General features: G+C 44.3%; 1 protein-coding gene and 1 non-coding gene across 2 annotated transcripts; both read right to left on the minus strand.

Moving 5' to 3' along the window:
- Positions 1 to 31,140: 31,140 nt before the first annotated feature.
- AP1S3 (adaptor related protein complex 1 subunit sigma 3) lies at positions 31,141 to 102,896 on the minus strand. The gene is made up of 5 exons (XM_066345835.1): positions 102,748 to 102,896; positions 51,028 to 51,206; positions 47,090 to 47,198; positions 37,905 to 38,042; positions 31,141 to 33,328 (listed from the first exon to the last, which is right to left on the minus strand). Exons 1-5 carry the CDS (start codon positions 102,748 to 102,750, stop codon positions 33,293 to 33,295), a joined length of 465 nt encoding a protein of 154 aa, XP_066201932.1. The 5' UTR covers positions 102,751 to 102,896; the 3' UTR covers positions 31,141 to 33,292.
- TRNAV-GAC (transfer RNA valine (anticodon GAC)) lies at positions 87,977 to 88,052 on the minus strand. The gene has a single exon. It is a non-coding gene; the product is annotated as a tRNA-Val (tRNA).
- Positions 102,897 to 128,164: the final 25,268 nt, after the last annotated feature.

Genomic DNA, 128,164 nt, shown 5'->3' on the forward strand with positions numbered 1-128,164 from the left:
TTTATATATTTATATATATATATTTATACACACACACACACACACACACACACACACACACACACAGCAAGATGATAAGATTTGTCTGGCGAGGTGTATGGCCCGCCCCCGCCTGGACCTGCAGGCCCAGAGAGTAATTCCCCGTAACACAGCAGGGTCCAGTGTCAATTCTGAGACGAAAGGTCAAGGACAGTTTCACCACCTGCTCTTGAGAGCACTGATTGACACTGTTCTCGGGTTACAGGCAGAAGATCACCCTCTCCCTTTGTACTCACCTTGACATTTAAGGTGCAATAATTCTAGCTTCATGGGGAGCAACACTACGACTGGGTGGGGATGAGAGACAAGCCGGCTGTGTCCTCAGCTGGTGCGGTGATATACAGAGAGCCTCCCCACCCCCACGATTACCTTCTCTCTATTTCAGTCTGCTCTTCGTAACAGGTCTTCAGCATAGCCTTCCCTGTTGAGCTAACACATCATTCTTTTTTACCAGCTGTATTGAGGCATAATTCATAGGCAGAATACTGCATATATTGAATGTATACAATCTGATGAGTCTGAACATGTGCGTATACCCCTGAAACCATCCCCACAATGAAGATAAACATGTCCAGCGCCTCCAGAAGTTCCCTCCTCTCCTTTGGTTTTCCTTTGTTGTTATTTCTTGTGTGTGAAGTGAGAACACTTAATGTGAAATCCGACCCTGTTAACCAATTTTTTCTAATGTACAGTACAGTGTTAACATATCATTCTTTACAAAGAATGTCGCTGAAAAGGAACCACATTTGCAGAATGTGCTCAAGGAGAAAGACTGTTTATCTGGTCTTTCCTTAGCAATGCTTCTGACCATCATTCACCGATTTTAACGTTCACTAAATAACGTCATCACCATCCTAAAAAAAGGGTGTATTCTTCAAAATGACTTTGTATAGACTCTTGGAACAAGCCAAGATCTAAGATACCTGGACCCAAAGTCTTATGCTTTTCCAAAGATGATGTCTTACCTCCACATGACATTTATTCTGATTAAGAAGGCAGTTTTTGTACATTACAGCCAAGCACAAATACTGTTAGACTATATGTCCCAAACTATCCTTAACATTTTTTAGGGTCTGTTAATTCCATAAAGTATAGTACATATTGCTTTTACTCTTTCTAAGCCATTCAATCCAGTTTTCTCCAAGGCTCCTTTCTCCCCAGTAGAGAAAATGGAGATGGACTCACAGTAACAAAGTCTACACATCCATCTCAAGCTATGTCTTTATTATCTGCATTACAACTTAGGGAGGAATTCAAGTCCTCTACTTTTCAGACTTTGTGTCTGTGCTCTTGATCCAACCACCATGTCCTCTTAAGAATGGCTGTTCTCCCATCTCCCCAACTAACTAGCCTTTCTAACTATTGGATGGGCCTTAGGACATGATAGACAAGGAAATTATTGTTTTAGTCCAAAAACTAAAACCAAGAAGTGAGGGGGATCATTGTCAGATAGCTAAAGAAAAATAATCATTGAAAGGGGATGGGACTTATGACTTAGTTTTAAAACTTGATCTCAAGCATGGGCAAATTTCAAATCAGTTTCAACCAACAAGATTACTTTCCTTGAATTGTGTTAGCAGCAGAAAGGATGATGTGCTAAAGGAGAAAAAGTTTACAGGATAAGAAAATGGAAAGAAAAAGATGATGCCCATCAGATAAATCCCTTAATATGGAAAGTCCCCAGGTTACAAACAAGATACATTCCCATAGGTTTGAAAATGTGGAAGTATTTATATGCATAGAAAGGTAAAAATAAATACTGTGGTAAGACAAACATCTGTTTCAAGTTTTATTGAATAGGTAAATGGACCTGCTTCAGCTTATATACAAATTCAATTTAAGAGCAATCCTACAAAAGCAATCTTGTTTGCAACCCAGGGACTGTTTGTATTTGAAAGAAATTAAGGAAGTACTTAGATACTTTTGTACCAAGTTAAAAAGAACATTAGGTACTTTTGTGTTCATCCTGAGACTTCTTGCGTAGGTAAGAGGAACAAAGATGAGTTATGGCTCAGTGACTAACTAGAGGAAATGTGTCATAAGATGGTATATTTTTGTTTGAGCTTGAACACCACACTCAGCCAACCTGCCATACAGTTTGAAAGTTGAGAAATAAACTTACTGAACACTGCTTTCATTGTTGATATATTTATTTTTCAACATAAAATACATTTCTTGACCCCATAATTTTGAATCAACTTTGTAAAGAAGTTCACTCTGCAAATCCAAGAGATTTTGATTTTCTTGTTTCCTTCTTTCCAAGTAAATATCTGCACTAATCATAGGAATTATTATGATAGGAAACTCATAAATGGAATGAAATAATTTATGTTCTTTCCCTGTGGGGCATATAAATACATATGTATTAAAAAAGAAGTTAACTATTTCAGAAAGCCAATCATGGCAACTATCTAACAGCCTCATTATAAAATATACAACCTCAGGGTCTAGAAAATGTTTAAGTAATCCATTCAATGAAACACAAAATATCAAATTTTTCATGTTAGAGAAAAAGATGGCCTTTGATTTCTATTTCATTGAGTTATCTTATATCTGTCCAAATATTTGGCTTTATATTAATGATGAATAAAAATATCTCTTTTTAAAGGAAAGTGAAACCATGAAGATAATGACATGTTTTTTCAGTTTTATTAAGCTATAATTGACAAATAAAATTGTATGTATTTACAGTGTACAAGTTGAAAATTGTGTTGTTTATTTAATTGTGATATTATTTATTCAAGTTTTCACTCCCTTTTTTAGTCAGTCTAGGTACCAGTTTGTCAATTTTAATTTAAATTAACTTTGCTAATCTTTTCAAAAGGACAGCTCTTAATTGTGCTGATCCTTTTTTTTTTTTTTTTTTTTTTTTTTTTTACTATTTTTCTAGTTTCTACTTTATTTATTTCAACTCTGATCCTTATTAAGTTTTTTCTTCTGCTAACTTTGGGCTTATCTGTTTTTTCAATTTTGTCTAGCTCCTCTAGACGTCAACTTAGTTTGTTTATTTGAGATCTTTATATTTTCTTAAAGTAAGCATATATCATTAAAAACTTCCTTCTTAGAAGAGCTTATGCTGCATCTCAAGCTTTGGTGTGCTGTTTTCCATTTTTGTTTCAAAATACTGTCTGATTTCTCTGATCTTTTTCTTTGACTGTTCACAAATGTACTGTTCAGTTTCCTTGTTTTGATGAATTTTCCAATTTTTCCTCCTGCTTTTGATTTCTAGTTTCATACCATTATGACCAGAAAAGATACTCGGTGTTTCAATTTCTTATATTTGTTAAGACTTTTTTTGTGACTTAACATACAATGTGTTCTGGAGAATGGTCTATGTGCACTCAAGAGGAATATGTATTCTGCTGCTGTTTGTATAGAATGTTCTGTCATTTCAGTTAAGTTCCTTTGGTCTAAAGGTAGTTTAAGACCAGTGTTTCCTTACTGATTTTCTGTGCAGGTGATCTATCCACTGTTGACAGTGGAATATTAAAGTCCCTACCATTACTGCATAGCTGTTTATTTTCACTATCTTTAAAGTATTATGCCATTTATTCAAATCAGTCCTTTTCTATAAGAGGGCAGGTAATAAATATGTTAGGTTCAGTGGGTCAACCTCTGTCACAACTACTCAACTCTGCTGTTGTAACACAAAAGCAATCACATAACATATTTAAAATAAACTTTGTTGTGTTTCAATAAAATTGTATTTACAAAAACATGGGGCAGACAAGACATGGCTTGTAACCATAGTTTTCTGACAAACCCCTGATCTAAATTATCACCAGAACTCTTATATTTCTTACACTTCATTAATCAGGTAATAGTGAGGAAATGAAAACATGAAACAATAAATTTTAAGCATAAGAATAATTCATAAGGTTTTAATTTTTCAGAAAATAACACAATAAACACTTTTCCCCCTCAATGTTTAATTGATAGTAATGTCTCGGTTGAGTAAACAGGTTCAAGGTACATTATTGAGAAGAACGAACAGGACTCACTAATGGACTGAATTTAAAAGAATTAATGATGACTCCAAACTTCTCAGCCTGAGTAAACAGTGATGCCATTTATTGACGTGAGAAGCACAAGGTAGGAATATATTTAGGGATGGAAGGGTAGAATTAAAAGCTCTGGGTTGAAATGCTAAATTTGAAGTGTCTGCAAAACATCAAAGAAGAAATACCAGATAGGCTATTGAATGTGTTCAGAGTAGAGGCTTTGACAAGAAAAGATAAATTGGGGAGTCATCATCAGCTCATACATGGCATTTAAAGCTATGAAATGAATGAAGTTGCCTAGACAAAGGGGGTAGAAAGAGAAAGGAAGGCCAAGAAAGATCTCAGTGTACTTTCTGAATCATCCAAGAAAAGACTCATCATGTTCAGCACAGTTAGCTAACACTAAGAGGATTTCATTGTACTCCTAATCTTGGTAAATCCGTAATGTGTGAGATGCAATAAACCATGTTTTCCACTCCCATTGCTATTTTCTTTCTTTTTTAAAAAAGTTTATTTCTTTCTTTATTCAGTTTAGAGAAGAGAGACAGAGAGAGAGAAAGAGAGAGAGAAGGGGGCGAGAAGCAAGAAGCATCAACTTCCCACACGTGCCTTGACCAGGCAAGCCCAGGGTTTTGAACTGGTGACCTCAGCATTTGAGGTCGACGCTTGATCCACTGTGCCACCACAAGTCAGGCTCCCATTGCTATTTTCAAATTTATCAAATCATATAGCCCTTTTTCCTCAGAAATGTCTTGGAGTACATGTTCATCTCAACAAAATCTGAGAAATGTTATACAAGCTAATAATGATTAATGTACTATATTTGATTTTTTAAATAAATTCATGTTCTTATGTTCATTACCCATGGTTTTCTAGTCAAAGAGTTAGCTTTCCCATTAGATAGGAAAGCACCAGATTTCAAGTGGTCTCTGCAATTCAGACTCACACTGCATTTTGTTTCTATTACATACTATACTCAGTGTTCTCCCACTTGAGCTGTTACCTGCTCGGATGTATAGGCAAGTTTCCCACACTTGAATAATGTGAAGAGAACAAGGACTAAGAGTGGATATGTTTTGTCATCTGCTCAAGCATTTTGCCCTGCACTTATAAAAGCCCACTGTCTATTTCCAAGAAGGCTACGGGGAAAGGAAGTAAGGACAGTAGAATAGAGAATATCGAGAGAATGCTTAAGACAATGAGTATAGGGCAAACAGCCATTCTGTTTTCTGGGCAGTGGGGGAAGAGTTGGCGTAATTCAGCTGCCAGGGTGGTTGAGTGGCTCCTATCAGACCAATCCTCCAGGAAACAACAGCTCTGAACTCGGATGAGCTATAGGAAGCAACCAACTAAAGGGACTTGCGAGTGAAAAAATGGAGTGGAGTCAATATTTTAAAAAAGAGCATGCGTGGCAGTGGGTAAAATTCTTCTTTTCATAGCTTCCTGATTAAAGACAACCTCAAGGATGAAAGAACTGAATTAAAATTTGAGCTGCCTGTCACCTACTATAGGAGAGACAAAATGTTTTAAATTTCAGTTTAGTCAAATAACCAGCCTGATTTTTAAAAACATAGTAGAATTGAGAGTTTCTATAGTACATTCTTCACGATGTCCAGGATGCAACACAAACTGCTCAACATACAAATAAATAAGAAAACATGGCCCATTCTCAAGTGAAAAAGAAAAACCAAGATGGACTGATCCTGAGATGATCCAGATGTTAACATTATCTGACTAGGATTTTAAAGCAACTATTATAATTACACCCAAGGTTATGAAGGAAAATAGTCTCAAAGTATGTAAAGATTAGGCTACACCATCAGAAAAATAAAAACTGTACAAAGGGAATCAAATGAAACCTTACACTTAGAAAATGCTGCATCTGAAATTAAAAAGTTACTGGTTAGGCTTAGCATCAGAGTGGAGAAGACCAAAGATAGCTCAGCCAACTTGAATATAGATCAAGAGAAATAATTCAATCTGAAGAAGAATAGAAAAGATTAGCAATTAAAAAAAGGAAGAGGGTTTCAGAGACGTGTAGGACGATGTTGAAAGGTCTGCACTATGTCATTGGTGTCCCAGAGTAAGAAAAGAGATAGTATGGGGTAGGAAAAAAACTTTTTTTAAATAATGGCTAACATTTTTCCAAATTTGGTGAAAATAATAAATTTACAGTGAACACCAAGTATAATTAATACAGAGAGAACGAAACCTAGGCATACACCATAGTCAGTCTGTTGAAAAACATAAGGAAAAAGTCTTAAGAGTAGACCAAGAAAAATAACACACAGCACACCAAGGAAAACAGATCACCAACTTCTCATCAGAACCAATCATCTTTAAAGTGCTGAAATAACGTTTTTAAATGGTGAATGCAAAATTTAATCTCCAGCAAAACTATCATTCAAAAATCAAGATCAAGGAGAGATATGTTTGTTCAGATAAGAGAAAATGAAAAGTTTACAGCCTTCGGACCTGGACTTCAGAAATGCTAAAGGAGAGTCTGTAAGCTGAAAGGTCTAGAAACGTAAATCTTCAGGAAATAAAAAAGAGCATTAAAATCAGTAAGAATATGTAAACATGCAAAAGACTACATTTTTCTCTTAATTTTTAAAAATACATATGACTATTAAAAGAACCACATTGACCCAAATATTTAAAGAGAGACTGAATTTTTCCTGTTTTTAATCTAAATGTTATCAAGCTTAGCTCATAAAAGGTCATCACATGTTTTTCTGGCATAAAAATGACATTTGGATGTAATATAATTGTTTTTTTTCTGAAGTTAAATATAAATTTTTTTCTATCAATATTTACTTGTTACACTCTATTTTGGATCTTTTTTTCCTTCTTTTAGTAGAGAAATGTGTCTAGAGTTGATAAGCTTAGCAAGCTTCTAGCCTAATAGGATTATTCTCAGACCCTGTCTTTTAAAAGGGAGACATTTTCCTAATGGAGTTTCCTTCTGAGAGATTTATGATTTGTTAATCAATGAAGCAGTAAGTAATGAACACAGTCCCATGTAGTTAGAACCCCTGGGTTCCATGGGGTGTACTTTTTTTATTAACTCTGCTGACATTTCAGTAAAAATATAAAGCAAAACATTTTCAGATAAGGAGAAAATTATTTAAAAAAAAAATAAAATAGAGTTAACCATGCCCCCCAAATTAAAAAGTTCCTTCAGAAAAAAAACATTTTTAAAAATGAAATGAAAAATGCATTCAAATGTGATTGAACAGAAAAAGAAAATTATGCACTACTAAAAATATTGAGCAAAAATATTCAAAATAAAGCCATCGTAATTATATTATATTCAGAATCTTTTTACAATTTCTATACCTAAACAAAGAAATTATTTTCCCAGTTCTTGCATTTGTCCGCTGCTCATTTGTTCTGGATAATTTATCAACGTCTCTACATCTATACATCAGCAATTTAACTTCTCATCTGTCTCAAAACATTTCTCTTTCTTAACTTTTCTTTCCTTAGTATCACCATCTTCTTTGTCTCTGAAATTCCAAACCTGAAAATTATTTTTGGTTTTATTCTTACCTCTCATAAAAGGATTGATCTAGTCCTATATTTTCATTGCTAAATTTCTGTAAGCTAACCTTTTCTTTCCCTTGCTCCTACCTCCAAAATAATTCAGGCTACAAGACATTTAATTTGGGGCCAAGAATCCTGGATTCAGAGATTAAAGATACAGAGGGAAAGAAGATAATATCCAGGCCTTAATATTAGTTGGTGTGTATTAAGGATTGAAGTTAATTCATCTAATCTTACTACAATTCTGTGGAAGAGACATTATTATTATCCCAGCTTTAGAGAGGAGAGGACTAGTGAGAGATATTAAGTAACTTGCCCAGTTAACACGTATATGTTCAGTAAGAAGGCTTCAGGTCTTACCCTGAAGCCAAGTCTATCTGAGTCCAACGTGTAAATCTTAAATCATTACAAGGATGGGCTTCCAAGGCCAGATACTAAGGCTGTAAGGTGGTTTGACGGCATCATCATGCATTTACTCCAGGGCAAGTCTTCTCAAATCAATTAAGTTCAATGTGCAAAAATATAGTGGTCACAGAAGTGTGTTTCATCAATCAATACCTGTCTATTCTGGTATGAACTCCTTCACCCGCAGCTTTAGAAAAAAGATAAAAATGGAATCTAGCTAATTGGCAATACTTGGGTAAAGGGGAAATCTATTCGGAATCCCAGTGGGTTCAGCTTCTGCTGGGTTGGTCCTAATTATTTTTTTACAACTTTCTTGCCCTCAATCACCAAGATCATCCTTATTCATAGAAAGAAGCATAAAATGAAAAAAAAAATTTGTCAAGTGGTAGGAGTTGAAAAGAAATGGCCGTCAACATCAGAGAAAGACAAAAGAGAATAGATGTTGAAAATGCTAGTATTGCCAACTGAAAGCCATTTCTGTGAGAGTCTGAAGATACAGAAAGGGAAGGGGCGGAGAGAGAGAGGGCAGCACGTGGTGCTGCTGGTGCTGCCTCCATGAAGATTTTGCTGCGCTTTTTGGCGTGAACCTTCTTAGTATGAAATGCATCTCCAATTGTGCATGACACCCAAGGTAGAAGGACACCGGTCCCCTCTAATCTGATTGTCCTTTAGTACAGATTGAGAAGACTATCCTAAAGGCAGGGCTGGACCAGCCTGGAGGACAAGGAGGATTTGCTCCATGGAAGCCCAAGAACACTGCATCCAATGGCCTATGCATCGTCTCATCAACCGTTGTGTGCCCGCGGAGCGGCTGTCAACCGGAGTCACAGGCTGACTGTGACTGATTGAGGGGGCTGTACGCAGATTGAGGTTGGCAGGTCCTGAGCTTCTTGCTCATCAAAATCCATGCCGGTTGGCACAGGAACAGAGATTCCTTTTAGCATTGAACACATCAGCCAAAGCAATCCCATTAAACTCTAAATGACCTCCCAATGAGGCAAGCTCATGAAGAAGGCTGTTGCTTTATTACTATTCCTTTGGTACCGTAGAAGTCTTCTTAGGAAAACAGAAGTTCTTAAAACGTCAGAATGTCAGAGGTAGACGTAATCTTCAAAGACTGTAGTCTGCCTTAGTGATCGTCCTATCTATTTTATTTCATATATACTTGGCATAGCGAGAAAAAAGACGCAAAAGAGCAGGTGAATTATTTTAAGTTCTTTCTTGTTAACACATAAAATACACATACTGTATAATATTGATCATTTGGTTTGAAATAAAATAAAATAATAAGTGTTTATATTTTTAGTCCCTTCAAGTAAATCTCAATATACTCTAATCCAAAGCTTTCTTTAAAGGTAACTTGAAATCATTATTTATGCAAAGTTCTAATCTATGCTGTTCCAAGTGTTGATTCAAATGTCTCCTCTGGCCAGACTGATCTTCTCTCTACTATTAGAGTAATCCTTGGCTTCATTTGAAGTAAACTTCTCAATTCGGCTTCATTGCAAATGCTAACTTCCATCTTACTTTCTGTCATTTGCCCATCAGCATTTTCCACTAGGGTTAATATGACCGTATAAATAGCATCTTCAAGCTGCAGAGCTTCACAATATAGATCTTCAGTGACTTCATCAATAATGTAATTTCAGTTTATTGTTCTTATATCCAATCCCAAATGGTAAATATATCTTTCATATGGCCTCCTGAGAGATTTTGCCCCTACTTAAAATATTAATTTGCTAGCAGCTAGGAAAAAGTCAGATTCCAGACCAGAAAGTTGGCTTTACATATGAAATATGCCTTTCCATAATCGGACTTGATAAATGTCTGATGAATTGTCTTTGAATTCACACCTGCCATGTTTCCTTCTGATCTCTCCCCTCAGAAGCACTGCTACCTTTCGTAAACCATCGATTGAGTGGGTACACAATAGCTTATTTTGGCAGTTTGCTCACTTTGCCATCTCTGACGATACTATCATCATTGTAATACTGTTTATTTTTTCTGAATTTCATCAGCCTGCTAGCTAGTTTCATAACAAGCCCTAATGGAAACCACTGGCATGAATAATGAAAAGTTGTAAACCATTTGTGTGGTTCATGATGAATAAATGATCATTTAAAATTTATTATTTTATGATTCTTTTCTCTTGATTTTTCTTGTTTTTTGTTGAGCCACACTTTTAAGAAATACTGTTAATCAGACCAGAACTATTTTTTAATTTATACTTCTGATGTTATTGGTAGAATTTATCTTTATTGCCACTTTAAAATTTAAAAAAAGCCCTGGCCGGTTGGCTCAGCTGTAGAGCGTCGGCCTGGCGTGCGGGGGACCCGGGTTCGATTCCCAGCCAGGGCACATAGGAGAAGCGCCCATTTGCTTCTCCACAACCCCCCCCCCCCACTCCTTCCTCTCTGTCTCTCTCTTCCCCTCCCGCAGCCAAGGCTCCATTGGAGCGAAGATGGCCTGGGCGCTGGGGATGGCTCCTTGGCCTCTGCCCCAAGCGCTAGAGTGGCTCTGGTCATGGCAGAGCGACGTCCCGGAGGGGCAGAGCATCGCCCCCTGGTGGGCAGAGCGTCGCCCCTGGTGGGCGTGCCCCGTGGATCCCGGCCAGGCGCATGCGGGAGTCTGTCTGACTGTCTCTCCCCGTTTCCAGCTTCAGAAAAATACAAAAAAAAAACCAAACATAAAATTTAAAAGAAAAATCAAACATTTCTTCCAGTGGAGTTCTAATGAGTGTACCGGTTAAGTTTGTACAAGAGTCATATAAAACTGGGTCTACTTAGTTCCAAAGAGAAAAATAGATTTATTATTTTTTCTTAAATATCTTCAATAGAATAAAAGTTTGAAGAATTTAGAACGTGTTCTAGTTTTATCTTTCACTTTCCACTGCTATCTCTCTCCCATTTCTTTCATTCTGCGACTTCTCTTCTAGAGCTTTGGACAATTTTTTTTTTCTCAACATTATCTTGGGTGAAATTCAGTTAGGAAGGAAGTAAGAAGCATGGGAGCTGATAAGCATGAAAAGTCCGTTCGAATAAAACTGGCTTTTTGCATTTTTCAACCTTCAAAGAAGAGTCCCAGTTAGGTGTGGGGGGAGAGTCTTTGCTGAAGTACTGAAGCCCACTTACTTATTCAGTAAGTATTTGCAGCGTGATGACCATTGGGAGGCAGTGTTGCTGGGCTCCAAAGGTAATTTGGTGAGAAAAATACGGCAGAAACCTTGCCCCACTAAGAATAGACTCCGATAAGGAAGACAGATTAAAATAAACACATTAATTAATGTAAGCTAAGGTACATGCAAGAAAAGCAAGGTAGTCGCATGATGAGCACATAATGCAGGAAGACCCAGAACGTTCCATGAAGGCCAGATGACACTCCTCAGGAAATAGCATCGTGGTGGAGAGTTGAACACACCTAAGTGGTAACCAGGCCTGGGGTACAGGATGAGAAGAGAATTTGGGCAGGGGAGAGGACCGTATCCAGCTTGTTGGTGTCATAAGGAACTGTAACAAGTGCTTCCTAATGCATCACAATTTCATAATGCATAATGCATCATAATGCTACACAATGCATCAGTCATTTTGAGGGGAAAAAAAACAGAAAAATGGATCACTTGACACAAAATAAGTACTAAATAAACACAGACTTCCATTGCTATCATTTTCCACCCCAACACGCTGCGTCCCACCTCTGTCCCCAACTGCAGCTCTTTCAGCCAGCTTCCTAGCAGTTTCTGAAAAGGACTCAACTGTTCAGTCCCCAGGCTGGGACCCCTTTTAATGTGCATTGTAAAACCTCTTCTGTGACATAGCAGAAGCCTTCCTTGAATTCATAAAGTTAATGTACTGGTCATTCAGCAAACGCGTGATAAGCAGGTGTGTGGTTAACAATAGTGATAGCTAACACATACTGAGTTCATGCCATTGTGCCAAGAATGTCATATAGGTAACGATCTCTTAACAACAATTTTATGCAGTGGGTCCTTTTACTGCCTTCATCTTACCAATGAGTACAAGAGGTCAAACAATTTTCTAGGGCACGTTGTCTAGGAAGCTGGGCTTTGAATCCAGTGTGAGAGCCTAACCACTGCTCCACACGACCTCTTTAAAGACACGCTAGGTTCTTACTCACATAATGCTTCTAGCCTACTTAGAAAAGAGTCAGGGAGATGGTGGAAAGTCAATAAAAATGTAAATAAATAAGCTGGGCAATTGCCATTTGCGATTAATTTTACAAAGGAATTAAACGGAGTGATGGGACCCACAGAGACTGGATGTGGGCAGGAAACACTGATTCAGGAAAAGTATTCAGAAATAACTTTTTGAGGCGGGTGGTCCTTAGAAGTGAGATGTAAAAGACGGAGAAAGGATAGCGTTGTGAAAAGGTAGGGAAATGATTTCCAGCCGAGGAAATAGCGAGAGCAAAGCTCTTAAGGTAGGACCGGTCGGGTCGGTGTATAGGAGACCCTGCGAGAGGCCTGAGCGAGGAGGGACGATCAAAGGAGATAAACCGGCTCATCTAGGACCCTGTTGCCGCGTGGAAGGTTTGAGTGGCATCCAAAGACAATGGGAAGCCAGTGGACATTTTAAAGCAAGAACAGCAGTAAAAAACTCTGATAAATATTTTTAAAACATTAACTTTCCCTCTTTTTTCTTTTTTTTTGTATTTTTCTTAAGTTGGAAATGGGGAGGCAGTCAGACAGACTCCCGCATGCGCCCGACCGGGATCCACCAGGAATGCCCACCAGGGGGCGATGCTCTGCCCATCTGGGGCATCGCTCTGCCGCAATCAGAGCCATTCTAGTGCCTGAGGCAGAGGCCACAGAGCCATCCTCAGCGCCCGGGCAAACTTTGCTCCAATGGAGCCTTGGCTGTGGGAGAGGAAGAGAGAGACAGAGAGGAAGGAGAGGGGGAGGGGTGGAAAAGCAGTTGGGCACTTCTCCTGTGTGCCCTGGCCGGGAATCAAACACGGGACTTCTGCACGCCAGGCTGACGCTCTACCACTGAGCCAACCAGCCAGGGCCAGAACATTAACTTTCTTATTGGAGAACAGACTACAGGAATCAAGAGTGAAAAAGACAAGTTCCGACTCACTGCTGACAACCAAGTAAAAGGTGATAATGGTCTATACTGAGGTATTGACATTGGACACGAAGAGAAGGGAATAAAGACAGAAACGCAAAGTCTTGCTAATGACCGGGACGTAGGGAAGAGACCAGAAGAATCACGGGTGACTCCTAGACTCCTTGTCTTAGAGACAAACGCTGTTCCTTCCTAAGGGAGATGAAGGAGGGCCATGTTCTGGGGGGGAAAGTCATGACTTCCAGTTTGAATCCTTACTGGACCTTCATGGAAAAGCACAAAGTTGTACACATGCAGCTGGATCTTGAGTCTATGAGTCACCAACAGATGGCATCTAAAGCCATGAAAATTACCTAAAAGGGGAAAGAAAAGAGGTTCAGGCTGCAGTTCCTAGACATCACTGGCTAATTCACCATCTCTCTCTGAGGCTCAGATTTTCTATCAGTTAAATGAGAGCAAGGCAACAATAATATAGCTTGCCTTAAGCTGAAGGATTCTGGGACCAACACTCTATTTCCCTGTTGTTGTTTTTTTAATTTAGTGAGAAGAAGGGAGGCAGAGACAGACTCTTGCATGTGTCCCAACGGGATCCACCTGGCAAGCCCAGTAGAGGGTGATTCTCTGCCCATTGGGGCATTGCTCCGTTCTGTCCGAAGCCATTATTTTTTAGCGCCTGAGGCAGAAGCCACGGAGCCATCCTCAGCGCCTGGGCCAACTCCCTTCAATGGAGCCCTGGCTGCAGGAGAGGAAGAGAGAGAGAGAGAAAGAGAGAGAAGCGAGAGGAGGAGGGGTGGAGAAGCAGATGGGCGCTTCTCCTGTGTGCCCTGACTGAGAATCAAACTCGAGGCTTCTACACAACCAGGCCAACACTCTACCACAGAGCCAACTGGCCAGGTCAGGGCAATTTTCCTTCACTTTTGATGTTCTTCTACATTGCTGGCAAGTAAGGAGATGTTTTTATTTCTTTTCTTTCTTTCTTTCTTTCTTTATTTTTACTCAGCAGGTTTTCAAATGGGTTAAAAGCTTGGTTAGGGCTTCCTGGAACAAAACAAAGAATAATTCTTGGACCCCAATTCAACTCTCCTTCCACTGATTCCTCCACGTGCCCCTCCAGAAAGAGCCTTGTTTATTTTCCCTTCGGAATGTTCATGATCCTGGGGCCGGCAATGCTACTAATCTCTTTATGTAAATCCAGTGACTGACCTCGTTATGTAAACCCAATGGATCTGACTCCACATTCCACACCTTGGAGAAGTAAATAAGCACAAACTTTGAATTTACTGAGAGCCCTTGGGGTGCCTGATACTGGATGCTACTGGATGAGGCTGCTTTTGTGAGCAAGCAAATCCTCCGTCCTGAAAACAGAAATGTAATCACACATTCATCCAAACATTTCCCTTCAGCTTTTCCAGTAGGCTTTATTTTTTTCTAATGAATGACTAACAGAAAAGCTGCTGCGAAGGTAGCCTGCAAATCCCAGCCAGAGGCCCTGGGAGGAAGATGACTCATCCGCACCTGACGTCAAAGCCAAGTTCCCCTCGGAGGAGCAGGAAGAGAACGGTAATGCCTCGGTAGCGTGACCCAGATGCCCTCCCGAGTCCCACATGGGCCATAACAGCTTTCTTGTCCCCTGACTGATGAGGATGATTTCAACCCAAAGAAAGTTTAAAGGATGAAAAACTCCGGTTTCAAAGTCAAGTTGACTAGAAAACTAGAAACAGGGGTTCCTCTTCCTGTCCAACACCAGATCTTTGTTGTGAGCTCTCCTCTGGAAAACGCCCAAGGAATGCAATGCCTTTCGTGTTGTGTTTTGTATTGATTTGTGTCTTCCTTCAGGCTGCTTGTGACAAATGCCCTAGCCAGCATGGCTTAAATCCAAGGTCAAAGTGCCAGCAGATTTGTTGTCTCGGGAGAGGCCTTCCTCCCGGCTTGCTGATGGCCACCTTCTTGTTATGTCCTCAACATGGTGCAGAGAAACAGAAAACTGTAGTCTCTTTGTCTTCTTATAAGGACACTGACCTCATCATGGGGGCTCAACCATCACAATATCCTCTAACCCAGTTACTCTCCACGGTCTTACTTCCCAGTACCATCACATCAGCATTAGGAGATCAGCGCACGAATCTGGGGGGTGGACTCAAGCATGCGGTACATAACAATTTGCTTCGGTTGTCATAGTGACCATTTCTAGTTTACCTTGCACTCCATGATTTCCGAGGGATGTACCAGGTTAGGCACCAGCCAGTCCCCTACTCGCTCTGATACTTCTTCAGACGGAAGTCCCAGTGCCCCAAGGAACCTTCCCATCACAATTCAACAACACTCTGACATCTGTGTGCAAATCGTGAGACAGATTTGGCCTTGAAAACTTCTGGGTTATGTCAGAATGCATCCCACTAGGTATTTTTTCCTGGGGCCTCCTATCCCGGCTTCTCTCTTTGTTTAGTCCCCTGAGCAATGCCATCAGAACCATGTAAATTCTCTTCTCCCCAAGGAGACTAGCTCTCTAATTAACAGATGTAAAGCCAGTTTACAGGGCCACTATCACAGCTGCCTGGCCCATGCAGGTTCGCATTGGATCCGGACAGTCGGTAAAGAAACAACGGAGCCAAAAACTGATGGGCCAACATCTTCAATCCTAGCTTGCACCCGGCGGGCAAGTAAAATACACACTGGGCTCCAAAACCCACTCACATTCAGTGCTCACAAAGCTACTGACTTATCCGAGTTTCCTAGAATCAAAGGTTTCTAGCTCACCAGACTTTATTCACCTCTGTTCCCCATCTCCTTCCTTCTCCCTGCACAAACTCTGCACAAACTGGCTTCTCACTCAACACTCCGCCATCTTGGCTGCTTCTCCTGGCCTCCTCCACATGGCCTTTCTCTGTTCTCTCTGCTCTCTCCTCTGATGATAATCTCAGGAACCAAGAGAGCAAGCTCCCGTTCTGCCCCCATTTTATAGTGTAGAAATCAAAACCTTTAATCCAATATACAAAATAGGGAAGTCTCTAATACAAAGTCACTTATCTGAGACATGATGGGATTGTACCACCCCACATCAAAAAAGAGTGGGAAAGGCTTAATCCCAAAACCAAGCCCCAGGCTACAAGGATTCTGCCTGCCCACAGCCCGCCCCCAACACACATTAACATCACCTGGCAACGCCTCCACGTGGGCAGCGTCATCTTTAACAAAGTGAGCATAATACATTTTATCTGCCCAACAACAGATTAAGCCTAAATCATTGATGACTACTAATGGGTTAGTTGGTCCTTCTCTTAAATCCCACTTCAAGTCCCAGGTCTGGTCACTCCAGCACCCATTGATCACTTAGCTCATAGGATTTTTATTGCATAAGAGTTATTATTATTCTCGAGTACTTTTTGATATGTTTACTTTTTATGATATCTTACTATTTGTTTTGTGGCTCTTGAGGGAGGTAAACTTACTTTATCATCATCCTAATTTTTCTTTTGTTCTTTCACTCAGAGCACACATCACCATGCTTTGCTCTAAAGGTCAGCCCAATAAGAGTTTGCAAGGTCAAATTGAATTTACATGATGGTAAGTAACTTCAGGAACCAGATCCTCATGGCACAAATGTAATACACTGCTCACAGAAGTTCGGGGATCCGGGAAGGTGCAGATTCTCCAGTACTGTCAGCCTTTTGTATAGTACATTTTCACCAATAAAGTAAAAGTTGGTTTTGCATCTCATTTGCATAATCAAACAACTGTCTTTGACTTGTGGTTTGCTTTTCTGATGTTCTTGTATAATAAAAAAAATCAAATGCTTCTTTTTCTTTTATCGCTTCATATTCATTTTGAAATATCCCCTAACTTTTGTAGTAGCATTTCAGATATTGTAGCAGGTAGGTAAGAAAGATAATTTTGGATCAGGAAGATTTTCAGGATCCCTTAACACATTCACATATACGCCATTAATATGGAAAACTAGCCATAATTAGTTTGATGCTAGCTTTGCCCCAGGGTAAGCCTCAGTATAACATTATCACCCAAATTTACCCAGGAACTGACTGGTAACAGGAAACCAATTCTAATGAGAGGAGGACCTGGCTTATGAACTATGACACTAGTGGAGGGCGTTTCCTTCCGTACAGGCAAGCCTGCCAAGGGAAACAAATTAGGAGGAGAAGGAGATGCCTGATGAGTATTAGATCAGGGTTAAACAGAGATATTTTCAATAGACTTTGGAAAGCTGGTGCAAGGCCCTTCATTTCTGCAGAAGGATAAGATTTTGGTCACTTGGAACCCCAATCCTTTGGGAAATGCCTAGAGACTTATCGTGACAAGCACTTATTCTCTGACTCTCTTTTCTAGAGTTTATGTGAACGTGTACCTTCTGAATTGTATAGTTTCATCTTATTCTCAAAGATCTCTGCCTTTCCTGCTTGTCTTCTGGGGGGTTTCTGTGCTGGCTGTTACCATTAGCATTCTCACCGAGTCTCTGCCTATTGTCCTCTGAGAACGTCTGCCCAAGAGCCTCTAACTTTTCTAATACTCAATCTGGAATTTCTCAGTTTTTTATTATCTATCAGAAAGTGAGGCTATTCCAGGAGTTCATCCCAAACAGATCCAGACTATAGGTATCTGTTGAAGAAAAAAGGAAGCGTTGTAAATAATCATTAGAACTCATGCGTGGGCAGGTGGTGTGTGGTTATTGTAATACAGAGCTTTAGGGGCGGGGAGGGACCACAATGAGCATCGATAGGTATGGGAAGCATAATGGCTTTAAGTCTATAAAATTCCATACCTGATGGATAGAATAATCCTAATTTTGAAAACACTGAAGTACAGAGAAATTAATTCGCTTGAGTAACGTTGCATCTTGTGACAAAGTTGAGGTTTGAGCTAAGTTTTCTTGGGCTCAGATGCTCTCTGCACTTCCCAGTCGGTGCTGGGCTCAGAGGGTGTGGCTTCTCGGCTCCAGGAATCAGCCATTGTATTTCTGTTAAACTTGTATTTGTGTACTGTAGGCTTTTGTCTGTGTCCACAGTGATTTTAAAGTGAAATAATTAAAGTGAGAGATACCTGCATGAACTATATCCTAATTTTTCTTGAATGTTTTCTTACATATTACTTCCTTACCGCACTCCTGAAATAAACCAAGTCAAGTATATTTCCCAGCGGAGTTAACTGTAAAGTGATGTGCCTACAACCATGAATGAACCTTCATTTCCTCACCTCACAGTATGTCCAACATAGTTCCTACTGTTCTTTCTCTCGTTCTTCCTCATCAGAGGTCTGAGTGTCACTAACTGCAAGTCTTCTTCCAAGTTCTGAAACTCCCCAAAGGCCCAAGACCAGCGCTGGAGGACTTCCCACTCCAAGATTCTAGGTTCTAATAATTCCACCCTCTTGTCTTAGTTCCCTAAAGTGGTAGCTGCAGTTACCATCCCTGCGATACATCGAGACTCCCTGTTAGCCTTTTCCAACCTCCAGCCTGTCTACCCAGTTCTTTATATTGAACACTTTTGGCTAAATGACTGATATCTATTTTGTGACTGGGCCCTAACTGACACAGTAATTGATACCAGGAAAATAAAATAATTATAAAATAAATAAATAAATAAATAAATAAATAGAAAAGAATGGAACAATCAGAAACCACCACGTTAAGTAGGAGACATAAAAACATGAGTGAGTAAAGGAAGTCAGCTAATTGGCTCTTTATTGGAAAATGGTGCCTATGCAAAACAATCCCCAATCCTCTGTAGAATACAACAGGAGCTTGTGCAGCCCACATGCCTAGGGGCTTAGGTGGCTCACCTGACCTTGACTGGTCTCATCACACATCACAGGCAAAAACCAATATGGCTGCAGTAAAACAGACAACAGGGAAAGAAACTTGGAGATAGAGATGTTAGCAGGAGTCAGATTCAAGTAGATCAGGGGTTGGGAGCCTATGGCTCGCGAGCCAGATGTGGCTCTTTTGATGGCTACATCTGGCTCACAGGCAAATCTTTAATAAAAAAAATAATAACGTTCAAAATATAAAACATTCTCATGTATTACAATCCCTTCATTTCTTACCGCTCATGTTCATGGTTGCGGGTGGCTGGAGCCAAGCACAGCTGTCCTCTGGGACAACACCAAATTTTTATTGGATAATGCGTAATGTACACGGGTCGCTGTATGGCTCTCATGGAATTACATTTTAAAATATGTGGCGTTCATGGTTCTCTCAGCCAAAAAGCTTCCCGACACCTGAAGTAGATGATCTTAAAAAAAATTGAATTTGATTCAAGGTAAGATGAGAAGCTTTGTTCTATTTCTTTGGGAATACTTTCTTTCAATTTCTTTACTTTGCTTTCATTTCTTTCAGCAGTTATCACTACTTAACGTGACAGTGTATGCTTATTGTCTACTTATTTTTTGTCAGTCTCTCTCAATAAATTACCGGAGGGCATGCATTTTGTCTTATTTATTACTATATCTCCAGCGTCTATAAGAATGATGGTGCAGATAAGGGGCTCAATAAATATTTGTTGACTGAAGGAATATTACAATATTTTTATGTCTCTGATACCTGCTTATCCCCCGTCAGTGGTGACACTGACATATTTACACTTGGTACTTCTGGCCTCTCCAAGCATGTCCCTTCTTGTCTCGGTGTTTTCTTACTGCTTGCCTATTAACCTGTATTCATCTCTGAACTATAACTTCCTCAGGACCAGGGGCTCTGGCTTGGTCATTATCTTATCCCCAGAGTTTAACATAAAGTCATGATGCACAGCAGTGGTTGCTGAAGGTAAGATTATATCTTCAGCATATAGTGAGTCCATTCTGGGATGAATGACTTAGGGCATTTTGCTAAAGGAAGAAAAAAAATTGAGAAAAATACTCAAAAAGGATGGAGATTCCTATGCTCTTCTGCTTTATTTGCACAGAACCTATTTTATGAAATTTGAAGATATTTCTTTCAGTTGACTGAACTGTCTACCCACAGATGATTTAAAATTCTCCCTGAAGAGGGAGTGACGCAGAAAAACAAGAATAGCTGCTGTTGGTGTGTGAATTATACCCCTCAAGGACACTCAGTAGCTTGTGTATCAGTTACATCAGCTCCTCGAGGTTGTTGTATTTATGATGTGGACTTGAATTTAGAAAACTAAATATAACATCAAGAGCCCCAGGCAATTCATAGGAGCCATGTCCAAAAGTTTATCTCATGTTTTCCATTAAACACCCATTTGAACTTGCCCCTCTCAGATTGGCTTATCGGGTTTTATCTGGATAAAACCAGAAGCAAAGGAGATTTTATTTTAAATATACTTATTTAAGGTTAAAAGGCACCCCCTCCTGTGACTTACAGAGAAAAACATATTCAAAGCAAGGTTTTTTGGCTTTTGGTCTTCCTTCCTTCCTCCCTTCCACCCTCCCTCCCTCCTTCCCTCCCTTTCCTTTTTTCCTTCCTTTTTTTTCCCACTCTTTCTCTTCTTTTTTTTTCCCCCTCTTCCTTCTCCTCCTTCTCTACCTCTTCCTCCTCCTCCTTAGACTGGAGCCTGGAGCCTCCCTAGATGAATGCAAATAAGACCCAATCAGTAATTAGCTCACGTGAAAGTGAGATTGTTATCTGAGATTAATGTTGAAGTCAGTCCCCATTCCCAAGAGCAAATAGTGAAAGTGAAGCTATGCTGCCTGGAAAGAGTCTAAAAGCTGGGGTCCAGTTTAAGAAAAAGAGAAGGTCCAAGCTCATGATGTGAAAATGTTATCTGTGCCACTACTTTCTAAGTAGAGAAAACCCAAAAGAATTGGAGTCAAGAGTAGTTAATGAGCTAATGAATTATTCATACCTGTGATACTTGCCACTTTTTTTTTATGTAAAACTGTGGATGTGGATAACTAGAGTAGTTGAAATGAAGACATCATCCTCATTAGTTATACCTGGCTGGGGAGAGTAGATGATGTAAACTATTGAAATGGTTAGCATAGTGTTTGGTACACAGTGAGTGCTTAAAAGATGCTAGCTGCTATCATATTCCTATTGTTATTATTACTATTATTTAGTGATTTCCAAATCTATTTATTTTCTGACTGTAGTATGGATGTTTCAGAAGAATGGTTGTCTCCCCAATAGCTTAATTCCACTCATTCCAGCACCTACAACAGGGTTTAGCTGACATTTAATATGCATTTTATTTATTTATTTTTTAAGTGAGTGGAGGGGAGATAGTGAGACAGACTTCCACATGAACCCTGACCAGAATCCACTCAGCAACCCCCATCTGGGGCCAATGCTCAAATCAACTGAGCTATTTTTAGCACCTGAGTTGGATGCTCAGACCAACCGAGCCACTGGGTATGAGAGGGGAAGCGGGAGAGAAGGGGAGGGGAAGGGGGATAGAAGCAAATGGTCACTTCTCTTATGTGCCCTCACCAAGAATCAAACCCAGGATGTCCATATGCCGGGCAGATGCTCTATCCACTAAGCCAAGGCCTAATATGCACTTTCTAATTGTCAGGCACTGAACCAAACTCTTACAAGTTTTACTTTATTTAATTCCCACAACAACCTTTAAAAAAGAGGATTCCACCCCCTCCTCTACTTTTACTGATGAGAAGTTGGGAAAAGCCCGAGGTCCCACAGAGAATACGTGGCAGAGCTGGGATCCAAACCCAGGTCCAACTCCACAGCCTTATATGTGGCTGTTTCTTTGGGACCAGCTCCAGTCTGAAACTGAGCCCCTGTGAACTTCTTCCATCTCAAGCTAGTTGCTCTACTACAACCGAATGATTCTTGTTCATGAACACGATTTACTCCAAGTTTTTGTATTCAATGGAGGTATTATTAAATAAGGAAAGTATGAATGGGCAAGTGGATGAACGAACAAAGCAATGAATGAGTGAGCAATCTTCCCATCTTCCCTGTACCTTAAACCCTGAACCTTTGAACAGTTATCTACCCTTACTTTATCTTATGATAACCACTCTGTAGCCCTGACTCCGAATAACTTCTATTTCTGTGTATGTAAGGTGTCTGGCCTGAACACAATCTCTTCTAATGCAAACATAAAATGAACTCTTTGAAGCTATTTCAAGAATTCCATTTTCCATGACACTGTAAATGCCCCTAATGGAAGAAAGCTGTAAATAACAGCGAAATAATAGCCAGAAGTACCATGAATTCACATTATTTCTAGAGCTTTTGTTTGTGTATCAAGTTAGGAGAGAGAGATAAGAAATTTAAAAAAGCTAATCCAAATATAAACCAAGCTACTTCTCTCCATAAATGCATATTTTAAAACTTATATAAAATTAACATCAAGTTAATATAGATAGCATAATATTAAGGTAATGGATATAGTAATGTATGTTTTTTGTTTCTTTCTCTTTAGGGATAAGGAACTGAGAAATTGTAGACTCAAGTCAACTCAACATAACAAGCATTCATTGGGAAACTGCTGTGGATTTACTCCTTTGTTCATTCAGACAACACAAAGCTGCCCTTCCTTGAAGCCAGACTGTGAGCTGTGGACACAGAATGACCAGTCCTCACACTCCCTCCAAGCTCCTCACAAGTTAGTGGGGGATGTGATACCTAAATTGACCACAGGAGCTACACAAGAGCAGCGCTGTCAGATCACAGAGGAGGAGGCATACTCTTCTACCTGGGAAGGTCCTAAAGGAGAAGGCGTCCTTTGCCATGTGACGGAAGAAGGAAAGTTGGGGGAACCTACTGCCTGCCAGGCTCTCTTCTAGGTGCTGGGGACGTGGGTCGCTGCCCTGAAGAAGCACCCACTTTCATGAGGGAGAAGAGGGCGAGGAGAAAAGCATGAAGACACGCACACACAGGTACATAACGAGGTTAACAGCCACGATGATCACAAACAACGTAGGTGCTATATATATAAAGAACGTAAACGGGCTTCTGGGAACGGAAGTGACAGGGGAAGAGGAAGGGTGCTGCTTCTCTGGCGCAGTCAGCGCAGGACCCTGAGGAGGTGACGTATAAGGGGCAGGTTCCAGAGACGCAACCTTGCAGAAGAGAGCAAGCATGGGTCACGTGTTGGCGGCACAGTTGAACAAGGGGTCCGGTGATCATTGAGGCTGGAGAGACGGTGACCAGACCTGGTTCCGCGCCAAGGAGCTTGGACATTATCTTACTAGCCCCGTGAGATGACAGCCGGGTTTTAGGGTCACAGAGGGGAGGGGACGATCTGCACTTAGCCGACTCTGCTCAGTCACCAAGAAATCCCTGACACAGGCCTGAGATGGGAGATCCTTCTCATATTCTTCACTGGGAAGACTGAAACAACGGACATTGTCTCTTTCCCTGAAAAGGGCCAAAACTGCAAACTGTAGCTGCTGTTTTTCAGGAAAATAAAAATGTGACCCTAATTGTATTCCTGGCCATAGCTCTGAAGCCAGACTTCTGTAGACATTAGGACAAAAGTGTCATGTAATGAGTCCCATGTAACATGCCTGACCACATCCAGTTTGGGAAAGCTCTATAAACCATGTAAAGAAAGTGAGAATCCCACCCGCCCAGCCCAGGCTCTGCAGAATGTGGAGGAAGGCGCCCTGCTGGCTGCAGCGGGAGGGGGAGCTTCCTGAAGAGAAAAGAGGACCGGAGTACCTGAGCCAGGACATCTCCCCAAGCAGACCGAGCGTGCGCCCCTGGCTGTCACCCACCTGCTACGAAGGCCTGAAAAGCAAGAGCACAGGAGCTGTGAGGGTCCACTCCTTCAGTCAAGATCTTTGTGTTAAGACAGAATATCATCAGATTTTAAAATGTGAGGCTTATCTAGCATCTGCATTGAGAACTAAGATGAAAGAAAATGTCTGTGAGCCGTGGTGGTCCATAAAGTGTCCCTAAGATGGGCAAAACTTACAGTCATGGGCCAATGATCCTCAGGAACCGCCATTTCGCTGGTGGTAAAATACCCTCTTACCTCAGTCACTTGGTAGTCACCCAGCCATTCTTCTATCTTAGGCTCTTAGGTTGTTCCCAACCATTTGAACTACTAGAAAACTACTACCAGAATCAGGTTTATTCCTGTGGAGAATTTTTATGTTTTGGATTATTCCTTAGATGAGGTCAGGAGTAGGCAAACTTATGGGAAGGGCCAGACAGTAAAACTAGAGGCTTTGTAGTGCAATCTCTCTCCCCTTCCTCCTCTGCCTCCCCCTCCTTCCTCCCCTGCCCTTCTTCCGCCTTCCTCACTGCCTCTTCCTCCTTCTTTTCCTCTTTTAACAAACCCTTGAAAACTGTACAGGCATTCCTCACCTTGGTGGCCAAACAGAAACAGGCCACGGGCTGGATTCGGCCCACGGACCAGCTTGCCAGCACCTGCATTCGAACCTCAGGATTCCTGGATCAAAGGATATGCTCCTAATAATGTGACTTATCCCCACTTACACGTTCTTTTTCAGAAGTGCATGCTGCTTACTCGTATCATCCAACATTGGCTGTCATTTTTTTATTTTTATTTTGTTAAATATAATTTGAATTTTTTTTTTTTTTTTTTTTTTGTATTTTTCTGAAGCTAGAAACGAGGAGAGACAGTCAGACAGACTCCCGCATGCACCCGACCGGGATCCACCTGGCACGCCCACCAGGGGTGATGCTCTGCCCCTCCGGGGCGTCACTCTGCCATGACCAGAGCCACTCTAGTGCCTGGGGCAGAGGCCAAGGAGCCATCCCCAGCGCCCGGGCCATCTTTGCTCCAATGGAGCCTTGGCTGCGGGAGGGGAAGAGAGAGACAGAAAGGAAGGAGGGGGGGGGGTAGAGAAGCAAATGGGCGCTTCTCCTATGTGCCCTGGCCAGGAATCGAACCCGGGTCCCCCGCACGCCAGGCCGACGCTCTACCGCTGAGCCAACCGGCCAGGGCCTAATTTGAATTTTTGTTAAAGAAATTTTGCTAAGAATGCTTACTCATTTTTTTTAAACATGACAATACTGTTAAAATTTCGAGATTAGAAATGGAGCCCATGACTACAGAGAAAAAATACTCCCCTTTATGCCTTTTCTTTCTTTCTTTCTTTCTTTTTTTTTTTTTGTACTGTAGAAGGACAGACAGCCTAGTTATGTCATATAAGGTCATCATGTGACATCAGACCCTCAGCACACTGAAGATATTGTTTCTGAGAAACACGACTGGTCTATAGCCTTTCAGATCTGTGTAGAAATAATCTGGGGATCGTCCTGAAGATGTCACAGGAAGAGACTATTTTAAACCTAGCGTTTGCCTACGATTAAAGTTTCTGTTTTGTCAGATCTGGCCTCTTGGCCTCGGGGGTGATGTTCTCCTCACACTTGCCTTGTCCAGTGAAGCAAGAACCTGGCCCTGGCCAGCTAGCTGCACCTGCAGCGCCCATCACGGCCCAGCAGGATCCGGATGGAGGAGGGAGGAGCAAACCGACCGGGGGAGGGGAGGGACACGGACACACACGCCCCGACCTATCTTTCTTAAAGAAATCCTCTTCCTTGAACAGAATGTGAGCGCACTTTCAGTCATCCGCTCGCGCAATGCTGACCCAGTTCCATCCTTTTTCTTGGTTTCAGCTCCATGCAGCTATTTCAGGAAACATCAACCTTATTCCTAACAGTGGAGTTAGGATAGCTCTTCTGCTGCTTATCAGATGGACCCAGAAGAGAAACCAGCAACAGCAACTGGCACATATTAGAAATGTACTAGATTCCAGCCCCTGTCCAGATACAGATGAGGAAACTGAGGCAGGCGGAAGTTACCTGCCCAACGTCACTGCAGGAAGTAGCAGCATCAGGGTTTGAGCCCCGAAATTCCCGGCCCAAAGCCTACTTTACTAATCGACTCAGAGATTCTAAGTGCTGATTTCACGAGTTTATCAGGCCGGAAATATGAAGAGATTCCCCTGATCTTAGAAGGTTGACACAGCCAGCAAGGTGGACAAAGGCCACTGGTCCACTCGCTCCCATGCAGGTCTACCTTTCCGGCTGCCCGGAGGGACCATCCTAACAAGGCTGATGGACAAGCTGCCCTGAACAGAGTGAGCACCCCAAAGTCTGCAAAGTTGTGAGTTATATCTTTACTCTTTGTTGACTTTCCCCCTTCCTGATCTCCATATTTGTTTTCACATACCATACTACTGAGTCATAGCATCTGAATTGGGGGAGGGGTCCCTAAGACCTCCTTCAGGCCTGATGTTTCATTAGGACTCAAAGGGCTCAGAAGCCATTCTGTTATACTTACAACTAGGTTTTTGCAGTAGAAGGATATAGAACAGAATCAGCAGAGGGGGAGGCACAGGGAGCATACCCAGGCGTTGCAAGCTGCCAGGGTCCCTTCTCCTTGCAGTCACACCAGGATTTGCTCACTTCTCTGCATGCAAAGTGCTGCCAATCAGGGAAGCTCATTAAGCCTTGGTACCCTGGGGTTTGGGGGGCGGGGGTTCAGTCATGGAGGCACGTGGGGCCCTTGTGACTGATCTCAGCTACTCAGTCGCCAGCCCCTAACCCAGAAGGAAGCAGTGTTCACCCTAAATCACACTGCTAGGATAATGACTGCCCAGCCTGGCCCAGCCTGCAGGCTTGCAGAAACACTCTTATCTGGCCAAACATTCCCAGGGCTCAGAGGTTATCTCCCAAGAGCCAGGCAGCTCTGGAGGCAGGCTTTTATTTGGAATGTGCAGGGTTTGGGCTAGCAGGACCTGCTGCATGAACACTTTCCTGTACAAGTTGTGATCAGAGAAAAGGACAGATCTCTCCCAATGGCTCTGTCAACAATATTAGGGATATTAGGAAATAAAAAGGGGACGTGGGTCTCTACTCTGTAGTCGACTGTGTCCAGGAGGGTATGGTGGTCATGGCCACGGTTTTAACTCTAAAGCAGGGGTCCCCAAACTACGGCCCGCGGGCCGCATGCGGCCCCCTGAGGCCATTTATCCGGCCCCCGCTGCACTTCCGGAAGGAGCACCTCTTTCATTGGTGGTCAGTGAGAGGAGCATAGTTCCCATTGAAATACTGGTCAGTTTGTTGATTTAAATTTACTTGTTCTTTATTTTAAATATTGTATTTGTTCCTGTTTTTTTTTTTTTTTTTTTTTTTACTTTAAAATAAGATATGTGCAGTGTGCATAGGGATTTGTTCATAGTTTTTTTTTATAGTCCGGCCCTCCAATGGTCTGAGGGACAGTGAACTGGCCCCCTGTGTAAAAAGTTTGGGGACCCCTGCTCTAAAGTTTTAAAGATTGACACACACATACCAGCTCCTCAGGTTACCACAGTCTCAACATATTTCAAGTTTATGATGCTCAGTCCCATTAAAACTTAAAATTGAGACTTGAGTGTTTTGACTTACACCGTTAGCGTGGTACTTATGGACTACGTGGGTAAACTAGTTTGGTCGCACGCAGCAGAAGAATATGCAGTAATACGGCATATGACATGAGTGAGGGAGTTGGTGTCGTTGTGTCCCGTCCCCCCCCCCCCCCCCCCCCCCCGTTCACCTACCTTTCGCTATTGTGGACTGTCAAAAGCACAAGTGTTCCATTTGTGTTAGGCTAGGGAGTGTTTCAACTTACACCAAAATTCGGGTTATGTCACTGTTGTAGGAACAGAAATGTGTGGTAACATGAGGATTCCCTGTACATATATTAGAGACAGAAAGGGAGGGGGAGGAGAGAGGTGAGAAGAATCAATTTGTTAATTGTGTCACTTTAGTTGTTTATTGATTGTTTCTCGAACATGCCTTGACCAGGAGGCTCAAGCCAAGCCTTTGACCCCTTGTTCAAGCCAGTGACCTTGGGCTCAAGGCAGCGACCTTGAACTCAGGCCAGCAACCTTGGGCCAGCATGAAGGTTCCCAATTCCTTGTCTATTTTGACACTTTAAACTTAACCATGGTATTTAGTCTTATGGCTCGGACTATCAAAATCATCAATATTTAGAAAATTAAGCCACCATTTTCTATTGATTGAAGAGTCCACAAGTTCAAATAATATTAGAGTTGTATTTGGATGGCAGCCTATGAAAAATGCCTAACTGTACTAATTATATATATTTTGGCTCAAAAGATGTTGAATATAAAATACACCGAGAGCAGAGAGGACTTGGATGGAAGTGCCCGCACATGTAACACTTCCTAAAGAAATAAGTTAATCTGATTTTCACTTTACGATTTATCATTCTTGACATTTAAATTTTTTTAAAATTAATTTCTTCTATGCTGTTATGTTTTAAATAAAGTTTCCAGCTAATAAGTTTTTTCTTTACAACTATTATTATTTTCTCATGGGTTTAGGTATTCCAAGTAGAACATAATTAATTTTATAATTTTATTCTTTTTTTTATTATTATGTGCCTTTGTTTATTTATTCATCCATCCACCATTTCAGTTTGGCTTTCAATTTTATAATTAGCCAAAGTCTAACTCTTTTTTTTTTTTTGTGACAGAGACAGAGAGAGAGAGAGTCAGAGTGAGGGACAGATAGGGACAGACAGACAGGAAGGGAGAGAGATGAGAAGCATCAATTTGTAAGAGTGAGCCGGCACTCAATCACCAGATGTGCAGGCTTTATTAGAGGAGAAAGACCTGCCGGGGCACTCCTCCAGGAGAAGTGCCCAAAGTCTAACTCTTGATAAAATATCATAAAAAATGTGTTTCCAGAATTAAAAAGATGCTTATTTATAAAGATATAAAAATATAATTTAATCAATTCATTACTCAAAATTATTTTATTCTATATAAGTGAAATTAATATTTATATATTAACTTTTTAAAAGTTTAATTAAAATAAACATTAATATTTTAATACTTTCAATATATGACTGCATTAATTTTAAATTTTGTATTTTATCATATTTAATTTTTTAATTTATTTTTGTAAGAGTCTAAGAATTTCAAAAGACCCAAATTATTTTTAAAATAATTTTCTAACCACTAATCCCTGCAACCACATTAGTTCTTTTTTTTTTTTTTACAGGGACAGAGAGAGAGTCAAGAGAGAGGGATAGACAGGGACAGACAGACAGGAATGGAGAGAGATGAGAAGCATCAATCATTTGTTTTTCGTTGGGACTCCTTAATTGTTCATTGATTGCTTTTTCATATGTGCCTTGACCACGGCCTTCAACAGACCAAGTAACCCCTTGCTCGAGCCAGCGACCTTGGGTCCAAGCTGGTGAGCTTTCTTTTGCTCAAGCCAGATGAGCCCGCACTCAAGCTAGTGACCTCAGGGTCTCGAACCTGGGTCCTTCCCCATCCCAGTCTGACGTTCTATCCTCTGCGCCACCGACTTGTCAGGCCACATTAGTTCTTTACTCTTTACATTTATGTAGTAGTCTTAAATTTTACAGATCTTTTTCTACCATAATGGAAACATTTTATTAAAGCTAGAGGCTTCACAAATCCAACAGATTTCTTCCCCTCTAAAAAAAATTTCTTTTTAAGACGAAGTCATCAATGAAGCATCATTATGAGAGTTATCCCACAAGCATTCTCAAAATTCTTCCTTTTCTGCAACCTACATATTTTTACTTCAAAATATTATCAAGTAGCCCTGGCCAGTTGGCTCAGTGGTAGAACGTCGGCCTGGCATGCAGGAGTCCCGGGTCGATTCCCGGCCAGGGCACACAGGAGAAGCGCCCATCTGCTTCTCCACCCCTCCCCCTCTTCTTCCTCTCTGTCTCTCTTCCCCTCCCGCAGCCAAGGCTCCATTGGAGCAAAGATGGCCCGGGTGCTGAGGATGGCTCTGTGGCCTCTGCCTCAGGCGCTAGAATGGCTCTGGATGCAACAGAGCGACGCCCCAGAGGGGCAGAGCATTGCCCCCTGGTTGGCATGCCGGGTGGATCCCGGTCGGGCGCATGCGGGAGTCTGTCTGACTGCCTCCCCATTTCCAGCTTCAGAAAAATGAAAAAATAAAAAAATATATAAAAAAAATATTATCAAGTAAATTATGCTGACATCTTTCTACTAAATATCCATTTTACACACAGGGTTAATGGGCAGTTTAAATGTCTGCAAGTACAAAATATGAAGCAAAAAGCTGTCTTGTAAATTACATAATAGTACTGGGTGTAGATCAGGGAGCCAGTCGGTGTGGCTCAGAGGATCCTCTAACAGCAGCAAAGGCCCACAGAAGTCGTACCGTCACAGAACTGCTCGTTCTCCCTGCCTCCACGGGAACTCTCGACATTTGCAAAGGCAAGAGAAAAAGTGCCACTGTTGAATAGTAATATTGATAAACACACGGGGGCATGCCAAAGACATGGAAATAATCCTAATCTAGAAGATAGTAAATCAAAAATGTATCATCTCAGATTAACTGACCCTTGCTTGGAACTATGCTGAGGAGACATACCTAGAATATTATTTATCCAGTAAAGTAGCAAAACAAACTAGTTAACAAAATAGTAAATCAACACTTTGAAACAAGTTATGATGGAAACTCTACATGGGTTAGTAGATGGCACAAATGCGAGCTGAAAACCCCGAGAGTTAGTTCCTATCTGAGTTTCTTCACAGAGAACTTAACAAAAGTGAAAGCCCATCTGTGAATTCCATATTAAGTAGTCCTATCCTATCCAAAGGTGACTCTAATTCCGCCCACTGTTACAGACCTTTCTGTTTATTGCTTTACCAGACAAAATAGATCATCGTTGTTTAATCCCAAAATACATTGTTTACGGGTAGAATTTTTTTTCAAGTTTATCAAGATTTAAATAAGAATTGAAAAAAATGTTAATGACCTCTTTATGCAGGTTATTGAAAAATAGTCATTGGCTCACTTTACTCACATGCCAGAGCAGCTAATGGAATTGATTCCAAAATTGCAGGGACCACGTGCAAAAACGGGTTAATATTTTCTAAAAAGTGAAGCTAAACACAGTTCACCAGTGGCATTCCTTGGGAATTATAATGTGAATCCTAAAGAAGAAGTATTAGGTATAGAAAATCACTGGTGTGTGTTTGAAGAAAAGCTGTATCGTTATTTTAGGAAACTTGGTATGGAAATAAGTTGGAATAAATTAAAAATTCACTCACTTAATCACAATAAATGCCATCTTTACATAAGCTAATGAAAGCAAAGGAGTTACTGGCTTTAAAGAATGACTGCATCCACAGGAACAAAGCAATAAATGCCCTTCCCACATAAATTGTCACCTACTTGTGATGTTTCTCCTTGATGAGAAGCACCAAGGAATGAAGAGGTCACATTAAAGGAACTTTACCAGGAATTCTGGGTAGCAATTTTAAGCATGAAATCTGATTTTAAAATATTATTCATGAAAACACACTCAAGTTCTTCACTTAAAAATTTAAAAATATTTTATTGGGAAGTTTTATAAAATTTAATACTCATTATCTTTTCTTTCACTTGCTAGTTTTATTCTAATTATGTAATATAAAGAAAATGTAATGATTATTTTCACCAAGGTCTACATCAGAGGTTCCCAAAATCCGTCAAATGTACCCCAGGATGCAGTACTGCTATGTTCATTTTCTATGTGATGCTGACATAAGTCCTGAGAAGCCCGTCTACAGCTAGACAGTGTCTGATACAGAATTTCCAAGAATATGTAGTTCATAAAAATGAGGTTCAAAGTCCATGTCACAAAACTGTTTTTAAAAATAAAGTTCCACCCTATGAATAACACCAACAAAGAGCTAAACGGCAAACCGAAGACCTTAGGTAAACAAAATCATCAAAAACAAATAGTTAAACTTCAATCTGGTGCCATAATTATAAGTACATGACTGAGGAAATGTGAGATATTGAAAGCCCAATAATTGCTTCCTATACTAATCAGAGTTATTTCCATTGAATAATAGTTATATGGAGGAACTGGTCAATTTTTCCTTCTGTTCTTCCACTCCTGCCTTGCCATTCTTCCCTAAATATTGAATAGCTCTGGTAAGATAAATCAGTGAGAACATTTTTCCTTCATGTTCTAAGTCTACCCTATGGGATCACCCAGAGGATCCAGCAGCTAGCACACTCTTAGAAAAACCACTCGAGGGTCCCTACCCACTCCAGTGCGTATGATATTAGACTTCCACACTAACACTGAAAATGCACAGGTCAGACATCAAAGGTGAGGCACTGAGATGCAACATTACAAGCTACGTCCATATAACGTCGGATCACATACACTACCTGGTTGCGTAGAACTTTCATTCCAGGAAGTATGAATGGGACCTAGGCACATTAATAATGGTCAGCAGCAAATATTTTCTTTAGGGATGAGGAGAGAAAAAAGGAGAAAAGGCATCTACCATATAGCAATAACATTAAATGCTCTAAGTAAGCCTAATAAATGGTAAGACTTCAAATAATCTTAGAAATACATTAAAACACAGTTGAAATAAAATCTCTCAAGCAACTAAAGTGCTTGAAACATTGAAGAGTATTAAGCTAGTAATAGTAATAATAATTATTACTATTGTTATGAATCTCTATTATACTATTTTTATAATAAGGGCTGTCATTTTAGATACACCTCACCTGTATCTCCAGATGTCTAAAAGCCTAACTCAATACATAGAGTGTGTAGAAAACATGACCTTATTGCGCTGTCCCTTATATTCAATCAAAAGGTAAAATGAAAACCTCAGCCCAGAGAGCAGCACTCAAGGCCTCAAAAACACTTAACTCCTATACACTCTCTGGTTATTTTCCTTCGTTTCAACCCTGAAAAATAAATAAGTTCAGGACATTAAAATCAGATACATTGTATCTGGACTGAAATTACATTATTATTAAGCGTATGAAAATGTCTACTATTACATATGAGCTCTGAACTCTTCATACAATTTTGAATTATCCATCATATCATTTTAAAAGCTAAACATTGTAAGAAAAGTATTGCTACTTTACATTCTAACTCATGGATTATCACAACACAGTTTTCAGCCTGTCAGTAGAGGAACAAGGGTGGCAAAAACGTACTAAACAAATGTATTTAAATTAGCTTAGGATGCTATAGACAGTTAACACATTGCAAACAAATGTTCAGTTTAATGAATTGTGAAGCAGTTATTTGAACATCGAGTGCTACAATAAGTAATTCTATACAGTATAACACAGACATGTAATAATGATAAATATAATACGTTAAACAACTTTAATTTTTGCTAGTTAACAAAAAAAAAAAATCCCTTTTTAAGTTATTTTTGGCATGGTGCCAGAGGCTCTCTCCAATAACTGGGTGCAAGGCATTGCCTATTTGTAAGTCCACAGTCCGTAGCACTCAGAGTCCTCAGGAAGATGGACAGTTAGAACGTCGGCTTGTTCATGTATTCTTCCAGTGTCTGAAAGAGAACAACACGTTAGGACACGCTCCCCTTAAGCCACTTCCTTGAGCAGACTGTGAAATCATCTTCATGCTTTTACTTCTTTCTCTGCCCTGACTGCAAAGTCGTCTTGAAAAGTATGCGCAGACATAAATCTCTGTCTTCTAATCAAGAACGACGGTTTGAAGTTTGAGTGTAATTTGTACGCACATCCACATGGCTGGAACTACTAATGTTCAACTGAGGAGAAACTAAGCTTGATCATAAGACGATGTCTGCTAAGAGCAAGGCGACAGGAACAGCTGCAAGGTATCACCTTTGACTTTAGATAAGCACGTCTGCTAAGATGATCATGAGGACCAGAGCCAGGCTCATGTGGGATAGAAACATTTTGTATAACATATGTATTGTTACAGTTATTGTACAGAACATCTTTCTTACACTTAGTGCCAATCTATAACAAATAAACAACCATAATTGTTAAGATTTGCTGTCATGGATTTTGAAGAAACTTTCCGTCAAAGGATACAGTCTGTGTTTCTTCATCTTCCTCAACAGGGATCAAGTTTGCTAACATGCCAGTAGGCTATAATTTTTTTTGTAGCACTGTTTGTGTGTGTGTGTGTGTGTGTGTGTGTGTGTGTGTGTGTGTGTGTGTTTGAGTGGGTTCCCAATTACAGGCAGAGTTCAAAGTTATAGCAAGCCCTTTACCCTGCACGATGGATGGGTTTGTCTGCTGCACTCTTTCCTATAATATATCTGTGTGTGACACGGCGTCTTCTGGGTTAAATCAATAAGGGAGATCATGGAGGGGGGCATCTTAGGCGATGCCCCTGCCTCTGACAACTCAATCTGTGACGCTCAGTGCATTCTTAAGCCTGCGCTCCAGGGTACACGATTCATGTGCACCTGCCAGGAAGACAATCAATTAGTATGGCCCAAACAGACCAAGACTAAGGTCAAGCGAGACTGCTCGGAGGGTACTAGGGTTACAAATCAGGTGTTCCAACTGGTTTTCACCAGCTCTGTTCAGAAGGCCAGTGCTCTTCTGCTGAGAATACTTGTGGTCAGTAGTCTACACTATCCCATCAAGCTCTTACACCTCTTAGATGAGTATGGCCAAGAAGAGCCCACACCCCAAGACCTCTTCTCTGTATTTCCTTTTACAACTGCAGCCCATGTCTTTAAATGTAGCAAGGGTATCAATTGGCCAGGCACCCATGCCTGTTTTGTGGCACCTGAAGTTTATATCACTTAAAAAGGAATACAAAGTTACAAATGCAAAATTGAGCATGAAGTGTATTTAAAATGAGGAAAAAAATAAATGACAATAGATTTTGAATTTTTAAAAGATGATGTATATTACAAAATCCAGAGCAAAAGCATATGGTTTTCATCACCAAGTGCCTGACACACCCTTTATATCCATTGTTTGGCTACATAGTCTTTGCATTTAAGATACCTTACCTTTGTGAATCTGACCCTATGAGCCTGCAGCCTTGGAAAGAACCGGGGCCAACAAAAGGCCCTGGGGGCGTCCCCTCACTGACTTCACAGTTCACTGGCCTCTAGTGACTGGGACCTGCTTCCTGACACTGGCTAACTGGATCTGCTTCAGACCGCATGGCTGCATTGCCCGAGCTGCGCTGTTACTCAGATGACGTCAACCAGTCGTGTATGAGGTTGGCATTGCCTTGAACTTGCTACTTGAACGGTTGGAACAGGCTTTGAAGGCTGGCGCTGCCGTAAAGAGCTCTGCCCTGGCCTTTCACAAGGACTGGAGCCTGTGTCCTGGGATCGCTCCTGTTACCCATCTGGCACTGCATGTTTCCTGGGCATTCAGCACCGTCCATGCTATGACCTCTTACCGCAGGATTGTCGGCAGGGCTGTTAACACGGTCATGCTTTAGGGCTCTTGCTTTAAGCCATTATCTCGTGGACCCACACATACACATGCAAGGTATCCTATTGCTAGAGCTAATGGGGTACCACTTGACCCTGCCTTCTAAACTTGCTTTCTTATTCTGTGGTCAAAACATCTTCCATATGTCACCTCCACTGGAAATCTCAGGAACTGCAACCTCGACAACCCAAGGTCACGATCCTCTTTCAGAGGTTTGTTTTGTTTGTCTTTTTGACCTTCTAACCACTTTGCCCCTGAGGTCCATAGTACTTAGTTGTTACCTTCAAAATAAGACACCACCTAAAGTCATTCCCAACCAATTAAACTGTTCATTTATTTCCATGTTCTTAACTCTTGCCCCAGTAAACTCAGAATAAGCTTCCAGCATTTGGAGATTTAAGACTATATATTTCCTTACTAAATACTGGGAGACAGCCTTTTCTTAGCTAGGGCTCAAGGGACAAGTTCCAGGGGCTACTTCGAGGTTTTCCATTGGACTAAAAGCGAAAGCAACGTTGCAAAGGCCTCCCTCAACCTTTAGTAACTACAAACAGGTGCTTAGGTCCCAAGGCAGGGGAAAAAAAAAGGCAGTAATATTTTTTTCTTTGTGCAATTCTATTACTTGTGCTCATCCATTCTAAACTTCTCTGACCAGATATACAAAGCAAACCAAATATATAATACAAAGTCAATTTTTCAACCAGCTCCCCAGATGTTCATTGACTTATTTACGTTCCACAGGCCTGCATCAGAATATTGATAATGCTGTTTCCATGTGGCAGGTGCTTTAATTCAGTGAGATTTAGAGGGCAGTCATGACCTGGCTTGCTCACTATGGGGCCCAGGGGCTAAACGGAGGAGGATCTGCTGAGACTTACTCATCAGGACCTTCCACTCAGTCACCAGGGACATGAACTACCAATTAGTGTTTAATTGTAAACGGGCTCTCTCTTGAAATACCTGCTTCCCAGATTGAAATGGAACCAGAAATACCAGCTACACTGCAAGCTCTTGACAACTTTTTTCCAACTGGGCGGGGTGGGGTGGGGTGGGGTGGTTTCAAAATAACCCAGGTGTATCTTGGCCCGGATTCAAGAAACTTTAATTACTGAAGTGCCAAAAGATCCTGTTTAAAGTGTATTTCTCCTATAATGAGATTCCACAATAAGGACCCCGGGGATAGAGACATATAAACAAACCCCTGGCATATTTTAAGAAAGGTGGTTTTGTGGAATTCTCAAACCACTGATTTCTTAAATACCTTGTAAAATTCCATTCCTGTAGCATTTGAAGAGTCAAGTACACATCAGAAAGTTTCTGTGCATTCTTTAAGGTGAGAACGCCTCTGGTGACAAATTCATCAGCCTTCTAACAGGCACAGGCAGAGGTTCATGGGTACCCACTCAAACGGACGTCTTTCTCAATGTCCCAGGACTGGTTTCCCAGATGGCCGGGAGCAACTACTCAGCTCAAAGATGTGCAAACACAGTGGCTGGAGAATGATCCCTCATGTTGTCCTATTAATTTAATCAGTCTATTACTTCCAAAGGACAGGAAGAATGGCTTTAATGCCAAATCTTCCAAGATACTTCACAGTACTCTAGAATCTCTTGACCTGCTGTTATGAAAACAGTAACTTGGCAAGACCGAAGGATGCCATGGGCAGATATATCTAGAGGTGGCAGAGCCGGGTTGGATCATCTCATTTACTAGGGTCCGGGTCAGTAGGGTGAAGCACTGTTTCCCAATGTCTCTGCGAAAATTGAAGGGGCTAATGTAGGTATGTTCCTATATTAGGTCCAATACAAATCCAGACTACAGCTAAAAGAAAAGCCCCACTCTATATGAGTATCACAGAGTCAGGAGCACAATAAAATGAATGCTTCCGGGTCCACAGATAGCTCGGCAAGCAAGCCACGGTATTCCCGATTTATTCAGGCAAATCGGAGCACACAGACAGCCTCCTGAGGAGGTGTAAGAAATTTTAATTAAAATGATAGATGCCATCTTCAATAATAAAGCTCTTATTAATAGCCCTGGAAAATGAAATGACGATGCACTGCTATTCTCCCTTCCCAGGGTAGCGCCGATACTTTAATGGAAGTCTTTTACACCGCTCGTCAAATTATGCTTGAGAAGAATGTCACCAAGTATTTGACAGCTTTCTGATAGAGAGGGGTCCTCCCGGAAAAGCTCAGACATGAAGGGCAACACCTTTGGAGCCCAACTGCCTGGGTTCAAATCTCTCTTCCACGCCAACAAGCTGTGTGATGTTGAGGAGCTCACTGAACCTCTCTGTGCCTTAGTTTACTCATCTTTAAAATGAAGACAAAACTACCTACCTCTTAAGAGTTGCTGTGATAAGTTAAATAAATTAATACACGTAAGTTGCTTAGAAACTGTAGCCAGCACAGAGTAACCACTTACTGTATTTAACGCTCCATAAGACGCACTTTTTTCCCCAAAAAGTGGAGGGGAAAATGCCTATGCATTTTATGGAGCAAAAAAATATGGTATTTTTTGAAATATTTTAACACACACCATTTGGTTCAGAATTTTTTTTTTCTTATTTTCCTCCTTAAATCCCTAGGTGCGTCTTATGGAGCGAAAAATACGGTAACTGTTGGTTAATATACAATTATCATCACCACCATCTTCTTTTCCCTATCACACAAGAAACTGAACACTGACCTCTTGTAACATATCAGAATCTTCAATGGCTTTGACAGCAGATTTCTTGGAGGTTTCCTGAATTTCTCCACCGATGATAAATTCATCCAGGATAAAATAAGCCTTTTCAAAATTAAAAATGATATCCAGCTCACAGACCTGGTAGGACAAAAAACAAACAAACAAAAAGTTTGGATAAACCTGCAATGGAATCAAGGGAAACATTTGGCTGTGTCGCAAGCATTTTCAAGTGACACTCATGTGGCTTACCCAAGATAAAAACATCAGAGAGTATGGTAAGGACAGAAACATGGAGCGAGAGATTTCTAGGCCTTACATACAACTAGCACAATCACCTTCTTTTAAAGCAGAGCATGTCCTTAGGTAACGACTAAAGTCGCAGCCAGCCACGGGAGACTGGGCAGAGTGAGGCTGCTCAGCTAACCCCTACCCCACCCAGCCCCGCCCCGCTCTGCTCTGCTGAACACCCCCGAGAAGTTCACACATCAGAGCTCCAGTGTGCTCATTTTTCTCAAAATTATGTCACAGACCAGTGGCTCTCAAACTTTGGAATGTGTCTAACCCACCCAGAAGGTTCGTTGAAACACATGACTGCTGTTGTTTCTGATCCAGTGGGTCTGGGTAAAGCCTGAGAATCTGAACCTCTGACGGGTTCCCAGGGGACACTAAGGACGCTGGCCACGTGGAGAACCAGGCTCGCCACTGTGGACCAGAGCAGAGTGTCAGAGTCGGTCCAGGAAAGCAAGGGGCACGACTCCTCCTCATAATCTCACAAGGCTGTTTCCGGCACTTTCACGGGACAGCCACGCAGGCGCTCTCCTTGCCGCTTCCTTCCCACGCCCCCTCCGCGCAGGGACACCCACCTCGGCATCCCCTGTGCTCCTGAGAGCAGGTCTGCGCCCCCTCTCATTCCACTTCCAGCTCTCAGCATCACCGCAACACGGGAAGCTCCTCCCCAATCTCTTCCTCGGAAACCTCCTCTGTCTCGCTTGCCGACTTGGGCAGTCCCGTTCAGTGCCTGTTCGCTTCTTCCCTGTCCCATGATTCTTTCTCAGGCTCCTCGGATGGTTTACCCCCCTCCCTACACACTCGCCCAACCTTTACATTTGTTTAAGAAATATTTCAGACTTATCAGGGCATCACCTCATAAGGCATATAAACCCCTGATCACTCTGTCGTATACCTGAAACTGAGACAATAGTGTACGTCAACTGCAACTGGAAAATAAAATTAATCTTTTAAAATTGTTTTTTTAATAAAAGCAGTATTTACAAACTCCTTGAGACTTTTCAAGCAGCCAAACAGATATCTCCGCTCCATGTGGCTCCATTCTAGCAATCCACCTTCGTCTTGAATGCTGGTGTTTCTCACAAGAACACACACACACGCATATACTCCTTGTAATATGATACATGGATCCCCCTGGACAACCTCATGACTCGCTACAGCCGTGTCTAGCGTGCGGGTGGCTTCCCAAACCTACATGCCGGGTCCCATATATTCACCTGCTAACGAGAGAGCTCTACCTGGATGTCCCCCAGCCTAAGTCACCATGTCCCGAACTGAGCTCAGACACATTCCTTTCCCTCCAACCTCTATTTTGCTCGGTGGGCGCACCCTCTATTTATAGCTCATTCTAAGGCAGGGGTCCCCAAACTTTTTACACAGGGGGCCAGTTCACTGTCCCTCAGACCGTTGGAGGGCCGGACTATTAAAAAAAACTATGAACAAATCCCTATGCACACTGCACATATCTTATTTTAAAGTAAAAAAACAAAATGGGAACAAATACAATATTTAAAATAAAAAACAAGTAAATTTAAATCAAGAAACTGACCAGTATTTCAATGGGAACTATGGGCCTGCTTTTGGCTAATGAGATGGTCAATGTGCTCCTCTCACTGACCACCAATGAAAGAGGTGCCCCCCCTTCCGGAAGTGCAGCGAGGGCTGGATAAATGGCCTCAGGGGGCCGCATGTGGCCCGCGGGCCGTAGTTTGGGGACCCCTGTTCTAAGGCATGCTACAGTTCAACTTCTTTTCCCGCTGCCCCTATTCCTCACCCTCCCTTGGCCTCATGTCTTTCAGATTGGTCACCAATTCCCGTTGGTCCATCGTGTAACAAATTCCTGCGCCTCCCCGCCTTCTCCGAGCTCCCTGCCGCTGTTCAGCCTGGCCACTTTGGGGCCACGGCAGTGACCTTTTCTAGGTGGCGGCTGTGCCTGCTCAAGGCTAATGACCACCAGCACTTTCCTAAAATGCTGGCCTTGTTCCTCTTCCGTGTCTGGTTTGAGATTTAAGACTCCGTTTTAGTTCCTCAGCAGGGCACCCAGGAATCTTACAGCACAGCCCGGCCCCGCAGTCTGGTGCCCGGCGACAGCCCTCAACCCCTCGCTGCCATGGCACGTTGGGTGGACTCACGGTGCCCCTCTGTGCCTCGGCCCTCTGCATTCCAGCAATTCCTGCAATGTTCTCTAAACGCCCTTTCCTTTATTCTTCTGGAAAAAATCAAGCTTGTATTTCAAGGCTGAATCCACAAGTCAGAGGCACAGTATCTCCCCAAATCGTCTTTTCTCTCATTCAGTCTGTGCGCTAGCATAGACGGACTTCTCCATCCCTCCCCCGGGCTGGGGGCCCAGGCACAGACCTTGTCCTGCATCCTTATGTCCCTGGGATCTGGCACACAGTAGGACACGGTAAATGTGTGCAGGATAAAGGAATGAGTCAGCCAGCATATCGGCCTAGTCGCTATGACGCTGGGGTGGCGGCTTCCGAAGGTAACAGTTCTCTGATACTACTGAGTGTTGTGACTTTACAGAAAACGGATGTCAATATTTTAGCCGAGTGCTCCATACAGTTAGGATTTAGTTCAATAATCTTGCAGATTCTGCAAGGAAAGTGTTTTATGTTGACAGATCCAATTGAATCTAGAAACATAATAACAAATGAATGTAATACCGCTCTAATAAATGGCCAACTCAGAAAAACTCATCTAACACATCTTCAAAGGTTACGATCTCTTCATCATTGAAAAACAGCAGCAATCAACAGGTGTATATATGGTAAATCAACATCTATCTTTCTCCTTCCTCAAAAATCTCTTTCTCTCTCTCTCCTGACAAATATATATGTATACATCCACACATATATACATGCATGATATGGTGTGTATATATATATATATATATATATATATATATATATGATATGTACACATATATAAACCATTTAAAAATAAATAAATAAACCAATTTAAAATAAGAGTCTATTAGACCTTTAGGGCTCTCTCTTAAGAACAACTACCAGAGAGAAGGTACCATGCTAAAAGCACATGTTCTCAGCTAATAAACACTTTTTTTTTACTTCTAGAACACTCTCATTTCAGGTATTTGAATGACAGTAAAACCTAGTTTCCCAGGCAAAAATGTAGAGAGATCAGAGTATATTGTGGGCCAAGCACTATAAGCAAGTTGGAAAGTACAGCAACAGAGTGGGGATAATATTTGCAACATAGATAACAAAAGGGAAGAAACAGTGTCCATGGTACAGAAAGAATTCTTGCAAACCCCTAAGATAAGCACCACAATGGAAAAATCAAAAAGGCTGTCGAGAAGCAATTCACAGACCAGGCAAAAGATGGAAAAGGGTAACACATATACAAGATGTACAACCTCACTACTAATCAGAAAAGTGCAGATTAAATTAATTTTCATCTTGATAATTCAGAAAAACCACCACTAGGTTGAGTATGGATAAATAGGTACTCACACTCACTGTTGGTGGAACGTGTGAGTTTTATAGGTCATTTGGAGGATCATATTATAGTATTTATCACTTTTAAATGTACAAATCTTTGACCCAACAATTCCACAAGGAATTTATTTCTATGTTATATTCAAACTAGTGCAAAATAATATATATGTAAATAACAAAAGTAATGCAAGTCTCATTTATAATAAAAATTGGAAATAACCCACAGTCCATCCTTTAAGAAATTGCTTAAGTAGTATATGGTATACCCCTGCTTGGGTATGGGCTGGTATACCATGAAGATTCTCTATAGGACCTGGAAAGACATGAGGTACATTTCATGGAGAGACATGGAAAAAGCTTCAAAACGGACTGGTAAGAGGAAAGAGATAGTTGCATAATGCAATTCCATTTTTACTTTTAAAAGTATATGTCCAGAAATATAGGTAAAAATACACATTACTTTGCAATATTAAATAAAAAGATAAACACAAAGAGTGCCCAGTATATCAGACATCATGCATGTGAAAGAAAGTAGGAAAAGTAAGCAGTTACCAGATGTCAGAAGAAGCAGGAAGTCACAGAGGAAGCAGGAAGTCAGGAGTACCAGGAGCGAGAGCTGAGGAACCTCAGAGTTCCAGGCAGGCGTCGACCAGGAGTCCATGATGGACAGGAACCTCATTAGGAGAAACCAGCAATGAGAATTCTGCAAAGTGAACCTGATACTGATGCCAGTTCTCTGAGAACTTCTCATGCTCCACTCTCAGAGCAGCCACCCGTCCCCAGAAGCTATGCGGCAGTTAATTCACTGCACCTGAGTTCATTGGCTAGGAGTAAGGCAAGGTGGTATGCAAAGCCAAATAAACACAAAATACAGACACACTACGCATGCACATACACGCACAGCTTGGATGTACAGTTACTATCGCTAGCTACGTCATAAGGGAAATGGATGCACCAGTTCTCTTGGCATGATAGAGAATGTTACCTAGGAGCAGCTGTTTCATATACAACAACTCTAAAAAGCTACTCTATGACCATTCCTTGAGTCTTACTTACCACAAGGGGTTATTGTATCGCAGAGTAAGAAGAGAAAACATTTCAGGAGAACTTTTGTCTAAACCTTCGGCTACTGCCTAATTACTCAAATACTTCTCATTCCAAATAAGCACTTTGTCCCAGTACATCAGATGCTCAAATAACTTCATTCCATCTAATTATGTAAGAACACATGGCTTCTGTGTTAATGAGCACATGAGCCTCTCTTTTAAAAATCATTTTTTGGTGTGTCTGTATTCTGGCAGAAAGCTTATAAGAGGCAGAAACAGTGATAATTAAACTTTATCTTTGATCATCAAGCCTTGTGCTTTACTATAATTTGGTTTAAGGGTCTTCTCTTAGAGCAGAATATGTAATGTAGTAAGAATATTTCTAGTATTTCAATAACTAAGTTTTTTTAGATAGAGTCTAAGACCCAACTTCCCTTATGGAAGTCCATTCTAAAGTAAATACAAAAAGTATCAAGTTATATACAAGAAATGTATCAAACTTTCTATAAAATAACCATAATGCAAGGTAGAGCTACATAGCAATGGGCAGTTTGCAAAGAATTGTTAACTACACTGTTTCTGTGATCCTCCCAAAAGCCCCTGGGTTAGCAAAGTAAATATTTCTCTTAACCCTTCTGAGCGTCATTTTTCTTCTCTGTAAAACAGAGATATGTGACGGGCCAGATTACGGGTCTGGCTGGTGAGCAAGCTGACACCAGGGTCCTGCAGGACTCGGAGTGTTCCTCTTCTTACAGCAAGAAAATCCCCTCCATCAAGATCCAAGCTCTCTGGGACAGCAACGTCAGCACCTTCTGAGGACATCAGTAAAAACTCACCAATGGTCGGAAATGGGGAAATACGGCAGGTATCTAAATCCTGGAACAGACCCTAATCTAAAGTGAGGCTCTCAGGCATTTCCTCTTAGCCTCTATAAATTGGGGTTAATGCTACTTACTGGAGATCGAAAGATTAACTAGTTAATCCTTCTAAATCTCCTTGGAATTGAAAAGTGCTTAAAAAAAAAAAAAAAGACATAACTTAAATTAGTAGCCAGAGATTTTGATTTATCTGTCATCAGAAGGTAATATTTTTCCATATAAGAGAAGCTCAGTGCCAAGTTTTCCCTTGGATAATATGAAGGGCAGAACTCAAGGAAACCTTCCGGATGAACGCGAGAGGAAGCGTAAACCAAAGAGAAGCATTCCTGAGACAACGTCAATGAGAATCAGTGCACCTTACTCATCACCGTTAATTAATGAGAATCGAACACCTACCGGGCGCACAGCCTTGAAGTGCTCTTAGCTGCTCTTAGCTTAATGAAAGATTCATTGAATTTTTTAGTGAATTAAAGTTTGGTTCCTGACAAAGACAGAGCTTCTAAAGGTATGCCAAAATAGGAATTCATCCTGGCTGTCCTTGTACTTTAAAATGAGCCAAGCATTATTAGAGCCCGAGACTCAGCTTTTCCTGAGACAGCCACGTGTTCTGGAATACCCGAAATTCGGTCAGCTAAGATCAAGATCCACACTCAGCCCCAATTCACATTATTGTATATAGTTGGATCAAGTCATAAAAATGCAACAGGTTAAAGCAGAATGCAGCAGTGATGGGGAGAAGGCAAGTCCGGGGAAGGCAGGGCCTCGGGAAAACCCCTCCAGGCCTCTGCAGAAGGCCGCATCTGGAGTTTATTTCAACAGAAAGTACCAAATGTCAGAGTTCATCTGAATGACGAGAGCATAACCTCAAGTACAAGAATCTGCTATTGTGTCTTTGCACATCTCTCTTTTAATAATGGGAATAAGGCCCTGGCCGGTTGGCTCAGTGGTAGAGCGTCGGCCTGGCGTGCAGAGGACCCGGGTTCGATTCCCGGCCAGGGCACACAGGAGAAGCGCCCATCTGCTTCTCCACCCCTCCCCCTCTCCTTCCTCTCTGTCTTTCTCTTCCCCTCCTGCAGCCGAGGCTCCCTTGGAGCAAAGATAGCCCGAGTGCTGGGGATGGCTCCATGGCCTCTGCCCCAGGCGCTAGAGTGGCTCTGGTCGCAACAGAGCGACGCCCCGGAGGGGCAGAGCATCGCCCCCTGGTGGGCAGAGCGTCGCCCCTGGTGGGCGTGCCAGGTGGATCCCGGTCGGGCGCATGCGAGAGTCTGTCTGACTGTTTCTCCCCGTTTCCAGCTTCAGAAAATAATAATAATAATAATAATGGGAATAAACTTAGTAAACCAGGAGAAAGATAAAGAAAAGTGTCCTAGTTGTCTTATTACTTTTATATATTAATCAACAAGCTAAAGTCCCTAAAGAAACATTTTAGGTCTTATCATAATTGACAAAGGAAAGGGGAGGGGAGGGGAATGAAAGGCAGTGAGGGGGTTCAGAAGGAGGGGTAGCAGGAACACTTTTCAGAAACCCTTCAAGTGCACCTCCTATAAAAAGTGTTGCAATCAATCTGACAGAACCCCAACCAATACTGCTAACACCGCCCATTCCATGAAATGGAGTACAGAAAACCTTCCTGGAAGTAAGCTCTCCTAACAACTCTTAATAAAAATTTCCGTGAGCAAGGGAACATGGAAGAGAGTAGTACTAAGAGGAACACATTTTCCGAATCCAATGGTTCAATGACTCCGAGTACGAACAAAGTTCATTGTTTCTGGAACGTTTGCTAAAATCTGATTCAGAGCAGGTTACAGGTTTTGAAAAAAAACATACAAATACATCCTAGGTCATGATCTTGATAGGCCTGTAATTTGGCGGTCAAGCAAATCCTGTACTAGTTAAGGACAATACCAGCCTGTTCCACGTCGCTGGAACACCGGCTGTGTCAAGGATGCAGAGAAAGAAACACCAGGATGTGGGAGGCGTGGTCTGGGACCAGAGTTTGGAAAGCTTGAATACCTGGCTCAGAAGTTTAGATTGTATTCACTATGGAGGGAGATTGAGTGAGGAGAAATGTCGCCCTGGGATCTGTGCTTTGTAAGAAAGAGGGTGACCAACAGGCCAGGTGAGGGCCAGAGAGGAGGTTTGAAAAAGGAGCTGAAGTGGAATCCCCTCTAAACCGAGACTTGTGACAGGGAAGTAGGAGGGGAATTTCAGCCCAACTGGAATAGACGGAGACAGACCGTAGCGAAGACTAGAGAAAGAAGGAAGGGTCCTGGACCACGATAGATTCAATCACAAGACAGAACGGATGACGAGCGTGGTTCCTGTTGTGTTAAAGACTAAGATGGGCCCTGGCCGGTTGGCTCAGTGGTAGAGTGTCGGCCTGGCGTGCAGAAGTCTCGGTTCGATTCCCGGCCAGGGCACACAGGAGAAGCGCCCATCTGCTTCTCCACCCCTCCCCCTCTCCTTCCTCTCTGTCTCTCTCTTCCCCTCCCGCAGCGAGGCTCCATTGGAGCAAAGATGGCCCAGGCGCTGGGGATGGCTCCTTGGCCTCTGCCCCAGGCGCTAGAGTGGCTCTGGTCGCAGCAGAGCGACGCCTCGGAGGGGCAGAGCGTCGCCCCCTGGTGGGCGTGCTGGGTGGATCCCGGTCAGGCGCATGCGGGAGTCTGTCTGTCTCTCCCCATTTCCAACTTCAGAAGAATGCAGAAAAAAAAAAAAAAGACTAAGATGACCACAAGAATCCCAGCGAAGAGCATCATCAGCACAGCCAGAAAGAGTCACCCGGGAACAGATTTCGCGGAGGGAAAAGCAAGCGGCCACACAGGAGAGGAGGCAGAGCAGCAGGGCGGGCATTCAGAGAGCAGGCGGAAGACCAGGCCTCCAGAAACCTAGCAATCAAGCATCCAGTGCTGCGGAGAGGTGAAGCGGATGAAGACTGGAGAAGCATCCCGAGCGTGGACCGCCGGGGCGGGGCCAGTGGTCACTGATTTCCGTGGAGCAGCAAAGGTGGAACGCAGGCGGTAAGCAGCCGCAGAATGAAGGAGCTCACAGCCCCCCCCCCCCCCATGGTATATTACTTGGCAGTAAAGGCAAGGGGATAGAACAGCAAGGTGAGCAAAAAGGGATTTAGTTTTCTTTATTTTGTTGGTGTTGTTTTTTTCTTATATATAAATAACAGTAAAGAACATGTGTAACCCAGTAAAAGAAGCTAGAGAGGGTTAAAATATCAAAATAGACGAGAGATGATAGTTGAGAACAAAGAAGGAGTCCCCCACAATGAAATTCTAATGCATTAAACAAGGTGTCTAGTGTCACTGTGGTCTGAGGACAGAGACACACCTGCCTCTTGAAAACTTGAAGCCTGTCATTGAAGAATGGCAGGAAGTGGGGAGAGCCCATCCCTGGTCCAAATGCAATTCGTATTTTACACTTGAGAGAGAGGAGTGTGACAAAGGACAGACGGAAGTAAGAGTAGAGATGGAGCCCAGCTGAGTCGAACAGACCACACTTACATTGCCAAAGTACTTGTCCAGCAACTCCACATAACGATGCACAATCTCAAGTGTCAAGAGCTCATTGTCCTGATTTTCTACTGCGCAGCAAAAATATAAACTAGCATACCTTGAAAAGAAAAAAATAAAGGAAAACATGATGACCCATTAAACAACCTGAAGGTGGTTTTCACCCCAGTGAAGATAGTTACCTCCTACTCTCCAGAGTGTCCCCCCCACCTGCCCTCCAGAGCGTCCCCTCCCCGCTTCTCCCCCACCCCCACCTGCTCTCCAGAATATCTCCCCCACCTGCCCTCCAGCGTGTCTCCCCCACCTGCCCTCCAGAGCATCCCCCCACCTGCTCTCCAGAGCGTCTCCCCCACCTGCCCTCCAGCGTCTCCCCCACCTGCTCTCCAGCGTGTCTCCCCACCTGCCCTCCAGAGCGTCTCCCCCACGTGCCCTCCAGAGCATCCCCCCACCTGCTCTCCAGAGCGTCTCCCCCACCTGCTCTCCAGCGAGTCTCCGCCACCTGCTCTCCAGAGCGTCTCCCCGACCTGCTCTCCAGAGCATCTCCCCCACCTGCTTTCCAGAGTGCCTCCCCCACCTGCTCTCCAGAGCGTCCCCCCACCTGCTCTCCAGAGCGTCCCCCCCCACCTGCTCTCCAGAGCGTCTCCCCCACCTGCTCTCCAGCGAGTCTCCGCCACCTGCTCTCCAGAGAGTCTCCCCCACCTGCTCTCCAGAGCGCCTCCCCCACCTGCTCTCCAGCGTGTCTCCCCACCTGCCCTCCAGAGCTTCTCCCCACCTGCTCTCCAGAGCGTCTCCCCCTCCTGCTCTCCAGCGTGTCTCCCCCACCAGCCCTCCAGAGCGTCTCCCCCTCCTGCTCTCCAGAGCATCCCCCCCACCTGCCCTCCAGAGCATCCCCCCCACCTGCTCTCCAGAGCGTCTCCCCCACCTGCTCTCCAGCGAGTCTCCGCCACCTGCTCTCCAGAGAGTCTCCCCCACCTGCTCTCCAGAGCGCCTCCCCCACCTGCTCTCCAGCGTGTCTCCCCACCTGCCCTCCAGAGCTTCTCCCCACCTGCTCTCCAGAGCGTCTCCCCCTCCTGCTCTCCAGCGTGTCTCCCCCACCAGCCCTCCAGAGCGTCTCCCCCTCCTGCTCTCCAGAGCATCCCCCCCACCTGCCCTCCAGAGCATCCCCCCCACCTGCTCTCCAGAGCGTCTCCCCCACCTGCTCTCCAGCGAGTCTCCCCCACCTGCTCTCCAGAGCGTCTCCCCACGTGCTCTCCAGAGTGTCTCCCCCACCTGCTCTCCAGAGCGTCTCCCCACCTGCTCTCCAGAGCGTCTCCCCCACCTGCTCTCCAGAGCGTCTCCCCCTCCTGCTCTCCAGCGCGTCTCCCCCTCCTGCCCTCCAGAGCATCCCCCCCACCTGCCCTCCAGAGCATCCCCCCCACCTGCTCTCCAGCGAGTCTCCCCCACCTGCTCTCCAGAGCGTCTCCCCACGTGCTCTCCAGAGTGTCTCCCCCACCTGCTCTCCAGAGCGTCTCCCCACCTGCTCTCCAGAGCGTCTCCCCCACCTGCTCTCCAGAGCGTCTCCCCCTCCTGCTCTCCAGCGCATCTCCCCCTCCTGCTCTCCAGCGCGTCTCCCCCTCCTGCTCTCCAGAGCATCCCCCCCACCTGCCCTCCAGAGCATCCCCCCCACCTGCTCTCCAGAGCGTCTCCCCCACCTGCTCTCCAGCGAGTCTCCCCCACCTGCTCTCCAGAGCGTCTCCCCACCTGCTCTCCAGAGTGTCTCCCCCACCTGCTCTCCAGAGCGTCTCCCCACCTGCTCTCCAGAGCGTCTCCCCCACCTGCTCTCCAGAGCGTCTCCCCTACCTGCTCTCCAGAGCATCCCCCCCACCTGCTCTCCAGAGTGTCTCCCCCACCTGCTCTCCAGAGCATCCCCCCCACCTGCTCTCCAGAGCGTCTCCCCACCTGCCCTCCAGGGCGTCTCCCCACCTGCTCTCCAGAGCATCCCCCCCACCTGCTCTCCAGCGAGTCTCCCCCACCTGCCCTCCAGAGCGTCTCCCCACCTGCTCTCCAGAGCATCCCCCCCACCTGCTCTCCAGCGAGTCTCCCCCACCTGCCCTCCAGAGCGTCTCCCCACCTGCTCTCCAGAGCATCCCCCCCACCTGCTCTCCAGAGCGTCTCCCCCACCTGCTCTCCAGAGCGTCTCCCCCACCTGCTCTCCAGCGAGTCTCCCCCACCTGCTCTCCAGAGCGTCTCCCCCACCTGCTCTCCAGCGAGTCTCCCCACCTGCTCTCCAGAGCGTCTCCCCACCTGCTCTCCAGAGTGTCTCCCCCACCTGCCCTCCAGAGCGCCTCCCCCACCTGCTCTCCAGAGCGTCTCCCCACCTGCCCTCCAGAGCGTCTCCCCCACCTGCTCTCCAGAGCGTCCCCCCCCCACCTGCTCTCCAGAGCGCCTCCCCCACCTGCTCTCCAGCGTGTCTCCCCACCTGCCCTCCAGAGCGTCTCCCCACCTGCTCTCCAGAGCGTCCCCCCCACCTGCTCTCCAGAGCGTCCCCCCCCCCCGCCTGCTCTCCAGAGTGTCTCCCTCACCTGCTCTCCAGAGCGTCTCCCCGCCTGCCCTCCAGAGTGTCTCCCCGCCTGCTCTCCAGAGTGTCTCCCCCACCTGCCCTCCAGCGCATCTCCCCCACCTGCTCTCCAGAGCGTCTCCCCCACCTGCTCTCCAGAGCGTCTCCCCCACCTGCTCTCCAGAGCGCCTCCCCCACCTGCTCTCCAGAGTGTCTCCCCACCTGCCCTCCAGCGCATCTCCCCCACTTGCTCTCCAGAGCGTCTCCCCCACCTGCTCTCCAGAGCGTCCCCCCCACTATGTCCAAGAGTGAAATAATTATCCATCATATTCCATACCCTCCCCAAATGGAAACTGAAATGTATAAAAATACTGGGGTGATTGGATTACTTTTGTTAATTATGTGAAAGGCCCTCCACAAAATTTTACCTGGAGGAGCTGTTATCGGGGACAGAGTCCTTTAGTCCATGGTAATCACGATGTCTGTTCACGCCCCTCCCTGGCTTGTGAACTGTTCTCTGTAAACTTTGTAAACTGGCAGAGGGTCCCAGGAAGTCACGCTGCCCACCCCCTCGCTCACACTCTTCTGCCGCATTTTGAATGTCTCCACCCTCGGATTGTCAAGTCCTGTGTGTTTTTCCACCTGAGATACTCTTCTCTACATGAGCTGTGTGGCTAACTCTACTCCTCCTGTGGCTCTGAGCATGGATGTCACTTCTTCCAGGAAATGTCTGTCTTGTCTGACTGGACCGGATGCCCTGTGCCTGCCTGCCCGCCCTGCCTCAGAGCATCTAGTCTCTTCATTGCCCCCTTTATGGCCTGTCTCTCCCCCAACCAGATCAGTGGTTTCCCAAAGGCAGGTACGAGGTCTGCCTTGTTCACCACCGTACTGGGGACTAATTACTTAAACTCCCTGTGGCCTCAGCTTCTTCATCTGCAAATATGAGTAATAATAACAATGAAAAGAGCTTCCCATCTCTGGACCACATTAATCCTCATTTTTCTTATAAACATTTATTACTAACTGAAGATACTCTGTTTATTTAACAAGTGAGTAAGCACCGTGAGAGCAGGACTGCTCGCTGTTCTGGTCACTGCTGTGTCCGCAGCCACCAGCACAGTGCCGGGAACAGAGCAGCGTCCACAGGGTGTTTCCTGGACGCCGGAGTGCACTATCACCGTGTCAACTAAGTGCTTAGAATTCATCCCGGCACGGGAAAGGCCTTTCAATACGTGAGCGTTCTTTCCTTGTTGAGTCTACTGGTACAGCTATGTGGGCTCCGGTCTTCAGAGATGTCGGTAGATGGTGAAATTAGTGTTGCAACCTAAAATGTTCAGGATTTTAGGTTGCAAAGCAGTAACAGGAAACACAGTTCTCCTAAAGTTACTCACACCTTTTATAAACAAGCTTGAGCTCCTTCCAGTCAATGAAGCTGCTCGTCCTCTGACCGCGCGAGAGAACAATCTGAACAATTTCCCGGGTGATCTTCTTCCTCTCTTTGTCGGGGAGAGTCGTGTACCATTTCTGCAGCCGGAGTTTCCCCTGTCGACTGAAGAGCAATATGAAATGTATCTAGAACAAATGAGGGGCAGAAAGAAACAACAGAACTCAGTCAGCCAAATCACTCTATCAGGCGTCCCCAAACTACGGCCCACGGGCCGCATGCGGCCCCTGGAGGCCATTTATCTGGCCCCCGCCACACTTCTGGAAGGGGCACCTTTTTCATTGGTGGTCAGTGAGAGGACCACTGTATGTGGCGGCCTTCCAACAGTCTGAGGGACAGTGAACTGGCCCCCTGTGTAAAAAGTTTGGGGACCCCTGCCTACATAGACACTAAAATGCGGTGGCAGCATGTGCAAAGGGTTATAATTTCAAACCGATGGAAAGAGACTTACCAGCCCGGAAACTATTTTTTCTCTGAATCAGAGAAACGATGAAATGTGTACACCACCAATGAAGTTTATTTCTTATTGTAAGGGAAAGATAAGTTCTTTTTTTTTTTTTTTTAATTTCCTTTTATGAGTCACAAATGGAGTCCAGGGAGAAAAATACATCAAGGAAGCATATAACTCTTTTTAAGGATATGTTAGATGCTTCCTTCACAAGCAAAAAAATAAATGTTAAAAACAGTGGAAGAGTTTACTTTAAAAATTATATCCCCATTCCATATCACAAGTGTAGAAACATAATGATAATAGAGAAATAAAGAAGAGAACTAAGGGAAATGAGGATTCAGCAAGGTGGGAGGGGTGGAGTGAGGAAGTGAGAAGGGGACAGTATTTTGTCATTTTTTTAAAATGAAAATTGTACATACTTACAGTGAACAGCATGATTTGATACATACGCATAGTGAAGTGGCTACTACTGTCAAACTAATTCACGTAGCAACTCACTAGCTACCATTTTTGGGGGTGTGATGAAAACACTGAAATACCCTCTCTTAGCAAATTTCCAGCGTTTGATACAGGATGACGAACTACAGTCACCATGCTGTACATTAGCTCTCTACTTACTCGTTTGATGACCCCACTTTGCTCCCTCTGACCAGTATTTCCTGATTTCCCCAGATCCCTGCTCCTGTCTGCAGGAGCTCCTGTCTACTGTCTGCATGAGTTTGACTTTTTTTAGATTCTACATATAAGTGAGATCATGCACTATTTGTCTTTTTGGGCCTGGCTTATTTCATTTAGCATGATGCCTTCCAGGTTCACCCATGATCCTACAATTAACAGGATTTCCTCCTTTTTGATGCATGAGTAATATTCCAGTGTGTGTGTGTGTATGTGTATCACCTTTCTTTAAATCCATTCATCTGCCAATAAACTCAGATTGATTCCATGTCTTGATTACTGTGAATCACGCCGTAACAAACTTAGGAATGAGATATCTCCTCTAGATACTGTATTCATTCCCTTTAGAAATACTCAGAAGTGGCATTGCTGGATTGAATGATAATTCTTTGAGGAACCTGCACACTCTTTTCCTTAGTGGCTGCACCAATTTACATTCCCACAGTCTTTATTTTATGAGAGATTAAGTTTTTTCAATCCCCAGTATATCACATTTAGAATCAAAACTTGAGTTTTTGTTGTTGTTGTTTTTTTAAAACAAAATTCATTGTTAAGATTAATGATGTTATGGAGGAAATAGTATATACTGGGAACCAAAAAAATTACTTTTTAAAACTTTTTACAAATACAATATTCAACTCCTTTTATTGCAAAGGTTTGACTCTGAATGTCATGGTGTTAAGTCATATAAGCTCACTACGTATCAATGCCTAGCGGTCAAAAGAAACCAGGTTTTCCTCAGAGCTTTCCATACTCCCAACCTCTAGAATTTGAGGTGTTCTTAATAAACTAGCTTCTGTCTTAGAAAGGAAACACCTGTTATAACAAGCACTTGATGGCCAAGGATGGTAAATGAAGAGAAAGCAAGTTTAAAAGCCCTACACACCTAGCAGCTTTAAGAAAAATCACCTTCAGTCTAAAATTTTAAATATTTGCTTAGAACACAGCATTTTCTTAAATACCTATTTCACTATCAGAGCAGGTATAGATGATTCAATAATGGAATGGTTACTGTTTTCTAAGGATCACATTGAGGAAGTTACTTCCGCTTCCAAGAAGATACAATAATAAAAGTGACATTTTAAAAGTTCAAAGTTGAGTGGTGATAGAATAACAAAATCTCAGAATCTTGAGATTAAGCCCCTCCCCCCTTTTGGATAATCACCAATGAATAAACCTTTGCAATCTGATGTTTCGTGAATAATCAGACTTTCATTACAGAAGTGAAATCCACACATTTTCTTAATGTTCACTTTGCATTTCCTGACAGAAAATTTTCTTCTTCCTATTTAATCTAAATCTCTTCTGTTGCAATTTAAACCAGTTTTTCCTGATTTTATCCACAGAGTATGTAAAAGACATATCACCATCCTCGGAATAACAACTAACTGCATATCTGAAGACAGCTTTTAAGTGAATCCTGAGTCTTTTCCTTCCAGAAGAAATAGTCCCGCTTTCATGACTTTTCCTTATTGGTTCTATTTTTAGATGTCAAAATCATCATGGCTGCAGTTCTTCCAGATTTCTCCATGGGCTTTATACTACTTTTAATTTGGGGTACTCAGAAAATGTCAGAATCTCAGTGAGAGGCTGGTGGTTGTAACTATTGCTGAGTTGAACTGTAGATTACTATCTAGTTCCCTATGTTGTAAACCTCACTCAAAAGCAGGTGCCTGCTCTTTAAATCATGGATCAACAATGGAAAACAATAAACAAAGAACAATTTTTTTCCATTCTAACAATAAATTCAAAGAGAAAGGATAATCAGGGACATATGACATGTATCCATAAAGCCCTTGCAAAATATAATAAGCACGCATTCCACATTCAAAAGAAGCAACAAATAGGTCCAAGTTTACCCAATAAATCGCATTGCATAAGACAGTGTTGAAAGATTTGATCCTCTCAAGTTCTGCTCTGGCGTCTGGTGTCTGTTACATCTCTGTCAGATCTAACCTTGCGGCGGGAGGCACTCAGCAGAATGAGTTAGGATGATTCGTAAGAGTCATCACCTCCAGCAATTGATTTTATCCAATTTATCAATTTAGTCCTTCAAGGCATATCTGAATATGTTTCAAGAGGTTAATCAAATACCATTTTTGGTTATCATCAGCTTGCGAGTAAGGAAAAAAGGCAGTTGGGTGGTTTTTCTTCAATAATTACAAAGGGCAAATTAAATTCAAGTTGACATGATTCAACAAACTTTATTTGGCTTCAGAAAACAACCACTGGGCATTTCCTTTCAGTAATGTTGCTAAGAAAGGGGTAATGGAGAGACGGGTAATACCTAGAAACACCACCTTTTTAGGTACTAGCCTGAATTTCAGGATCTGAGCTGCAAATATAAATACACAGAATATGTTCCTTTCCTCCAATTCCGTCCACCTGACGGGCCCTTCCTCTGGCAGCGCGATCCCATAATGCATCACTTCAACAACACGGTTGCTAGGGTCCTCCCCTCCTTTGCCCCTTCCAACTTCTGCAGCCACTCTGCACATTTCCAACCCAGATCAGCCTCCCCACTCTCCTCTTCCCTTCTATACTGAGGCATCGGGCACCGTGCAGGTTGGTCCAACCATAAATGTACGAAGGTCCAGCCCCGCCGAATCGTCAGCGTTGCTTAAAGACTTTTCAGGCGCCTCTCCTCTTCGTGTAAAGGGTCACTACTCAAATCCTACTCTTATTTCCTGCACAGGTTATTCCAGGTCACCACCATGTCCCTCTTAGTCTCCATCTCCACCCTCACACCCCGACTCTGAGCAGCCAAGAGGATAACAAACCTTCTGAAGGATTTCCTCAGCTCCTCCTACACCTACCCTCAGCCTTGGCTTTTTTCCTATGTCAGGGCATCCTCTCCAGCCCAGGCTCTGAACTGCCTCCTGCCTCATTGGGAACGCAGATTCCTCAGTGTGTGTATGTGTGTGACAGAGACAGAGAGAAGGACAAATAGGGACAGACAGACCAGAAGGGAGAGAGATGAGAAGCATCAATTCTTCCTTGCAGTCCCTTAGTTGTTCATTGATTGCTTTCTCATATGTGCCTTGACCCAGGGCTACAGCAGAGTAAGTGACCCCTTGCTCAAGTCACCGACCTTGGGTCCAAGCTGGTGAGCCTGTGCTCAAACCAGATGAGCCCGAGCTCAAGCTGGCAACCTCAAGGTTTCGAACCTGGGCTCTCCGTGTCCCACTCCGAGGCTCTATCCACTGTGCCACAGCCTAGTCAGGCCAGATTCCTTATTCTGATGCTGCCAGTCTCTGCCCCCTCTTCTGAGACTCCTCACATGCAGATGCTGAATAGCTAAATCGCTCTCATCTTTCAAAATCAATGGCCTTCTCTAGAATTCCAACCTTCCTAAAAGGTGACTCAGCAGACTGTGACAAGCGTCCAAATGTGCCCATATCTGTAAACCCAGGAAGTCTACTGTTAAAATATTTGTTAAGGATGGATCTTAATATGCAGAAATATAGTCAGGCATGAGATGTTTACTTCAGGTCATTATAGTAGCGCACGCGCGCGCGCGCGCACACACACACACACACACACACACACACACACAACCTGGAAACTACCTAAATTGCCAACAACAGAAAAAAATGTAAATAGTATTTGTTAGATGATTTCAATAAGTGAGAATGCCTATGGTATAATGCTCTATTAAAAAATAACAAAATAGAATAGTACCAGGAATATTATAGCCACAATGTAAAACTGTACTTGCATCAAAATTATACGAAAGAAATGCACTGAAATGTCAATTATGTTTATCTCAAAATAGTTGAGCTATAAATGTTATTTTCATCTCTATGTTTTTCCTGGGTTTCCCAAAATTCATGTGTAATTCTTTAATGAGGGGGGAAAATGCCTAGTGAAAAGAATATTAGTGAGTTCAATAAAATCAGTCAACATTCTATCTGAAGGCCAAATGCTAAGCAAATGTCAAAGCGCTTTCAACAACTGAATCCAGACCTGGAGGAGAGTGCATACCACCCAGGAGAGATCCTACGGCACTGGGTAACCAGACAAACTGGTTCACAGCCTGTCTGCGGCCGCCGGGCAACGCAGGCAGGCCTGGGACAGAGGGCAGGTGAGGTATCACAGCAACGCAGGCAGGCCCGGGTCAGAGGGCAGGTGAGGTATCGCAGCTGTGGTCGTGGTTGCTGTGATCAGATGGCGGAGCCCTGGTAATCACTTTTCTCTGATTTCAAAACAATCCCTTAATTTCAGAACAATCACATCTATAAAGGGTGTGTGTTTCGGGAAACTTTTGTTTCAATTGCATATACTTCTACTGAAGTGTGGTGTAAGATGCGTTTCTTGCAGATTGGTTGTAGCTAAGAGGAGGAAGAGGAGGAAGAGGAGGAAGGAGAGGGGAGTGAAGAGGTCACCCACAACGAGGAAAACAAAGCAGGAAAACATGTTCTAACACAAAGCTAGTCAGCAAGGAAATGTTCACAGAAAAAGAGCTTTTTGTGTAGTGTTCGTATTATATTTATGGTCAGAGAATGCTGAGTACCAGGAAGAAGACACACACACACAAACACACACACACACACACAACATTTATTTTTTCAAGTGTGGGAAGCAACTGTTTGCCGCAGGTGTCTGGGTGTGGCAGACACCACATACAGTCAGAAAGTCCAGCTTCAGGAAGGGCAATGTAAGCCCCTTAGTAGTTGTTCAGTATTAAGAATCGTAGAATCGGTACTAAGTATTACAATGAGTATATCTGGACTTAAATGGGCTTTTGATTATTTTCCTTACTTTGCCTTTTTTCTATTTTCTAGTTTTTCTACAACGAACATGCAATAGCCACATAACAAAGAGAAAAGTATTTTTACTTATTAAAATAAAAAGGGCAGGGTAAGACTCAGTAGCTAAGTGTGGTTATACATGAATACATGTCCTGATTCTGCTTCGAGGCATGCGGCCTGACACCATTTTTTTTTTTTTAAGATTTTATTCATTCATTTTAGAGAAGGGGGGAGAAAGAGAGAGAGAGAGAGAAGGGGGAAAGAAAAGGGAGGAGCAGGAAGCATCAACTCCCATATGTGCCTTGACTGGGCAAGCCCAGGGTTTCGAACTGGCGACCTCAGCATTCCAGGTCGACGCTTTATCCACTGCGCCACCACAGGTCAGGCATCCTGACGCCATTTTTAAGGAGAGGGGCCTGATAGAAGCTTTTGCTGATTCTGTGCCTATTCTTCGTGTTCTCACACATTACTATATATCCCCTGTGGAACAACGCAGTCTCACCTTCTAAGCCTCTTTTTATACCAGCGGTTTCTTATTTTCTTTATCATTTTGCATGTTTCTTCCTGAATCATGTTTAACTCTGCTCTTTGCTCATAACAAGGACGCCATAAAGCTGGTGGAACTGCTGAATTTTTGAGAAGTGGCAACTATCTCTGTATTCATGTTCTGAGTAGAGAACTGGGTTTTCTATAAGATGATTTTCTTTTTATAAGCCCGGGGTTTTACTGAGCTTAAATCTGGGATTGTCTTTCTCGAGATGCAATCAAGTCAACTAGCACCTGTTCTATCTGCCACGCCGTCCGGCAGCTTATCCTGACTTCTTTCACGGCTCTTTGGACAGAAGAGCTTAACAGCACACCCACAAACCAACAGACCCAGCCTCCGTTCCCCGCTGGGTCAGTTACAGCAGCGTTACACACGACTGCTCTGGGCACCGCTGTCTTCAGGACCCCACAACCGCGCGCATATATATATATATATTTGTATGGAGGGACAAACGCTTTAACAACTCCTCATTTCCTTCCTCTAAGCCACAAGACCATTCCTCCAGGTCTCCCTTCGATCTGAGCCCCTATCAGGTGAAGAGACATCCACTGTTTCTTCACCAGCCCCAGGGTTCCCAAAGGGTTCCAGGATATACAGTCGCCTCCTCCACAAGCCAAACTGTCTTCTCTACAAAGGTCATTTGCATGAGCCTTCAGTGACCTACCCTGTTACACACCTTACCAGCACGCCCAGGGTGGAAATAGGATTTGCCAGAGTACCGTTTCCCAGAAGTCATTTATATATGTTCCTAGCATGAAGGTTCATTGACAGTCTGCCAGTCCTCAGGCTTCGTGACTCTCTGAAACAAACTTGCTACATGGCAGAAGTCAAAATTTTGGTCACTTTAAATGTGTTACAGCCATCCAGCCAAGATGGTGTACTCAACCCCTGTTCCAGATTGGGCCCAAGGTGTGTGGTGCATTCACCACGAAGCCCCCCGAACTTGATTCGGGGCATGCCAGCACCCTCCTCAGAGGGTGGGGGCAGCGGAGCAGCTTGGTGGTTGTGAGGAAAGACTCTGCTAACAGACAGTCTGAGAGCTTGCATTTGAATCCCGGCTCTGCCATTTATGAGCTAAGCAGACCTAGAAGAGTGACCTGATCTTTGGGAACCTCATTCTCCTCATCTTTAAAGTAGGGAGGACAATAGTAATGGCATCAGCCATGTTGGGGGATGTGATGCGCATGCCAACTGCTTAGTGCGGTGTCTAGCACGGTGAGCTCACGGTAAAAGCTTGCTGTCGCTAGTGAGTCACCCAGGAGACCATCGCACCCATCCGTACTCCCGTTATCTTCACTGGGGGAAGAAAAACCTCTGCTTCCTCCCTGGGACTCACTCCATTGCTCCTCCACCGCCTTTCACCAACCGGTTCCATGTTCTGATGGCGAGTCTCTGACAGCCTTTGCATGGGGACCCAGGAAGGCGTTCTGCTGACTCCTGGGGTAACAAACCATCCGATTTCCAGCTGACATGCTCCCTTGTCTCCTTAATTACCCCGCCTCATCAGTCACCTTTCCAACGCTTAAGGAATGAGTGTACAGAGAGTCTAAACTTGCAGGGAAGTCATTCCAGTTCCTTTCTGTCTTTTTCCTGCTAACCAGTGGTCTTCTGAGCAAGTGTTTTTTGATTCTCTCCAAGTTCCCTGTAAGGTGTTGAGATGGGGGTCCCCCATTTCTTCACTCCCAGGTGTGCACGGCTCCAGCGTATCTGTCGCTGAGTGGTGGCAGTGACTGCCCTCATTCCTAGTGTTCTCCTTCCCTCCCGACCGCACTGGAGCTGCGTCACTCCGCCCCGGGCACCAGCCCCACTCCTCTGCCCCAGGTCCTGCTCGGAGGCGGAGCGGCTCGGTGGGAACTCCGGGGCAGGTATGGCGCTGAACCTGCTGTCGCCTCCCCTCTCTGGGCATTGGATCTGTGTCTGTGAAATGGGACAGGGGGCTCACATAACAAATAGCTTCCATGGGCTAGGCAGAGACAGGTAACATCTTAGAGGGGGAAGAGTTCAGTGTAATACAACAGCGGGCGGAAGAGAGAGCAAACTGTAAATCACAAGTTCCAACCAAAGGGACAGCCACAACTCAGCTATAATAAGGTGTGGCCAAAGGGAAAAACTATCAGCTGGTATTGCCAGGTGTTCAGATTTTATTTTCTGAAAGAAGCCTGAGCCCCTGGCCGGTTGGTTCAGTGGTAGAGTGTCGGCCTGGCGTGCGGGAGTCCCGGGTTTGATTCCTGTGTGCCAGGGCACACAGGAGAGGCGCCCATCTGCTTCTCTACCCCTCCCCCTCTCTTTCCTCTCTGTCTCTCTCTTCCCCTCCCGCAGCCGAGGCTCCATTGGAGCAAAGTTTGCCCGGGCGCTGAGGATGGCTCTGTGGCCTCTGCCTCAGGTGCTAGAATGGCTCTGGTTGCGACAAAGCAACACCCCAGATGGGCGGAGCATCGCCCCCTGGTGGGCATGCCAGGTGGATCCCGGTTGGGTGCATGCGGAAGTCAGTCTGACTGCCTCCCCGTTTCCAGCTTCAGAAAAATGAAAAAAAAAAAAAAAAAGAAGCCTGAAATCTGGATGATTATGTAAAATATTGGGATGTTTTTGTTGTTTGTTTTTTTATCAGGGGAGAGGCAGGGAGGTGGAGAGACAGATTCCCACATATGCCCCGGGATCTACCTGGCAACCTCATTAGTGGGTGATGCTCTGCCCATCTGGGGCTGCTGTTATTGCTCGGCAACTGAGCTATTTTTGAGCCTGAGGCAAGGCCATGGAACCATCCGCAGCACCCAGGGCCAACTTGCTCATTAGAGCCATGGCTGCCAGAGGAGAAGAGAGGGGGGTGGGGTGGTGGAGAAGCAGATGGTCACTTCTCCTGTGTGCCCTGACCTGGAATTGAATCCGGAACTTCCACATGCCCAGCTGAAGCTCTACCACAGAATCAACCGGTCAGGGTCGGGGTGATTTTAATGTTAGAAATTAATAATAATAATAATATTATAATAATAACACAGCCCTGTTTGAGCTAAACAAAGCCTATCGTACGTGGTGGCAGTCTGAGAGCTGCTCTGGGCCACAGGCCTCATGGACACTGCTGAGTTAGGGACCGCTGAGTTAGGGACCGCTGAGTTAGAGGACCGCTGAGTTAGAGGACTGCTGAGTTAGGGACCGCTGAGTTAGGGACCGCTGAGTTAGAGGACCGCTGAGTTAGAGGACCGCTGAGTTAGGGACCGCTGAGTTAGGGACCGCTGAGTTAGAGGACCGCTGAGTTAGAGGACCGCTGAGTTAGGGACCGCTGAGTTAGGGACTGCTGAGTTAGGGACTGCTGAGTTAGAGGACTGCTGAGTTAGGGACTGCTGAGTTAGAGGACTGCTGAGTTAGGGACCGCTGAGTTAGAGGACCGCTGAGTTAGGGACCGCTGAGTTAGGGACTGCTGAGTTAGGGACTGCTGAGTTAGGGACTCCTGAGTTAGGGACCGCTGAGTTAGAGGACCGCTGAGTTAGAGGACTGCTGAGTTAGGGACCGCTGAGTTAGAGGACCGCTGAGTTAGAGGACTGCTGAGTTAGGGACCGCTGAGTTAGGGACTGCTGAGTTAGGGACTGCTGAGTTAGGGACTCCTGAGTTAGGGACTGCTGAGTTAGAGGACTGCTGAGTTAGGGACTGCTGAGTTAGGGACTGCTGAGTTAGAGGACTGCTGAGTTAGAGGACTCCTGAGTTAGGGACTGCTGAGTTAGAGGACTGCTGAGTTAGGGACCGCTGAGTTAGGGACTCCTGAGTTAGGGACCGCTGAGTTAGAGGACCGCTGAGTTAGAGGACTGCTGAGTTAGGGACCGCTGAGTTAGGGACCGCTGAGTTAGAGGACTGCTGAGTTAGGGACCGCTGAGTTAGAGGACCGCTGAGTTAGGGACTGCTGAGTTAGAGGACCGCTGAGTTAGGGACCGCTGAGTTAGGGACCGCTGAGTTAGGGACCGCTGAGTTAGGGACCGCTGAGTTAGAGACCGCTGAGTTAGGGACTGCTGAGTTAGGGACCGCTGAGTTAGAGGACCGCCAAAGTCCCTTATATCACCAATGTCATTCTACAGCTTTATTGCACTCAGCGAGTTCCCATTTTTTAGTGGTTTCTGACCGAGGGAGTGGCCCTCTGGTGCGAGCACTTCGCTCCCACAGCTCAGCCTCATGGCAAGATCAGAATCTCCTAGTAACTCCCATTCCTCACAACCCATAGGTTTTCTTTTCCTCCAGATTCCCAGCTCAGGTTTCTGTTCCCACTCTGAAGGAAGAGAAAAAGTTATATGGAGAAGTAAAACCCACACAGCCCCCACTCTCCTGGCTGGTTGCTACAGCAACATGTCTTTTCTCCTGCAATAAAATGCCGAAAAGGAGCCCGTGTGGCCAACGTATTCCAATGCCTTTCCTGATCCTTGCACACCATCTGGTGGCAGAGCGATCTGCTTGTAACACGTGAAATGCTCCGGGAGAAGGAAGCCAGGGGAGCTGGGTGAGGAGGAAAGAGCCAGAAAGAGGAGGAAAAGAGGGGCAGTGAGGAAAGAAAGAGCATGAGATAGAAACAGAAGTTTTGAGCAAGCCACAAATTAAAAGGTTAATTGCTGAGCATGAGCTAGTGGCCATTTATGTAAAACATTAAAGAGCCTTTGGTAAAGGAAACTCCTCATAAAACTGGCTGTTAACTGGCCAGCTGTATGCGCCATCTGTTTAGTGGCAGGAAGGATGGATGGATGTGTAGCTAGACGGACAGGACAGGATCAGCAGCCGGTGTGGGTTGAACTGCATCATCAAAAAAAAAATCATGTGTTGATGTCCTAACCAAGCCCTTTCCCCAGTATCTCAGAATGTCGCCTTAGTCGTTCCAGATGTTAAGATGAGGTCAAACTGGGGTAGGCTGGGCCCCTAATCCGATATGACAGGCATCATTACACAAAGGCAGTATCTGAGCATAGATAGGCACACACTGAGAACACCCTGTGGAAATGAAGGCAGAGCCAAGGACCGCCAAACTGGCCAGCAGAGCACCGGAAGCTGGGAGAGGAGCATGGGATGGAATCCCTCGCCGAGTCTCTGGAGGGACCAGCTCTGCGGAAACCTTGACTGTGGACTTCCAGCCTCCACAGCTGTGAGACTATAACTTTCTGTTCTGTACGCCACTCAGTTCGTGGCACTTTATTACAGCCCTAATGCACTGCTTGTCTTGGGATTTAAATTTTACATCTTTTTTTTTTTTTTTTTAAATCTCAAACATCATCATTGTTTTCTATATTTACAATTCAAAATCATAAAACCAAATCCTCTGCATTCCAGAGATAAAGTCAGCAGATTCCATTCAAGTTAGCAAATATTGATTCAGTGTCTGCCACAGTGAGGTATTTAAAATGAAATAACCCCTCGTTCCTGGACGCACAAAGTGCTATTAGAAAGGACAACAGGGCTGACCCAGTGCAAACCACCTCCTCCTACGATGAGGACATGTGGACCCAGAGAGTGATGGCTAGAGCCCAAGTCGTGTAGTCGTGACCTCCTGGCTCCCAGCCCAAGGCTCTCTTAACTTGGCACCTACTGCCACGTTTTGTTTTCTGGCAAAGTGTTGGGCAGATAAAATATATTATGCTCACTTTATTAAAGATGGCACTGCCCACGTAGAAGCCTGTCGCCCAGGTGATATTAATGTGTGTTGGGGGCGGGCTGTGGGCAGGCAGGATCCTTGTAGCCTGGGGCTTGGTTTTAGGACTAAGCCTTTCCCACCCTTTTTGATATAGGGTGGTGCAATCCCATCATGCCTCAGATAAGTGACTTTGTATTAGAGACTTCTCATTTTGTATATTGGATTAAAGGTTTTAATTTCTGCACTGTAAAGTGGGGCAAACTGGGAGCTTGCTCTCACGGTTGCTGGAATTAGCATTAGAGAGGAGAGCAGAGAAAGGCCACGTGGAGGAGGCCAGGAGAAGCAGCCAAGATGGTGGAGTGCTGAGTGAGAAGCCAGTTAGTGCAGAGTTTGTATAGAGAGGAGATAGGGAACAAAGGAGAATGAGGCTAGTGAGCTAGAAACTGTTGATTCTAGGAAACTCCGATAAGTCAGTAGCTTTGTGAGCACTGAATGGGTGGGTTTTGGAGCCCAGTGTGTGTTTTTACTTGCCTGCTGGGTGCAAGCTAGGTTTAAAGCTAATGGCCCTGGCCCTGGCCAGTTGGCTCAGTGGTAGAGCATCGGCCTGCCATGCAGGAGTCCCAGGTTTGATTCCCGGCCAGGGCACACAGGAGAAGCACCCATCTGCTTCTCCACCCCTCCCCCTCTCCTTCCTCTCTGTCTCTCTCTTCCCCTCCCGCAGCCGAGGCTCCATTGGAGCAAAGTTTGCCCGGGCGCTGAGGATGGCTGTGTGGCCTCTGCCTCAGGCGCTAGAATGGCTCTGATTGCAGCAGAGCAATGCCCCAGATGGGCAGAGCATCGCCCCGTGGTGAGCATGCTGGGTGGATCCCGGTCGGGCGCATGTGGGAGTCTGTCTGACTGCCTCCCCATTTCCAACTTCAGAAAAATAACAAAAATAAAATAAAATAAAATAAAAAAATAAAGCTAATGGCCCACCAGTTCATGGCTCCATTGTTTCATTACCGTCTGTCCGAATCTAATGCGAACCTGCATGGGCCCGGCAGCTGTGATGGTAGCCCTGGCTACTGGCTTCACACAAAGCTAAAACTACTACTTCTTTTCATTTTTTTCCCATTTATGCAAATAATTACAACCAGGCAAGTCTTACACTAACACCAGAGACTTTCTCATAATGGTTGACCTGTGTTGAGAGTGTTCCAGACACTATGCTAAGCACTTGAAGAACCCCATTTCACCTACATTAAAATGGGCAAGATGTAGATAATATCATTATCCCCATTTGATTGATAAGAAAACTGGAGCCCAAAAGAAGATTAAGTACCTTGCTACAGGTCAATGAGCTAGAAGATTCCAGACGTGAGCTTTGACCCTAGAGCCCATTTTCTGACTGGCCACGTGACGTTGCTTCCTTGAGAAGAAGTCAAGATGTAGTTTCAGGCCCCAACTGGGCCGGCTTTGCCCACTTTCAGAGTCAATACAATATAACATTGAATAATCTTTACCACTAGAAGGCATTTTTTTTTTCATTTAAATTACATTTACTGGGGTAACAGATTAATAAGATTATATAGGTTTCAAGTGTACAATGCGATGATGTATCATCTGTACATTGCACTGTGAGGCCACCACCCAAATCAGATCTTCTCTGTCACATATCTTGGACCTTTAACCCTTTACAGCCCCCACCCCCCTTTCTTCAGGTAACCACCATACTGTGTGTCAGTGAGTTTTTGTGTGTTTCTCTTGCTTGTTCATTTGTTGCCTTCATGCAACATATGAGGGAAAACATATGGTTCTTAACTCTTTCTGACTTATTTCGCTTAGCATGATTGTAGAGCCAGTAGCCACGGCCACCATCACAGCCGCCTGGCCCATGCAGGTTTGCATTTGATTCGGACAGACAGTACTGAAACAACGGACCCAAGAACTGGTGGGCCATTACCTTTAATCCTGGCTTGCACCTGGCAGGCAAGAAATACACACAGTGGGAAAACACTTCCCTTTCCATTCAGGGCTCCCAAAGCCACTGACTCTTCTGAGTTTCCTAGAATCAACGGTTCTACCTCACCAGCCTTATTCACCTCTGTTCCCCATCTCCTTTCTGCACAAACTCTGCACAAACTGGCTTCTCCTTCAGCACTCCAGCATCTTGGCTACCTCTCCTTGCAATGCTAATCTCAGGAACTGAGAGAGAGCAAGCTCCCAGTCTTCCCCATTTTATAGTGTAGAAATCAAAACCTCTAATCCATTATACAAACAAGGAAGTCTCTGGTACAAAGTCATTTATCTGAAGCATAATGGGATTCCTCATGAGAGTGCACCACCCCACATCATGCAACAGTCAGGGTGTGGGGAAAAGCTTATTTTTAAAACGATCTTAGTATTAAAAGGGTGGGAAAGGCTTAGTCTTAAAACTAAGCCTTAGGCCATAAGGACCCTGCCTGCTTACAGCCTGTCTACCACACTCAATGCAAACTATAAATGAGCAAACATATATATCATATTTACACTTATTTGACCAACAATGATATTCTCAAGATCCATCCATGTTGTTGCAATGGCAGTATTTCATCCTTTCTTATGACTGAGTAGTATTCTATTATATAATCCACCACATCTTTTTTTTTTTTTGTATTTTTTCTGAAGCTGGAAACGGGGAGAAACAGTCAGACAGAGTCCCGCATGCGCCCGACCGGGATCCACCCGGCACGCCCACCAGGGGCGATGCTCTGCCCACCAGGGGGCGATGCTCTGCCCCTCCGGGGTGTCGCTCTGCCACGACCAGAGCCACTCTAGCGCCTGGGGCAGAGGCCAAGGAGCCACCCCCAGCAGCCGGGCCATCTTTGCTCCAATGGAGCCTTGGCTGCGGGAGGGGAAGAGAGAGACAGAGAGGAAGGGGGGGGGTGGAGAAGCAAATGGGCGCTTCTCCCATGTGCCCTGGCCGGGGATCGAACCCGGGTCCCCCACACGCCAGGCCGACACTCTACCGCTGAGCCAACCGACCAGGGCCCACCACATCTTCTTTATCCAATCATCTAGAAAGGACACTTCGATTGTCTCTGTGTCTCAGCCACGGTGAATAATGCTGCACTGGACACAGGAGTGCATATCTTTGCGAACAAATGTTTTCAAATTATTTGGGGAGATACCCTGAAGACAGGTTGCTGGGTCATATGGTAACTCTAGTCTTAGTTTTTTGATGAGCCTCTATGCTGCTTTCCATTGTGGTTAGCAGTTATTTCTTGAAGCTCTCCCCACCCCAACCAATACCAAGAGTTTCTGTGCCAATTATTTTTATTCATTTTTATTAGAGAGAGAGGGAAGAGAGATAGAGAAAGATAAAGAGAGAACAGGGGGAGGAGCAGGAAGCATCAACTCCCATATGTGCCTTGACCAGGCAAGCCCAGGGTTTTGAACCGGCGACCTCAGCATTCCAGGTCGACGCTTTATCCACTGCGCCACCACAGGTCAGGCTCTGTGCCAATTTTTAAGACGAGCAAGAAGGGACAAAACTCCTGTGCTTATAAAGATTAAGACAGGAGAAATGAGCATTCTATTAAAGCTAATAATGGCATTTAGCACTGAATCAGTCTGGGTCACTACTACGAAATATATCACAGCAATGACAAGGAGGTGGGTGAGCAAAAGCTTTAAGCAAAGTTTATTGAACTGGCAATATTTTCTGCTAGCCAAAAAAGTAATCAGAAGTCACCTCTGTAGCTAAACTCAATCACACGCGGGCCTTAATCTCTTCTTATACAGACAAGAGCAATGAGGAACCTGAACTGAGAAAAAACAAAATTGGTTGATATCTCTACCAAGGGTCTGTAATGCTATTGAGAGGAAGAGCCATTACTTCCCTTTCAGACTATAAAATAACTTCAAAGGGCCCTGTACTGGCAGGAAGTCCCTGGGTGGGAGACAGGGTGAGGTATGACCAGGAAAGAGAGAAAGAAGGGGCAGTGGCTGCCTGCTGGCTGTCTTGCTCATTGAAAATGCATTCAGTTTTACCTTTCTTCCTCCCTTCCCTTATTTCTTTCCTGTACTCATTCAGCCAGTACTTACTGCGTGTCTACTGTGTGCCAGGCACTGTGCCAGGAACACCACCAGGAACAGTACAGACAAGTCCCTGCCCTCAGGGAACACATAACCTAACAGAGGGAGGTGGACGGCTAAACACAGAACTGTATCCAAGCGCCATGTATTAAAGCAGAAGCAGCACAAGGTGCCCTGGGAAAATAACAGTAACCTTGTCTAATGTCAGGAAAGTGACTCTTAAGATAAGACCCGTAAGATAAAGAGAATTAGCCAAGTGGAGATAATAGAGAAGGGAGGGGGCGGGGTTAAGTAAGAACAATCAGGCTGAGGAAACTGTGGGTAGGAACGTCAGGATTTAAAGAACTGAGAATAAGCCCTGGCCGGTTGGCTCAGTGGTGGAGCGTCGGCCTGGCGTGCAAGGGGTCCCGGGTTCGATTCCCGGCCAGGGCACACAGGAGAAGCGCCCATCTGCTTCTCCACCCCTCCCCCTCTCCTTCCTCACTGTCTCTCTCTTCCCCTCCCGCAGCGAGGCTCCATTGGAGCAAAGATGGCCCGGGCGCTGGGGATGGCTCCTTGGCCTCTGCCCCAGGCGCTAGAGTGGCTCTGGTCGCAACAGAGCGACACCCCGGAGGGGCAGAGCATCGCCCCCTGGTGGGCGTGCCGGGTGGATCCCGGTCGGGCGCATGCGGGAGTCTGTCTGACTGTCTCTCCCCATTTCCAGCTTCGGAAAAATACAAAAAAAAAAAGAACTGAGAACAGCACATAAAGTGGGCTTACTGGAGAGTGTGGATGTAAAAGGGGCCCCAGGCTGAACCTGACTAGCTCAAGGGAGGTCTGCATGGTGGCCTAGCAGACTCAGAGACCTAAAGTGACCACAGAGGATGGTCTGAAATGAAAACTTCCTAACTGAAAGCAGTTCATGGTGGGTGGTCATGTCCTAGGGAGGTATTTTTCTCTAACAAGGTCCATGTTTGCCCTTCATTGAGCCTTGTCTTCTGCATCTACAATAAGTTTCCCTGAAACATGTCTTTGAAATTCAAGTGTAATCTTTTCCTGCCCCCACCCCCAGGCATCCCATCAGAGCAGGAACCAAACACCCACCTTATTGTTATTATGTTAATTAACTGTTACCTCTGTTATGCCTGCCTATGTAAAAGAAGTTTCAGAGTACACATTTTTACTTCATATCCAATCCCAGAGATTCCCTTTTGCTTTCTCCCAACTCCTTAATCCCCTGGTCAGCAAACTGCCGCTCGAGAGCCCCATGCGGCTCTTTGGCCCCTTGAGTGTGGCTCTTCCACAAAATACCCTGTGCGGGCGCTACCTCGATAAGGAATGTACCTACCTATATAGTTTACGTTTAAGAAATTTGGCTCTCAAAAGACATTTCAATCGTTGTACTGTTGATATTTGGCTCTGCTGACTAATGAGTGTGCTGACCACTGCGTCACCAATCCATTTCATGAAACTCCCTTACGTCTTCCCCTTTTATTCTAATCTATAAAATAAGTGGTAAAATACCATTTTCTGGAACATTTTCTCAATCTGTTGAGACTTTGCTTCCTGGCAACTGGTGACAGTCTAGCTCAAATAAACTCATAAAAATTCTTAAAGATTGAACATGTCTTATGTCAACAAAAGGAAGAGTGGGGAGAGATGGCAGACACAAATAGGAGTTGGTTCTAACGGGACAGGAAAGAAGGAGCATGAGAATGGAGTGTGTAAGGCCAGGAGCCGCCATCATGGCCATTCACATGCAGGATCGCATTGGATTCGGACAGTCGGTAAAGAAACAACGGAGCCAAAAACTGGTGGGTCATCATCTTTAATCCTAGCTTGCACCTGGCAGGCAAGTAAAAACACACACTGGGCTCCAAAACCCACTCACATTCAGTGCTCACAAAGCTACTGACTTATCCGAGTTTCCTAGAATCAAAGGTTTCTAGCTCACCAGACTTTATTCACCTCGGTTCCCCATCTCCTTCCTTCTCCCTGCACAAACTCTGCACAAACTGGCTTCTCACTCAACACTCCGCCATCTTGGCTGCTTCTCCTGGCCTCCTCCATATGGCCTTACTCTGCTCTCCTCTCTGCTCTCTCCTCTAATATTAATCTCAGGAACCGAGAGAGCAAGCTCCTGTTCTGCTCCCATTTTATAGTGTAGAAATCAAAACCTTTAATCCAATATACAAAATAGGGAAGTTTCTAATACAAAGTCACTTATCTGGGGCATGATGGGATTGTACCACCCACATCAAAAAAGGGTGGGAAAGGCTTAATCCCAAAACCAAGGCTACAAGGATTCTGCCTGCCCACAGCCCGCCCCCAACACATTAATATCACCTGGGCGACAGCCTCCACATGGGCAGCGCCATCTTTAACAAAGTGAGCATAATATATTTTATCTGCCCAACAGAGTGATAACATGTAAGTGACAACCCCGGTGGCTTCCATCAGCAGGTGGCAGTGAGGACTGAGAGACTTGGAAGGAGTCTACTCTATTCAAGTAGAGAAAGCAAGGGGACTTGGTAACTGCAGGTATGAAGGAGAGAGGAGTCAAGAGTAACTCCCGTGTGTGGGGGCAGATTTTCTGAGCCAAGGAACCCAGGAGGGTTAGGAGATAAACCAAAGGAAAGGGAGCAGTCATGGGCGGTGGCAATAGGCTTGAATACTTTCAGGTCAAGTTTCAAAGTCCCCTTGAAATGAAAGACTGTCCTCCAGTACAGGCTTAGAATAGAGTGAAGCTGAGGAACTCTGCTAATCAGTTGCTCCAGTCCCATATATTTAAATAAGAACACTGAGGCAAGAAGAGGCGAAATGACTCATTAAGACAACAAAGGGATAGCCTGACCAGGCCATGGCACAGTGGACAGAGAGTTGGCTTGGGATGCAGAGGATGCAGGTTCAAAACCCCGAGGTCGCCAACTTAAGTGAGGGGTTGCTGGCTTGAGTGTGGGATCATAGACATGACCCCATGGCCGCTGGCTTGAAGCCCACAGATGCTGGCTTGAGCCTAAGGTTGCTGGCTTAAGCAAGGGGTCACTTGCTCTGCTGTACCCCCCCCCATCAAGGCACATATGAGAAAGCAGTCAATAAACAACTAAAGTACTGCAATGAGGAATTGATGTTTCTCATTTCTCTCCCTTCCTGTCTGTCCCTCTCTTTCCTTCTGTCTCTCTTTCCCTCTCTGTCTCTCACTAAGAAAAAGAAAAGAAAAGAAAAGAAAAAAGCCTACAAATGGTAGGGTGTGAGTAAAACTGGATTTCTAACTTTGGTAAGAAAGGTTATATCCTGTGTTGCTTGTCTATTCTTTTTAAATTTGGAATTTACTAAAAGAGAACATTTCAGCGGTAGAGCGTCGGCCTGGCGTGCAGGGGACCCAGGTTCGATTCCCGGCCAGGGCACATAGGAGAAGTGCCCATTTGCTTCTCCACCCCCACCCCCTCCTTCCTCTCTGTCTCTCTCTTCCCCTCCCGCAGCCAAGGCTCCATTGGAGCAAAGATGGCCCGGGCACTGGGGATGGCTCCTTGGCCTCTGCCCCAGGCGCTAGAGTGGCTCTGGTCACGGCAGAGCAACTCCCCGGAGGGGCAGAGCATCGCCCCCTGGTGGGCAGAGCGTCGCCCCTGGTGGGCGTGCCGGGTGGATCCCAGTCGGGCGCATGCAGGAGTCTGTCTGACTGTCTCTCCCCATTTCTAGCTTCAGAAAAATACAAAAAATAAAAAAAATTAAAAAAAAATTAAAAATAAATTTAAAAAAATAAAAAAATAAAAGAGAACATTTCAAAATATTCCAGAAAAGATAAATAATACTGTTCAGACTGGGGTTTTCCAATAATGAACCATGTAATCAGTAATGCTTATATAAAAGGTTCTAGTTAATGTTATTTTTTTGAAATGTAACAAAAATTAATAGTGATTATTTGCTGGGTTGTTTTAAACACTTCACAGTTTTTCAAATAAGGACATTGTAAAGCCAGTAGCCAGGGCTACCATCACAGCAGCCTGGCCCATGCAGGTTCGCATTGGATTCGGACAGTCGGTAAAGAAACAACGGAGCCAAAAACTGGTGGGCCATCATCTTTAATCCTAGCTTGCACCCGGCGGGCAAGTAAAAACACACACTGGGCTCCAAAACCCACTCACATTCAGTGCTCACAAAGCTACTGACTTATCCGAGTTTCCTAGAATCAAAGGTTTCTAGCTCACCAGACTTATTCACCTCTGTTCCCCATCTCCTTCCTTCTCCCTGCACAAACTCTGCACAAACTGGCTTCTCACTCAACACTCCACCATCTTGGCTGCTTCTCCTGGCCTCCTCCACGTGGCCTTTCTGCTCTCCTCTCTGCTCTCTCCTCTAATATTAATCTCAGGAACCAAGAGAGCAAGCTCCTGTTCTGCCCCCATTTTATAGTGTAGAAATCAAAACCTTTAATCCAATATACAAAATAGGGAAGTCTCTAAGACAAAGTCACTTTCTGAGGCATGATAGGATTGTACCACCCCACATCAGAAGGGGTGGGAAAGGCTTAATCCCAAAACCAAGCCCCAGGCTACAAGAATCCTGCCTGCCCACAGCCCGTCCCTAATACACATTAATATCACCTGGGTGACGGCCTCCACGTGGGCAGCACCATCTTTAACAAAGTGAGCATAATATATTTTATCTGCCCAACAGACATATAAAAGTATTTTCTTACAGAATGCAGTGTAGACTTATTATTAATCATCTTTTGCCTTTTTGATTCCTAGTAATGAACACTACCTTTAAAAAATAATTGCCATGGCCCTAGCAGGTTGGCTCAGTGGTAGAGCATCAGCCTGGCATGCAGGAGTCCCGGGTTCAATTCCTGGCCAGGGCACACAGGAGAAGAGCCCATCTGCTTCTCCACCCCTCCCCCTCTCCTTCCTCTCTGTCTCTCTCTTCCCCTCCCGCAGCCGAGGCTCCATTGGAGCAAAGATGGCCCAGGCGCTGAGGATGGCTCTGTGGCCTCTGCCTCAGGTGCTAGAGTGGTTCTGGTCGCAACAGAGCGATGCCCCGGATGGGCAGAGCATCGCCCCCTGGTGGGCATGCCAGGTGGATCCCGGTCAGGCGCATGCAGGAGTCTGTGTGACTGCCTCCCCGTTTCTGGCTTCGGAAAAATACAAAATAATAATAATAATAATAATAATTGCCATAATTATAAATTATATTCTTGGGCAGTATGTGGACTGTATTAAAGATGTAATAGTTCGCGTGACCTGTGGTGGTGCAGTGGATAGAGCATCTACCTGGAATACTGAGGTCGCCAGTTCAAAACCCTTTACTTGTCTGATCAAGGCTCATATGGGAGTTGATGCTTCCTTCTCCTCCCCCCTTTCTCTCTCTCACTCTCTCTCTCTCTTCTCTAAAATAAATAAATGAATTTAAAAATAATTTTAAAAAGACGTAGTAGTTCTTCACCAACTTTAACAAATGGCAGACCATTTCAAAGGGGTACTTTTTCTGCATTTACTCTGAGATGTGTTCAACCTCAGTGTGAAATAAATTCAGAGTTTCATCAATGGTTTCAATAAGAAGTATTTTTCCTGAGGTTTTTGGTTCCATTCCACTACTCACATTTCTCAAAAGAAATATGTTTCTGCAAACTGATAGTTCAAAAATGTTTCTGAACAGCCCAGCACCTTTTCTGGGTGAAACAACAGTAAAATAAGCTCATACAGCCTTGGTGCAGAAAAACCAGGATATGTAGAACCACAGTAAGATGGTTTTCCCATTAGTTCTACAATCTCTGTAATTGTGTCAAAATCTGGACATTGTCATCAATCAAAATTTCTGCACTGGTCGACAGTACAAACCAACCAGTTTCTGTGACTGTGGAACCTTCTTTAAGGCAACTTTAAGCTGCAGTGATGTTATCAAATGCCAGCAAATGCATCTACCATCAGTCAAGTGAGAGGATTTGCTTTTCTCCTTGTAAACCATTGGTCCACAGCAAAGACAGTCCACCCCGACTCCAGATCTGTCCTCACAGGGGTGATTAGTTCACTGATAGGTATTCCTTTTTCAGGAAGTTAAAGCTTCATTCCAAGTCAAGTGCAGCCAGTTAATTTTTAAATCTGCATCTAAGGTGAGTCAGAAAGAGCCAGAATGAGGGCCCTGGCTGGTTGGCTCAGTGGTAGAGTGTCGGCCTGGCCTGCAGGAGTCCCAGGTTCGATTCCCAGCCAGGGCACACAGGAGAAGCGCCCATCTGCTTCTCCACCCCTCCCCCTCTCCTTCCTCTCTGTCTCTCTCTTCCCCTACCGCAGCCAAGGCTCCATTAGAGCAAAGTTGGTCCGGGCACTGAGGATGGTTCTCTGGCTTCTGCCTCATGCACTAGAATGGCTCTGGTTGCAACAGAGCAACGCCCCAGATGGGCAGAGCATCACCCCCTGGTGGGCATGCTGGGTGGATCCCGGTTGGGCGCATGTGGGAGTCTGTCTGACTGCCTCCCATTTCCAACTTCAAAAAAATACAAAATATATATATATATATATATATATATATATATATATATATTTGAAGCTCTGGTGGTGCAGTGGATCAAGCTTTGACCTGGAATGCTGAGGTCGCCGGTTCAAAACCCTGGGCTTGCCTGGTCAAGTCATATACAACAAGCAGCAGGCAAGCAATGGACAACTAAAGTGAAGCAACTATGAATAGATACTTCTCACTCCCCCTCTCCTCTCTGTAAAATCAATAAATAAAATCTTTAAAAAAGTAAAAAAAAAAAAAAAAAGAGCCAGAATGAAAGGGGAAATTTGGATCAGCCAGTCAGGTTTATGATGCCCAGTGTCACTATGCAATCTTAGTGTCAGGAAACATTACTGCTCAGAATTCCGTCTGGAAGAGGCTTGTCACTTCCCACAACACTGAGCTGGTCTCACCCTAGCAGTATGGCCCCTGGCAGGAGGGTAAAGGCAATGGGTCTGGCCATACTTACTGTGTTCTCAAAGATAACTGTTCTTAGAAGTCCAGGATGGCAGGTCACTATTACTTCTGGAGTAGAAACTACAAGTCTAACTTTATATTTTTCTTAAGTTGAAAACGGGGAGGCAGTCAGACAGACTCCCACATGCACCCGACCGGGATCCACCCGGCACGCCCACCAGGGGGTGATGCTCTGCCCATCTGGGGCATTGCTCTGTTGCATCCAGAGCCATTCTAGCACCTGAGGCAGAGGCCAAGGAGCCATCCTCAGCGCCCAGGCAAACTTTGCTCCAATGGAGCCTTGGCTGCAGGAGGGGAAGAGAGAGACAGAGAGGAAGGAGAGGGGGAGGGGTGGAGAAGCAGATGGGCGCTTCTCCTGTGTGCCCTGGCCGGGAATCAATCCCGGGACTCCCGCACACCAGGCCAATGCTCTACCACTGAGCTAACCAGCCAGGGCCTACAAGTCTAACTTTAAAAGCAAGTGTGGGAAACATGAGGTCCCTACAAGAGAAGGAATCCTGGAGGCGGGAGCTTCATCTCCATAAAAGGAGGAGTACAACTTTCATGACCTCTGAAAGGTGAAACAGCACAAATGTGGAGTGCAAGGACATCTTTATTCAAATGTAAATAGAATGTTGAATTGTGATCCACCCTATCCTGAGTTTCCATTTCCCATAAGATGCACAACAGTCCTAGAAGAAGAAGAAGAGGAAGAGGAGGAGGAGGAGGAGGAGGAGGAGGAGGAGGAGGGGGAGGAGGAAGAAGTAGTAGTAGTCTTGGGCACGGAGGACCTCTCAATTGATGCCAAGGTTCACACTCCTGAATGTAGGTCCCACCCATGGCTCCCGCACGACAGGACAGCCATCAGGCAGTGGCTGAGCACACATCCCAAACCCTCCAAATTAGTGGCTGCAGAGCTGCATGCACTTCAGTGTGGGGGCAGAACAGCTCATGGACTTCACAGTGCACACTCAGGAGAACACGCCTGCCTGGCCAAGGCTGCAACAATCCTTTCTTCCAGTTTTCCAGGTTATTGATTCCAAACGAGGGGAGGTTAAAAAAAAAAAAAGACTAAGAGTCTCTGAATCAAATGAAAAGGAGTATTTAAAGTAAGGATATTAATGGTAAAATCTGCATATTGTGTGTGTATGTCCAACTTGAACATTAAATCTTAAGAAAGGCCCTGACAGGTTGGCTCAGTGGTAGAGCATCGGCCTGGTATGTGGATGTCCCAGGGTCGATTCCTGGTTAGGGCACACAGGAGAAGCACCAATTTGCTTCTTCACCCCTCCCCCTCTCCTTTCTTTCTCTATCTCTTCTCATCCTGCAGCTATGGCTCAATTGGAGGGAGTTGGCCCTGGGCACTGAGGATGGCTCCATGGCCTCCACCTCAGGCACTATAAAATAGCTTGGTTGCTGAACAATGGAGCAACACCCCAGATGGGCAGAGCATCACCCCCTAGTGGGCTTGCTGGGTGGATCCCAGTTGGGCGCATGTGGTAGTCTGTCTCTGCCTCCCCTCCTTTCACTGAATATAAATAAATAAATAAATAAATCTTAAGAAAAGATTTAACCTTTTGCAACCAACTGTGTTGTAGGAAATGGGCAGGGCGGTTCCAATTAATTGAAAACCACCTTAAACTAATAGCTGAAATTACGTAGGCTTGAAACTCATATGCATACACTTTTAGTCAACTGAAAAGAACAGGTGAGAAAGCCTTCACAGAGAAACAGCTTCAGAAGAACTTGACTCTGAATGGCTCCGCAGAGGAAAGGCCGGCCTTGAACAGGAGCCTTAAACACCTGCCGGTGGGCTCAGATGAAAGAAAGAGGAACTATCTCCACTTTCATGCATATTTCTGTACAATTTCCAGAGCTACTTCCTAAGATGAAGATTGTAGCAGAAAGCCTTAAACAGTGTTACGCTTGTGAAGTCAAGACAAAATAACTGAGTCTCCCATTTTATCCTGCTAGGTAAGTGATTCATCAGATACCATTCTAAATGGACGGATATATGCTAAGTTTCCACTGTAATTCAGAACTGTATCTAACATCTTCTACTTCTTCTTTTTTTTTTTTAGAACTTTAATTTTTTTTTAAACTTTTTTTTTAAGATTTTATTTATTCATTATAGAGAGGAGCGAGAGAGAGAGAGAGAGAGAGAGAGACAGAGAAGGGGGGAGGAGCAGGAAGCTTCAACTCCCATATGTGCCTTGACCAGGCAAGCCCAGGGTTTTGAACCGGCAACCTCACTGTTTCCAGGTTGACGCTTTATCCACTGCGCCACCACAGGTCAGGCCATCTTCTACTTCTTAAGAATGTATTTGGGTTTCTCCCAGACTGATCTGCCATTTTGCTTTGAGGCTTTGGTGAGTTGAAGTTTTCCCTGCCTCCCACTTTCTTCATCTAACCCAAGCAATATACATAATTCAGGGATAACTTTCTTTCAGAACTTTTGCAAATAATGATTCTGAGGTTAAATTTGAATACTTTCTGTGCCTTCTGTAGGCTGAGGACAGCAGAAACCTTCATTGCTAACACTTATAGACCAAGTACAAAATCACGAATGTTGCTGACGAGTTAATACCATACTAAGTAAAGGTTTTCTAAATTATAATACAAAGAGGGGCAGCGGGGGGGGGGGACTTTCAGCTTCTAGGAAAATAAAAATACAGACTTGAATGCAAACTTTAGTAAACCTGCGTAACTCCCCAGCAGGCCTACCTCCCAAGTCAGAAAGAAACCGGACAGGTTCCCACTGAGTTGAATGACCACGTGCTGTCATTATTGGTACTGCCAAACCGCTCCCGGTAACCACACCAGTAAATATGAAATTCATGGTTCCATTTCAGTTTTTGCTGTAAAGAAAAGATTCTTTAGGTATCATTTTAGCTATCTCCAGCAGTGGGCAAAAGGGGGTTTACAACTGTGAATATGCAAAACACAGAACTTCTTCTTGCACTATTATCTATTGTTCTTTTCCATACAAAACAACTGCAAACCTACTTCTGCCCACCCCTGTACTTTATAGCATGTATCTGATCATTCTTAACTCATTTTGTGTCATGTAGCTCTGCTATATATCATTTTAGATACATATTTTGTATCATTTTAGCTTCTTTTTATTCTTCTTACTTTCAGAAGGTACCTTTGTACTTTCAGTATTTAAAACACATGAAAATTCCTTATATATATGTGATTAAGGTTGTAAATGTTCATATAAATATATTAGAAGAAAAAATTTATAGCATAAACTACATTTCAGTGATTTTCCCAAGGGATCGTTTCAGGTGGCTTTTCTTTTTCTCTTTACATTTTTGAGCTTTGTAAAAGTTCTCTCTAATAATTATGTATTATCATAACTATAAATTTTAAAGATTGCTAAGGGAAGTAGAGAACAATCCAACACAGGAAAGGAACAACTGGGCTTTCTGGTTGTCTAAGTAGTATACGTAATTTAGTTATAATTATTTCCAGAACTTTCACTGGGGAGCTGGAGGCGGAGCCATTATTACTCAGGGCCACTGGGGCAGGGGGGCCACTGGGGCAGGGGGGCCACTGGGGCAGGGGCTCCGCTGCACGCCCCCACCCCCCACCCCCAGAAAATACAGCTTTGTTGCTGTTGGGATTCGGTCCAGAAAGAGCCCCGTATTTGTAAGCATTTTCTTAATCAGCAATGAAAACATTGTTCACATAAATTCTCCCCAACGGCAAAGTAAGAGCCCAGCACACAGGTGAAGACAGAGCTAGGCTGAGCCTCAAGGACTCTGAGAACACATCTTACTCTGAAAGCTTCCCTGGTGCCTGGGAGCCAGCATGGCCCCTGAGAGCCAGGCCGTCCCCACTCCTTCCTGTGTGGCCCCTCCCTTTGGGGACACTTTAAATCCTAGGCTATGTAATGAGAATTTAATCTCATTATGGAAGAGAAGGGGTGGGGCTTTTTGTTTTGTTTTGTCATTCCAAAGGCCACTGTAAACGCTGCAGAGGAAGGGCTCTTGTCATTTTCACATCAGAAAGTTGAAAGATGTACAATTTCTATTGTCAATGACTCATCAGTTTGTCAAGGCGGACCTAAACAGTCCCTTAGGTTTCTTTAGTTTTGATACCCTGATGACAATTCAACTTGACTGCACTAGACTAATGCACTAGAATACAATGCCACACATTTCCTTAGAAATTCAACTTAATTTGCCTTGAATTTGTACAGGTTTTAGGAGACCTCATTAGGAAGAGCATAACAATTACTTCATCTACTGCTTCCTTACCCTTGTTCATTGTAGATCAGAGCGGGTCATTCCCTGCTCAAAAGCTTCTCTTCAAGAGCCGGCCAAATCCTTACCATGACCTACAAGGCCCCACTCAAAGTGTCCCCCTCTATTCTATATCTATATCATCATCTATTCTTCCCCTCATCTATTCTAACCCTATCCCAGCCCCACTGGCACACCCTACCTCAGGGCCTTTGCACCTGCTGTGCCCTCCACTCAGCACTCTCTTCCCCCACCTATCTGTATGGGTCACTCCCTCACCTCCATCCAGTCTGTTCAAAACTCCACTCCCCAGTAAGGCCTACTCTGACCACCCTACATACCATACACCACCCACCCCTACCCACTCCCAATACTCCTCATCCTCTGACCCACTTCGTTAGTCTCACCATATTTATGATTTATTATTTTTCTGTCATTATTCCACCATTTACAGTGTCTGCTCCATGGGGCAATGACTTTGCCTTCTGTTCATTGATGTATCCCAAGCTTCCAGGGCAGTGCTTAGCACACAGCAAGCCCCTGCTAACTCCTTCATGAATGAATGAATGAGACAAATCAGCTCTTGCACAAAGAAGGGGAAGCAGTCCTTTACTCAATGGCAGCTCCAGGGTACAAAAAAGGAAACGTAATGTGCAAAATGGAATTATTTGGTTAACTTACAATGGAACTGTGAGAATTTAGAAGATTAATGCTTAGAATAATGTTGACCCAGGGTTTCAGATTATACCGAAATCCATCATCGCTTCACGTTTTAATGGCAGAATTGTGCTTGTAGGAAAGAAGATAAATTAATTTCCCCTGAGAAGGGTGGATATCTTATCAGCATACAAGTATATTTGGTGTCAATCTTTTTTTTATTTTTTTATTTATTCATTTTAGAGAAGAGAGAGAGAGAGAAGGGGGAGGAGCAGGAAGCATCAACTCGTATATATGCCCTGACCGGGCAGGCCCAGGGTTTCGAACTGGCAACCTCAGCATTCCAGGTTGACGCTTTATCCACTGCGCCACCACAGGTCAGGCTGGTGTCAATCTTTGATGGATACGTCTAAGGCAACGTGCTAAAAGCAACATGAGAACACTATATATTTTTTTCCTATAAATGTTATAGGAAAAAATAACGCAGTGGGCCTGACCTGTGGTGGCGCAGTGGATAAAGCGTCGACCTGGAAATGCTGAGGTTGCCGGTTCGAAACCCTGGGCTTGCCTGGTCAAGGCACATATGGGAGTTGATGCTTCCAGCTCCTCCCCCCTTCTCTCTCTCTGTCTCTCTCCTCTCTAAAAATGAATAAATTAAAAAAAAATTGGTTTAAAAAATTGGTTTAAAAAAATAAATAAATAACGCAATGATCCATCATAGCATCATCAAAGAAAAGTTTTCGGAGCTCATTTATTGATAAGACTAACAATCATGAAGTAATTGCCATGAAGACTAAACATTTAACTGAACTCACAGTGAAGAAATTAACATTTAGCTTTTCAACTGACTACCAAACATCTGTTCTTCCAATACCGTCAACATTACCCTCTCCCAGAATATGAGACAGAGATAAAACAAAAACAAGACAAGAAAATCAGAAAACAAATAGCAATCAAAGGGAATATTTTGACAACAAAGAAGTAGACTGAGCTGTGTGTCTAACATGCACCTGAATTATGAGAATTACCATGCTACAATAAGTAGGAAACAAGCTTCTAAGGACACTTGAAACTTTAGGTAAGCACAAAATTTGTTTCCTTAACACTATTCATTAAGGACAGCCACATTGCTTTTCTTTTTCCTGGAAAAACTTACGTTTTCCTTTCTAAACCAACAGATTCAGAATGGGGATCGAAACCTTTGTCACCATCCATCTCTTGTTGTTGTCTTTATGATTTTTCTGGGTGTCATGTGAGTGGCAGGACAGTGGCGATGTTTAGAGCTGCAGAACTCCAGAGTAAGTTAAAAACTGGTCCCATCAGTATCAAGCGCTTACTAGTAGAGTTTGCACAATAACATTTCTCTAAACAATACTGAGAATGATGTAATAAAACACCTGCTAACATCAAGAGGCCTTGACAGCTTTGACCATGGCTCTTCTCAAACCTGAGCTATTAACTCATCCACTGGGTTTCCTGTATTTCATTCAAAATCAATCTTGGGGGCTTTTATTGGTTTAGAAATTAGAAGAAAGCTATACGGATCAAGAACAAAAAGCGATATATAAAAATCCCAATATAGTAGACCAGAGAGGTCGCAGAACGCGAAAGCCGAGTAGAATAGTGGGTATAACTCAATGAAAACTCAGTCCTAGAGAAAACCGACAGCCCAAAGACACATGGCTAGTAGGGGCTTGAGTCAGGTCGAGAGCCTGGGGTTCTGGATCTCAAATACAGTTATCTTTGACCAAAGCAAAATGCTGTGGGCAGTGAAAATTTAGACTAAGCGGCTTTAATACGTGACAGAGAGGAAACCACTGACACCTGACCTCACCATAATCCCCTCTCTCTTCTGTGGTTGTCTAAATAGCACTACTCTTAAATTTGCACCTGGCCCAAAGAAGCCATATTATTTTCTTTGTTGAAGCCACACATGAAGTAATATCTACTCACCTCTCTGCAAAGACATGCTGTCCCCTTTTTAAAAAAAAAAAAAAAAGTACTATTCAGACAATGCTCGTGGATAGAAAACTAACAACAACTAGGTAATCATTATTCATAAATGGCCCGTGTAGGATCCCTCCCTTATAGGCCCCTACCCCGTTCCTTGCAGCATTCTTTTGAAAAGTATCTTTTTATTACGTTTTAAATACTGTCTACATGTTAATTTTTCATTCTAAACATTTTTAAGTTCAGTGATAGTAAATGCATCCATAATGTTGTACAAGCATCACCACCATCCATTCTCAGAACTTCTTTTCACCTTCCCAAACTGAAAGTCTGTCCCCACTGAGCAAGTTTCCAACTCCCCCTCCCCCCAGCAACCACCAAGCTCCTTTCTGTCTCTAGAAATTTGAGACTCTAAGTATATCATACAAGTGAAAGTATTCTGTGTTTGTCCTTCTGTGGCCACTTATTTCACTTAGCATAATGTCTTCAAAGTTTACCTAGGTCGTAGCATGGGTCAGAATTTCCTTCTTTTCTAAGTCTAAATGATATTTCATTGTGTGTCATAGCACATTTTATCCATTTAGCTACCAATACACTTGGGTTTTTTCCACCTTCTGGCTTTGGCAAATAATGCTGTTACAAACATGGGTGTATGAATACCCCCTCAAGTCCCTGCTTTCAATTCTTTTGGCCAAATACCCAGGGCCGGAATTGCTAGACCATATGGAAATTCTGTGCTTGACCTTTGGAGGAGCCACCATACTGGTTTCCATCGTGGGTACACCCTTTTCTATTCCCACCAGCAGTGCACTCGAATTCTGATTTCTCCACATCCGCACTAACTTTTATTATTTTCTGGTTTTTAATTTTTGTGATGTTTATTTTAATATTGATTTGAGAGAGAGAGAGAGGAAGAGAAAGAGGGAGAGAGAGACAGGAAGATCGATCTGCTCCTGTATGTGCCCTGACCCGGAACTGAACCAGCAACCTCTGCACTTCAAGACGATATTCTAACCAACAGAGCTAGCCAGCCAGGGCTGTTTTCATTTTGAGGTGTTTTTTTTTTAAAGAGTAGCCATTTTAATGGATGTAAAATGCTATCTTACTGTGGTATTGATTTGCACTTCTTTTACGAATTGTGATGTTGAACATCTTTTCATGTGCAGTTGGCCATTTGAATATCTTCCTGGGAGAAAAGTCTATACAAACCCTTTGTCCATTTTTTCATTGACTTGTTTTTGGCTCCATTTTTCACACTTCCATCGATATACACTTGTAAACACTGGAGGCAATGTGCAGGAAAGTCACAAAAATGAGGAAACTGGACTCAGAACTATCAATAGAAACAATGAAACAAATTCACGTTTCTTTTAATAGTGCAGCAGGTGGGCAGGTTGACCCCAGAGTACCTATTACAGAACATCAGTGAGCAGCGTTCCTGTGGCTTCTGAAGCCTGTCCTTTGGAATGTAAGCCAAAGACTGAGCTCCTCCATGTGCTTATACTCACAGGCCTGTATGAGCCCAAGAACAAGAGCAAACAGATTAAGATCGTGGGGAAAAGAATGGCTAGAACAACAATAATAATTTGTTATGATTGTATATTATTTGGAATAAATACTTCTTATCATTTGATTCCCACAACAAACACATGAGATGAAGAACATTTATTCTCCATCTTTTAAGTGAAGATAACTGAGGGTCAGAGAGGCTAAGTATCTTGCCCAAGGCCACACAGCAGAAAGTGGTAGAAATGGACTTAGAAGCCCAGTAGGTTGGCAGAAGATCCCCAACTCTGAATATTTTTACCAACAGTGGCCCTGCCGGGAGGTCAAAACCCAGCTAACCCACTCTGACACAGCCCTGCATCCCTGCTGTAAGGCATTTTCTCAGATACGGACACGATGAGTGCCGATGTGTGGGACGGACAAGTTGTCCTCGGATGGACAGGCAGCCCCATTGAGTCAAGGGAGAAGCAGGCTTCCCACTCACAAAGGATCTCAGATTCAGGACTGCATGATTCAGGTTCACAGAGCAACCCCAGCGAGGCTGAAAGCCAGAGGCGGTTTTCATCCAGCTAGAAATCCGTGCCCCATTAACAATCCAAGCTCCCAGCAGACATACACTGTGCATTGATATATTTTTAGAAATCCTTGACACATTTTGCAAAAGGCAAAATGAAAGTGGGCAGTTTTGTATGCAAGCTACATGCACCGGGCTTGCTCAGTACACGGCGTGCAAAGGTGCGGCCACGCATGCACAGCTCTGCTTGGGCACCACATGTTCTCATGTGCCCGTGGCTTCAGAATATGGAGGTGGCCTGGCTCTCCTGCCCCCTCTGCACCAGAGGCCCTGACCCCCCGCGACTCTCACTGAGAGGAAGACTGCGCTGAGCCGTTAGAGAAAAGTCACGGGGAAGAGGCCATGCTACCCTGGGCACGGCTGGCATCGTCGGGCACCCCACACTCCGCGCTTCGTTCTCTGCTTCAGTCAGGGAAGTGGCCATTCCCTGCCTTTCATGATCTGTTCTGCTGTCCCCAGTTCACAGCCTGCAGCCTCGGAGCAGGGACAGGCCCATCAGTACTGAGTTTAATAAAGAGGCAGAAGTGACAAAGGGCTGGCCTTCCTGCTTCTCAGACATCTCCTAATTCTGGAACCAAGTATGTTTGAAAGGTAACATTTAAACTATCCCTACTCCCCTCACCCCCCCCCCCCGTACAAAATAATTAGGGGTGTGTGACCGGGACCAGGTTTCCAAAGACCCCGACAAACCTCACACACTAAATTCTCACTGGTCACGTGAACATCCACTATTGACATGTTTCGTGCATAGAAACTCATGGTTGTACTTCAATCAAAATGAAGTTTGTCCATTAAACTAGAAAACACAAGTATTCTAACGCTGCGCAGGAGATCTAAAGCTGACAATGACAGAAAGCCTATCTTCACTTTAAATGACTGTGATTTAGTTTCTGACTTCAGTTTTAGGGTTGGTTGATAGAGTTAGTAAAACCATTGATTTTGAAAATAAACATCAATGTTCTATGAACCTCACTGGAAAACCTTTGAGTATCTTTTGCTATAAAACTAAGGACTATCGCTGGTTCTCCTTGTTTGGTAAATTTCAGTTACAGGCTCAGTGTTTGTGACACATTTTCTTTGGGAGGAAGAGTATGAAAGCATTAACTCTGAGAGGAACCATCCAGGGTTGATTTTGGATGCAAGCCAAGGAAAGCAGAGAGACTGAGTTAATTAATTCTAGGCAGACCCAAGGAATGATTCATTAGGGTTTGACCCAACTCTCAGATAATAATCATTTTCCCTAAGTTTATAAACCAACCTCAGATTCCTATGGGCTATGGTACTAATCAACGTAAAACATGCATAATGTCTGAAACCAACCTAACATGTGAACCTTATAAGAAAAACTAAGGCAATGGGTCTTAGCTTCCTAAGAAATCTAATTTAAAATAAAAATTCCACAGTATAAGCCAAGCACATAAATCATTCTTATGTATACACTGCTCCGCATTCCATAGAACACAATACCACTGGAATGAATTCTGTCATCAGATAGCTTCGTTGGTTAAACTAGGAATGTAATATAATATATTCAATGATAAACAGCTATGACAGATAGTGTGGTGATTATTCCTTCCACCCTTATGCATTTGAAAAAAAACAACTTCAACTGGTCGTTTGTCAAAAGCAAATCAAGAGATCAGATGGCCCACTGTTCCAGGCTATGAACACACAATGTTGCCAAGAGAAGCAGGAAATGTGAGTAGCCACAGGCATCACAATCATAACCACCAGCAAGAAACAGAGAGTGAATGTTTGTATGAGGCCGAGGAGATATCCTAAAACACCCATGCCAGTGACTGAGCTCAAGGCTAGAGGGACCCCAACACAGACCTGTCTGACCCTGAAGCCTGATGTCTTCCTACCAGCCATGCATCAACCCTCCCACCAATCAGAGACAGTCTTCACACGCATACAGTATAGACAGGGCTGCTGGTTACACTTCATGAACCTTTTGAATGTGTGTTAAATAGACACAAAGAGCCACAACAGTGCAGACTGTTCACAAAAGACTACAGGTAATCCTCACAACTTGGCGATTAAAAATAGCCCATGCCTGACCTGTGGTGGCGCAGTGGATAAAGCATCGACCTGTAATGCTGAGGTTGATGGTTCGAAACCCTGGGCTTGCCCGGTGAAAAGCACATATGGGAGTTGCTGCTTCCTGATCCTCTCTCTCTCTTTCTCTCTCTCTCTCTCTCCTCTCTCTCTAAAAATAAATAAATAAATAAATAAATAAATAAATAAATAAATAAATAAAGCCCATAGGCAGAGATATTAGCCCTCTAAAGAAGACATGGTCCAATCAACATGACCATGGAGTGATCACAGTATGATAGGGCTGCAAAGACAACCAGGAAAAGGCTCTAGCATCTACTCTACAGCAGCCTTTCTGAAGAAAACTGTTATCAACAAAAGTGGTTGCTTAGCATCCTTGAAAGAGAAGACAGTTCGGAAGAATCTGTGAACACATCTGTACAGGAAAAGGTGTCTTGTTTGGCTTCTATGAGTATCTGCTCTTAATTTGTTTACCTGGGGTGAAGGTGGATCCAACAGCGATGAGTTCGTGGACACGAAAGGCATTATCATTGGCCCACTAACTCTCGCTACTCCGATCCCACACTCTCCCAAGAAATCTTCTGATCATCATCTAATTTCTCAGGGAGAGGTTCCTCAGGAAGTCTTAAATCTGCTCTTCAACTAATCTGAACATGATATTCCACATGACAGTTATATTTATCAATAAAAATGACCCACTGCCTGGCAGGCACAATACTGAGCACACTTATGTGCATTATATTGTTTAATCCACATACCTAGGCAAAGTTTCAATTCTAAAGACAAAAAAAAATACATTGTTAGCATTTAAAAGACTTCCCCAATGTCATCAAGCGTCAAGCTGGCAAGACTACTTATTGAATTCAGGTAGGAATCTAACTAAGTCTTTACAAGAAATGCCCAAGGTCTAAGGACAATCTGGAAGGGAAGAGGGTGTCAGTAGACTTCTGGGAAGTATATGCAAAATTTTGGAAGTTTCAGAAAATTCAACAGATTCCCAAAGGCATTTCTATCCCAGAAAACTGCAAGAACCATGGGCTACTTTAAAGATGACATTATTTAGCTGTCATGGATTTAAGCTTCAATCATAAGGAAATAGTTGAATACTATTCAAATTGTTGTTAAAATAATTTCAGGGCTAATTAAATGATAGTGAACCTGGCTTTCCTACAGGTCTTATTATATGACTCCTTTAATTTTTCTGTTCTTAAAATAGCCACATGCAGAGCTGAAGATGGATTTAACAACTTCAATTTTGAACATTTGTTTCTTCTTTCATTAGATTGGCCAAGTAATATGAATTGTTTAAAGGGAGAATGAACAAGATATTTTGGGGTCACTTTTGCTAGAAATAACCATTCTTTACATCATCAAGTAGAAAAACAGGCAATGTAAAAAAAAAAAGCACACTTATTTTCTCACTTTTCCTTGCCTAACACTTGAAATAGTTATTTTAAAATTCAGAAATCTAACCTCATTTTAGCAATGTGTAGTTACAGAGTAAACAATAGTCACTGGTACCCATAAACACTTATGGTAGTAGGCAATAACACTGGTATTTAATTATACGTCTTTCAAGGATGCTACAAAAAGAAAAAAGAAAAACCACCTCAAGATGTCAGTCAATTATTTCTCAACAAAACTAGGTAGGAAAAAAGATACTTTGTAAAAAAAAAAAAGGAAGCCCTGCTCTATTTGTAATTATCTTATTTCATTGTTAACACACACACACACACACACACACACATACAAAATTGTGTCCTATGTTATCTTTGAATATATGTATCCTGATTTACTGATGTCACCCCATTAAAAAAATAATAAATAAAATTTAATTAAAAAATAAAAAATAAAAAAAGAAGGAAGTTCTAGGACCTTGCAGCCTAGTATTGGGTTTAGAGAGCAGAGTTTTGAGTGACTGTCTGGATTCTAAGCTCAGTTTTAATGCTTAGCTGCTTTGTTATCCCAAGTAATACTCAACTTTTTGAAGCAGTTTCTGCAACTATGAAATGACCATAATAAAGATATCTCCCTGAAAAAAAAAATTGTGTCCTTTTTTTTTTTGGGGGGGGGGGTCAGCTTTGCACAAGGTCCAAAATTTTTTACTTCCATAGTCAAGACTATAGTACAGAATATAATTGTAAATTTAAAGTATATATATATATAATATATATATATAAAAGTATATATAGAAGCATTCATGCTATAAAAACTTGCTAAAAATATAATGATTATGCGAAGTTAGTTGTCTTAAATGTTCTGTTCTTTGAACCTTACTGATAAAATACAATTCTATTCACCGGTTCTAACAGGATAATGGGGTTTAAAAGCTGGGTTTTTTTTTTAAGTCTTAACGCAACTCTTGCTGGAGAGATTCAGTGTGGTCTGTAAAACACCCATGTCTCGGCCCTGCTACTGATGTAGGAGGAGCAGAGATTGCACCACCGCCAATTTCATCAGCACAATGCTTGCTACGCGTGTTGCTCCAGAAATCACTCTCTATTATGATTTGAAGCACTTTTGATATCAGTTTTACTAATAAATATGAATAAACATCAGTTAATCAGACAAGCCCATGATTTCAAAGGAAGTCACTTTTTAAAAAAGGTTTTTTTTCTATTTGTTTGTTTTTTGTATTTTTCTGAAGCTAGAAACGGGGAGAGACAGTCAGACAGACTCCCGCATGCGCCGGACCGGGATCCACCCAGCACGCCCACCAGGGGCGACGCTCTGTCGCGACCAGAGCCACTCCAGCGCCTGGGGCAGAGGCCAAGGAGCCATCCCCAGCGCCTGGGCCATCTTTGCTCCAATGGAGCCTCGGCTGCGGGAGGGGAAGAGAGAGACAGAGAGGAAGGAGAGGGGGAGGGATGGAGAAGCAGATGGGCGCCTGTCCTGTGTGCCCTGGCCGGGAATCGAACCCGGGACTTCTGCACGTCAGGCCGACGCTCTACCACTGAGCCAACCGGCCAGGGCCAAAAAAGTTTTTTTTTTTCAGATTGAAAATTACTTACCTTGCAATTGAGACAGGATTCGCGCCTTTTTTCTCTAATGCTTTACACAAGTAAAGCATTCACTTGAAGTTTTTACATTCAGTCCCTTATGTTTTACCATGTTTTATTCTTAAGTAGGTTTAATTCTTAAGTAGGTTTGAACTTTAATAAGCAATGACATTAAAGTGCTTAACAAATAAAACATCTGTTGCCTGAGTTTTCCTAGAAAATGAGCATGAATGTTAACTAGACTTATTGTGATGCTTATTTCACAATATGTACGTATATTGAATCATTATGTTGTATACCTGGAACTAATATATCAATTACATCTCAAAAAAAAATAAAACTTTATAGCAATTTGATGTCCCAGTATCCAAGCTCATGATCAGCAGGCTCATCTCAATAATAAGGGAGTAAAAAAATAAAATGACCACAGACAAAGATAGGTTCAAGTTTTTTCTGAGATATGGGTGTGGCTATTCAACTTATCTGATATAAAAGACAATTAGCATATAATTTTAAATTTCACTTTGAAGCTTCAAGTCAATCACATCTACACATGCATTTTAGTCCTATTATCTGAAAAGAAAACAACACACAGAGACCCAGTGTAGGTGTTTGTCCCAGCAGGCCTGTCACGGGGCTTATATAATATTTCGTATCTATGAAATTGCGATCCTGGACAGATAACAAAAATACCAGCCCTTCCTGGGCTGTCCTCCTGACAAATGGCAGGAAGACAGTCTCCTCTGTCACTCAGCATTCTCCATTAGATGACTCCACGTTTTCTCCGGAACTAAATTTCTGGGGAGTGTGTGTGTGTGTGTGTGTGTGTGTGTGTGTGTGTGTGAGAGAGAGAGAGAGAGAGAGAGAGAGAGAGGGAGTTTCCCAGTCTCGTTCCCACATACAGCCACGCTAATTCTCTTGCAGACCCTTCACATGTCCTGCGAGGACCCATCCCATCAGCTCTTTCCCCCTCCATGTGACATGCTGTGACATGTGCTCCTCACCAGACCAAGCCATCATATCCTCTCAGAACTTCTCTCAAAACTCAACCCCTCACCATGTACCTGAACCCTTCCTGACCACATCCTCGTTTTCACCCTTTGTGAAAGGAGCCCACAGTGGAGGGTGGCATACCAGCGGCTCTATTTATATGTTTCCCCTCCCTGTGGGACGGGACCAGAAGCATAATCACTTCTGTTTCCTTTACGTCTCTTAACAGCCTCCAGTTCCGGGCATGGAACACAGTGGGTATTTAGAAAAAGTGAACCTGAAGCAAAACTCTAACTGTGCTGCTTCTACATTTGACCTCACTGAAGCCAAAACTTCACTTAATCAAGTCAGTGCCTAGACACGTGCGTGAGTGCACGCGCACGCGCGCGCGCACACACACACACACACACACACACACACACAGATGGGTGAACAACGTGATGCTCCCAACAGTTACATGTGGCCGTTGTCCCTTCATGCAGCTGCGGACATGAGAACCGCACCTGCCAGCCGCACTTAGCACCAGCCCAGCTCCTGATCAAGGGCAGCACAAGGACACATGGATTTACCACGTCGCCCCAGGCCAACCCTGCTTCTCGCCCTGACACTCTTGGATGTTTGGATTGGAGAGGATATGATTTTCTTGTTGCTGATAACAGAGTGTGAGAGCCAGAAAGGATTTTTAAAGATTATATCTCAGGCCCAAGCTCTTCCTGGGTGACAGTTGAGGACATCTCTGGGACATTAGGTGACCTGGTGAAGGTCGTGGCTGTGGGCACAGTGAGACAGGAATCCCCTCACCTTCCAGTCCTGCAATCCATCCAAGCATCACACTCTTCTGCCTTTCCAGCAATGCTTGTCTTAGGCTGCGATTCAAATAAGCTTCACCACTCAAAACAAAGTGTTGGAAGAAGAACGCTCGGAGCAAACGTGCAGGGGAGTGGAGGAATATAACAGCAGGTGACTTTTTTAGAAAATGCCCAGGGGCACTAACCCACTCAAAGACAAAACACACACACACCCCTAAGCACACCCACAACTTCAGTAACGTAGTATCTGGGCTGCTAACGAGACAAACCAACTCCAAACCACACAGTGGAGCGGAGTGAGGCTCCTCCCCACTCCGGACAAGCTTCCAATTACTTTTGACCTGTTTCCCCAAATGCTTAAAGAGGGTATTAATATTTATTTTTTAATTCTAAAATTTTTGTTTGTTTGTTTGTCCTTTTTAGTGATCTGCAAAGTCCACTTGTGAGACACGTCACTGCCCAAATATTCCGGTGAAGTCATGGCTCATTGGGATTGACTGCAAGGCAGAGGTAAAGAAGGCAAGAGGGGTGGAGAGGGAGTCGGGAGACCTGCTCCTCCTGTTCGACTCCCCAGGTTCTCCTCCCGGACATCTGTGTCCTTCCAGTCACCTTTCTCTACAGTCTACACATACTGACCCCGTCCCACACACACTCACAGCCAGACACACATACCTGCACTCTTTTCTGCAAAGCTGAAGGCAGGGTGGCCCACCCTTCTGGGCTCAGCCCACGACTGTCCCTCCAGAACCCCTCCCGTGCCCTCCCCCATGGAGTCCCTGCAGTCATTCTCTAATCCAAACCACAGCTTCAGAGCTTCATCACCCGCCCCCCACACTGGGCTAGCTCTGCTATGCCTGTGAGAAATGTCTTCCCAACAGCACAGTTTCTCGTAATCAGGAAACAGACCTCATACCTGTGGGTTTCTCTTTTCTAATAACCTCCCCAGCTAAGAACACAAGGAGGAACAAGTGGAGAAAGAAACCAAACCTGCAAAGTGATTCATGGACTGTTTCTCCATTTATCATTTCCTCCGGTCAGAATAATCAACCTAGATTATATCAACAATACCTCTTAGTTAGTTCATGTTGGCTTATAGTAAATATGCCTCTAATTAGACTTTTTTTTTTCCTGGAGTCTTTTGAGAGGCAGACTGGCCTTTGGTTCTGTCTCAGATCTTTAAAGGAGAATGAAGGTACCGGAACTAACGGGGCAAAACTTCCAGGCAATTTTCCATATGATTTTGAGACATGAGTAACTTGGGAACCCTATTCTTATTTCACAGTGATGCTTATTTGATCTTAATGTGATTTTGTGTGTGTATGTTTGTGATCAGGAACAACTTCATTTAGGAGGCTATGCATGCTTCAATATGCTAAATGTGCTTAAGTATGCAAACTCAGCATCCTGCATGGCAATGACCGCTGACATGTTTCTTAAGAACTTTCATTTTCCTCCTACTGCAGCCTACTCAGCACTCATTAAAAATTAGTCCCTTGGGACTTTAAACCTGGATAACAAAACCTACAGTTAGGAACAACATTTGTTAAGCAGTGGAAGATGGCATCTCCATCACACTCTTTCAAAGGTCAGGTTCAAGCTGTCCTGCCTTCTTATATAGTCATGCCTCACAAAGACTGCTGATACAGACTAGATTATCTGAATTCTTCTCATGTTCAAACCAAGAGGCCAAATGGAATTTGAAAGATAGGACGCATATGCAGCACACTCAGAATTGAGGACTTGACTTCTTAGAAAAGAAACTGAAGACAAATGCTTGTTTAAGAAATGAAAGAAGGCCCTGGCTGGTTGGCTCAATGGTAGAGCATCAGCCGGCATGTGGAAGTCCCAGGTTAGGTTCCCGGTCAGGGCACACAGGAGAAGTGACCATCTGCTTCTTCACTCCTCCCCCTTCTCTCTCTCTCTCTCTCTCTCTCCTTTCTCACTTTTTTCCCTTCCCACAGCCATGGTTCAAACAGTTTGAGCAAGTTGGCCTCAGGTGCTGAGGATGGCTCCATGGCCTCCTCTCAGGTGCTAAAAATAGCTAGGTTGCCAAGCAACAAAGCAGCAGCCCCAGATGAGCAGAGCATTGCCCAGCAGGGGCTTGCTGGGTGGATCCTGGTCAGGCACATGTAGGAGTCTGTCTCGGTTGCCCTGCCTCTCACTTGAAAGAAAGAAAGAGAGAAAGAAAGAAAGAGAGAAAGAAAGAAAGAAAGAAAGAAAGAAAGAAAGAAAGAAAGAAAGAAAGAAAGAAAAGGAAGGAAGGAAGGAAGGAAGGAAGGAAGGAAGGAAGGAAGGAAGGAAGGAAGGAAGGAAGGAAGGAAGGGAGAAAGGGAGGGAGGGAGGGAGGGAAAGAGGGAAGGGAAAAGAAAGGAAAGAAGAGAAGGAAGAAAAGAGAGAGAGAGAAAGGGAGAAAGAAAGAAAGAAAGAAAGAAAGAAAGAAAGAAAGAAAGAAAGAAAGAAAGAAAGAAAGAAAGAAAGAAAGAAAGAAAGAAAGAAAGAAAAAAGAAAAATATGAAAGAAAACTGTCCTGTACATATATGGAGTTTTGAATCCCATTTTGAAAAACTGTGATGTTATGATAAGCCTTACCTTCTTCTATCTCCTCAATATTTGCAGTTTTTGACATTTTGTTTCTTTATTTTCATCTGTTCCCATACATTCCTCAGGGGTAAAAAAGTAAACCTTATGAACCATTATGAAAAAGTGTTTCACTCACTTTTTCCTATTTTTCTTAAAACAGCCTAGCTAACATGCATGAAATGAATTCCAGGTGCCAGACCCCAACAAAAGGTTCAGACTGGATTCTCCCGTTTAGTTCTCAGGTAACTTGAGCAGGTGGGCCCAATTAGGACAGGGATGAGACATGTGTCCAGAGTCACAGGGCTTACACAGGGCCTGGAATGTCCACCTCCCCACCCCGCCACCTCACACACCGACCTCACGCCTGCATTTAGATGTGAACAGGGTGTGTCACAGGACAGAAAGGTCCCTAAAGAAGAATGTGCAGGACCTAACCCGACAAGTTACACCACACCTGAATGAACCGGCCAGGCCTGGAGGGCTGGGGAAGCCAGTGTTCCAGGCCCAGGGCTCCATGGGGACATCAAGAAAGGCTTGCCTGGGCCCTGGCCAGTTGGCTCAGTGGTAGAGCGTCGGCCCAGTGTGTGGAAGTCCTGGGTTTGATTCCAGCCAGAGCACACAGGAGAAGCCCCCATCTACTTCCCCCTCTCCTTTCCTCTCCTTTCTCTCCATCTCTCTCTTCCCTTCCCGCAGCCAAGGCTCCATGGGAGCAAAGTTGGCCCAGACACTGAGGATGGCTCCATGGCCTCCACCTCAGGTGCTAGACTGGCTCCGGTTGCAGCGGAGCAATGCCCCAGATGGGCAGAGCATCACCCCCTGGTGGGCATGCCGGGTGGATCCCGGTCGGGCGCATGCGGGATTCTGTCTGTCTGCCTTCCCCACCCCCAACCCCCACCCCCACTTCTCATTTCAGAAAAATACAAAAAAAAAAAAAAAAAGAAAGAAAGAAAGGCTTGCCTGCAGCGGATGCATGGAGCTGAGAGTAAACGTGGGAGATGCTCCTGAACGTTGCGTTCAGTCGGAACAGGTGCAGGATGTGACCGTGCAAAGGCTGAGCCAGCTGCAGGACCAGCCTCACCTCCTCCGGTCCACAAGGGCTGGGTGTCAGGGCCTGAGTCAGCCCCGAGGCCAGCAGTGTGCCCTGTTACACATGCCTCTACCAGGTCCCCATGCTGCCTGCTTCAGAAACACCTGCGATTTCCATCAAGCGAAAATGAGATGAGGACTGAGCAAAGTTGTATGGCACAATCCTTTTCTGTGCGCTTGACACAAACTACTTAGAAAGTTTACAGAACTTCCCACCAAGAATGGGGGTTCCAAGGAGAGTAGGAAGCTTCTGCCTTATTCAGCACAAACTCGGCCCAGATGCGGGGCGGGCTTTGGCGGACACCAGAGCCTGGGATCAGAAAGGGCACCCTGCTCGGTCTCAGGCTCTGCTGATATCACCTGTAAACCCTCAGTAAAATCAGAACAAGGGACCCTACCTTTTCCTTTTGCGCTGGGTGCTATAAACTACGTAGCCAATCATGCCGGGAACACTGCCTGGAATAGGGCAGGTGTCCGATGTACTTGTCAAGTCTACATGTGAGTGGATACATGGCAGCTGCCTTAGAACATGGGTTCACACGCCACAGCCTCGAGGCCAGCTCTGTTGTGGTAAATACACTATCCCACCTGCTGTGGTAAATAGAGTCATATTGAAACACGTCCACGCTCATTTGCTTCTGCGTCTTGTCCATGGCTTCCTTCTCTCTACCATGCAAGAATTGAATTAATGGTGACAAAGACCACAGAGCCCAAAATATTGACAATCCGGCCCTTTACAGAAAAACTTTTCAGGCCTGACCTGTGGTGGTGCAGTGGATAAAGCATCGACCTGGAATGCTGAGGTCGCCGGTTCAAAACCCTGGGCTTGCCTGGTCAAGGCACATATGGGAGTTGATGCTTCCTGCTCCTCCCCCTGTTCTCTCTCTCTCTCTCTCTCTCTCGCTCCCCTCTCTCTCTAATAAAAATGAATAAATAAATTAAAAAATCCTGCTTAAAAAAAAAAAAACTTTTCAGACCCCTTCCTGTCTTAGAACACTGTCTTAAATCTCTCTACCCAAATAACTGAAACAGCAGAAAAGGTAGGTGGTCTCATTTGACCTATGGCAGCTAGCAATAAACAAGGTATTTCTTAGGCTTTAGTCTTTAAAGCTTATGTGGATTTTACATCTTGGACCCAAATATACTTGTGTTTCAATGTAAAATATATATATATATATACACACACACACATTAAAATATATATATTTTCATCTAAAATGAGCTGGATGAGTAATGTCCATCCCCTCTACAAGCATGAGTGTAAAAGGGTATAAGCACCTAGCTTGCAGACCAGGACCTCAGTTCCGCCTCTTTATTGGCCCGTCCGGATGGAAGACTTCTGGAGCATTTCAGCATCTGCTGAACCTCACCACATACCATCATTTCCTCTCAGCCCCTAAGTCCTGCTAGACAGGATCCCGAAGGGGCATTCAAACTGGAACCCCGAGGGCCCTTATCCTTGACTGAATGTGCTCCAGGCCTCCGCCCCAGAGCACCCAGAGAATCCTGAGCGTGTGTATTCTTTTCTCCCGGGGCAGTTTTCAGAAGCTCTTGACAGAGAGCAATCTCAGAACTCCATCTATCTGTTGGAAGGTTTTCAGACTTGGGACTGTATCAAAGATTTTTTTTGAAGCCCACCTTCCTCATAAGAGCCTTGCATATTTCTACCTTCAGCAAGCCGCAGTATAAATTCTTACTTTAGTCAGCTGTTAGCAGCCACACAGTATCTTCTCTAGTCAGGGTGCAGGCGGGACAGCTTGGGACCCCGTGGAGAGAACTTGGGCATTTGCTGCCGATATCTGTGCACAGCCCCTCACACCCCAGGGTCTGAGGGCTTCAGATGGTGGTCAGGGAGTTTGTCCTGGGTAAACGGCTGGGATACCTCAGGGGGAACAAAGAATTTCACCAGAGAAGAGTAAGATGTACCAGAAAGGGAGATTCTGAGAGGCAAGGACTGGCCCCAGGGAAGAAGGAAACCCCAGGGAAGTCCCAGATCTCTGGGACAATCTCTGGCTGTAATAACAAAATAATGGAAGGAGTTTGTTTCTGTTTTGCTCTGTTTGAAACTCATAGATACAGAGAACAAACTGATGGTTGCTAGAGGGGAGGGGAGTGGGGAAGATGGTGAAAAAGAATTGAAGGGGAGGGAGAGGTACACACTTCTAGTTACAAAATAAATAAGCATGAGGACGTAATGGACAGCACAGAGCCAATAATACCACACCTCTGTACGGGGACAGATGGCATGGTGCTGATCACGTCGTAAGGTATATATAAATGTTGAATCACTATGTTGTTCACCTGAAACTAGTATAAGAACGTACGGCCACTGTAATGATTTTTTAAATGAAGGAATGACTCAAGGAGATGGTAAGAAATGCATATCTTGGGGGTTTTCTTTATTTGTGTGAGAGAGCTGGGGGTAACTCTATCTAGTATGTCGGTCCATAATGAAATAATTCACAGGACCCAGAGGGGCAGGCATTGACGACTGATTCACTGTGGCAAACACGCAGCCTGCTCACCATTTCCTTCCGGCTGCTGTTAATAAAAGGCTGCATATAAATTGTAATAAGCTATTGTCCATATTGGTCATAAAAACCAGTAATGGGAACTCAGGAGTCAGAGTCCTGGCAAGAGGTGAATACCCGTCTCCCAGGCGTTGTCGGGAGGCCTGTGGGAAGGACCTGATGTGGACAAACCCTCTTGGGACACATGAACACCACAGAGGGTCATTTTCCTCCGTATTCCCAACCCCTGTCCCCCACACTCTCTGCTGGCCAGCAGCCAAGACCAGGCCGCAAGGGGAGAAAAACGCTCATTATGGTAACAGACCACTTCACCCTCAGACTGGAATTCCAACCGCCCAAACGACTACAAACTGATTACCATTCCCTTAAACCTCAAACAATAAAATTCATGTGCCAGGTGGGAAGGGGGGGGGGGTCACAGTCAACCCCCCCCCCCCATTCCTTTTCATCTTTCCTATTTCTTTGTATTTTAAAGAGATTACAGTGAACATGGGGGGGGAAATTATCTGATTCAGGAGAGTGATGGCGCTAACGCTGCTTCAAACTAATGGGAATGCTGGTGAAGAAATGGCTCCATGGTTCGGCCTCTCTCTCAAGATTTAAAGTCACACGAAAAAAATCCGTGACATTTTCAGCCTCAGTCAGTCACAGTTTAGATAAATAACGTACATTATGAGAATTGGATTTGCAACACTAGAAGATGATCACTCAGATTTCAAAAGGGGTCTCCATGTGAGTTTCTTTCCATGGGCCATTCCGCTACTTTGTTCACAACATAGTTTTAAAAGTCATCTCAACTTTTCAGAAGCGTGTGGTCTGCATAAAGCAAAGTCCGCTTGCATTTGGATTAACAGTGTCCCCAAAGCCTTTTAAACTTCACCCTATAACGGCCTCACTGCTATCTTCTTATAGGAGAACAAAAATAAAGAAATAATTTTTTTTTTTAATCCTTCCAATGACATTTCAGTCAGTGGCAAATTCTTCCCAGTAAGATACCTCTGCACCCAGGGCTCAGAGCTCCTGAAACACAATAACCCTAGCATTGTTTCCCAAGGCAGAGATTTCTAAAACAAAGGAGGGTGCAGAAGTGCAAAGCTGATTCACACAGTATGATCCAAATACAAACACGGCCCCAAGAGGCATGAGGTGTGAAATCTGTGCCCTAAACCTGGGTCTCTGGCGCAAGGGAGCCCAGAACCCTTTCTTGTGTGTACCTAGCAGGCGGGATGCTGTGAGCACCTTCCAGTTTCCTAAAGTGAGACTGGGTGAAAGTCAGGAGCGGAGCAGGAAGAAGGAGTTACAAAGTGGCCCTTGCCAAAAAACCTAGTGCTGTGAGGAAACAGTGCAGCACTTATTCTTCCTGCCATGTGACAGTGAAAATAAATGGGATGTTAGAGCAGGGGTCGGGAACCTATGGCTCGCAAGCCAGATGTGGCTCTTTTGATGGCTGCATCTGGCTCACAGACAAATCTTTAATAAAAAAAATAATAACATTAAAAATATAAAACATTCTCTTGTATTACAATCCATTAATTTCCTACCGCTCATGTTCATGGTTGAGGGTGGCTGGAGCCAATCACAGCTGTCCTCCGGGACAACACCACATTTTTATTGAATAATGCATAAAGTTCACGGGTCGTTGTGAGGTCAGGAAGTAAACTTCCCTCCTTTTAATCAAGTAGTCAGCTAACTAATTGCAAAACCCTTTTGATGAAGAAGATGGCTAAAAGAAAAAAAGATGAGGAGTATCGTACTTTTCAGCAGGAATGGACAGAGGAATTCGCCTTTGAGGAGAGAGCAGGTTCTGCAGTGTATCTAATATGCAATGATAAAATTCCATCAACGAAATGGTCAAATATAAAGCGGCACTTTGACACACGCCATACTACATTTGCATCAAAGTATCCAGCAGGGTTCAGCAGGAAGAAAGCATGTCAAGAGCTACTGTGTAGAGTGCAAGCTAGTCAGCAGCAACTCCATGTTTGGACCCAACAAGGTGACTGGAATTCGGCTAGCTTTGCTGGTGCTTTAGTAATTGTGAGAAATGGAAAGTCATTCACAGAAGGGGAGTATGCCAAAACATTCATGCTTGATGTTGCCAATGAACTTTTGAAAGACTTTTCAGATAAAGACAAGATAATCAAAAGAATAAAAGCCATGCCTCTGTCGGCAAGAACTGTTCACAATCGTACCATCATGATGGTAAATCAAATTGAGGCAACACAAGTGAAGGACATAAATGCAGCACCATTCTTTTCTCTCGCTTTGGATGAGTCAACAGACGTAAGCCATTTATCCCAGTTCAGCATGACTGCAAGGTATGCTGTCAGTGACACACTACCTGAGGAAAGTCTTGCTGTTTTGCCTATGAAAGAGACAGCAAGAGGGGAGGATTTATTCAAGTCTTTCACTGAGTTTGCTAAAGAAAAAAATCTACCGATGGATAAATTTATTTTGGTGTGTACTGATGGTGCTCCGTGCATGGTGGGGAAATACAGAGGATTCGTAGCACTTCTTCGTGAACATGAAAAGAGACCCATCCTAAGTTTTCACTGCATCCTACATCAGGAGGCGCTTTGTGCTCAGATGTGTGGTGAGCAGCTTGGTGAGGTGATGTTGCTGGTCATTCGGGTCGTCAACTTTATTGTTGCCCAAGTTTTATTTTTTTTTTTCGTTTTTCTTTTAAATTTTATTTATTCATTTTTAGAGAGGAGAGAGAGAGAGAGGGGGAGAGAGAAACAGAGAGAGAGAAGGGGGGAGGAGCTGGAAGCATCAACTCCCATATGTGCCTTGACCAGGCAAGCCCAGGGTTTCGAACCGGCGACCTCAGCATTTCCAGGTCGACGCTTTATCCACTGCGCCACTACAGGTCAGGTCAGGCATTGCCCGAGTTTTAAGTGATCTCCAATTTAAAACACTGCTGGATGAAGTTGGGAATAATTATCCTGGTCTGCTCTTGCACAGCAATGTGCGTTGGTTGTCAAGAGGGAAGTTTTCGCGGCTTGTCAGAGCGAAATCCGGACTTCTCTTAAAATGAAAAACGTCGAGCATCCTGAGTTTGCTAACACTGAGTGGCTCTTGAAGTTCTACTATCTCATGGACATGACAGAACATCTGAACCAGCTGAATGTGAAAATTCAAAGCGTTGGAAATACAGTCTTATTTCTTCCACAAGCAGTGTTTGCTTTTGAAAACAAGCTGGAACTCTTCATCGCCGACATTGAAACAGGTCGTTTACTACACTTTGAAAAACTGGGAGAGTTTAAAGATGCATGCACAGCAAGTGACCCTGCTCAACATCTTGATCTCCAGCAGCTAGCAGGCTTCACATCTAATCTCCTGCAGTCATTCAAAGCACACTTTGGAGAATTTCATGAGCACACTCGTCTTTTTAAGTTCATCACCCATCCACACAAATGTGCAGTGGACAGTGCCGACATGAGTTACATCCCCGGTGTCTCTGTCAGAGATTTTGAGCTACAAGCTGCTGACCTGAAGGCCTCAGACATGTGGGTGAATAAGTTCAAGTCACTGAATGAAGATTTGGAAAGACTTGCATGACAGCAAGCAGAGTTGGCGAGCAAACACAAGTGGGGAGAAATGAAAAACTTCATCCCGCAGACCAGCTGATTGTCAAAACTTGGAACACGCTTCCCATCACATACCACACACTGCAGCTTGTGAGTATTGCTGTAATGACAATGTCTGGCTCTACGTATACATGTGAGCAGTCTTTCTCACATCTAAAGAATGTTAAGACCAACCTACGATCACATTTAATGGATGGAAGTCTTAACGCCTGCATGAAGCTTAACCTCACCATGTATCAACCAGACTACAAAGCCATCAGCAAAACCATGCAGCACCAGAAGTCGCATTAATGGTAAGAAGTACTTTATTCATCATTGGTTAGCAACAGCATAACAACATTATTAGAAAGAATTCAGAGACTTATTGTACTTTAAAGGTGTTGGTCTTACATAAAATGCACACATTTACTTGTATGGTTCTCACGGAATTACATTTTAAAATATGTGGCTTTCATGGCTCTCTCAACCAAAAAGGTTCCCGACCCCTGCGTTATAGTCCCTGAGCACTGACAATAGGTAAATCTTCTCTGTACACTTTTGTCTGAATTAGCACACAGACCTGACTGTGATTCCTTCTTTTTTTTTTTTTTTTTTTTTTGGCATGAGAGAGAGACAGACAGACAGACAGGAAGGGAGAGAAATGAGAAGCATCAACTCATAGTTGCGGCACCTTAGTTGTTCATTGATTACTTTCTCATATGTGCTTTAACGGGGGGGGGGGGCTATGGATGGAGGGGGCTCCAGATAAGCCAGTGATCATTTGCTCAAGCCAGTGACCATGACCATGGGGTCATGTCTATAATCCCACACTCAAGTTGGCAACTCCGTGCTCAAGCCGGCAACCTCGGGTTTCAAACCTGAGTCTTCAGTGTCTCAGGATGAGTCTCTAGCCACTGTCCTACTACCTGGTCAGGCTCCTTCACACTCTTAAAAACAGCCACCAAAATTTTTGTTAACGTAGGTTGTAGCCATATGTTACACATTTCAATGGAGAAACATTTTAGAAATTTATCAGTTCATGTAAAAAGAATAAAACTTATTACATACTAACAACTTATTTATGCTGAATAACAATATTTTCCAAAGAAACAGCCACAACAAAAAATTAGAAGAGCAGTACTGTTCATTCAATCAGGTGCACTACCCCAGGTGGTATTAGCCTCAAGAAAATCCATGTACAGTCACGTGGGAATGGACAGGAAAAAGGAAGACTACATCATGCGTTGTGATAAAAACAGTTTGGCCTGTGGCCCTCTGAAACGTCTTAGGGACTCCTAAGGGTACCCAGACCACCCTTTGTGAACCCCTGACTTGAGGGTTTGGAACAGAGATTATCTCCACGATACTTACTGGCAGAAAGAGGTCAAGGGGTCACCCAAGGACACACTGCTAGAATACCCACCGTCCCGGGGGCGGGGCCGCAGGTAAAAGGCCAAGAGCATAAGCGCTATCCTCATCTGATTGTTGCAAAGGTTGCGATCATAAATGGAAAGGGTTGTGCATCCCACTTGGCCTTATCACAAGGGCTCCAGAACATGAATAGTTCATGTTGGGCAAGACCTGGCGGAAAGCCAGGGAAACTTTGCACATTTCTGATCAACTGATCCTCTGACACCAGCGAGAAAAACTAAATCCGCATAGAAGCTGCTGTCTAGAGCACGGCGCCTGCCCCGGCCCTCAGAATGGAAGCAGCCTTTTTTGCTACTCAGAAATTCCAGGGCCTCATTCTGCCCTCCATTAGGCAAATGATGCTTAGCGGGCCGCGCTGCTCGCCCTCAGTCACCTTGTTCCTTGGGAAACCTGAGCAAGGTAAGAGAGCTGCTCCATTATTTACAGCCTCCTTTTTGCATCATGCTGTATTTACAAGGAACCCTCATCCAACAACGGCGCCTCTAGTCTGGGCAGCCAAACCTCTCCCAGGAACTGGCCCCTGCAGTCTTCCTGCCCAGGGGCGGGGCGCAGCGCTCCACCGCTGTTGTCCATCAACTTTCTGAAGCCCCCTGGTCCTCCTGACCGCCTTCAGGGGGCCACTTGAGCGGAGTGCACCAGGGGCGTGCAGGTCACTTTTGTTCCTCCTCGGATTTGGGAAGTGAGTTCAGCAGGGGAAGTTCAGGCCACTGCACTCTCAAAACGCTACCTGGGCGGAAGGCAACAGCGAGCCCCCCCCCCCCCCCAAGCTCTTGCTTCCACCTGAGTGCAAGCCACTAGGACCTGTCACCTGCAGCACAGCAACTGGTCTCCCGTTTCTATGTTGACACCCCTACACACACACACACACACACACACACACACACACACACACACACACACACCAGTCTACTCTCCACCAACCAACCGCCAAAAAGATCTTTTAAAAGTATAGAAGAGATAAGGTCGATTTTCCTGCTAAACCTCTCCCAAGGATCCCCCATTCATTGGACTAAAAACCAACCTCCTTAATTGGCTTATAAGGACCTGCCTCACCTGACCCGTCTGCCTTCCTTGCTGCAGGCAAGGGTTTCCTCTCTCCGGCCTTGGCTCTTCCTGCTCCCAGCACCCGCGGGGCTCCTCCAGGACCCCCCGCAGCTCAGAAGTCACCATCTCCCCAAAGAGGCCTTCCCTGCGTGCCCACTGGGCAGACTCGCCTCTCCACCCCTCCATCTGGGGTATCGGAGACATCAGAGCACTGACTCTCGGAGGTTATCTTTACGTTACCGCTGTATTCCACGTCTCCCTCCAGCCACACCCCCCTCCTAGAACACGAACCCCACATAGCAAAGTTTCCACCCGATCCCCCACGAGATCCCCGGCACTGGGCACGATGCCTGGCACAGCTAAGCGCTGCTCAGCAAACATTGGTCGAATGAATGAAGCAGCGGCGCCTGATGACCGTGAGAGTCCGGGGCTGGCGTCTCCGGTGCCCGGGCGCGTCCGCACCGTCCCGGGGGCGGGGCCGCAGGCGCGGAGGCACCGGGGACTCCGACGGGACCGGGCACCCCCCAGCCCCCACGGAGCGGCGCGCCCTGCCCGGCCCTGCGCCGCAGGTGCCTCCCGAGAGCGCGCCCTCCCGGGGCAGCGCCGCCGCCCCGATCGCCTGCACTCACCATGGTGGACAGGCCGCCGCCGCCCCAGCCTGGCGAGTGCCGAGTGGCGAGCGCGGTGCACAGGCGGGCAAGAGCCGAGGGCAGGAGCCGGCACAGCTGACAGGTGAGGTATCCGCCTCAGACCATGGCTGCTTCCCACAATGCTCTCGAACTGAAAGTTTGCAGACTCCTCCCCGCCGGCTCCCCTCCCGCCCCTCCCGTTATCCCTCCTCCCGCCCCCCGGGGCGGCGTGCCCCGCCCAGCGCTGCGCTGGCGGCCACAGGTACGGAGTCACCTGCGCGCGCTCCGCGGCTCCCTGGCCTCTTCTGCCCCCGCGGGGTCCTCCCCGGAAACCCCTGCGCCCAGAGCGGGGCTGCTTTCCTGGTTCTGCCCCGCGAAAAAGTGTCTTCCATTCACTTGATCAGACCTGACGAAGAGATTTCCCTGTACTCTGGAGGAAAGTAGCAGAGGCTACCCGGTACTAAACCGCGAACAGAGGTAGCTTTAGCCCGCGCTAGAGTCGATTACTTGCATATACATATTATATATTACTGCAATCAAAACACAGGTCATTTTAAACATCTCAGTTTTAAGAGATCTCTCTTAAGATTGACATTGAGCCTTCAATCTTCTTTGCCCCTTGAATTTTCTTAAGTTGGGAATTCTTTCCTGGGTGTTAGGGGTCCCCAAACCCCCCAAATTGTAAAAGTTTTTGAGTGCATATTTATGTTCTTTTGGGTGGGTCGTTTGGTTTTATCAAATACCAAAAGAGATTCACAGCCTAAAAAGGTTAAGAACCTTTGCCTGGGTGGTCCTTGGAAGCCAAAATGGGTGGAAGTCCTTCCCAGGTTCACTGTGTACCTTCCGCGGGCTGTGTGCCAGCTCCGGTGACCTGGAAGTAAGGGACGCTCCATCCACCAACGCGCTGAAGCCACATTCATTGGTGTTTAGCCTGTGCCAAGCGTGGGGCTTCCAGCTGGGAACAAACCAGCCTCTTCTTTCCGAGGCTTACAGTCTTTTGTAGGACAACTACTAATAAACAAATGAATAAATAATTAAAAAGTAGGAGCTGTGCTAAGTGGGTGAGAAGATGACAGAGAAGGGGTGTGCTGGTTGCTGGGATGGCACAGGGGAAGCTGCATTTATTTTATTTTATTTATTTATTTATTTATTTTTGTATTTTTCTGAAGCTGGAAACGGGGAGAGACAGTCAGACAGACTCCCGCATGCGCCCGACCGGGATCCACCCGGCACGCCCACCAGGGGCGATGCTCTGCCCACCAGGGGGCGATGCTCTGCCCCTCCGGGGCGTCGCTCTGCCGTGACCAGAGCCATTCTAGCGCCTGGGGCAGAGGCCAAGGAGCCATCCTCAGCGCCCAGGCCATCTTTGCTCCAATGGAGCCTTGGCTGCAGGAGGGGAAGAGAGAGACAGAGAGGAAGGAGAGGGGGTGGGGGTGGAGAAGCAAATGGGCGCTTCTCCTATGTGCCCTGGCCGGGAATCGAACCCGGGTCCCCCGCACGCCAGGCCGACGCTCCACCGCTGAGCCAACCGGCCAGGGCCCGAAGCTGCATTTCTTTAGCTGGGTGGTCAGAGAAGCTACAGCTTGAGGAGCTGGCCTGAGACCTGGAGATAGGAAGCCAGTCCAGGGTGGGGGTGGGGGTGGGGGTGGGGGGGGAGGTTAGCTGTCCTCTTCAAAAGACCTGGAACAAGGCCTCTAAGTGCAGGAGGCTGAAGAGGTGGGAACAAGGCCTCTAAGTGCGAGCAGACTCAAGAGGGGGGCAGAAGCCAGAGGGCAACAGATCTTTCCTGCACTAGGCCGTCATACGCACCAAAAGCCCCCAAGATAGGAACAGCCTTCAACCTCAGCGTTCTCAAGAAGCTCAATGCCTCCATGTCCCTGATATTCTGTTGCTACCCACCTGATGGCTTCCGTTCCTGGTGGGTGGCATCTGCCAGAGGGATCTGGGAAAGGATTATCTAAGAATCAAACCCCAGGTGATGGAGGGAGTTTGCATCCTGACAGATGGCCCACTGTGAACTTAGGAGAGCGGTTTCTAAACTCCTATTTCTCCCCTGGCTGGGCAGCCCAATTGGTTAGAGCACCCTCCTGACACACCAACATTGCGGGTTCCACCCCCGGGTCACAGCACATACAAGAACCAACCAGTGAATGCATAAATAAATGGAACAACAAACTGATGTCTTCTCTCTCTCTTTCAAATCAATGAAGAAAAAAAAAAAGATAAACTCCTAATTCTCCAGCCAGGGCCCGTTTTCTCCCCATCTTGGACCTTGTGGCTTCACTGTACCTAGAATCTCCTCTAACTCAAGGCGTACTCAACCCTACCCCACGCACCTTGCTGACGTATGAAGAGCATCCAGAGCCTCCTGGTTTAAGGGTTTTATTGCTAGTGGAAAGAGATGAGAAGACTCAAGGTGAGTTTTAAAGCTAAAGAGATCTCAATGCTCTTGCCGTGACAATTATGTGAAAGATTAAAGCAAGAGAAAGTCCCCGCTTGTGTGGCCCGTGCTAGGGAAAGTTTGGTCAGAGAGCGGGGGGAGTTCAGCACCTGTTGCCTTCCCTTACAACCTTGCTCGGATAGGTAGATCGTGGACGCTCTCCTGGGCTTCTTTCTCTTGCTATGTTCTTCCCTCCAGATTCTCAAGTCACACCCCAAACCACTCTCAGGGCTGGACACTTCACACAGGCTACCTTATCTGGCTGTCAAGACGACCTGTAATTCAATACATGGCTTGCAGATATGTTCTTCATTTTATAGGTTGCCTTTCTATTTTTCTGGTTGTTTGAAGGAGTACTGTGCCCATTATACAGAAAAGAGCCTAAGACTAAGAGGTAGTGAGGCCAAAGCAGGCAGATAGCTAACCAGAGGCAGAGCTAAGCCTGGAATCAAGGCTCCGAGGGTCAAACCGATCCCCTCTGGAGTCGCATGCCTGGCAGACCCACTCAGACACAGCGGTGGTGTTAAGTGACGTTTACTCAGAACATTCGTGTGTGTTTGTTCAGAACATTCGTGTGTGTCAGTGGAATAACTTGCATTTTTGAGTCTTGACTTCCCTATTCCATTTTTGCCCCCTTTCTAACTCCAGGCTCTGGGTGAGGTCAGCAAGGATGCCAAGCCCAGGGAAGACCCAGGGGCCCTGTGGCTCAAGATGTTCCACTGTGAAGAGGGGCTCCTTGGTCTAATCCTGAGGGGCCTTTAGATTCAAAGTCTGCTGTCATAGTATTCACCTCAAAATAAAAGGCCAAAGGGAAAGGCAACAAGCATTTGAGAGCCAAAAGTATATAGCTTTTCGAGATGGTAGAAGCCCAAATAGTGCTCCTGTTAGAAAGTGAATGCAAGGGGTATTTACAAGAAAGGGAAGGGGAACGATTGCATAAATAAAAGGAAGAATCAAAGGTACAGAGAAGCTAAATCGTGGTGCTCATTCTGAAGAATGTTTTCATGGTCAGCCCTAGTCATACCAGACATTTGTTAGGAATACAGTGATGCTTTCTTAGGCCCGGTCCAAAGGTTGCTCTGCCCAGTTTCAACATTCCAAAGGTTTGAGGAATAAGATGTGCAAGGCAGCTCCTCCATGGTGGCAGCTTCTAGTTGATTATTAAGTGGCCCCGTTTATGTTATTTTTCACAATCGGCAGGAGCCAGGGGCACAGTGTGTCCTGTGTTGCCGATTTGGTCGTCTCTGAGCAGTGCGTGCAATTGTGTGTGTGCACACTGACTCACAACACAACACCCTAATATTAGGTCAACTAGATTTATGAGTTTCACTTCTCAAATCACTCCATAACTGCATAGTAGCAGGAGACACAGAGAAGGCAGTAAAGGCCACAATGGGGTGGAGTTTGAACAAATCTGGGACACAATAACACACTGAAATGATGCCAGTTCATAAAGCAAAATATTCATTTTCTAGAAATTAAGAGAGATCAAGCTGTGAGTTTTTAAAAAATAAAAGAAGCAAAGGAAAGGCCATCGAACAAGAATTGTCAGGAAGTGAACCAGGTCTTTCTTTGTAATCGTAATTGTAATCTGGTTAAATGTTAACTAGACTAAAGATAAAATGGAATGGGGAGGAGGAGCTCCTGGCTTTCTCATTTTGTTGGTTTATAAAACACAAGCTACTTCACCAAAGGGGGCTGATGGCTATCACTGCTATAGCAACAGGAAAAAAAGAAAACAGAATGCATATATACCTTGATAGCCCGGTGGTTACAGTCACCACTATGAATGCAGTAATGGGTGCAGAGTAGAACTGAGTCTTTGGTTTTTAGGCCCTGGCCGGTTGGCTCGGTGGTAGAACGTCGGCCTGACGTGTGGATGTCCCAGGTTCGATTCCCAGTCAGAACACACAGGGGAAGCGATCATCTGCTTTTCCACCCCTCCCTCCCGTCTCTTTCTTTCACTCTCTCTCTCTTCCCCTTCCACAACCATGGCTCCATTGGAGCAAAGTTGGCCCTGGGCACTGAGGATGGCTCCATGGCCTCTCTTCAGGCACTAAAATAGCTCGATTGCCAAGCAACAGAACAGCAGCTGAGACTGGCAGAGAGCATCACCTGGTAAGGGGTTTGCTTGCTGGGTGGATCCTGGTCAGGACATATAGAGGACTCTGTCTCTGCCTCCCCGCCTCTTACTTTATATATCTATAATGTCTTTGGTTTTTAGATTCCACAATAAGTGAAACCATACAGTATTTGCCTTTCTCGTCTGACTTATGTCACTTAGCATATTATGCTCTGGGTCCATCTATATTGTTGCAAATGGCAAGATTTTATTTTTTTATTGTTGCACAATCAAATAAAACAAAACAAAAACAGGCTCAGAAACAAAGGCAAAGTGATGGTTGCCATATTGTGATAAGTTTGCATGGTGACAGGTGATTAAGAGAATTAGTAGGCTTATGACATTGTAAGGTATAAGAAAGTTAAATCACTATATTGTACACCTGAAGCAAATATAACTACTATAATATTGTATACCAACTATACTTAAATAAAAAATAATAAAATTAATGACATTTCCATTTTAAAAAAGGATTGAGAGCCTTTGAAACAATCAAAACATTTTCACAAATGAGGGCCAGTCCTTGATTTGAACCTCCTCCAGTCAGCGTTTGGACATTTGCCTTCTCCACCCTGGGTTTTGGTTGAAAAGTATTGGCCTAATTCCTTTTAAAAGTGAATCCCACTGATATCAAACTATACTACAAGGCCATAGTAATCAAAAGAGCACGGTGTTGGCACAAAAACAGACATATAAATCAATGGAACACAATAGGAGCCCAGAAATAAACCCATGTCTTTATGGTCAACTAGTATTTGACAAAGGAGGCAGAAACATACAAAGGGTATAAAAATAGTTTATTCAGTAATCAATGATGAAAAAATTGGACAGGTGGTTTGCAAAAAATATGAAACTAGATCATCTTCTTACACTAAATACAAGAATAAACTCAAAATGAATGAAAGATTTAAATGTTAAACTTGAAATCATAAAGATCCTAGAAGGAAACATGGGCAGCAAAATCTCACACATTTCTTGTAGCAATATTTCTTTTCTGATATATCACCTCAGGCAAGGGAAACAAACTAAGAGACAAAAAACAGAACCGAACGGGGACTACATCAAACCATCAACAAAATGAAAAGACAACCTACTGAACATAGTCACCAATGATACATCTGATAAGGGGTTAATATCCAAAGTTTATAAAGGATTTATAAAATTCAACACCAAAAAAAAATGCAATTTAAAATGGGAAAAGACCTTAATAGTCTCCAAAGAGGACATACAGCTGGCAATAGACATATGAAAAGATGCTCGATGTCATTAATCATCACAGAAATGCAAATGAAAACCACAATGAGATATCACCGCATACCTATCAGAGTGGTTATTATCAATAAATCAACAAACAAGTGTTGAAGAGGATGCAGAGAAATGGGAACACTCTGGCACTGCTGGTAGGAATGCAAACCGGTGCAGCCACTGTGGGAAGCAGTATGGAGTTACCTCAGAAAATTAAAAATGGAACTGCCTTATGACCCAGCAATTCCACTTCTGGAATAGATTTGAAGAAACCCAAAGCACTAATTCAAAAGATTTTTTGCACCCCTATATTCATGGCAGCATTATTTACAATAGCAAAGATTTGGAAGTGATGAGTGGATAAAAAAGCAGCGGTACATTTACACAATGGAATACTGCTCAGCCATGAAGAAGAAGGGAATCTTACCCTTTGCGTCGTTGTGGGTGGATGTGGAGGCTATTATGCTAAGTATGATAAGCCAGTCAGAGAAAGACAAGTCCACATGATTTCACTCATATGTGGAATCGAAGAACAAAATAAGCTAACAAAGTAGAAACAGACTCATAGATAACGAACAGACTCATAGATAACGAACAGACTCACAGCTGTCAGGGAGAGGGGTTGGGGGCCTGGGTGACAAGGATGAAGGGATTAAACAAACAAGCCAAAAACTCAGGCACGTATGGTGATTGCCTGAGGGAAAGGGGGTGGGGGAGGCAGAAGAGGGGAAAGCGGGATAAAGGGTGATGGAAGGAGACTGGACTTGGGGTGGTGAACACGCAGTACAGTATACAGATGATGCATTATAGAACTGTACACCTGAAATTTCCATCATTTTATTAACCAACGTCACCCGATAAATTCAATAAAAAATATAAATAAAATAAAAAAGTGCTTCCCACTTTTGTCTGATTTTTGCTACGGTTTCCCCACTACTTCCAGTACTGGACTTCGGACTTCAGAAACCTCAAACAGCTGCCACCCTCCAGGAAGTTCCTGTGCCCGCTCAGCATATTCAGGTGGTGAGTCAGCTGATAAATCACTCAAGATGGCCATGTGCTGTTTGGGGACCAGATGTGTAGCTGAGCAGGGAGAGACACCTTCCTACCCGAGAGGCCTTCAGTCTGGGCTGACGCTGGATGCCACGCTGGTAACGAACATTGTCAGCCTCCTATGGAACTCCTTGGTTGGTTTTTAAATTTCAGCATCAACTAGAGAGAGGACCATTAGTCCTGGCGCTCCTGGTAAGCAGCCGCCCGCCTTGAGTCTTGTAGCTTTTAGTTGCACCCCCCCATGTAATCCTGTGGCCGCATATAAACTGAGCACATGGGCAGAGTTAATAGACACATGTAAATGTTGGGCCAGGGACTGAACCTCAAGACCCGTGATTCAAAATCTAAGGCAGGGAGAGGGGAGAGCAGTGGAGAACACCCAGAATCATCTAGCCCTCCAGGGAGCTGAGGCAGGGGAAGGGTTGAGAGCAAGGCCCTGCCCAGAGGAAGGCGGCTCCATGCACCCGTGCTGAGCGCTGGGATCATCTTCTAGGAGGAGAGGCGCTTATCTCAGTAGATAAATGCTTCCAAGAAGATGACAGTTTATGAATTTGGAACAAAGGAGGGGAACCTCAAAAAGATTATGTGAAGTCAGGAGAAAGCAAGGCAGGGACTGGATTAAGATTCGGTGTGTTGCCCTGGCCGGATAGCTTGGTTGGCTAGAGCATCACCTGGAAGCACAAAGGTTGCCGGTTCGATCCCTGGTCTGGGCACGTACAGGAGCAGCTAACTCAGTGTTCTTGTCTCTCTCTGTTGCTGAAATCAATAAATAAAAATTGTTTAAAAAAAAGATTCTGTATGTTAAACTAGATGCACAGAAACAATAGACAGGGCTTGCTTAAGGCAAAAATAAACCTATTTATTACTCAAAAGTTATATGCTTAGGGCCTGACTACCCACCGTGACTTGCCCAATTAGGGATTTATAATCATATCACCCTGTGAGGTTACTTTCCATAGAACCCCCTTTTCATCCACACCTCCTAAAGACACAGGCTGGATTAAAAATGCAGTAATCAATGGTTATTGCTGTTATTACTACTAGTAATATATTTTCATTTGTATTAATTTTTAAAGAGCTTGATCTCTTCAAAAAGTGTGACTGCTGTGATCCAGTGAACTTTATACTTTACTTTCTGCTTCCGGTGCATATGCCTCGCCTCTTCGACCATGTTCGAGTCACCATGTATCTCCCTCCCTATCTGCGCGATAAATAGTTGAGTGAATGAATAATAATAAAAATTTTTAAAAAGCTGCCTTGGATGCCTCATATACTCACTGACCCAAATGCCTTTTCCAGAGCAGGTCAAAACATGCCTTCTTAAAGGCATGTGTCGAAGCAATGGCAAGAGCCGAGCAGGGTGGCTTGGCTGCTTTGTGGCTGCAGCAAGCCTGTCCCCAGCACGGCAAGCTACGCCCGAGTTTCACGTGAAACTCAAGTAACAAGCAGAAGAGTGACCTGCACACACAGCAGGATCTGGACAATCACGAGGTTCAAGGTTCTTTGGGGTGAATAACGTGAATGTATGCGACTGTCGGCGGTATCTGCCGCGGCAGAGAGTAATTGTCACCAGAGGAAACGTCAGCAAGGGATCTCCCGCCTTCAGAAATTTGCATGAGCGAATATTTTCCCTCTTCCTCTGTCGAAGGAGAGTAGGTCCTTTGCCTTCTCAGTTCTGTCCTTATGGTAACGTATCATCATAAACAACTTGTTACATGTTGACTTTCCCTCTAGGATGGGTCAGTATTCTAAAAACAGTGTTAGGAGGCAATAAATGCTTGCTGTAAATCTTATCTTTAAAAACACACGTTCTGCTCTTTTGATCTAGTATTTTAAGATTTGCGTGAAGCCAAAATCTGCCAGGAATTCATGTAGCAGTGGGGGTTTTCTGTGCAGGCTCTTCCTCTTTGACCTCTTTCTTTCTTTCTTTCTTTCTTTCTTTCTTTCTTTCTTTCTTTCTTTCTTTCTTTCTTTCTTTCTTTCTTTCTTTCTTTCATTTCTTCCTTCCTTCCTTTCTTTCTTTTCCTCTCTCTCTTCCTTTCTTTTCTCTCCTCCCCCCTTTTCTTTTTTACAATTATGTGGTTTAGTATCTTTTAATTTTTTTTCCAGTTAGAGCGTTGGACTGGGATGCGGAAGGACTCAAGTTCGAGACCCTGAGGTCGCCAGCTTGAGTACGGGCTCATCTGGTTTGAGCGAGGCTCACCAGCTTGGACCCAAGGTCGCTGGCTCCAGCAAGGGGTTACTCGGTCTGCCGAAGGCCCGTGGTCAAGGCACATGTGAGAAAGCAATCAATGAACAACTAAGGTGTTGCAATGCGCAATGAAAAACTAATGATTGATGCTTCTCATCACTCTCCATTCCTGTCTGTCTGTCCCTCTCTATCCCTCTCTCTAACTCACTCTCTGTCTCTGTAAAATAAATAAATAAATAAATTTAAAAAAATTCCTCTAATTTTTTTTCCAGTTACAGTTGACAATACTACCGTATTTCCCCATATATAAGATGCATCTTAATTTGGGGGCCCAAAATTTGGGAAAAAAAATATTACTTAAAGTTATTGAACTCAAGTTTTATTTATCATAAAATTCATACTGTAGTAAGGTACCAAAAAGCTGCAAATTAATATTGACATTTTAGGAGGAAAAGTCAGACTTTCCTGTCCTGTCCTTCCTTTAGGGAGGGGAGGGAGAAGAAACTTCTTCTCTTTCAATGGGAGACAGAATTTACATATCATCCTACATTGATTAAAGTTCCTCCCCCTTCCTGAAATCTTGAGAGTAACATACCTCTAGGCAAAGAAGGGAAGATGAACCCTGAAAGATTGTAAATATCTTTGTGTTACCTTGAAAGTCTTAATGTTTTTGTGTATCCCCTAAACAAGTGTTGTAAGCTTGTGCTATGATGTCATGCTCTCCCCCAGCCTGTGTGTGATCAAGGGTATATACCCAGCCCCTGAGATGTATTTGGCACACAATTTGGGTTTGCAAATGCCCTGTGTCAGCCATATGTGGCCAGCATATTTAATAAATCTCCTCCTTTAATAAAACCCTTCAAAACTCATCTGGACTTGGTGTCTCTACGTAAACTCATAGTAGTGAGGTACAGTACTTTTCAACATCTGGGGTATGGGTACTTTTCAACAATACAACTCCTCATCACTGTCAAAACTCCCATGCATTAGCTTGTCCTCATCTGTGTCTGATGACAAGTCACTGTATTCAACAATGAGCGCAAAAACAAACATGAAAAAGAGGAAATGCAAGTAAAAACATCTACAACCACTCTATAAGACACACCCAGGTTTTAAACACCAAATTTTTCAGAAAAGGGTGTGTCTTATACATGGGGAAATACGGTATGTTATTTGAGATGTACGAACAACATAGACAGATTAGACGTTTATGTACCTCATGTAAGTGATCACTGTGCTAAGTCTAGTGCCCACCTGGGGCCACACACAGTGATTGTTATTGGCATTTTGTTTTAAAACAAAAATTGTTTTCCTCTCCTGACACTTGTTTCCTCTGCTGACACACTCACTTCACACTTGGTTTCCCCCCACGCACACATCTGAGAAAGAACTGAGAAATCGCTGGGGTTTCTCTGTGTTTATCATCACCCCTCCCTCCGCTAGAGGTGCGGAAACCGGGACTCCCAGTAAACCACGTGGTAGAACCCGCTCACGCCAGATGCGGAGCTGGGACTCAGATGCCGGCAACCTTGACTCCCAAGCCGATTACCTTTTCACTACAGTGATCTCTCAGCTACCAGCATGCTTCAGCTAGACTTTGAGCGTTCCTTTAACCTTGTCCTCTTCGTTCCCAAGGCTGTATTTATTCCAGCCAAACCTTTCAGTGTTTGTAAGAGTCTGACAGGTTCCCTGTTTTGCACTCGGCGTTCCTGTTCACACTTCCTCCTCCAGCCCGGGGTGCGGAGTCACCACCCTGGACACACTCAGGGCCCCATGGATAGAAGGGTGAATGCAAATACCCATGACCGACATCCTTCTGAGGCCACAGGAAGCCACGAGAGCTTTGGCCCCCTCGTGCTGGAGCTAGTGGACTTTGAACTTGGTTGTGCACAGAATCACTGAGGGAACGTGGTTAAGATCCTTGTGCCCAGCCGTGCCCAGAGAAATACCAGTTCGGGACATCTGCTCAAGGCTTGATAGCGAGGTAGCCCGGTGCTCAGACTCTACCACAAGGCTCTGATTTTAGCCCTGGCCTCAGCACTGCTCAGCTCCGCATCCGTGGACTGATTGTGTAACATCGTTGTGCCTCAGTTTCCTCATCTGTAAGTGGGGGTGATATTACTGTGCAAGTCATAGTTTTGCTGTGAGGATGTTAGCCACAATCATAATACCTGCAAAGTGCTCCGCATGGTGCCTGGTACAAAGCAGGCACTCAGTCCATTTAAACGTTCGATGCAAAAGTTTATGAACCTCTTTTCTGGGCAGAAACAAAGCGCTCGCTAGGACTGCGTCATCCCCGACGCCGGTGGAGGAGTTTGAAACTAAGTTCCCTCTGCCCCTGGCAACCACGTGCGTTCCACGGCCCCAAAGTCAGTTGTTTTTTATCTAGGCTCAGTCCCAAACCTCCCAAAAAGGTAGCTTTCGGGGAGCTCGCTAGAGCACCTCAGAGTTAGGCCAGCTATCCCGCGGTTTTTAACGTAGATTATTAGAGAACACAGAGCTTTTGAAAACTCCAGGACCACTTCCCTTGTGCACGAGTAGCACAGACTCATCAGTTTTGTATTGAGTCCCTGCTCAGTGCTGGGCACTGTCCCAGGTGCACATGCATTGAAACAGACAGTAGCCCTGCCCTGGACGAGTGTATAATTTAGTGTACAGTACAACAGTCCACGAACAAGAACGGTATGGCTGGAAATTGTGATGGGTCCTACGATGGTTAAAACCAGGGGCCGGTGTTGGAGAACAAGGGGAAGCTAGGTCAGAGGGGAAGAGAGGGAGACACTCTCTGAGAAAGGGACGCCTGACCTGAAGGCTGAAGGGAAACCAGCCAGGTGAAGGGGACAGGAATGGACAGGTGAGTGTTGGGAGGGACGGAGTACAGGCAGGTGGCACTGGGGCACCCCGGGAGCAGAACGGTCTCAGATCTTGGTCACAAGTGAGGCAGGCTTTGTGGGCTCTGCTAAACACCGGGGATTTTATTTTTAGAAAGAACCTCTTCCTGCTTTCTGTGCAAAGTGGCATTCACCTCTTACTCCCACGAGTAAAGAATAACGAACAGAATTCTTTGCCCACGTTCCCTTCTCGGAATCCTTTTTTCAATGACGTGACATCACTCGCAGGCCTTGGCAGTGGAGGTGTTCGCTTACCTGAGTCCGTCTCTGCAAAAAAAATTTTTTTTTCTTGGCATGTGATTGTTGGAAATGTTCCACTTTTTTTTTCATTTCTCCCATTTTGTAATCATTGGACATTTGCCTAGAGAGTTCTCTCGCATCAAAGCTACACCTCCAGGTGAAATGAGAAGCTGAGAATGAGCTCGGAGTTTCATTTCTGGTGAAATGAAGCTCCCAGAGCAGCGAATAACCTTGCCTCTCCCCGCCAGACTTCAAAACTGGACTTAAAACCAGTCAGGAGTAGTACGGCTTTCAGAGGCCAGAAGACTGAGCTAAGTTCAGGCCAAGTCGTGGCCACGGTGACCCCCTGTGTTCATTTTGAGTAATAGCTGCCAGTATGAATCTTTTTCTTTCTCCCTAGCTAAAGCAAAATGAAAGGTGTTAAGTGGAAAAACACCCTTTATGCACCAGGCTTATTCTTAGGAGCTTTATTATTTTTTCTTCTCTGATTGGTTGCCACCTCTCCGAGTACAACTTGACAAATGCAAGTGTCAGCCCAAATTCGGTGGGACTAAGAAGTAAGGCCAGTTATGAACTGTCTTTCCACCACTGAGCCTCGTGTTTACCATCTGCAAAAATATTTAAGTTTGGACTGTGAACTGGGCAGGGGTCTTTTCAATTCTAAAATCTCGGGAGCCTGGACTGAGAATTGGAGGTTCGAGTCTTGCCTTTGCCTTTGCCTTGGACGATCTAGTCACTCACCTTGCCCGGGTCTCTAGGTCATGGAACAGGTGGAGGACTGGACTCAGTTCTCTTGATTATTTCTCAGCTACTTTAAGCATGTCATTTTCAAAATTTCCACCCAACGTCATAGGGTTGACAGAGTCGCCATAGTGACTGATCTAAGCGGATAGCACTCCCCGAGCTTGGCCCTCAGGCTGGTGTGGCTTCCGTTACCCAGTGGGCTCCGGCCCCCAGAGAAAGGACAGTGGGCTCCGTCCCCCAGAGAAAGGACAGGAGTGACAGAGGCCAGCCAGGGGCCAGAGAAGAAAGATTCACCCCTGAAACCACAGGGGGCACCTTGGGCTTCCAGATGCCACCTCGTCAAGCAGGACTGGGAACCGGATCTGGGACCGCCCTGCTCGACCCGATGTTCGCTTTGACAAGGAGGCCCAGGCGTCACCCTCCTGGGAGCGACAGGCCTCTGAGTATTAGAAATCTTTGAGTGTCTGATCCTCTGGTCCACTCAGGCACGTCAGAATAGCAAAAATGTACTGGGCATTGAGTGTCTGTCAGGCGGTTTTACAACACTTTATATGTCTTAATTCATTTCATTGTCACTACAACAACGTTGGAGGTAATTATCTTCCTCCTCTTACAGATAAAGAAATCTGGCCTTCAGTTTCTCTGTCATTAATATCTGTGAGGTAGGGAGAGGGATGGCTGCTCTGAGACCACACAGCTTCAAAGGGGACTCCAGTCCAGGTGGTCAGCTCTGCAGCCTGTGCCCCTGGCCACCCTCCAATGTCCCCCACCCCCACAGCGCTGCAGAAGGCGGGGGAGGGGGAGGATGCTCACTGCATATGTGTTCAATGAATCAATGTCGAAGGAATGTTTCTTTTTTTTTTTTTATAATTTTATTTTTTTAATGGAGTGACATCAATAAATCAGGATACATATATTCAAAGATAACATGTCCAGGTTATCTTGTCATTCAATTATGTTGCATACCCATCACCCAAAGTCAGATTGTCCTCTGTCACCTTCTATCTAGTTTTCTTTGTGCCCCTCCCCCTCCCCCTTTCCCTCTCCCTCTCCCCCCTCCCCCCCCGTAACCACCACACTCTCGAAGGAATGTTTCAATGAGTCAAAATAAAACTCACTTCGAGATCCCACTGCGGAACATTCCTGGGCTCCAGATTTTCCCAGCACCTCTCCTTCCTTCCTGAACCCTAGATTCTCAGGCAGCAGCTCTACCCCAGGCCCCCGGGGGTCTGTCTCCTCCATGTCTACAGGGCACAGCTCCAATCCTGCTTGTTCAGCCTTCATCTGTCCCTTCTCCGACTGCTGACAAGCACCCTAGGGGCTGGGCCAGGGAACGCCTGTGTGGCACTGCCCACTATTGACCTTTTGTGACAGCACCCATGACCTTTTCAGGCCATGAACCAGGAACTCAGGATGGGATAGGCCACACCCCTCAACTCTCCATCCCCACCTGATCATCGCCATGTCTAGTTGGGGGAGGGGAGGGAGGAGGAAGGAACCACTGTTTATTATCTCCTATGAATACCAGGCTAGCTACTTTAAATACGTTAATCTTTACATACATGACATTACCAGTACTCATTTGACAGGTAATGAAAGCAAAGGTGCCCAGATGTTTGCCTCCCTGGCAGCTGTTCACACAGCCGGTGAGTAGTGGCCCGGAAAGGCACACCCACATGGGTCTGGGTCTGAGTCCACGCGCTCCTTCTGCATGACGTGTCTGGATGGCGTTCGTTAGCATTTTCTGCTGGCCTCCTCTGCGATTCTGGAGTTACCCTTTGGGTGGGGAAGGAGAGGATGTTTTGGAAGCAGGAAAACTGGAATTTGAGAATGATTTCATTTGTAAAAAAGGAATAAAAATAGTTCCTAACACAGAGGGGTCTTCAAAGAATCAAATCAAATGACCCAGATAAAGAATTTAGCATCATGATTAGAAAAGAATAGGCACTCAGGTGCATGTTAGAAGTCCCTCTTCCTCTCCTTCTCACCTCTTCTCCCCCTCCACCCCACCCCCGACTGCAGGTGATCCCACAAGGACCTCCCACACAGGGGCAGTAATGCCAGGCCACTGATGCCAGGCCCCCTGGAAGATGAGAACACAGCATGGGGCTAAAGAAAGAGACCCAACCTTACATACAGGTAGGCTTGGCCTCAAATGAACACAATATAAAGTCATACGCTGACAGCTCATATTTTTGAACAGGGAAATCAGGTAAACTCTGATTCAAATTTTTTAAATGAATAGCCTAAAATCAAATAGAGAAAATGCAGACATGCAAAGAAAAAGCAACAAATGACAGGAACACGGAGCAGTGAGGACGTTCTGTGCCGTGGTGCCAGGCCTAACTCCCAGGCTGAAATGCCAGCGCCAGATTCAAATGCTCAGTGCAATAGATCTCACATTCTGTGTGCCTTCTGAGCATGCAATAGGCTATTCTTTGAAGGTGGGCATTTTTCATTTCATTTTTATAAAAATATAGTAAGTTGAAGAGGAACATTCTCATTAAAAAACTTTTTTAGCCCTGGCTGGATGGCTCAGAGGTAGAGCATCGGCCTGGCATGCAGGAGTCCCGGGTTCGATTCCCGGCCAGGGCACACAGGAGAAGCGCCCATCTGCTTCTCCACCCCTCCCCTTCTCCTTCTTCTCTGTCTCTCTCTTCCCCTCCCGCAGCCAAGGCTCCATTGGAGCAAAGTTGGCCCGGGCGCTGAGGATGGCTCCATGGCCTCTGCCTCAGGCGCTGGAATGGCCCTGGTTGCAACAGAGTAACGCCCCAGATGGGCAGAGCATCGCCCCCTGGTGGGCATGCTGGGTGGATCCCGGTGGGGCGCATGCGGGAGTCTGTCTGATGGCCTCCCCGTTTCCAACTTCAGAAAAATACAAAAAAAAAAAAAAAAAAAAAAAGAAAAACTTTTTAAAGAATACAATGAGAGAGAACTAATGTAGGAAAGTTTAAAGATGAAAAAATGAAACTCTATTTACCTATGTGTGTTTTAAAAATCTTCAGTATGTAGCTATCTTCTGCATATTAACTTCCTACTCAGTTTTTTACCTTTTCGCCAGGGAAACTTTCCTAAAGCTGTATATCTTTAATAAAGTAGTATATTTAGTACATATGTATATGTGTGTATACAGATATATAATATACCACGTTTTATAGATGTGAACGTTAAGTCTTCCAGTTGAATATGGTAAAACAACCATTCATTCTCCTTCACTTCACAAATTTTCACTCTCTCCAAAATTTCAAAAGGAGATTACAGAAAAGAAATCCACAGGTATGAAAGGAAAGGCGGAGCTGATAGAAAGTTTGGAAGCTGGAAGGCAGGTGGCTGGCTGTAGGGGTACCTGGCTTCGCAGATCACAAACCGCTGCAACCTCAGCTGGTAGTTGGGGGGAGACAAAGGCAACCTGATTTGGCCCCTGGCATCCTGATAGCACCCCGGAACGAAAGGTATAGGTCCCTCTGAAGGTGGGGTGCAGGTGACACTACAGACCACAGAGCTGGCTGAGAAGCAGTGGCCCCAACCAGATCCCTTCCCTCCTCGGGGCCCTGAAAACAGAGATTCGGTGAAATTCTGCATCCTGAAAGATGAGGCAGGCTCCCTTCCTCACCCGGCTGAGAATGCAGAAGGCTCATCTTCTCGCCCCAGAGGTAAGAGAGTTGGCTCAGCGGAACCCCGGGGTAAAGACCCGCTGATGGATCATGACTCTGGGGGTCCCCCAGGGGGACAGTCCGGCCAGGTCTCTCCACAGAGAGCCCAAGCTGCGCTCTCAGGGGTCAGCTTCTCAGTACTGTCCTCTGAGGTAGGAGCAGCCAGCTGAGGGTCCCAGACGCTCTGGGAAGGCTTCTACCATGAAAGAGACTCCGAGCAAACAGGAACAAATAAGTGGGCGGGGGGCATCAAAGCGACACAGAGACAATGCTGAGTGAAACAGTCCTTAACACCTGCGGAAAAATAACAGAGGTTCTACATCCATTTCCCTGGAACAGAAGGCTTTTTTTTAAAATTTTATTTATTCATCTTAGAAAGGAGAGAGAGAGGGAGAGAGAGAAAGAGAAGAGAGAGAGAGACAGAGAGAGAGAAGGGGGGAGGAGCCAGAAGCATCAACTCCCATATGTGCCTTGACCAGGCAAGCCCAGGGTTTTGAACCAGCGACCTCAGCATTTCCAGGTCAACGCTTTATCCACTGTGCCACCACAGGTCAGGCTGAGGCTTTTTTCTTTTTTTAATTCAGAAAGCAAAATAGACTTCTTGGAAATATAAATCTACAAGCTAAAATAAAACATTTAATAGAAACTTTTAAGATTAAAATTAAGGAAATCTTCCAGAAAGTAGAACCAAGGACAAAAAGACAGAAAGAAGGAAAAACAAGAGCGAAACTAGAGAAGTGGCCCAAGGTGCCTCCGTTTCAACAACAGCAGCTCCTGAAAGAGCAGAGCCAGATAATCAAGATGACTCAGCCCCCAGTCCAGTGGCCTGGTGCAAGGAAGCGGGTGCCCTTTTCCAGAGAAGAATGTTTTCTTCAGTATTTTATACAAACCATACACAATAAAAAATTATGAGACATAAGGAAGCAAGGAAATGGGATGTATAGTCAAGTAAGGAATAATCAAAAGAAGCAGACCCAGAGACAGCCCAGATGTTAGAATTATAAGACAGAGCCTGACCTGTGGTGGCGCTGTGGATAAAGCATTGACCTGGAATGCTGAGGTCTGCGATTCGAAACCCTGGGCTTGTCTGGTCAAGGCACATATGGGAGTTGATGCTTCCTGCTCCCCACTCTCCCCAAAATAACAAAATCTTTAAAACAATTACGAGACAAGGACTTTAAAATAACCAAATAAAAGTGCTCAAGTATGTTTTCCAAATTAAATTTTAGGACAGCAACATGGTTTTTATTGATAAGCCTGGGAAATAGGCATTTTGAACAAGTACTGTTACTTAGAAAAAAGAATTATACTAAAATTTTGTAAAAGAATAATACTTTTATTATAAAGCATAGTATTTTCTAGTTCCAAAGTTCCCTCTCTCTGTGTGTGTGGTTTGAAATGTTATAGGATAAGAAAAGAAATTGAGGGGATACTGTATCCCTAGCCTTTTGTTCAAACCAGTACCATTGCCTGATGAGGATATTCAAATGAATAAATAAGTGAATCAATATTTATCCTCTTTGAAACTCCGGTTCTTCCATGTTCTACCTTTTACCAGTTCCCTCTAATAATGCAATTTTCCTTCAATTCACCAGAGATACCTTGAGCAATATATTGAGACCTATGCTTGTCTGTTTGTTTTTCATTCCATTGATTCTTCCAAGTTCCCCGGTGCTAGAAATAAAGGCAGCTTAACCTCAAGACTCACTGGAATAACACATACTTTCTTTTTCCTTATTTTCAATATTTGATTCCTGGACACTAAGTGCAAACACGGAGACAGTCTGTAATTGTATTTCATTTTCCGAGCTGAAACCGCACCCCTGGACCTCGCTGTGACTTGGTTTTGAGACTTCTGGCAATAAGGGTACATAAACCCAGCCCTACGCACTTAATTAGTCACTTCCACTGCCTTCATTAGGATGCAGATAAAGAGTTTAAATGAGGAGATTAAAAAGCAATTGAAATGATTATAGGAGCACAGAAACAACTTCAGACTAGTGAGATTTTTCCTAAATGTGCAATTACATTTTGAACACAATTAGGTACTTAATTGTGTAGCAGTCTTAGTTAATTCATTTTAACACATAAAACAATAGAACTTATTTATTTATTTATTTGTCTATTGACATTTGGAAATCAGAAATCTGAAAATTATATGAAGGTTTCTCCTAGTCTTATAGCCAATACATTACTACAGTTTAAATGGTTCAAATCCCCATAAGTATAATCTGCATAGTATTTGTAAACAATGGTTAAAGTTTTTCAAAAAAATTTGTAAGAAACTATGTGAAAGAAATACATTCCACATTGCCAGACACCAGCCATAATATCAACTTTTTTGCCTAATTAGAATTTTGAAATATTTTACCACGAAATTCCTTACCATAATTAAGTTCGAAGATTCGAGATAATACTATGTTAAAATGTACATTTCTTAATTTTCTATGTTCACAAGTTGTAGCTGAAATACATCAGGAAAACGATCTTCAAATAATTCATTATAACTAGGTCAATGATGTCCAGGTTTATGAAGACTAACTGGTTTTTGAAGAGGGAAAACACAAAATTGTTTTAAAGCACTCAAACAATAAAAGAATTTGAGCAAGAAGATAAATTCAAAAGACAAAATAACTAATAACCTTTATATACACAATTACTGGTAAGAGAATATTATAGTAGAGAAACCCATATTAACCATATCAACTAAAACTTTAAAAAAAACACCTTCGGAATAAATATAACATAAAATGTGAAATACCTTATGAGGAGCCAGCCACTGAGCCACTTTACCCACAGGTGTTGTAAAGTACCAAAAACTACAGAATTAATATTAATATTTTAAGAGGCTTAGAGAACATTTTAGTAATTTGGGTTAAGGTGTGCAGAGAAATTGTGAGAATAGTCTCTGTACTGTGTGATTGGCATTGTATTGTAAATGCAAAGGGGAGTAAAACATGGATCCCCAGACATTCCACCACACCTGTGGGGAAAGAGGTGAATGGCTAGCCAGGTGCAGGAAGAGAAAAGCCAAAAATAAACCTTTTCTTATAACTATGAGCCATTTGCGGGCATTTGTCCCCATGGAAACTACCTCTCCTATGTAAATGCATGTGGTTAATACGTGTGACTCTGGACAGAGAGATGGTGAATGAACACTAGAAAATATAGGAATGCCTTTTAATATGTAAAGAGACATCTTTCTACCAATGTGTTGATTTGTAAATTTTGTTTTCTCCAAAAGGATGTATGGCTTGCAAATTGAACGTGGTCCTATCATGTTAAAGGACATATGACTATAACCAATAGTAGTAAAGGGCTCCCTAATTACAATTTTTGCTTCTGTACTTCCCACTTACAAAACTATAAAAACTAGGTAGAACAAAGGGCCCGTGCGCGCTCCCTCAGACCTCTGTGGGAGTTGCCGCCGCTGAGCCAAGCTAGACAATAAAGCTTTGGTGTGTAATCGACCAACCTTGTTCGTATCTTCAATGTTTCATGTCCCTCCGGATTAGGCTTAACACCTTAGAGGAAAACCAGAAGTTTTTCTGGAGACACAAGAGAAGATTTGAACCAGAGGTAACATTCTCTGTGTTGCATGGGATTACTCGGCATTATATAGATGTCAGGTCTCCCAAGTCATTGCTTACAGAGCTAAACAAGTAGGAATAAAGTCCATATGGAAAACGTAAGCGTGCAGGAACAGTCGGGAAACACTGAGGAAGAGCTGCACCATGGCCCTGGCCCTGCCGGGCCAAACGTGGACTGTAAGGTCTTCAGGACTAACGCAGCGCGGAACCGTAACAGGAGGAAACAGCCCCGTGGAAGGGCTTGGAAGTCTAGAAATAGACGCAAGTACGTTTGGAAGTTTGTGACAAAGCTGGTGTCTATATGACTGAGGCAAAGACAGTCTTGATAAACAAATGCTACTGGAACACAGATTTACCATTTGGGAAAAGATAAAATTAGTGTCATACTTCATACCACATATGAGAGTAAACTCCACAGGAATCAGGAATCTAAATGGGAAAGAAAAGAAAGGAAGAAAGGGAGGTCATGAGGAAGGAAGAGAGAAAACAAACAGAAAAAGAGAGAGAAACCGTATAAATTCCTCTTTAACCTGTGTATAGGAAAGGGTTGTCTAAGAGCCCAAATCAATAAGAAAACCATATATATATTTAAAATAATACATACTGCATATGGTATACAGTTAGGTTCAGTGCTTGAAAAACTGAAAATTCCCTAATTCAGAGCTCTCTGGTTTTGGTACATAACTTGCATTTACATAGTGGGCGAAAACATTGAAAAAATTCAGTATCTTCGAATACGGTCAATATAAAAACCTGTATATGCTTACTCCAGACTGGGTTAGTTCCAAACCTAATTCAATGTGGCCAAAAGGACAATCTGAAAGAAACCCTTGGAGTGGAGGGAGGAGGAGGGGCTTGGTGGGCAGGAGCGTGGAGGAAGTCTGATGAAGAGTAAGGAGGACCATCGCCCAGTAGCTATCCACTCCTAGAGTACCCTCAGGGGGAAGTAACTCCACGTGCTTCTGAAGCAGCCCCTCACCTGTACTGTGTGGCCTGGTGTCCACATTACTTCTCTTGCTTGGGGTGGGGGTGGGGGTACTCTGCTCTGTGGCCCCCATATGAGGAATTAAGGGTTCGGTGGCCCATTGTTCAAGTTGCTGTTGCTGTGTAACAAATGACTCCAGAACTCAGTAGCTTAAAACAACCATTTTATTCTGTTCACATTTTTGTGGATCAGGAATTCACAAGACTTCTACGATCAGTCTTCCTGCTACTGCAGTCACCTGTCGGCCAGATACACAGCCACTGCGTGCTCAGAGGGGCGGGACATGCAGGCTGGTGCAGTACACAGCGGGCAGTTAACGCTGGCTGTCAGCCGGGAGCCCGGCTCAGGGCTCCGGAAGTTGCAGAGGCCGCTGGCTCCCCGTGGACAAGCAGGTGGAAGCTGCATTTTCTAACCCCAGCTCAGGCGTTGCACAGGGTCATTTCTCACTTCTGCCAGATTCTATTAGTGAGTCACTAAGGCTGGCCCAGATTCAAGGGAAGAAAACATAAATCCCATCACTCAGATTGTATAAGGATTTGCAGAAATATTTCAAAAGCAACATACCCACCAAGGTGAAGTTGTCTTAAAGTAAGTCTGAGGATGATCAGACACCCAGAGCTAGCTGTTGATGTTTTAGAAAGACAAGAAACGTCTCATTGTGTACTTGTCCGCTATAATCTGTCTCTGGAAATTGTAACAGTGGCTTGGCAGGTGGGATGAGACGGGTTGAAATGATGGGGGCGATCAAGACAGCCACTCCAAGCTGTTTCATTCCTTCCGAAAGTTCGCATAAGTTCCTTGTCCTTTATGCACATAAAAGACAAATTGTACACGTATAAGCATCACTTATTTAGTGCTTACTATGTGCCTGACATGGCATTCAAGGTTGGCTGTGTATACAGATTCCCTGTCTTCACAGATGTTAGAGGGAGGAAAACAAGTGTGGCTAGACAGGAGTAAGCAGGGAGAGCATCATAGATGTCAGGAAGATGAGGGACCATTTTCGAATTTGGGCTTCCACTGGGAGGGTTTTGTGTACAGGAATGGCATGATCTGGGTTGTATTTTAACAGGTGGGTTGAGATCCGGCTGAAAGGACAGGGGTAGGATCAGGGAGACCGGTTAGGAGGCTACAGAAGAATCCAGTGGACGTGGACTGGACCAGGGTTAATAGCAGTCTGAGGACGAGAAGTGTTCTGGGGTACGCTTGGAGGTAGAGCATCTTGTACCGAGGTGTGTATCTGCAAGCTTGCCTGGGTTTTCAGCACACATTTGCAATTTGGCATTCATTTGATAGATTAACAGATGTGACTCCTGAAGCAAAAGATAGCAGATGTCATAAAATATAAGAAAGCAATCAATGAACAAGTAAGATGTCACAATGAAAAAACTAATAATTGTTGCTTCTCATCTCTCCATTCCTTCTGTCTGTCCCTGTCTATCCTTCGCTCTGACTCTCTCTCTGTCTCAAAAAAAAAAATTTTTTTTACACAAATAAATCCAGAAATGAAATTTTGGTTTGACAATATGCTTTCTCCTCTCCCTTTCTTCCTCTTTTTTACTACCACACAGGATTAATTCAACCAGATGTTCCTACTTATTTATAGATGTTTCTCTCCAATGAGTTCCTCTAACTCCAGGCAACAGCTCAATGAAAGGCACATAACATAGCTTTTTGCATATTTGATCTAATGTGGCATTGACAATGGATGGGAAGAACATGCCAAGGTGTGCTCTCTAATCTGTTGAATGAATAAACACAGAAGAAATTTAGAGAATCAAAGGGCTAATAAAGCCTTCAAGGATTGAGCAGGTCTTGTGTTATGGGCACTGAGGATACAGACATAAATGCTAGTCCCTGCCTAACAGAGCCCCAGGCAAGAACCACAGCTGGTTAGCCCACCATTACCATGCAAGGGTTGTCGGGAGCTGATCAACAGCTGCTGGTTGACACAGTCACAGCAATGAAGAAGAGGCACAGCGATACTTTCCCCCTAACTTCTTGGGTTTATTTGGTTCCTCCCCCCCTTTTTGGGTGTGTGTGCTATCACTTATGGCACAAGGTTAGTGTCTGGAGTTAATAGTCACACTGTGTTTTCCCTGCAGATTCACAGTAATTTCTCTGGAAATGAAACAGAGGGTGTGAATTCCACAGAAAAGCCTATAAACCCCACAGAGAAACCTTGTATAAGATATGTAAGATTTCATATTATAGAAGAATAGAAAAACTTTCCATTCCTCTTATATACCTGACCTTCAGGTAGTAGAATGCTCTGAGAAAAATAAAGTTAGAACTTAACTAGTAGATGAAAATAATAGACAAACATAATTTTACTAGACAATTGGCCATTAGGTAAAGCAGAGTTATTAATTAATAGTGACCTTTTAGAAGCTTGCGTAAGGCTGATGCCAATATTGTTGTTGCCACTCAAGGTATTGTATAACTGTACTTAGAATGGCTTACCACCTGATTTATAGCTTAAAGAAATGTACTAACTCTTCCTGGAATATTTATCCACATTAAAGCAAAAATAACTATTAATCAATGTATTCTGCATAGCATGTGATTATAACTTAGTGTATAAAAATAAGCTATGCTAGCAATTGGCAGAGATGCCTGGCAGATGAACTAAAGAGTTTGGCTCTCTCGCTCATATCTTGCCGACGTCACCCATTCCTGTGGGACCCCTGGATTCTCCCCGGGGCGGGACCCCAGCAAACGGTCAAGTCTCATGATGTGAGTTAAAGCATGTGGTGGGTCCAGAAGAATACTTTAAATAAATGTGCAATTGTTCAAATATGATTTACCTTTCTGTGACTTAAGGTATTTTGAATTCAACAAACGACGAAGTCATGCAAATTTTGTCATCACAGAAGTAACTGAAAGAATTTACAGCTATTAAAATATCTGGCTATTGATCACTCTTGTGTCAAAACTTAGTATTTATTTAATAAGGGAAAGATACTTGTAATTCTAAAATGTTAAAATCATGTGACTGTTTTATGACTTTAGTAGTTGGGTTTGATTTTCATGGTAGAGTCTACAGGCTATTGGCTATTTTTTTTTTTTTTTTTTTTTTGCTATTGGCTATTTTTAAATTTTATGGGAATAGATGACAATCCCTGCCATCAGGGTAGATTTAAGTAATAGTCTCTTAAGAGTATAACAAGTTTAACAGTCCTATTTTTAGAAGAGGGATTCCTTAAGTTATTTCAATTCATTATCTTGATGATGGATTAACTCTATATTCTTTACTGTGCATTAATGTTAACCTAGTTCAGATAAAAATAGAATTCACTTTCTAAAAGAAATTTTTTAACAGTTCCAAAATGACTTAAAAATGGTAGAGTATCATAAAATACAGATTAAGAATCACTGCTCTATAGAATGCATGAGAAATGAATGATTGAAGTTACATCATCACAGAAGCTAACCTATCAATGCCACCACTGATTCATGATCTCAAGGAAAAAAATAAAATGGTAACTAGAGTTCTAAGCCCCTCTTTATTTTAAACTCTAGAATGTGGGAAACTGCCAAACTGCCATTGCTTGTGGTGTAAAGAAATTCCTATTACTTTAGCTTTCCCTAGAATGTCAAATTCAGGATCTAAAATTTCTTCAAATATGAAAGAACCAGATGGGAACTAGAGAAAAGAGCATGAACTTTGAGGTCAGACAGACCAGGGTTTGGATCTTGAATTTTCCACTTGGGTTTCACCTGGGAAGTTACCTTTCATGCTCCATTCCTATACTACAAATGACGAGACGAGAGTCAAGAAGGTGGTATCAGAATATATTGCCCCGCTTTCATGAGAAATCATATGTACCAACATGAATAAGCTTCCTACGGAATGGTTTGTGTGTGTAGTGAAATGACTTAGAGAGAGACATCTACGTATAGTCAAGGAGGCTCAGGGATTGGGAGTGATGGATGGGAAGGAAAGTTGAAGCTCAAGTGCCTGCATTCCCACCTGAGAATGTTTTTATTGTACAAGGGGGTGGTAAGGTAGGTGGGACCTAAAGAGGGAAAGCCAGAAACAAGAACTTGCTGGAGTGTTCCCACTTTCCAAGTGCAGTGACACCAGTTGACTCTCCAGCACCCGTGGCGAAAAGCACACCAGGTTGTTGTGATGGCATCGATGTCTTCCTCCCTCCCTCCCTCCCTCCCTCCCTCCCTCCCTCCTTTCTTCCATCCATCCATCCATCCATCCACCCACCCACCCATCCATGCAGAGGTCCTCCTCTGCGTCCTTGGTCTCTA

The sequence above is a fragment of the Saccopteryx leptura genome, chromosome 7 (assembly GCF_036850995.1).
Source record: "Saccopteryx leptura isolate mSacLep1 chromosome 7, mSacLep1_pri_phased_curated, whole genome shotgun sequence".
NCBI classification, from domain to species: Eukaryota; Metazoa; Chordata; class Mammalia; order Chiroptera; family Emballonuridae; genus Saccopteryx; species Saccopteryx leptura.

What these genes read in the sequence shown, in the direction of transcription:
- AP1S3 (XM_066345835.1), bottom strand. An exon ending in CTCAAGCTTGTTTATAAAAG is followed by an intron (nt 47,199 to 51,027) that starts GTGTGAGTAACT and finishes TTTCTTTTCAAG; the next exon opens with GTATGCTAGTTTATATTTTT. An exon ending in TGGACAAGTACTTTGGCAAT is followed by an intron (nt 38,043 to 47,089) that starts GTAAGTGTGGTC and finishes TTGTCCTACCAG; the next exon opens with GTCTGTGAGCTGGATATCAT.